The following is a 144,179-nucleotide window of genomic DNA, read 5'->3' as shown; positions in this document are numbered from 1 at the left end:
TAGTTCATAGGTCCCTCCCAACTGAAACAAATAAACACTGTACAACACATATAAAACAACAATTTTCAGACATTAGATCACAGCACAGAACAATAGTCCCTGTAAGAGAGAAAACAAATGAAGTGTCTATGATTGTCTCTGCTTACTACCTGGAGTCAAAACACAGGTAGAGTCTGACAGGATTACTGGAATTTAGCTGATTGAGCTGGGAGACCCAGGAGGCCAACATGGAGTTCACAGAGCACTGAATATAAAAAAGCCACACACACACACACACACACCTCCAGAGATGCAGGCGGTTCCCCTCAAATCTTTAGCTGAATACTGATCAGTACAAGTAAGTGAGAAAAATACCCAAGGCTGGGAAAAGAGCAACCAAAAAGGAGCAGATGGAATAATATTTAGAAATCACATCAAATTGAAATAGTCTGTTCTTACCAGCCACAGTGAAAACTTCATAATTTGAGGACAACGAGTAAAGAACTCAACAAGTGATTGACTCAGTAGTGGGGCAAAATCAGCATAGATTAAGACTGCTCTGGTCACACCTAACAAAGCTTAAAAGCAGATTGAAAAAGATTGAAGGTGACAGGGCAATTCAATGCTGAATAATCTTTTCAGCAAATGGTGGAGGGACATTAATTTTAAAAGAGTAATTCAATCCTTACCTCTCAACATGTAAAAAATAAAAAAGCTCAAAATGGGTCATACACCTAAACATAAAAGAAAATATTTTCAAAACATAGATTGACATATAACTTGTATGTTGAATATGTTCTAAAAATATGTAACTGAATAATAAGTAAACAAATAACCCAATTTAAATAAGGGAGTAAAAGATTTGAACAGACACTTTTCCAGAGAAGGTTTAAGGATGGCAAATCAGTACATGAACAGATTACAAATGTCATTAGTCATTACAAAAATGTCAATGAAAACCACAGTAAGTTACCCCTATAGTCCAACTAGAATGGCTAAAAATGAAGATTGGCACTGTCAATCCAGGAGTTTGAGCAGCTCAGCAAATCCCAAACTGAAGAGACATGAAGGAAACTACACCGAGGCAAATCATAATAAAATGGTTAAAAACAGTGATAAAGAGAAACCTTTTGCAGATGTTCAGAGGAAAAAGATAAATTATTTAAATAGAAACAAAAATAAGAATGGCAACATACTTCCGGCTGGAAGTACTGCATGCTGGAAAACAGTGGAGCAACACCTTTAGGATTAAATGCAGAAAAAAATATCAAACTAGAATTCTACACCTAGCAAAATATCTTCAAAAACAAGAGGAATAGCACTTATAAAAATGTGGATCTTCAGGAAGGAAAAAGAGTATCATAAATGGTAATTAAGTGGTTAATCAAACATTGTGTTTTTTTCCTTCTTGCAATTTCCTTAAATGACTATGTAGAGCAAAAATTATAACATCGAAAGATGCGGTTTATAACATAGGTAGAAGTACTAGATAATAGTGACAATAACACAAAGTATGTGGGGGTGGATTAATTCAAAGTGGGAAGGGGGAAATGTGAAGGGTTAAGTCTGAACGATAAAATGGTGATGGAGGAATAGATGAGAATACATTTTTTAAAATGAAATGGAATACAAACAAAACAGTAATTAGCCCCAGCAGAATGCAGGAAACATGCAATAGTAGAAAATAAACAAATAGAAAGGTGGGAGAATAAAGCCAAAGATACTAATAATTGCATAAAATGTAAAGAGCCTATTTTAAAATGTAATGTACATAAAGTGTAAAATAGAATATAGTGATATTATAGACTGGATAAAAATCCAAAAACCAACCACATGCTGTCTGCAGTAGATGCACTTTAAAAGAAACAACTACCAAAATATTTGCAGAATCTGTATCCTGAAAAGTCCAAAACATTGATGAAAAATCAAATAAAGGATTAGGAAAATAAATATACACACCATGTTCATGGATTGGAAAACTCAACATTGCTAAGATACGAATAATCCCCAATTTGATCTCTAGGTTCAATGCAATCCAAATCAAATTTTCACTAAGCATTTTCATAGATATTGACAAGCTGATTCTAAAATCTATATGGAATGCTAAGGAACAAGAACACCCAAAACAATAGATTAAAAAATAAAAACAAAAAAGAAACAAAAAAATTTTAAAATAGCATAAAAATTAAAATTAAAAAGAATAGCCAAAACAATTGCGATTCTGATTACCTTACTTCAAGACTTACTATCAAGCTACAATAATCTGGGCAGCATGATATTGCTGAAAGAAGAGATGAGTAGATTAATGGAACAGAATAAAGAGCTGAGAAATAGAACCATGCAAATATAGTCAACTGGTATTTGACAATGATGCAAAAGCAATTCAATGGAGAAGATAGTCTTCTCAACAAACGAAACTGGAACAAATGTCAAAAAAATGAAAGTCAACACATATGCAAAAGAAGTGATACTCAGCATACACTTCACATCTTATATGAAAATTAACACACAATGGATTACAGAACTCAGTGTATGACATAACACCATAAAATTTCTAAGATAAAATGTGGGAGAAAATCTGCATATCCTTGGGGTTGCCCATGAGTTTTAGATATGTGAGCAAAAGAGTAATCCATAAAAGAAAAAAATAAGTTAGATTGTATCAAAATTAGAAACTACATTTTTTAATAACATCCAATTCTTCTTTAATGGCTCTAAAAGTTTCTATTCCCATGCTGAGGATATCAATGTCGTTTTTTAAAAATAAACTTATTTCAGGATAGTTTTAGATTGAGAGAAAAGTTAAAAAAAAAAAATACTAGAGTTCCTATATACTCCATACCCAGTTTCCCCTACTATTTACATCTTATATCACGGTATATTTGTCATAATTAACAGCCGATATTGGTAAATCATTATTAACTGAAGTTCATGGTTTATTTAGATATCCTTAGTTTTACCTAATGTTCCCTTTCTGTTCTAGGATCCTATCCAGGATACCACATTACATTTAGTCATCATGTCTCCTTAGGCTCCTCTTGGCTGTGACAATTTTTCAGACTTTCCTTGTTTCTGATGACTTTGAGGATTTTGATTAATACTGGTCAGGAAGAACATCCCACCGCTGGCACTTGTCTTGCTTTTCTTACGATTAGGTGGGAGTAATAAGATTGGGGAGGAAGACAGCAGATACAATGCCTTTTTCATCACAGCACATCAAGAATGCTTGCTATCAACATGATTTATCACCATTGACATTAATCTTGATTTCCTGGCTGACATAAAACTTGTTAGGTTTCTCCACTGTAAAGTGACTCTTTTTCTCCGTCTCCCCATACTCTGCTCTGTAGAGGGCAGTCACCATGTGCAGCCCACACTTAGGGAGCCAGGGGTTATGCTCCACCTCCTCGAGGCAGGAGTATTTACATAAATTATTATTTACATAATTTATTACATAAAGTAAATTATTATTCTTCCACACAGGAGATTTGGCTCTTCTCCCCCATTTATCTACTTATTCAATCATTTATTTTTATTATTATGACTCATAGGTATTTATTTTATGCTTCAGGTTATAAATCTCAACTACTTTATTTTCTTGTTTAAATTGTTCTGGCTTTGGCCATTGGGAATGCTAGTTGTTGTTGTTGTTGACATTTTTTTCTTCCTACACAGCTCCTGTTTCCTCTAAGTTTTTTTATCTGACTGTGGGTTTGTTATATCTTTCATGTTAGAAGTTTTCTTTAAGTGTTTGATTGTCTTTGGTGGCCTGCTTACTTTAAGTGAGGATAGCAAATGACAGTGAGTTTATTTCTCAGCCCTCTTCCAAAACCTTGGTTTTGTTTTCTCCTCTGTTTGCCCCATCTTTGTGGGATTATGTTCCTGGTAGATTAAAGCTGGCTGCAAAGTTTTTGCTATTTCTCCAATTTCCAGGTGGAGTCTAATTCCATCCCCCTGAATCTGAACTGGCCTTAGTGGCTCGCTTGACCAATAAAATACACAGAAGTGACAAATTACAGCTTTCTCCAACTAGGCTTTAAAAGACTCACAGCTCACAGTTTTATTTCCTCTCTCTAGGAATCCAGCCACCATACTGTGAGGAAGCCCAAGCAGCCACGTGAGGAGGCCCATGTGGAGGCAAATCAAGGGCTGTTGCCTCCAGGCCAGGCTGAGCTCCCAAATGACATCCTGCAGCATTTTGGTAGCCATGGGAGGGTGCTATCTTGGGAAAAGGGTCTCCAGTTCCACTTAGGCAACTCCAGCTGATTCAATATGGAAAATATCAAACTGCTCATCTGAGTTCTTCCTGATTTCCTGACCACAAATAAAATTACTGTTTTATGACCCTAAGTTTTGGCATAGTTTGTTACACAGCAATAGATAACCAGAACAAGACCTTTAAAAAATTCCTTTTCTGTAGCGTATTAGTTTGCTATGGCTGCCACAACAAAATACCACAGACTGGGTGGCTTAAACAACAAAAATTAATCAACTCACAGTTCTGGAGGCTACAAGTCCAATATCAAGCCTTGGCAGGCTTGATTTGCTTCTGGGGCCTCTCTCCTTGGCTTGCAAATGGCCACTTTCTCTCTGTGTCCTCACATAGTCTTTTTTCTGCGTGCCTGCATCCCTGGTGTTCCTTTGTGTCCAGATTTCCTCTTCTTACAGTGACACCAGTCAGATTGGATTAGGTCCTATCCTAATGGCCTAATTTTCACTTAATCACCCCTTTAAAGATACCTCCAAACATTGTTACATGTTGAGGTACTGGGGGTTAGGATTTCCACATATGAATTTAGGGGGGACACAAATTTAGTCTATAAAATGTAGATTAAGTGGCATATCAAAAATAAAGCAAAATTACATGCATGTATTCAAAGTACCATTTTTTCCCCAGGAGTCCACTGGTTTGTTTTTCAGCATTACTCAATGCCCAAGTGTTCATGGTTTCAAAACAACAGATCAAAACATAATATGCCCCTGTAAATTGGCTTTTCAGCCTAGTTCATTTCGTTCTTTATATAGAACAGAGCATCTGTTTAATGAACACCAAGCATAAGGCAGGAAATATGCTATACGAGATGAAAAAGGAAGTTTGCCCATAAATCATGTTAGTAGAACCAGTTTTTTAAACAATGCATAAGGGGCAAATAATGTTTATAGTCATTCTAGAATCACAGATCTGGGAAAATTACCCAGTAAAAGCACTGCAAATGTCAGTTCCCTTTATCAGAAAATAAGGGGCTCTTTGGATAAGTGCATGTGATAGGCCAATTCATTAGTAATATTAATAAAGTCCATTATTTGATGTTAAGTGTTTACATTTCTGTTTCAATTGCCTATTGCTGCAAAAAAAAAAAAAAAATCCCCAAACTTAGAGGCTTCAAGCAACAAAAATCACTTACTGTCTTTTAATTATGCAGGGTATCCAGGCGGTTCTTTTTCTGGTCTGGCTTATAGTCTCTCACAGGATTGCAGTCAGATTGTAACTGGACTTGGAATCATCTGGGAGCTCAACTGGAATGCTCCTCCTCTCCCCCTCATGGTTCTTCTCACAGGGTAGCAGGACTTCAACACCGCAGTTCAGAGTTCCCCAAACTTGCAGACATGGGAGCCACCTGAACTCAGATGTCACAGTGCATCCTTCCACTGACTTCTGTGGGTTAAAACAGGTCACGGGCCAGCATCCACCCAATGTGGGAGAGGACCACACAGAGTGAGGACCAGGAGGTGTGGTTCCCTGGAGACTAGCTGCTGCAGGTTTCCTCTGGATATTCTAGGCACATCACATCACCTCTTTGAGCCCAGATGGTTGTAGTTGTCTCCTGTCTGGCCCCTGTGCTCCTGCCCCTCTTCAGTCTCTTCTCCTCTGTAGCAAGAAAGGTCCCATTAAAATTAAGTTAGATCAGGTTGGCTCCCAGGTCAAAACCCATCATTGGTTCTCACCGAGAATAAAGTTGCAGTGGTTAGTTCCTGCCATGTCCCGCGTGATCCTCCCTCTCCCCCAACATACCCCCTGCCCCACGTCATCCCTCCAACCTCACCTCCTCTTTTCTTCCACAGCAGCCGCACACACGGACCTCCCTGCTCCTGCTTAGATGCTCCGGGCTCCTTCCTCCCTCAGGGCCTTTCCAGGTGCTGCTCCCTCTGCTTGGAGCACTTTTCCCCACTTACTCTCCTGGCTCACCCCATCTTCACTCGAATATCACATCCTTCCCTGACCACCGACTTTTGAACGGATACCTGCTACCTAGTTGTCACACCATGTCCCCATTCCTTGCCAGATTTCTTTTTCCTCAAAGCACTTATCACCATCTAATATACTGTATAATTTGCTGACTTGTTCTGTAGATTTTCTTCCATACCCATATGAAAGTAAGCTCTTTGAGGTCAATAAATCTTTTATAACAACATTGTCGAGATCTCATTCACTTCCCATAGTATTCAACCTCTCACAATATACAGTTCAGTGGCTTTTAGTATAGTAACAGTTGTACAATCATCACCTATATAATTTTATTCATTTATATATTTATTCATTCATTTATTTATTTATTGCAATTTGGAGATTCCTCATTGTTACATACAGGGAAATAGAAACTCAGAGAAATTGAGGGCTTGCCCGAGGTCACCTGGCTGACTAAGGGCAAAAACGGGACTGGCCTCCAGAGCTCTGCCCACCACAGCAGCCTCATTTTCTTCTCTAATTGTCCCTGCTTTTATTTTTATTCATGTTTTCAGGGGTGTTTTTTTTAATAATTTTTTTATTGAAACATAGTTGATCATACATATCTATACGTATTGCACACAGGTATTGAATATCAATGTCTGTGTGCAATATGTGATGCTGAAAGCAGAATAATGAGTACATGCAACATTATGCGATGTAATCGTTTTTCATGGCCCTTTACCAATTTCTCCCTTACCCCCTTACCCTTCCCCCTTTCCTACCTCTGGTAACCCCAGTTTTGTTCTCTCCTTTTGGAAGTTCAACCTATTATTGTGATTGTTGTGTCTTCCGTTCTTTTTTTATTTATTTGTTTATCTTTTGAGTTCCCACTTATGAGTGAGGACATGTGGCATTTCTCTTTATGGGTCTGGCTTATTTCACTTAACATAGTTTTCTCTAAGCTCATCCATGTTGTTGTGAATGGCAGGATTTCATTCTTTTTTATGGCAGAGTAGTATCCCATTGTGTAAATATACTACATGTTCCCCCTCCAGTCATCTGAGGATGGATGTTTAGGTTGGTTCCATATCTCAGCTATTGTAAATAGAGCTGTGATAAACATGGGCATGCACATATCCCTTCTACATGACGATTTCCAATCTTTTGGGTACATGCCCAGTAGTGGAATTGCTGGATCGTATGGTAGTTCTATCTGTAATTGTTTGAGAAACCTCCATACTGTTTTCCATGACAGCTGCACCTACTTAACAGTCCCACAACTGTATAGGAAGGTACCTTGCTTTTAATTTCCAGTCCTTTAAGTTAAAGACATAGTTAGTTAGTCAGTGATTTTTCATAACTCCTGTAAAGCATTATTTTCCCTTTTCAAGGAAACTGCTTTTTTCCTCTGGATTAGAGTTTTGCAACCTAACTAAATTTTAGAGAGAAAGACAAAACAAAAACATGGTGTCATGCTACAGGAGCCTATAAAAAAAATGCCATTGCCTTGAAAACTGACAACCCTGAGAAGGAAGAAAAGCACAGAGAAGCTAAGGTCCCAAAATCACCCAGCTTTGTCACTTGTCCACTGATGTGGAAGATTCCAGCAGCTGCTTGTTCGCAGACTCAGAAACTTGTTTGAGCTGGAAAGAACTGTAACCGTTATCCATGAGGAAACAGAGCCCGGGTAAAAGTAAGTCTTGAGACCACGGTTACAGCACAGAGTTAGGACTGGAACCCACATGCTTTCCTACCCTTAGCCAGAAGATTGCTTAGACAGAATGCTTTGAAGAGTCCAAGGGCAAGACTTTTCATTTAGGACAAGCAAGTGCAAAATAGGACGCTGTGTCAGAACTCAGAGTGCATTTGTACTGACAATCACTGCTGAGCCCTCCTTGTGGTCCAGGAGCTGTCCTAAGTGCTTGAAATGGATTGAGTACTTCTTTGCCGGGAATGTTTGTCAGCTTTCACGATGTTATGTCACAGCACAACCCCCAAATCTCAGTGGCTTCGACAGAAGTTTGCTTCTTATGCTTTGCATGCTGGTTGTGATGGCTGGGGCTCTGCATGGCACGGTTTCTTCAATGCAGGATCCAGGGTGGTTGTGGCGGTCTGTCACATAGCATTTGAGAGGATGATGAGCTTTTAAATGAAAGGGCAGGCCCCACACAATCACCCTAGAAACATGAGACACCTTTGATGCTTATCCCTCAATCAAGTTTAACAATAATCATGGTCAAGGCTCTGGGTCTTTTGGAGTGTCCTCAAAACCTTTGAAGTGCTCTCTCCAAGGGGGCAAAAGCAAATTTCAGTTTATTATGAAGGATAAAATTCAGGAAGAGCCAAATAGAAGAAATGCATAGGGGAAGGTTTGGGGGAACGGACACGGAGCTTTTGTGCCTTCTCTGGGCACGCCACCTTCCCAGAGGCTCGATTTATTCACCCAGCTGGAGGTTCTCCACTGCCTGATTTTAGAGCGATTTTATCACTCATTAGCAGTCACTTCCCATTCCACCATTCCTCCAGCTCCTGGCAACCACTAATCTACTTTCTGTCTCTATGCATTTGCCTATTCTGAATATTTCATATAAATGGAATTATACAATAAGTGGTCTTTTGTGTCTGGCTCCCTTCACTTAGCATAATGTTTTCAAGGTATTATCCACGTTGTAGCCTGTATCAGCACTTCATTCTTTTTATGGCTGAAAAATATCCCACTGTATGGACAGAGCACATTTTGTTTATTAATTCACCAGTTAGGTTGTTTCCACTTTTGAACTATTTTGCAAGATGCTGCTATGAACATTCATGATCAAGTTTTTGTGTGGAAATGTGTTTTCATTTCTCTTGGGTATCTACCTAGGAGTGGAATTGCTGGGTCATATGGAAATTGTATATTTAGCTTTTTGAGGAACTGCCAAAACCTCTTTCTGCAATGGCTACACAATTTCACATTCCCACCAGCAGTATACAAGGGTTCCAATTTTTCCTCATCTTTGCCAACATTTATTTTCCTATTTTTATTTAATTATAGCCATCCTAATAGGTGTGAAGTAGTATCTCATTGTGGTTTTGATATGCATTTTCTTGATCACTACTGATGAGCATTTTCATGTGCTTATTACCTATATGTATATCTTTCTTTGGAGAAATATCTATTCAAGTCCTCTGCTCATGTTTTAATTGTGTTATTTGTCTTTTATTGTAAAGTCATAAGAATTCTTTATATGGTCTGGACATGTGTCTCTTATCAGAAATATTCGCGATTATTTTTACTTACTGTGTGGTTGTCTTTTCACTTTCTTGATGATGTTCTTTGAAACACAAATGTTTTGATTTTGATGAAGTCTAACTCTATTTTTTTTTCTTTTGTCTTGTGTTTTTGGTGTCAGACCTAAGAAACCATTGCCAAACTTAAGGTCCCAAAAATGTAGTTTTATGTTTTCTTTGAGCGTTTTATACTTTATTCCCTTCCGTTTAAGTCTGTGTTCCATTTTGACTTAATTTTTGTATATGGTGTGAACTTCATTCTTTTGCCAGTGGATATCCAGTTTCTCTAGTGTGATTTTTGAAAAGACTTTTTCTCCCATTTAATTGTCTTAGCACTCTCATCAAAAGTCAGTTGACCGTAGACATGTAGGTTTATTTTTGGACTCTCAATTTTGTTCCATTGATGTATATTTACATTCTTATACCAGTACTGCACTCTCATATTCCTATAACTTCATAGTGGTTTTGGAATCAGGAAGTGTGAGTCCTCTAACTTTTCATCTAGGTTATCTAATTTGTTAGCAGACAATGAAGTTTTGTAAGGTCATTAGTGATGCTTCTTCTCTCAATTCTGATTTTATTAGTTTGAGCTTTTTCTCTTTTCTTGGTCAGTCTAGCTAAATGTTTGTTGATTTTGTCGATTTTTTTCAAAGAACAAACTTTTGATTTTTTTCTGTTTTTCTATTCTCTGTTACATTTACTTCTGTCAAACTTTATTATTTCCTTCATTCTGCTCAATTTGAGTTTAGTTTGTTTTTCTCTTTCTAGTTTATTAAGGCTTAAGGTTAAATAATTGATTTGAGATCTTTCTTCTTCTTTGATATATGCATTTATCACTATAAATTTCTCTCTAGTCTCTTCTTTAGGTGTAAGCCATAAGTTGTGGCATGTTATGCTTTTATTTTCATCATCTCAAAGTATTTTCTAATTTTCCTTGTGATTTATTCTTTGACCCAGTGGTTATTTAGGTGTTATTTAACTTCCACATATTTGTAATTCCCTGAATTTTTTTTCTGTTATTAATTTGTAATTACATTCTGTGTGGTTGAAGAACATACTTTGCATGATTTTAATATTTTTTAAATTATCGAGTCTTGTTTTATATCCTATATATAGTTTATTCTGAAAATGTGTCACATGTATTTGAGAAGAATGTATATTCTGGTATGGCTGGGTAGAGAGTTCTAGTCGGTTTATAGTGTTATGCCAGTTTTCTATTTCTTTGTTGATCTTCCGCCTAGTTGTTCTATTTTTATTGAAAGTGGTTATTCTTACTGTTGAACTATGTATTTTTCCCTTAAATTCTCTGTTTTTGCTTCATTTATTTTGGAGCTCTGTCGTTAGGTGCATAAATGTTTATAATTGCCATATCTTCTTGATGGATTGATTCTTTTATCATTATAAAATATCCTTCTTTGCAGTTAGTAGCAATTTTTTGTCTTAAAGTCTATTTTGTCTGATATTAATATAGCTATTCCAGCTGTCTTTGGTTACTATTCACACGGTATATCTTTTCCAGCCTATAACTTTCGTCTATTTGTGTCTTTGAATCTAAAGTATGCTTCTTGTAAACATCATGCACTTGGATCATCTTTTTAATCCATTCAGGGAAGTGAGTTTTGTCTAGTCATTTCTTACTGCATCTACAGCCCCTAAAAGAGGGTTTGTCCCTGACTAGGGTCATCAATAGACATCCGTTGACTGAATGAATGAATGAACGAATATATGAGTATATGAAATGGGATGACAGGTTCCTCTCTGACTGCCGTACAAAGTTATGGGGGTCATCAAAACAACCACTGAAGTTAAATCTCTTTAAAATGCTACTGTGTTATATAAATTTGAATGACTAGTGAAATCCTATTTAACCCTTAGTACTAGGCAAAGTTCCAGACCCCTAGCTGGGTTATGATTACCAGGTGGAACTGCTATGTTTAAAGTATCACAGGCATAGAAGTTATTCCTGGGCTTGCCCCTCTTTCCCCAGCTTACCTCAGGTAAGCTCAGTCATCAACCTTTGTGGTCTCTTCTGCCTCAGATTTACTTTCTCTGGTCTCTCTTCTCCCCCATGCAGCCAGACTCAAAGTTACGGCAAGGGTATGGCCTTAACAAGCTCGAAGCCAGTCCCCAGTAGAGGTACCTCTGCTCACTTACTCTCACAACTGCTATGGTGCATGTCCACACCTGAAGGTTAGAATCAGGACAAAGGGGCCTGCTTGAACTTGAATCCAAAAATCACAGATTCCCCTTACTTTACTAGAAATTCTTTTAATGGGGTGTTGGGCACCAACCCAATGAAGAAGTTAGACATAGGATGTCTTTGCACCCCTTATTGGTTCTCCCACCCCTCCTCACAATTCTATAAATTAACACTTCACTTAATGCTCCTTAGAATATTTGTAGAGGGCGCTCTTGCCTGGGCCTTAGCCAAAGGAGCCCTGAGTCCAACTCTCACTGGACCTCGTCCCTTATCTCTCAGGCGTGAGGGTGCTGGTTCCCCACCACCATTACTACTTTCTGAGTGCCTCATTAGCCCTTGCTGTTCCCTTAATCCTGCTTATATTCCTCAGTTTACTATGGAACCTCATCTCCCCATGAATCCCTCAGAATACCAGTAAGTGCTGGCATAGAAGCAGACCACCCAGGGCTTTCTCTGTAACCTGAAATCTGGCTAAAAGATGACATCACCGCACATTCTCCACCCAAGAGTTATTGGAGGAACAAATGTGTCAGTGTTCCTCTTACAGCAAAACTCCTGGAAAGAGTGATTTCTACTCACAGTCTCTAATTCTTCTTATCTCAAACCCCAACTTCCCACTGTATATTCTTTCCCACTATTCCAGACACTTCAGACTCCATGTTGCTAAATGCATTGGCCAGTTCTCAGTCATTTTCTGACTTCACTATCAGCAGCTTGTGACACCCCTCCTCCTTGAAACACCTTTTCCATTGACAATGTTTTCCTCTAAACATTAGAGGGCCCCAGGGCTTAGTCCTTGGACCTCTTTTCTTCTCCAGTGTGTTCATTCCCTTGGTGGTCTCATCCAGCCTCTTGGCTTATTTAATATCTGCATGCTGGTGTATAATTTTCATCTGCATCCTGGACCTCTCCCTGGAATTCAAGTCACATCTATCTACTTTTCCCAGTATTCCCATTCAAGTCTCTAATTAACATCTCGAGCCAAACTCCTAATTTTCCATACTTCAGTAAGTGGCAATTCCATCTTCAGATGCTCAGGCTAGACACCTTGACATCCTTCTTGGCTCCTCTCTTTATCACACCCACATCAGTAAATCTTGTCACGTTTACCTTCAAAATGTGTTCAGAGTCCGGCCACTTCCCACCACCTCTACTGCTGCCACTGCGATGCAAATCAGCAGCTTCCAAACATGTTCATGTTTTAGAAAGATATTCCTTTACACAAGTCTCCCTCCAGGTACCACCCAATGCGTGGTTAGTTCAGTCTCATTATTTTGCTCTCAGCTCTCATTAAAGAGGTCCTCACTGACCCATTCATCTAAGGTTGCTCCCACCCTCCCCCATCTTTCTCCAGCCATTACATCATTTTATTGCCTCCATATTTATCACCATGTGAAAATTATGTTACGCGTTTATGTGTTTGTTTTCTGCTCACTCCTCCAAATGTGTGTGCACTTTCTAGGTTGTGAAGTACTAAGAGCCCGGTAAAGAACTCACCCATATTATAGCCATCCATGTATATTTGTCCAATGATCAAATGAATGATCTTGAAGGCCCTTCTGTTCCTAAGGATGCCATAATGAATCTAATAGTGTATACCTGGTGGTTTCCATAAACCTCATGGTATGGTGATCAAAAGGAAATGTGATAATGACTTGTTGAAAGCACTTTGCAAACTACAAAGCACTGTGGAAATATGAGGAAGTATTCTTATTAATAAACATTCAAGGTGTCGTGAAATGAACATCTTCCCTGAAGGAGTAGGGCCCTTGCTTATAGCATTTTCCCGGCAAACGCAGTCTCACAAACTGACAGGGGCACATGTGTGCACTAAAGATTAAGAGCGAAGCTTACAACATATGCTTATGTTATACTGTTCTGTAGTGGTTTCTTTGGCTTTATTGTGTGAGCTAAAAATGTCAAAGTATAAAAACTCTGTATGGAATGATCCCTACTTAATGGAATCGCCAGGTTCCTCCCCTTTGGCACTAGTCCCCATAGTGCACTGAGCCCTATAACTACATATTCCAAAGTCAAATGCGTGGGGAAATTGTCTTAACTCAAATCTTTTTACCTAGGCATCCTGTGCTATTTTGCATCTTGAGTAAAAGAGAACATGCATGCACATACTATATAATACGATTGTATATGTTTTTCCCCCCTCTTGTTTATAATTTTTAAAAATATCCCCCTTTACAAGCTAAGTCAAGGGTAGGATTAAAAACAGAAATTCCTCATTTCTTTTTAAAATTTTACTCCAAATGTTTGACTTTAGAATTCTTGTTTCCAGTCAGCCTGTGTATCTATGTCAGATATTGTGGATGTAGTTTCATCATACACCTTGGGCCCTGTCCAGCCATCCACCCACCCACATCTCCTCTCCTGCTCCACTGAATATGCTCACATCCACTTGTCAAGTAATGACACAGCATCCATCCTCTTTCTCTCTTCACCCCTCCAGCAAAACCAGCAAAGAGAATACAAGCACCTCCCACAAGATACATCCTTAGGGTAATGGATCTGGACTAGCACAGTGCGTGGTGAATTATGTCCAGCCGTCCAGTAGGATTTCAGCCACTGTAGCTCTCTGAGAAGACAGAACTTGTGGCAAAGGGTGAGGAATGGGGTGTGTGTTTCTTCTTCACTGTGGACGCTAAAGCTATTTTCCTTAAGGCTGAGCTTCTACCCACAGGTATCTGTAGAAATCTCCGCTGTCTCAGTAGATATTATGCTTTTCCCAAGACGTATTCCACACACCACCGGAGCAAGAGAGTCTTTAATGGAAGGGATTCATGGTCAAATAAGTCTAGATACTCTGCGTACCACAGGCCCCTGTAAGACATAGTCAATGCATACTAGTATAATAAAGCCTCTGTGATTTTCTGCAAAAAAAAATCATTTCATTTTGCTTAACTCTGTATTCCTCAATTTATATCACAAGGTCTTTTTTCACATGATATTTATTTCTCTTAGAACCACTGTTCCATAGAATATCCTTTGGGAAATGCTGTTATGAGCTGATTCTTAGATTTGTGAACAAATCCAATTAACTTTATTTCAGACCTCAAGAATCTGGGGAAGTGCTAATGAGTGCTACATTTTCTTACTAAGCTGTTTCTTTTATAGTGATTCTGTACCAAATCATGCCGGAAGTGAGAGTGCTTTTATAAACAGCAGAGCAGAAACCTTCACCAAAGCCTCGAGCTCATGGTGAAGAAATATGATATTCTTAACATTAGAATTGCAGATATTTTTTACTTAAGTGCATATAACTTTACATTTCGGGAAGCATCTTTCAGATGAACTGCATCATGTTTTTTCAATTCAGTTACAGATTGAATCCCTTTCTCTCCATGCTTTATTTTAAAGTGGGGAAAATGTCAGAAAGTAAAGAAAACAGATATAAAATCAAGTTTCTACAGGAAGAAAATGATTGAGAGGAGTTTGTAGGGATGATTAGAAGAAAGAGGGAAAGAGTGTTCTGGAAAGAGAAACGTGTATAGGGACAGGGTGGCCACTGTGGCTGGGGTGCGGAATGAGCCTGGAGAGGAGGCAGATGCCCCATCATGGGAGGCTCTTTGCCCTCAGTTAGGAGATTTGAACACTTTCCTATAAGGAGAGACTTTTACAAATATTATTAGCAGGGAGATGTGGCTTGAATTACATTTTAGAGCTATCACTCTGGCTGCCTGGTGAAGTGACAGTTGGGTTGGAAGAAATGCAGATTGGAACTGGGCAGACAGACAGAGAAGCTACTGCAGTAGCCCATGCAGAAATGACAAGGGGCTGAACTGAGACAGAGATAGACAAGAGCTGCAGAGGAAGGGACAGAGGTGAGGCTCGGTGAGAGGTACCTAGTTGGCAGAAGGGTTGCAGGAGATGTGGGCTAAGTTCAGTGGATGGATGGTCGCTGTTTGCTCATCTCCCTCTGTGTGGGTCAGTAGGAAGAGCTCTGCATGGTGGTCAGGAGGTGCAGAGCCTGCTCTGGTGCTGCCACTGTTTGCCTCTTTGAACTTGACTGCTCACCTCTCTGGGTCAGACTCTGCTCAGTAAAATAAGACAGGGAGGCTGAGTCCCAGCCCGGACGTCCTGGGGACTCATTCTGTGTTCTGAGGAAGGTCTCATAAGATTAAGAATCAGGCCTGCAATGACAACTTATTATTACCTCTCATGGTCCTGTGGGTTGACTGGGCTCAGCTGGGGATCCTCACCTAGTTTTCTCATGCTGGGGCTGTGGTCATCTGGAGGCTCAGCGGGGATGGACATCCACATTGGCAATCATATGGCTGGCAACTGATGGGCCATTGGCCGGGAATTCATCTGGGGCGTGGCCAGTGTGCCTACAGGGCCTCTCCGTGTGGCTTGGGCCTCTCATAGCATTGCAGCTGGATTCCCAAAGGGAGTATCCTAACAGCAAGCTTTCTCAGAGACCCAGGCAGAACCTCAAGGCTTCTTTTGATCTAGTCTGGAAAGTCCCAGAATGTCACATCAGTTGCATGTCATTGGTCAAGCAAGTAATTGAGGCCAGCACAGATTTAAAGGAAAGAGTATTAGACTCTGCTTCTTGTGGAGAAAATGGCAAAGTCACATTACAGAAGAACTTGTGGGAAAGGGAATATTGTTCCTGCTATTTTTGGAAAATACAATGTGCCATGTAGGTATTTGAAAATGTAACCTGTTTTTCCCACTAGCTCTTTGAGAATAGGGACTTTTGTTTATTTTATCTTCCCTTTCCTCTCCACCCCCAACCCCATGCCCACTCTGTGTCAAGACCAATGCCATACACATTCTAGGAAGTCCACAGATGTTGTTAAGTTAGAATTGAGAAGGTGGAAGGGTAACCTATACTTTCTCTTTTTTTGTTGTTTCTTTGTTTATTTGTTTGTTTGTTTATAGCTTGCTGGTACAACCTGTACTTAAGTGAGAAAAACACAGAGAAAATAAATCTTCACGAAATTATTTTTGGGGTGTGGACAAACCCTTTTTTGTCTCAATACATGGACACACTGTGTGTAGTAGGTTGAATTATGTTCCCCCAAAAACTCACTGAAGCTTGAGTTGTGTACACCAAGTTTTATGTATTAGAAACTTAGCCCCCACTGTGACTGTTGAGGGTGGGAAATCCTGTTATGGTAATTGAAAGGTGGGGCCTTGAAGAGGTGATTAGATTCTAACACCATGCCATAGTGAATGGATTAAAAATGGTGGTCAGGGGCATAGTTCTGGGGACTTTAAAAGGAGAGAAAATGAGGAGGTTGCTCTCTCTGCTCCACCATTTCCTCAATGTGATACTCCGCTGTCACTGTCACCATCACCAAGCCTCTCACCAGATGTGTTTCCTGGACTTTGGACTTCCCAGCCTCAGAAACCATAAGCAATAAATTTCATTTTTTTTATAAATCACCCAGTACCATGTATTTTGTTATAAGCAACAGAAACGGACTAATACACTGTGTATTAGGAATTAGGGTTCTCTAGAAAAACAGAACCAGTACAATGAGGGAAAGATAGATAGATGGATAGATAGATAGACAGACAGACAGACAGATAGATATCTCTACAGATAGCAAGTAACTAAAATAAAATAGAATGAAATAAATGAGTGTCAACATGTGGGAGCTCAGAGGAGGGACGATCAACTGCTTCGAGGGCTGACAGCACCTACAATGGGAGACGACACATGCACCTACCAACTCCTGACTAGACAGAGCCTTCTATGTGCCCCATCTCCATTTCAATCCCTCTGGACCATCCAAAATACCCCAGACTCAGAACATTTCTCCATTGCTCTCTGAAGACCTTTGTGCAAAATCATCACCTCTTAAATGTTGAAACCAGTATCTGTCAACCCTGGGAGCACATTAGAATCACCTAGGGGAGCCTTAAGATAGACCCATGCTAGGCCTCACCCTGGAGATTCTGTGTATCCCAGGACCTCTGCCTGGTGGACATAACGGGGTCACATCAGAGAGATGCTGCGTGAGTGCATCATAGGAGTAGGAGCCAGAGAGATGCACACGATGCCTCAGAAAGCACAGCCTGCATCAGATGAGGGTCCAATGCTAGAGGTCCTCCAATAAGTGCCCTCCCAACCCCAACCCCTCTGAGAAAGAGCCAGAGTTTGGCACCTGCTCTATGGAGAGTACCATAACAGAATCACCAGGACTATTCTTTCTCCTTCCTCACTGTGGTAGTCTGGAAAATGCCCCTCACCTCTTACAGATATCTGCATCCTAATCTCTGGAACCTTGAATGCTACTTTAACTGACAAAAGGGTCTGTTCAGATGTTATTAAGAATCCTAAGTTGAGATGGGCTCTAAATGCAATGTGTCCCTACAAGAAGGAAGCAGAGGGGCCATCACACACAGAAGAGGCAGTGAGACCGCAGAGGCTGAGATGGAGTGATGCAGCCACAAGACAAGGTAAAGCTGCAGCCACAGAAGCAGGAAGAAGCCAGGGACAGAGTCTTCTGAGAGCATCACAGGAGCCACCCCTGCGGACAACATGATTTCAGCCCCATGATACTGATTTCCAACTTCTTGCCTCTAGAGCTGTGAAAGGACACATTTCTGTTGTTTTAAGCATCTACATTTGTTGCAATTTGTTACCGAAGCCACAGGAAAGTAATACACCCCCTTCTCCCACCTTGGAGGAGCCATGCTTACTGGCAATGTAGAGATGAAAGTGTAGGGGTGCAGGGAAGATGCAGTGAAAATCTATGGGTTCATTGAGGTCCTCGTTCAAACACCTTCATTTATCATTTTTCTCCCTCATTCATCCTCTGCCACCTTGCAAGCCTGAATCAGTCCTGAGCTGGTGGAGAGGGAAGCAATTCGAATTACATTCAATTCATGAAGATTTGAAATAGAAAGTATTAAAGTATTTATTTAGAGCAGACTGGACTTTTTAGGTATTTAAAAGTAAGGCTGAAACACATAAAAGTGACTGGAAAATTTGCAACATTGGTCCACAATATTCTCCCTAGACAGGTAGAGGGAAGCAGGTATAAAGAGTGATGGTTTCAAAAATAAACAGATAAATCCCATGTTAGCACGACCTGCATCAGAAGAGTCCAGTGCTAGAGGTCCTCCAGTAAGGCGAGCACCTAACGGGAGGAAGGGCAGCAATATGGTGGGTTGGCAGGACAGAGTGGGGGGAGTGCCCATGCTGGACTCAGGGTGGCTGCATTGGTCAGACCCCCCACCCAGGGAAGGAAAGCCAACAGCTTCCACTGGAGCACTGAACCTCCACTATTATGCTCTGGAATCCTCACAACCACCATCCAAGGCGGATATTTTACTCCATTTTACAGATGAGAAAACAGGGAACCTAACGGTTAAAAATAACTTGCCCAGGGTTGCACCCCTGGTGAGGGGCAAAAGCTCCAACTCCAGCTCTCCTGCCCTTGACATTCAACACCCACATCTCTTGTGCATTCTCATGTCTACCCACTCCTGTCTAACACCAAGCCTCCCATCCAATTTAGCTCCTCTACAAAAACGTTTCAGTTACAAGGGCCAGCACTCAAGAATTAGAAACCTGCCCTGCAGAGTGTGTCCTTAATTAGGCCAGTACCTGTTATTTATTTTGGCTTTGTTTTTTGTTGTTGTTGATTTTTCTTTAGGGGGGTTTTTTTAAGTGCCATGCATGAGTTCTTTGCAAATATTCTGTGAAATAGACTGATTGCTGCTAATTAGTTTCTCTTAACATGAAAGAAGAAAATGACTGGCTTCTTTTGAGCTATGATAAGGGATGATGGAAAAATATTTTAACGTATTCAATTTACTTATTTTTTATCCTCAATTGGTTTATTGTTTACTGTCTCTGTCCTGATGCACCCCTGCTGTGATACACCCTGGGCTGTAAACTTTAGTAGGACAGAGTGCATTCGTGTGTTCACTGATGAATCCCAAATGGTGCATAGTATGTGCTTAATAAATGTGCTGAATAATTACATGAATTAGCAAATCTTAACCTAAGCCTGCTGTGATCTTGAGCAAGTTGTTAAATGTCTCTGAGTCTTATTTTCCTGAACTGTAAAAGGCTTTAATGTTTCTTATTGAGGGTCAAAGCAGAGAATGCATGTCAGTGCTTAGTAGCACAGGGAGAGTGATTATTTGCGTGGTTAAAGTTTCTGTCACTGTTGTCACGGTGCACAGCCCCAGGCACCACAACAGGTCCTGCTTTCTCGGTTCTCTCCCTTAGTCGGTTATCAAAAAGAAAAAGTCTTTAATGATATAATTCACCTAATAAATGTTTTATGTCCCCTGCACTATTTTATCTGAAAGCCTTATTTTCATCTGTAGACTCAATAAATGAATTTTGGGAAAATCACTGAAATGATACAAAGAGAACCTAAAAGCCTCTAGAGAGAAGAGAAATAGAAATTTAATAATGTAACATCTCATTATTACTAAATATTGGTTTAAAATGTTATTAATACTTATTATATTTACTCATCAATATTTATTCTTTTGTCTTAGTAAAGGAAAAAATTTATATTTCTTGAGGTCCTCTTTCAAACACCCTCATTTTGCTAAAAAGACACATATTTATTTGATCACAAGTTTTTCTTTTTTTTTTTTTTTTTTTTTTGTCGTTTTTTCGTGACCAGCACTCAGCCAGTGAGTGCACCGGTCAGTCCTATATAGGATCCGAACCCGCGGTGGGAGCGTCGCCGCGCTCCCAGCGCAGCACTCTACCAAGTGCGCCACGGGCTCGGCCCGATCACAAGTTTTTCTACTGATGATTTAGAGGACCCTAAGCTCTGCAGTTGAACAGAAATTATTACATTAAAATTTTGAAGAGGCTTTGTCAATGTGTGTAGAGCTAGGGCTAGGTCTCACAGACCTCTCGAGCCCGTTTACAAACCCTTCACACACAGGTCTACAAGCTTGGAGCTGTGGTTGAAGAAAGAATAGTCTTTATTTCTAGACAGGAGCTCTGCAGACCAGTGGTTCAGAGCCACTGGTTCACACACTCTGAAGAAGAACAAGAATAGCAACAAGCTAAAAGATACAGGGGCTGCATGCACACTAATTCCACCCCCACACAACTTATGTACAAAGAATGTGCTGCACCACCCCCAACCGGACCTGAGCCCAGGGGGCCTAACTAAACTACTCTCTTTCCTCACAATGCATAACCAAACTCAGAGGTTGAGGTATGAAACTGGAATGCCAATTTACTAATTCACAGAGAGGAAGAGAGGAAATAAAACAGTTAATCTCACATTGTCATCAGACTAACCAGCACATTCTGTCCTAGAGAAATGAGGGGGCAGGGAGGACGAATGGCTTTACAATTTTGGAGCCTTAACTTTGTTCTAATAATTATATCTAGGAACTAAACTCAGCAGCCCACTCCCCTCCGAGTGCACACATGCTCCTCTTTGCAGCTACCGCACCCCTCACATACACACATCCTGGGTATTAGAGACTTATCTTTCTAATGGTCAGTTGGTTTTACTTGCTGTCCTACGTGCTTTTCAAAAGTAATATTTCTTTTCAAGATTCTCACTCCTATCTAGCTGGTGCTGTTTTAAATTATACCCTGCAGGCCTTACAGCCAAAAGGGCTCTCTGTGAAAAAAAAAAAAAAAAAAAATGCCAGTTTGTAGATGTAAGAATGGCTTTGTGCAGCTTTCACATCGAATGACAGCTTGACTGCTACGGCAGCCTGGGTCACACCCCGATCCCTCAAGAGTACTGGGGATGTCAATCCCCTGACTTTTGAAATTGACTGTGCGTGGAATGGAAAACTTATCTCTTGCCCCTTCCTCTGCTTGGAAATTTGTTCCCTAAGAAGTTTCACAAGATGATAGGATATGTTTATTTAACTAGGAAAAAGCAAACTTTTTAAAATTTCCTGGCTTGTTTCTGTAAAGTCGCCGAGGAAGGAGACGCTAGCCAGGTAAAGAAAGGAAAGATTTTATCAGCAAGCGGCAAATGGACCTGCTGGGCTGAGCAGAAAAATTGCGTCTGCACCGAGAGGCAGTTGGGTGTCCTCTTTTTAGGGTTAAGACTGGCATCTGGCCTAGCCTAGGAAGATGGTCACAATGTTCCATTTCCAGTACAGCTTGCTCGTGGGAACAGAGACTTGGAGAGACAGAAACCTTGGGCTAAGTGAGGGAAGCAGTTACAGTGTTACAGTCTGGGTACAGCTTGCTCAGCCTGCTCCTGGGAGCAGAGACTTAGAGAGACAGAAACTTAGAGTAAGGAAACTTAGAGAAACAAAACCAGAGGGTGGGGGTTTTCTAAAAGTCAGGTACTCAGTTCTGGCTTGGTTTCGCCCGCACCGCGCTCAGCCAGTGAGCCCAGCGGCCATTCCTATATAGGATCCGAACCCGCGGCGGGAGCTCCGCTGCGCTCCCAAGCACTGCACTCTCCCGAGTGCGCCACGGGGCCGGCCCCAGTTTCTTTTTTTAATTCTGGAAAGCTTTCTTGGTGTATACCATTGATTATTATAAATTCGGTGCAATTTCAATTAACTCTCCAACAAGAGAAACTTAACCAGTTAATTATAAAAGTAATCTGGAAAAGTTAAAAAATGAAAAATAATCAAGAAAGGAATTCCCTTTTCAGTTATCAACGTATTCTAAAAGCTACAATCCTTAAGTTGAGGGTGTTGGCTCAAGAATAGACAAACAGATCAGTGAACTGTGCTACAGGGCTCAACAACAGACCCAGGCACATGCAGGGATGAAGTCAATGTTTAACAAAGTATTTAGCTCAATGGAGACAGAAAAAGTTATTCAACAAATTATTTGGTGGCATTGTGTGGGGAAAATAGGATAATTTAGTCAAGCTCCCTTGCACAGGTCTGGGTGGGGGTCGAGCAGCACATTTCTTGTAAACAAGTCGTGTGTGGCTGGAGTGAGTGCGCATGTGCACCCATGTATCTTTTTAGTTTTGTTGCCATTGTGTCTTCCTGACTTTGTGAAGCAGAAGCTGGCCAGGCAGAGCTCGCATCTAAAAATAGAGCGTGTTTACTCTGCGGGCAGCTGCTCAGTTTTTCTTTGGACTTTGCCAGTAGCAGTAGAGTTTCAGAGTTTCTCCTTTGGACTGTTTAACTCCTAGGCGTGTGTGTGCTGAATAAAGACTATTCTTTCTTCACCTATGGCTCCAAGGACCTTTTTGCCAGTTTTCTAGCTCATAGACCTGCATGTGAAGGGTTTGTGACCCAGTTTGGACAACAGGCTCCAGGGGTCTGTGAGCTCCAGACACAGCCCTAGCTCTGCACATTGAAAAAGTAACATTAAACCTCCCCCACATATCACACACATACACACACACACACACACATACACACACAAATATATTCTGGGTAGACTAGTGATCTAAATATTAAAAATAACCTTAAAGGGCAATACGTGTAATATCACTATATATTCTTGGTATAGGTAATATCTTCCCAATCCTGACACAAAAATCAAACATCACAAAGGCAAACACTGACACGTTTTCCTATTGAGAATTGAAAATTCTGTAAAAGACACCCCAAATAAAACTTAACAAACGGATTTGGAAAAAAAATATTACTGAGGCATATAACATACAAATGATTAACATTCATGATGTTGCACCTATTAATATAGTTTAAATAAATTTGGGGATGGGGAAAGAGGATAAACTCATGGGCTGAATCTCCATCTTGATATAAAAATCTGTTTGAAACTTTTTACAACTTCCTGGAATAAGGAGAGGGCTTGGCTTGGGAAAAGTGGTTCTACAATCATTGCTAAGCTTCGACGGACAGCTGTTGTCTTCTGCCTCCACCCACCAACTATCCTGACATACCAGAGAAGTCCAGAATTTGGAGAACTAAGCTCATTGGAATTTACCATGCTGGTTCCTGCATCAGTGTATCCACTGGTGTCAACAAAGCTGTGTTCACATACCTAGACTCGAGTTACAGAATATATTAAGTAGCAGTCCTACTTTCCCAACTCAGCCTCTGCAATCCACCTCATTAGCATACGGATATACCTCTGCAGTAGCCTGTTGTGCACAGCCAGGTCTACATTTCCTTGTGTTGTAGTCTCAAATTCAGTAGCAAAGTGTATATATTTGGTTCTCTTGCTAATCTTTCTTTCAGGGCTTTTGCACTTGATGTTACCTCTACCTGGAACCCTCTTCCCTTCTAACCTTCTCTGCTTAACTTTTATTCAACCGTCAGATCTCGGCTTCTTTCTCTTCTTCAGAAACCATATGTGTTTTCATTCATAATAATTTACCCAGTGTCTGGCACAGTGCTTAGCATGTACTAGGTGCTTCATAAATATTTTTTTGACAAACAAATCAATAATATGTAAAGATATAGAAATCTATTAAAAAAATTGCATAGAATCCAGTATAAAAATGGGCAGAGCAAATGAAGCAATTTCCAGGAAAAGAAATGTCAACCGGTGTGATGAATCAGATATTGCCACACCCTATAAAGAGAAGTTTATGTCAGGACTATTTTGGAGGCAGGAATTTGGGTACTATCAAAGTAAAAATTGTACCTACCCTTTGGTCCAGCAATTCCACTCTACACATATATATGCTCTCATACACACTAAGGTATTCATTGTATCATTGCATGAAATAGTCAAGAATTGGAAATGATTCCAGAGTCCTCTTGTAGAGGAATAGTCATCACGCCAAGTCTAATTTTCAGATTACAGCCCTGGTGACCGTCTTAAAGATGTGAATTCAGGGGCCCAGTCACTCTTCAAGCTATGACTACACCATCTTAGAGACTTTGCTTCCACTCTGGGGATGAGGGAGAGAGTGTGAAAGATAGCATGAGATATTTTGTGGCCAGCCTGGAGGTGACCTTCAAAACTTGTGCTCATATTCCAGCTGCATGAACTTAGTCACATGGTTCCACCTCAATGCAAGAGGGACTGGGGTTCTTCCTGTGTGCATAGGAGAAAAATGAAAAAGTTGCACTGGACATAGATTTAAGGTTATTTGTTAAAGTGCATAATGCAAGTCAGAAATGCATGTGGGGAATGATTTCATATTTTAAAAATTGCAATGGGTGTGTTCTTATGTTTTTGTAACATTTAACATTTGTATGACAGTATCTTGAGCTGGATTTTTTTCTGTTGCCCTGTAATTAATGACTAGGGCTCAAAGTTAAAGTCAAAATGGCTTACATGTTCCCATATTCTGAAGAGAATTGTAACCAAGTACCATGCCTGCCACCCCAATTATCTCAGAATCCATGTACATAGAAGTCTAAATCAGGAGGATATTGGGGGGAAGAGTGGGAGAGTTGTTGGAGCCTACAGGGGGGCAGTAGTTATGCCTAGAGACTTTTCTTCTCTCCCTGGGAGGACTCAAACAGGTAAACATGCTGAGATGCTAGGCACCAGCTAGAACTGGACATTGGCATCTCATGCTGTGGCCAGGTGTTCGTCAAGGTGAAGAATTCACATGGTCACCCAGGTGCTCTCCTCAGAACAAAGAGAAGTATGGTGAGGAGGCTTTGGAGAGTTTTCCTTGAGTCCCTAGAGTTTGGGAGCCTATGTGAACCACAGACACTCATCTTTCAGAGATTTCTCAAGGCAGGAGGCTCGCTGCATCAGAGGGCTAAAGAAAGCTGCCAAGTAGTGTGCCTGGAAGAACAGGATGGGGAGATGGAGCAAGTGGCCCACACTCCAGTTCTTCCATTTTTTACAGGATTCAGAAGACCTTCCTGGCTCTTGCAGCTCCTCACAAGGGAGCTCTGTGGTCAAGGATGGAACAGAAATGTCCAAGACAGCAAGGCAACATGTTACTTGTTACAGTGGTTGAATGCTCAGATGGTTGAAGGGCAAAGGAAGGTACCCATTTGGGAGTCCACAAGGGAGGATGGGGTGAGGTGAGGTTGAACTTGGCCTCAATAACATACTGTATCTATGAAGAGACCAATGGCTACATCAGCAGAGGCAACTAGCAGTTGAAACCAGAAAAGCCAGGAAAAGGCCTTGGAACCCAATGAAATATGGTAATTATTTCTCAGTCCTCATTTCCTTTCCCCAACCATCCAAACATCTGGATCTTAAAAGGAGAGAGGAGGGTAGCTTGTCTCTAGGCTAGAACATGTCCCCCAACCCTTCTCCACCATGAGCAAAAAAAGGCACAGAGAGGGGAGTTTAAAATTAAATATTAGAGGAAAAATAATTCTGAGATTGGAGTTTTAAAGCAGACTGTATCTTTAGTAATCAAAAGTGACTAAATAGTTATTGGATCTGCCTGAGACATCCTTAAAGGATGTGAACAGGTGATTTGATAGCTCATAGTTGATTAGAAACAGAGTAGAGAGCAGCAACTCCTTCTGCCTGAAAGCAGACAAGAAATAGAGCATGCCCAGGGTCCTAGGCAGGAGCCAAGGCAACATCCCCTACCTGGAAGCAGGCAAGGAGCACCCCAAAAACACCACTTCTCTGTGGGTGGCACAGCACAGCTGCCACAAAAGGAGCTCAACATCAGACACAGCTGCCACAAAAGGAGCTCAACATCACAGCAGCAGCCATAGTCACTGTACAGGTGGCCCAGCAGACACTCAACTGCATTGACATAAGGAGAGTCACCAGTGGAGACCAGAAAAAGAAGAGGACATCTCTCTCCTCAAAGTCCACTCCACAATAACAGAAGAAGCAACTACTCTACCAGATGACCACGAACATAGAGACATCAACATAGAGATACTAGAAATACAGAAATCCAAGAAAATATGACACCAAAAGAATACAGTAATTCTCAAATACCAGACCCTGTAGAGCAGGAAACCCTTGAAATGGCTGAAAAGGAATTCTGAACAACAATCTTAAGGAAACTCACTGTGATATGAGAAGACTTGGTTAGACAACATGATGAAACAAGAAAAAGAAACAGGATACAAAGGAGGAAATTTACAAAGAGATTAATGCCTTAAAAAAGAGTGAAGCAAAACTTATGGAACTGAAAGATTCATTCAATTAAATAAAAAACACAGCCAAGAGCTTAAGCAGCAGGCTAGAACAAGCAGAAGAAAGAATTTCTGATCTTGAAGATACAGTCTTTTAGAAATAACCTAAGAAGACAAAAAAAAATAATAAAAAGGAAAAAATAATTTTGAAAAATGAAGAAAATCTAAGAGAGTTAGCTGACAACCTTAAGCACACAAACAGTCAAATTATGGGTGTTCCAGAAGTGGGGGGAAAGGAAAAGGCATGGAAAACCTATTCAATGAAATAATAATGAAAACTTCCCAGGTATAGGGAGAGATCCAGGAGGCTCAAAGATCCCCATACAGATTCTACCCAAAAAGATCTCCAAGACACATTATAGTAAAACTGGCAAAGCTCAAAGACAAAGAAAATCTTAAAAGAATCAGGAGAAAAGCATCAAGTCACCTATAAGTGAGCCCCTATCAAACTAACTCAAGAGAAACTCTACAGGACAGAAGAAAATGGGATGATATATTCAAAATACTAAAAAAAGAAGAAAAAAAAAAAAAGAAAGAAAAGAAAAACTGCCAGCCATGAATACTATACCCAGCAAGACTGTCCTTCAGAAACAAGGGAAAAATAATGTATTGTGCAGACAAACAAAAACTGTTCACCATCACTTGACCAGCCTTACCAGAAATCCTCAAAAATGTCCTGCATCTGGAATCTGAAAAATGATAATCACTACCACAAATACACAAGAAAGAACAAAACCCAAAAATGCAAATGAGAAGGAGAAAGAAACTAAATCTTACCACCACAAAAAAACCACAATGACAATATAATAATGCCCTTGCTTTATTTCTGATTTTAGTAATTTCAGTTTTCTCTCTTTTTTTCTTGGTCTGTCTAGACAAAGGTTTGCAAATTTTGTTGATCTTTTTAAAGAACTAACTTTTGGTTTTGTTGATTTTCTCTATTGTTTTTTTAATTCCCTGTTTCATATACTTCTGTTGTAATCCTTGTTATTTCCTACTTATATTTGCCTTTGGTTTAGTTTGCTCTCCTTTTTCTATTTTCTTAAGGTAGAAGTTTACATTACTGATTTGAGATTTTTCTTATTTTTAGTATAGGTGTTTACCAGTATAAATTCTCCTCCAAGCATTGCATGAGCCCCTGCATACTAAAAATTTTGATACGTTGTGCTTTGATTTTTATCTCAAAGTACTCTCTAATTTCCCTGTGATATTTCTTTTTACCCATTGTTTATTTATGAGAATGCTGCTTACTTTCCACACATTTGTTAATTTTCTGTATTTCCTTCTGTTACTGTGGTCAGAGAACATATTTTCTACAATCTTAGTCTTCTTTAATGTATTAAGACTTATTTTATAGGCAAAAATTTTTTTAAATTTTGAATTTTTAAAATTAAAAATAAAATAAACAGAGTAAAATAGTTTCTTCTTTATACCCCACTGAAGTACACCCCCTCAACAGTTAAATAAACTTAAAATACTTTTTTAAATTAAAAGAAGAGAGTTAAAAAGCTGCATCTTGGTGACACTGTCTGTTTGTTAATTTTACCTGGAGTTGAATAGTCATTTTTAAATTTCCATTCTTTTTTAAATTTTGGTGCATTCTTTGCTTATAGTTTGATTATTAGCTCTGCACCATTTTCTTTGTCTTCTCTTTTTAGAATTTTTCCTATGGCAAGTTGGAGTTTCACACTCCATCTGTTACGCCCATCATTTTATATTCTTTTTCTTTTAATTTTTTTTATCCTGTGTCTTTTTATAATTCTGACTTTTATTTGGCTAATTTGAATTTTCTGCCACATCAGTTCAGCCTCTTATTTTCCAATGATGATCTGAATGTGATTATTGCATTTTCTATCATGGACTGATTCTGTGTATTAACTACAACTTCTCTGGCATCTTCCTGAACATTTAAAGCACCTCTTCAATTATAAGTGAGAGATCTAATACTATAAGTGAGAGGATTACTGAGTTTCTAATCCTGACCCTGCCACTTAAAAACTGGGTGACCTCATAATCATAGAAAAAGGGATAAGCCAATAATTGCAAATTCAGTGGGGCATATTCCGTAATAGCAGGGAGAAACTGGCTAGTTGCATTTAAAAGTCAAGAGAGATTAGGGTGGGGAGCAGGGAGACCCATCCAGAGATTCAGTGTGATGGAAGTAGGAACCATATGCTAAGACAGGAAGTCAAAAAGGGTTAGATCATATCATTGAATCAAGTATCAGGATTTAATCCTGTAGACATGTACTTCTTAAGTGCACTCCCGGAGTTGTTATACAGTGTGCCAAGGCACAAGAAGAGTCAAGATATTCTACCACACTTCCATGGATTGTTAATATTAATTGATGTAAGATCTTTTCAAAACACTATTTTAAAATGAAAACAAATAAATACACTAAGGCATAGAATGCAAAATCAAAATAAAACCCTAAGACAAGCCTAACGCCTATATAAGGACCTCCAATGACCCTCTCCAGGCCCACAGGAGCACCCATCCACTCCTACGTGCCATTTGGGATGTCCACTAGGAGACTCCATCAGCATTCCCCCAACCTCTCAGCACAGGCTCCACTCTCTGAAGAAAGGGCTTCTTTTTAATGCTTCCCATGGAAGCCACGAGGAAGGGGCCACACACCCTCTCCACACTGGTGACCATGCTCTAATTAGGTGGCTCAACTGTAATAACATCCCTGCCCTTAAGAAGCCACTGCCTCAAACAGAGATAAACTAAAGACAGTGTTCCCCACTAATACTGATGTATTTTCAATTTACGCAATCCAGAGTGCAGTGGTCCTCACCGTCCTCTGCCTCCTGTGATTAATGGCCTGGCCCCGGTGAGGGTCCAGGAGGAAAGAGGCAAGGGAGGCAGATGCAGTGGGTTTTATATTATCATGACTGCAACAAACTCATTCGGTGGTGTCAGCACTGACTGCGGGGCTCTGATTATGAAATATGATGCGTGTTGAATTTAATGACTTTCTCTGCCCTTCTGGTGAGTTCACTGCTTTCCAATGTCATTTTCTGTTCTCATCTGAGTGGTAATAAAAGGAATATCATTGACTGTGGTAGCTCTGTAACCACTGTGTGTTTTACAATAAATTGCATTTCAAGACCTTTCTCCCCAGGAGAAAAGTGCATGGTCAGAAGGATTATTCCAAGACAGGCTGTGAGACTCCAGTCTCCAAGACGATGGGGAATGATGTGGGGATGTCCTTTTTAGGGAATTATTCCCTAAGAACACTCATTTTTCAAGCAGTTACAGAACAAAGGTCAGTTTGAACTAGAGGGAAGATGATAAAAACACAGTCTGCAAAACCAAAATGACCGTGGCCAACCAAAATTCATGTAGAACGGACAAAGTCTAAGCTCTCAATAATTTCAGGAAGGGGAGACAGGGAATATGCAAATTCAAAACTGGAAAGGCAACCCCGAAAGTCCTGTTCTTCCTGTATATGTTCATACTAACCTTTTGTCATTATCCTGTGGGAAGATCATCTCCATTTGGGAATGGGAAGGAGAAGACGAGAAATACTTGGTGAATGACAACTGTGTACAAGACCTGTGCTAGGCGCTGCCTGACACAATGTCACCACTCTCATGGGATTCTTGTAAATCAGGCCTTCTTACTCCCAATTTGTAAAGGAGGAAGCTGGGGCTCAGCCAGATGGGGCAGCGTTCCCAGGGTCCTAGAGCCAGTGAAGGTCAAAGCCAGGGTTCCCATCTGATTCCCAGAAGTGTGTTCCACGAACCAGAAGCATCAGCCTCACCTAGGAGCTTGTCAGGGATGCAGAATCTCAGACCCCTTCTCAGCCATGCCCATGAAGGTGTGAGAAGCAAGCCAGAGACCCCAAGAGATGGAGCTGGCAGGGGATGGGAAGTTTCCTGATGCTTAGGACAACCAGGACAGACTTCTCTGCTCACTGCTCACTGTTCAGAGGCACTGCTGTGTCATGTGATACTGACCACCAGGACCTTAGTGGTTGTCCAGCTGGCAGTGCTGTTGGTGAGAACTGTGCTCCTCAAGCTCCACTGACAATCGCCTCCACCGCCGGTTATAGTACAGATTTCTTAGCTCTGTTCTGTATTAGTCAAGGTTCTGCAGACACAGCTAATAGGATATGTGTATGGCTATATAGAGAGAAATATTTATCTTGAATAGACTCACACCATCATGGAGGCTGACAAGTCCAAAATCTGCAGGGTGGGCTGTCAGGCAAGACCCAGGGAAGAGCTGACCTTGCAGTTCAAGTCCAAAGGCCGTCTGCTGGCAGAACTTGGTTGGGGGAGATCAGGAAGACCTTTTGTTCTATTCAGGTCTTCTACTGATTGAGTGAGGCCCACCCACATTAGGAAGGACGATCTACTTTACTCAAAGTCCACCAATTGATATGTTAATCTCATCCAAAAACACCATCACAGAAATATCCAGAATAATGTTTGACCAAATATCTGGGCATTATGGCCAGCCACATTGACACATAAAATTAACCATCCCATGTATCTTGACCGCAGTAGTGGTCACACAAATCTATACATGCTGAAAAAAAAATGACATAGAATAATACACATACAGTATACCACCATCAAAGTTTTGGTTTTGATATTGTACTATCATTATTTAATTTTTCAGTAATTATTTAAATTATTTAAAATTAAATAATTCCTTAATAATTATTGTAATTATTGAGACAGAACCATTGGGGGAGCCCAGAGAAGAGTATTTGAGACCTCTCTCTATCATTACAATTTCCCGTACGCCTGAAGTGATTTCCAGAAAAATGTTTGTTTTTATTTTTATTTTGAAATAGTGCAGATTCCTGCCCATTTGCAGCTGTTCCTCCCACTTCCCTGGTTCCAGAATTCCGATCCCCTCGGACTGTTGCTAATTCGTTTGCAAGGAGGCTGCTGTTGACTGCGGCATGAGAATCGTTTCTAAGGGAGATAGGATCCGACTGGAGCCGCAGTGTCATCTATGCAACAAAGAACTATGTTACAGCGCCTCTCTACCCTAGAAGAAAAAATGTTTAGAGCAGCAGATAGGAGAGAATTTGGTACTGAAAGTGAAACAGTAATCCCCAGTAACGTTTGGCTCATAGCATCATTCAGTGTTAGATAAAGAAGGGCCAGCAGAGGTGATCCTCAGCAGACAGGTGAGAAAGAGGCCCAGACACATAAGCAGTCTCCCAATTGAGTTACCTGCCCAGACATGCACCTCTTCGGTAGCAAAGTCTGGTCCAGAAGCAGAGATCTGGGACTCTCAACTACAATCTCACTTCAGGTTTCACGAGACTTCCCACATGTTGTCAAACTTTACGCTCCCAGAAGTCCTCTGTGGTAAGGAGGACTTCCCAAAGGCTTTCCCATGGGACTGTGGATTTGGTCGGGTAACTTAATAACCATAACACAGTCCCCAAACTGGAAGAGCAGCCAGCCCAGGGTCCAGCCCCAGGATGCTGTGCTGTGTCTGTTGAAATCCCACTCAAAACCCCCAGCCCGTCAGCATTCTCCCCTGCCCCCGCACCAGCATTAATTCTATTAACTGGTGGAAATCTTCTTGTGGTCCTAGTTTCCTAAGGTGTAATGTGACAGCATGGGACTCAAAAATTCATGGTTGCTTGTTTATTCCCTTAATTTTCTCTGTGATTTATCATCTAGCCTGTACTTCAGAGGAGCTCACGTATTGAGATAATTGTCAGTAATTTTCTGCTATTTGCCAAAGTACCTGTGCTTGTATAATGGAGATAGAAGGTATAGGTGACAGGTGGCAGAAACAAATGTCTGTACCAGCAACTTGGGGGCCACTTCACCTTAAGCCCTCTCCTGCCTTTCCCACATCTAAATCATTACAGATTACAGTTGATCCTACTTTTGAAGACTTCATTTGTTAGAACAGTTTTAGATGAACAGCAAAATTGAGCAAATTGAGTGGAATGTACAGAAACTTCCCACATACCTCCTGCCCCCACACATTCACAGCCTCCCCTACTGTAAACATCCCCCACCAGAGCGGTTCATTTGTTATAATCAATGAACCAACATTGACACATCATTATCAGCTAAAGCCCAAAGTTTACATTAGGGTTAACTCTTGGTGTTGTACATTCTCTGGGTTTTGACAAACACATAGTGACATATATCAACCATTATAGCGTTATGTGGAGTATTTTCATTGCCCTAAAAATCCCCTGTGCTCCTCCTGTTTATCTCCCCCAACCCCTCACAAACTCTGATCTTTTCACCATTCCCATAGTTTTGCCTTTTCCAGAACATCATATAGTTGGAATCATACAGTATGTAGCCTTTTCACATTGGCTTCTGTCACTTAGTAATACGCACTTAAGTTTCCTCTGTATCTCTTCATGACATGATAGCTTGTTTATTTTTAGAACTGAATAATATTCCACCGTCTGGACGTACCACAGTTTACTTATCCATTCCCCTACTGAAGGACATCTTAGTTGCTTCCAAGTTTTGGCAATTATGAATAAAGCTGCTGTAAGTTTTCAGCTCATTTGCATTTATATCAATGAACCCAACTGTGGGACTGTAAAGTAAAAGTATGTTTAGTTTTGTAGGAAACCACCAAACTGTCTTCCGATAGCCGCACCATTGTGCATTCCCACCAGCAATGGATGACAGCTCTGCTGCTTCTCATCCACCCCAGCGTGTGGTGGTGTCAGCAGTCTGGAATTTGGCTGTTTGGACAGGTGCGTGGTGGTGCACCTACTGTTTAAATGTGCTGGAGTGCACGTTCATTTGCATCCCTGCAGTCCCTGCAAAACCCAGCCCTCATTTCTCACCTTCTTACCAACGTACGAATTCTACCTCCAAAGCACTGCCAGAGCAATTTTGCTAAAATGTAAATCTGACCATATCCCTCCCCTACATAAACTCATTCTAAGGCTTTTCATCCCCTTAAAAATGAGACCAAGATTCTCCTGCTGAGATTCCAGGTCATCCTGGGCCTGCCTCTCCAGCCTTATCACTCTTCGTGTCCCTGCTCCAGGGACCACCTGCAGCTCCCTGTGTCCCATTCACCTTGTACCCGATGTAGCTGGCCTTAGCCACTCTCCCCTGCTCTCTGCCCTGAGGAACTCCTGGTTATCCTTCAAAATCAGGCATTCATTCCCCTGAGAAGACTTTGTATTCTCCCTGAGAATTATTCAATGACCTTGTTCTGTATTCCCAGGGCATCTTGTAGAGTCTGTTAAATAAAATCATTGGAAGCCATTGTTTTGGACTAAGTTCCTGCACTAGGTCCCAAGAGGCTAGACTAAAAGCCAAAATGGAGTTACCCCTGCTAAGTTCTATGTCACTTAGGTTGTGCAGGAAAGAGATAACAGCCAATTTCCCTAACAAACCAGTTTAAATCTTCAATAGGTATGTTACTGAAGTTTCCCCTGCTTTAATCCTTAAACAATAGAAATAGCCTGAAGTAACCTGATGTTAACTAGTTATTTTCCTATTGTTCTGCCTCCCTCTCCCCACCTTACAAGGAAAGTAACTTTGAATGACCAGTCTGCCTTCTGTTGTTCTTCGTTTCTGTTTCCTTTAGCCTTTTCTGTCTATAGAGGCTTCGTTACTTGTAATAAACTTCAGAACACTTCTATGACTCTGTGTCAGGTGGTGTTTTCTGGGTCAATCCTCACATTTGACTCCCAATAAACTTTACAAAATTATTTCTGCCTTGACAGCCTTAACTTCAGTCGACAATTCCATTGGCATCCATCCGTGCCTCCTCCCATCTCCCCTCAGGTGGAGAAAAGATGGAACAACATCCTGGCATAGAAGCTGCCAGAGGTTGCAAGTGGGAGCATAGTAGGGGTAATAGATCATGCACACATGCATTCATTCAGCAAATATTAGTGAACCATCCCCTCTAGCTCCAGCCCTGTCACAGGAGATGGAAACCTCTGACTTACTCTGGCCCCAAACTCCAGCTGAATCACATAGAGCCTCAGACAAAGCCACCAGTTTACAGGACATTCAGGATCCAGAGGAACATGCTTAACACCACCATGGGGATACAATCAGCAAAATCCAGAATGTAGGAAACTCTAGAAGACAAATGACTTGGTTTATTGAAAGAGTAAATTGCAAGGGAAAATTTTTTAAAAGAGAGGAAGGAGGAACCTACAGATTAAAAAACACCTAGGAGACATATCAATCAAATGTAATGTGTGGACCTTAAGTGAACCATATTATTTTAAAAGCCAACTTTTTGAAAAATATTTGAGACAATTGGGGAAATGTATTAACTGAATGGATATTTGATAATATTAAAGAACAATTGTTAACTTTAGAAGATGCAACCTTGGCACTATGATTATGTATTTTTTAAAATCCTTATATTTTAGACATACATCCTGAAAGATTTATAGGTATCTGGGATGGGGAAGTACAGACGAAAAAGACTGACAATAAATGAAGGACTGTGGAAGCTGATGATGGGTGCTTGGGGTTCATTGTTATTCTTTCTACTTCTGTGTATGTTTTACTTTTTGCAGAACAAGTTACGAATAGTGAGCATAACAGAAACCCCTGTTACTGTGTTATTTACAGTTACAATAATGGACACTAAGTAAATAATTACCAGTGAGTTATTCACAGTTGGGATAAAGCCAGACAGATACTTATGACCTCTGATGCATTAGTATTGAATTCCATTTAAGTGCTATAGGAAATGCTCTTTCAAGATTCTGTTTTGTGAAGATCAGCCATTTATAGAGGTCAGGGCTAGAGCTCTTCTCACTCATTGTCAAAACCCATGAGGATGTGTCCATGAAGATTTGGTTTCCTTTCTAAGGTATTGAGTAAAAGAGAGGATCAGCAAGTATCAGGAGCCCAGAAAGAACATAGACTCCTGCACCTGTGCCCTGGAAGGGGTTCAGCTGCTTGTAAAGATTGATTGCAGTGTGTTCAATTATTATTGCTTGTGTGGTTGTGATGATTAATTTTAGGTGTCAACTAGACTAGATTAAGAAATACTGAGGAACCTAGTAAAGCACTATTTTTAGGTGTGTCTGTGAGGGTATTTCCAAAAGAGGTTAGCTTATGGGCCTGATTGGAGTGGTTGGGAAAGATCCACCCTCATCCAATCCGCTGGAGGCTCAGAGAGAATTTTTTTTTAATCTCTTGCTCTTTTTCTGCTGGAGCTGGGATACGCTCTTCTCTCCTGTCCGTGTATGTCTGAACTCGAGACTCTTCATCCTTTGGGTTCCAGGACTTACACCAGTGGCACCCCAGTTTTCCAACCTTTGACCTCAAGCTGAGAGTCACGCCATTGGCTTCCCTGGTTCTGAGACGTCCGGACTTGGACTGAGCCACGCTACCATCATCCACTTGCACATGGTCTATCATGGGACTTTTCAGCCTTCACAGTTGTGTGAGCCAATTCCCCTAATAAATCCCCTCTCGTATATTTATATACATATCCTGTTGTTTCTGTCTCTCTGGAGAACCCTGACTAGTACAGTGCTATTTAACAATAAAATTCTTCTTAAATTTTACCTAACTGCTGGGGTTTAAGAATGGTTTAACGTTATATGTTAGACTGGATTCATAATAACAATATTCCCAGGCCTTTGAATTTCTTTTGATGACCCTAGTGGGCAATAAAGGGGCTTACAGCTGACGTGCTGGATTTGTTCAAGCCCTCCCCTCTCCCCAGGTGTCTCTGCCACCACCTCCTGTAAGGGCCACCCCTGTGCCCAGCTGGCTGATGTGGCCATCACAAATAATTGCCGGTGAGTTGTGATTTTTGTAGTGGGACGTTATGATATTCATATTTTGACGTTCATCCACGGTTCCTGGCTCATGCTACCCTCTGACCTTCTCCTTCTTTCCCTTCAGCTGCTCCTTTTTCTCCCCGAGGCAGGAAATTCTCTGATCTACCTTGTCTGATTGTGGGTCGTAAGACTCCATTTCAGGAGGGGACTTGCCCCATGCCTGGGAGGAAGGAATGCTGTACAGGAGGCCAAGAAGAACCTGAACAGACAGGCCTTGCTGGGTTTTCCCACCCAGTCTATTAGTATTAGATCACACCCTTTTTGTCCAATCACATTCCTACACGGTTGTCCATCATGCCTTCATAATGAAACTTCCATGAAAACCCAAGAGCACAGGATTCAGGGAGCCTCTGGATAGCTACACCCGCGGAGGTTCCTGGAGGGTGGTGTGCATGGTTCCTGGAGGGCATGGACACTCTGCACCCTTCCCCATACCTCACCCTATACGTCTCTTCATCTGTATCCTTTGCGATTTCCTTTATAATAAACCAGTAAGTGTAAGTGTGTGTCTCTGTGAGCCACTGAAGCAAACTAATCAAACACATGGTGCAGGTTGTGGGAATCCTGATTTATAGCTGCTTGGTCAGAAGTTCCAGAGGCCTGGGCTTGCAACTGGCATCTGAAGTGGGGGGCTGCCTTGTGGGACTGAGCCCCCATCCTGTGGGATCTGATGCTATCTCCAGGTAGACAGTGTTGGAATTGAATTGAAGTAGAGGACACCCAGCTGGTGTCCCCTACTGGAGAATTGCTTGTTTGCTGGTGGGGAGAAATCCCCACACATTTGGTCACAGAAGTTGGTCTGTTGTGATTGTGATTATCACTGAGTAAGTGTAGAGGGAAAACAAACAGTTGGTGTTTTCTTTTTTGGCTCACATAGGTATTTTCCTTTCTTGTTCACTCTACCTGGTGATAAATTTTAATAAGGACGAGGACAAGGATGGATGAAGCACCTCTGAGTGGAGCATCTACCTCTGTATGGCATGGAAGTGAGATTGATGTCCCAGACTCTTCCATTAAGAATGACAAGATTACCAGACCAAAGACTGCCATTTATAAAGCAAACACAATCAGCAATAATAAGTATGTATGAAGTAGATGCTAAAAGTCATTCAATTATATAATGTAGCAATAAAATATTTCTAAAATGTGGTCTGTTTTTGCTTCTTTCCAATACAATTTATCTTTATTTATTTATTTGTTTATTCATTTATTTATTTGGCTGGCCAGTACAGGGATTGAATCCCAGACCTTAGTGTCATCAGGACTATGCTCTAACCAACTGAGCTAGCTGGCCAAATTTATCACATCTTTAACAAAGAAATGTAAGTCTAGAAAAAGTACAACTCATTGTAAAAAACAAATTACAATATTTTAAAAATGAGATGAGCCATATGTATTTACTTTACCATTAAAATAGTTTTACATCTTTGACTGATTTCACTACTCACTGCTTAGACATGCACTTATGAATCTGAACATAAAGCAAAATCTGAGGTAATATTTTCATCATATTTCCACACATTTGAGGATATGTCATCAAATTCTGGGTGTGCATCAGCCCATAAACTTGCTCCATGGACCTGTATGCACACGCAGATGTAACTTTGAGAAGCATTGTTTCTCAGAAAACAACAGCTGCGAGATATTCCATAACAAAATGAGAACTTTCTAGAGTCATCACATTTGTTTAAACCAACATCTAGGGCATGACAATGAGCAAAGCGAATTTAAGATTGTCATGCTAAGTGATAATGCTATGTTCTGCATGCTTGTATTTCCCCAAAATACACAGGCTTAAGCTCGGTCCCCAGTGTGATAGTACTAAGAGGTGGAGCCTTTGGGAAGTGATTAGGTCATGAGGGTGGAACCCTAATAAGCAGGATTAATGCCCTTATAAAAGAAGACCCACAAAGCTGTTTTGTCCCTTCCACCATATGAGGACGCAGCTAAGAAGGCTTTGTCAACTGTGAGGAAGTGGGCCCTCACCGGACACCCAATCAGCTGGTACCTCGATCTTGGTCTTCCCAGGTGGTACAACTGTGAGATGTACATTGCTGTTGTTTTTGTTGTTGTCATATTGTTGTTGTTGTTGTTGTTTTTCTTTCTGGAGGCTGGCCAGTACAGGGATTGGAACCCTTGACTTTGGGGTTACAACATTGCACTCTGACTGAGCTAACCAGCCAGCCTCTATGGCTTTTAAGCTGTCCTGTTTACGGTATTTTTGTTATAGCAGCCTGAACAGACTAAGACAGGTAACTTTTACCTTACAGATATCATAGCCTTGTTAGGATAAAATTTTAGGTTGAAGGATGTCAGTGGAAAGGAGTGACTTGTTTAAATGCATGATCAAATCAGAAATACATACTAGACTGAAAATCCACAGAAGTGAGTGGGGAGGAACACTGAATTTAGGTGAGGTAAAAATGAAAAAGGAAACAAACACCAGCAGCCACCACTGATGTGCAGGCAGCCCACAGACCTCTCGACTGCATTGACAAAGGAGAGTCACCAGTGGATCCTGGGGAAAGAGGTGAGCAAGTTCAGACCTGCAACCCAGAGGCCCAACCTACAGGGAGAATTACGCTGCCACACCTGTAGCACACCTGGGGGTGGGAAGTACATCAACATCCCACATGACTGCCTTGTTCTGGGGAGAGACATAAGAAGAACCCCCTGAGAATGAGAAACAAGCATAACCAACTAGAATAAGGAAGGAAATTCCCAATCACTACCAATCCATCCCCCAGTTAGGGGTAGCAAGGACCCAGAAGGAGCCTCTGCCTGTAGGAAAAAGGAAAGAAAAACACCACCAAGGGTCACCATTCAAACTGAGGAGCTCCCATATACCCCAGTGCACCCATCAGGGTCACAGGGAACTAGCTGGGGTGCCAACAAGGCCACCCAGGTTCACCCACACCAGCCAGAGAGTGACAGGACACTCAGGCACTTTTCCTAAGAACTTGAGAGCTTGCCCATGTCCCTGACAAACAAACACAGTATCACTGACCTCAGCAAGGAATCACTGAGTGCCCCAGTGCCTAGGCCACGGAGGCACTCACATGCAACTTCAACACTGAATATGGCTGAGGTACCCACACAGAACTACATTACTGGCTCTACCTGGAATGAATACTAAAACACTCTGCTTAATGATTAATATAAAACATATCTGCAGGAGGGAGTCTCTCTCATCAAAGCCCACTCCAGTACTTTTAGTACTCCAGAGTACTAAAAGAAGCAACTGCTCTACCAGATGACCAGACATCAATGTAGAGATACTACAAATAGGAAAAAAGAAAGAAAATATGACACCATCAGAGGAATATAATAATTCTCAAGTACTAGACCCCATAGAGCAGAAAACCCTTGAAGTGACTGAAAAGGAATTCCAGGTAACAATCTTACGGAAACTCATTGAGAAGACTCAGTTAGACAACACAATGAAATGAGAAAACCAATCCAGGACATGAAGGAGGAAATTTACAAAGAGATTAACACTCTGAAAAAGAAGGTAGCGGAACTCCTAGAGCTGAAGAATTCATTCAATGAAATAAAAAACACAGCCAAGAGTTTAAGCAGCAGGTTAGATCAAGCAGAAGAAAGAATTTCTGTTCTTGAACACAGTCTTTTAGAAATTAACCAGATGGACAAAAAGAAAAAAGAATTTTTTTAAAATGAAGAAAATCTAGAAGAGCTAGCAGACAACCTTAAGTGTAAAAACATCTGAACCATGGGTATTCTGGAAAGGGAGGAAAAAGGAAAAGGTATTGAAAACCTATTCAATGAAGTAATACCAGAAAACTTCCCAGGTATCAGGAGAGACATGGACATTCAGATCCAGAAGGCTCAAGGATTCCCAAAAAGATCCAATTCAAAAAGGTCCTCTCTGAGACTTATAGTCAAACTGGCAAAACTCAAAGACAAAGAGAGAATCTTAAAAAGAACAAGAGAAAAACATCAAGTCACCTATAAGGAAGTCCCCATCAGACTGACAGCAGACCTCTCAACAGAAACTCTACAAGCCAGAAGAGAGTGGGATGATATACTCAAAATACTAAAACAAATGAAATGCCAGCCAAGAATACTTTACCTAACAATGCCATCCTTCAGATATGAGGAAAAATTAGGGTATTTCCCAGACAAACAAAAATTGTGGGAATTCACCACCATACGACCAACTCTAAAAGAAATCCTCAGGGGTATCCTGCACCTGGAATCTGAGAAACAAAAACCACTACCATAAATAAACAGGAAAGAACAAAACCCACTAGCAGAACAAAAATGCAAACAAGAAAGAGAAAGAAACTGTATCTTACCACCTCCAAAAACTAACAAACACTGAATACAAACAATAAAAGAGGAAGAAAGAAACAAAAGATATTTAAAACTCTCAGATGAAAATCAATAAAATGCCAGAAGTAAGACAATACCTTTCAATAGCAACCCTAAAGGTAAATGGATTGACTTCTCCAGTCAAAAGACACACACTGGCTGATTGGATTAAAAAGCTAGACCCAACTATATGCCATCTTCAGGAGACTCACCTCACCTATAAAGGCACACAGACTAATAGTGAATGGATGGAAAAAGATATACCACACAAATGGAAACCAAAAATGAACAGGAGTAGCTATTTTTATATCAGGTAAAATAGACTTTAAATGAAAAACCGTAAAAAAGACAAAGAAGACCATTATACAACGATAAAGGGATCCACCCATCAAGAAGACATAATAATCACAAATATATATGTACCCAACATTGGAGCACCTAGATATGTAAAGCAAATGCTGTCAGACCTAAAGAAAGAGATAAATCCTAGTACAATAATAGTTGGGGACCTGAACACCCTTCTCTCAGCATTGGACAGATCATCTAGTCAACAAATCAACAGAGAAACATAGGATTTAAACTACACATTAGACCAATTGGACCTGGAAGATATCCACAGAAAATTTCATCTAATAACTACAGAATATACATTCTTCTCATCAGAGCATGGAACATTCTCCAGGACAGACCACTTGTTAGGTCACAAATCAAGTCTCAACAAATTTTTTAAAACTGAAATAATTTCAAGTATCTTTTCAGACCACAGTGAATTTAAAATAAAAATCAATAACAAGTGAAACTCTGGAAACTATACAAATGCATGGAAATTAAACAACACGCTACTGAATGACCTATGGATCTAAGAAGAAATGAAACAGAAAATCAAAACATTTCTTGAAATTAACAAAAATAAAGACATGTCATACCAAAACCTGTGAGATACTACAAAAGCAGTACAAAGAGGGATTTTATTGCAATAAATGCTTACATCAAAAGAATAGGTAGATTTCAAATAAACAACCTAACATTACATGTCAAACAACTAGAAAAACAAGAATAACCCAATCCCAAAATTAGTAGACAGAAAGAAATAATTAAAATCAGAGCAGAACAAAATGAATCAGACACCCAAAAAATGATACAAGACTAATGACACGAAAAATTTTCTAAGAAGATAAACCAAATAGACAAACCATTAGCTAAGCTAACTAAAAAAAGAAGAGAAGCCCCAAATAAAAAAATCACAAATGAAAAAGGAGACATTACAACTGATACAACAAAAATGCAAAGAATCATTACATCCTATTATAAAAACCTATATGCCAACAAATTTGAAAACCTGGAGGACATGGACAAATTTCTGGACACATATAAACTATGAAGACTGAACCAAGATGAAATAGAAAATCCAAACAGTCTGATAACAAGCAACTAGATTGAAACAATAATCAGAAAAGAAAAATAAAATCCCAGGACTGGACGTATTTACTGTTGAAATCTACCAACCAATTCTCTTCGAACTATCCAAAATCTTGAAACAGAGTCCACTCTTCCAAACGTATTCCGTGAGGCCAACATCACCCTGATACCAAAACCAGACAAAGATACAACAAAAGAAAAAGAAAACTACAGGCCAATATCTCTGATGAACATAGACGCAAAAGTCCTCAACAAAATATTAGCAATCAGAATACAGCCACAAATCAAAAAAGTTATACACCGTGATCAAGTGGGATTCATCCCAGGAATGCAAAGATGTTTCAACATACACAAGTCAATAAGTGTGATACACCATATCAACAAAATCAAGAACAAAAACCATATAATTATCTCATTAGACATAGTAAAAGCATTTGATAAAATTCAACATCCCTTTGCGATAAAGACTCTCAGCAAATTAGGTATAGAAGGAAAGTATCTCAACACAATAAAAGCCATGTTTGACCAACCCACTGATAATATGTCCCAGCTGAAAGCTTTCCCCTTAAGGACAGGAACAAGACAAGGATGCCTGCTCTCACCACTCCTATTTAACATAGTATTGGAAATATGAGCCAGAGCAATCAGGCAAGATAAAGAAATGAAGGGAATCCAGATAGAAGAGATGAAGTCAAACTGTCCTTGTTTATAGATGACATGGTCCTATACAGAGAAAAATGGAAGACTCTACCAAAAAAACTCTTAGGGTTTATAAATCATTTCAGTAAAGTTGCAGGATATAAAATCAATATGAAAAAGTCAGTAGTTTTTTTATACTCCAACAATGGACTAGCAGAAAAAAGAAATGAAGAAAGCAAGCCCATTTAAAATAATCACCAAAAAAATGAAATACCTAGGAATCGATTTAACCAAGGAGATGGAAGATCTCTACAATGAGAACTACAAATCACTGCTGAAAGAAATTAAAGAGGACACAAAAAGATGGAAAGACACTCCATGGTCTTGGATAGGAAGAATCAACATCATGAAAATGTCCATTCTACCCAATGTGATCTACAGATTCTATGAAATCCCCATCAAAATACCAATGACATTCTTCACAGAAATAGAAGAAACAATCCTAACATTCATAAGGAACAATAAAAGATCCTGAATAGCCAAAGCAATCCTGAGCAAAAAAAAGTAAAGCCGGAAGCATAACACTCCCTGACTTCAAACTATACTACAAAGTTATAGTAACCAAAACAACATGGTACTGGCATAAAAACAGACACTCAGAACAAAGGAACAGAATAGAGAACCCAGAAATCAACCCACATCCTTACAGCCACCTGACCTCTTACAAAGGCACTAAGAACTTACATTGGGGGAAAGACAGCCTCTCCAATAAATGGTGCTGGGAAAACTGCAAATCCATATGTAGAAAAATGAAACTAGACTCATGCCTCTCACCATATACAGAGATCAACTCAAAATGGATTAAAGATTTAAATATAAGACCTGAAACCATAAAACTCCTGCAAAAAAGGAGGGGGGTGACACTTCAGGAAGTAGGGCTGGGCAAAGACCTTATGAATAAGACCCTGAAAAGCACAGGCAACAAAAGAAAAAATAAACAAATGGGATTATATCAAACTAAAAAGCTTCTGCACAGCAAAAGAAACAGTTAACAGAGTGAAAAGACAACCTACAGAATAGGAGAAAATATTTGCAAACTATGCATTTGACAAGGGATTAATATCCAGAATATACAAAGAACTTGAACAACTTAACAGTAAGAAACCAAGTAACCCAATTTAAAAATGGGCAAAGGAGCTGAATAGACATTTCTCACAGGAAGACATACAAATGGCCAACAGACACATGAAAAAATGCTCAGCTTCACTCAGCATCAGGGAAATGCAAATCAAAACCACACTGAGATATCATGTCACCCTGTTAGACTGGCTATTATCAAAAAGACAGAATAACAAATGCTGGTGAGGATGTGGAGAAAGGGGAACACTCCTACACTGTTGGTGGGACTGTAAATTTGCACAACCATTATGGAAAACGGTATGGAGGTCCCTCAAACAACTACAAATAGAACTCCCATATGACCCAGCAATTCCAGTAAAAAGATCTTTAATGCATCCAAGATGCTGATAACCTCAGAATAACAAATTACAAATTAAATTTAGGAATTACTCCCCCAACTCCTTAATTTTACAAGTAAACAAATTGGGTTCAGAGAAGTAGAAGGACTTCCAAAGGCCACATAGCTTGGCAGAGCCCACCCTTGACCCAGGTCTTAGAATATCTGGCCCAGATCTCTACTGTGACCAAGAAATTCCCTGGCTCTGTTTTGTAAGTAAGTACTCGATGATTTCTCTTACTATGCATGAAAAATGTTAATAGTGTTCTCTCTCCAAACATGCTTTCCCTAAGGAATAATAGATCATGGGAAGAGAGAGGTTTGCCATCATGAAGGGACATTATCATTTTTATACAAATGCTAAAACAATTCTGAGCTCTCAGCCTGAACTAAGCTACCTTAATCTTACCTGTGTCTCACACCTGGGGAAATTCAGTTTATAAAAACGAGTCAAATCCATTTCAAGTGCTCTATCTTAAGCCTCTCAGTTTGCACTCAATTTGTTTTATCACATAGTGATAGGAATTAAAGGCCTTCTCTGCAGTTTAGGCAGCTTGCCAATACCTATTTTATAGCAATAAAATATGTACAAATTAAGGAATCTCATGTGGAAAATTCATTCAACAGCCTCAAAAGCCAAATGAATGGTAATTACTTTGAACACAATGTGGCAGCAATCAAGCACGATTGGATCATGCTTTTAAATGTACGTCTACATTTTAAGAACTAAGATAATTATGAATTATGAAAATAACTAACAGAGACAATGGCACAGCAAAGCTGTTGTTTATGAAACATGAAAGGGACATTTTCAGAGGGGTAGGGGAATGAGTCATTCTCTGCACCTGCCAGGGAATATTGAATGTGAGACAGTTACAAGGTACGGGGCTCAGATCAGCTTTTTTCCCACTCATTTTGCATGGGGACTGCTGTTGTTGGGCTCCAGTGCTTGCAGAGGTTGACGGGGGAGATGCTGAGGTTTCTGGCTCTGTGTTCCACACAGTGTGGGATTAAATACACATCCATCATTCTATGCACAACAATTCTAATAGAACCACGTTACTCCTAGAAATGCGATGAAAATGTTCTCTGGATGATTAGTTGCCAAACATTTTCTACACAAAATTATTCTGAGAAACATCTCTTGGAATAGAGAGTCTGTGAAACAGGGTTTCTTTTACGAGCCCCCTATCAGATGTGAGACCCTGGGGAAGTTATTCAACCTCTCTGTTCCTCCATTTTTCCAACATGAAAGTTGTGGTGTTGGCGAACTGATCTCCTGCATGTCATGTGTCTACACTACAATGTAGATGGTGTCCCTTGGAGATGTGAATGTGGTGGCCATGTGGCATGAGCCTGGAATGTTCTTGTAGGGAAAGAGTGAATGTTCTTCAGGAGGACTGAACAGCAAGGTCTGAGACATGAGCATGGCCGGGGCACTTGGGGAATAGTGAAGAAGCCAGAGTGATTGGTGTGAGATCTGACTTGCTGTTCTACCATGATCCCTCTGACCTCTAGGGCAATAACCTACTGGAAGGGAGCAAAGGCAGAAACAGAGAGACAAGATAGGGGGTCGTGACAATCGAGGTAAGAAATGATGGTGGCTGGTACCATGGTAGAAGCTTTGGAGGTGGTGAGAAGTGGTCAGATTCTGGATTTGGGAGGGGGAAGTATGGGGGGCAATCAGCAGAATTTGCGGCTGTAAATCCTACCTGTCAGTCTTCCATGTAACTGAGAATCCAAAAAACCTCAAAGATTAATATAACCATCCATGGTTACAAATATTGATGACTCTGTCCCAACTCATGGCCCTGACAACTTTAATTTGCATTTCACATTTTCCAATAAAGCTTCAAGTACATCTCTTATATTTCATTTTCTCTACATTCAGTTCTTGCTCTTAAGTTCTTTCAACTGATTGGACGAGGATGACTCACCTTACCAAGGGCAACCTCCTTTGCTTAAAGTCAAGTGATTATACATGTTAACCACATCTACAAAATATTTTTACAGCAACACCTACGTTACTGTTTGATTAAATAAGGGGTACTATAGCCTAGCCAAGTTGGCACATAAAGCTATCACAGGAAGTGTACAGAATATTTGTGAAAATGGTCACCATTATCCCTTTCACTGTATCTATGCTCTTCGGCAATGTAGCTTTGTGGCTCTTCTCATCCAGAAATGCAGTGTATTTCCCCATCCTTTGAATCTCGTGATTTGCTTTGACCAATAGAATGTGTCAGAAGGGACATTGCACCTGTTCCAGCTTAGGTGTCAACAAGCTTTGACACTTCCTTTTGTTCTCTTGGAACTCTGTGACCTCCATGAGAAGAAGCCCAGGCTAGCCTGCTGGAGACAAGAGACCACAATGACATGACATCCCAGCAAAGGCCACCTGCTATGACCTGAATGTTTGTCCCCTCCAAAACTTGTGTTGAAATTTAATCCCCAATATGGCAGTATTGAGAGGTAGGGCTTTTAAGAGGTGATTGGGTCATGAAGGCAGAGTCCTCCCAGATTGATCCACTCATGAATTAACAGATTAGTATCATGGGAGTGGAACTTGTGGCTTTATAAGGAAAGGAAGAGAGACCTGAGCTAGCATGCTCAGCCCTATCGCCATGTGATATTCTATGCTATCTCAAGACTGCAGAGAATCTCCACCAGCAAGAAGGCTGAGAGAGTTTAGATGTGTTGTCTCCCCCAAAACTCATGTGAAAATCTGATCCCCAACTTGGCAATGTTGGGAGCGGTTTGGGTCAAGGTGGCAGATCCCTCATGAATGGATCAGTGCTCACCCTGAGGGGGGTCATGAGTGAGTTCTCACTTTATTAGTTCCCATGAGAGCTGGTTGTTTAAAGGCATCTGGCACCTCCTCCACCCTGCTCTCTCTCTCACTTCCTCTCACCATCTGCCTGTCACTTTCTGCCATGAGTAGAAGCAGCCTGAGGCCCACCCCAGATGCAGTGTCCAGTGGGCATTCCTTTATTGCATTAGAATTGTTGCTTCTGGGCAATGTGGTCTATGATTGGTCCAGTGGATCCTGTGATCATGTACTCTTAGTCTCATGTCCTTGGCCATAAAATAGGTCCCTTGGTTTGAAGTAATGTCATGTGTGGGTAATTCCATGTTAGTAAATCAGGCATTCCCTAGCCCTAGGATGGTGGTGCTGGCAGAGGCACCCAGGGCAGGGAAGATAGACTATGTGTGGAATAGGTAACAATGCAAATAAAGACAAAAAGCTATCCTCACTAGGGTGCAAGAAGATTAGTTTAATCAATGTGCCACCAAAAAGCTCCTGGATGGTGTTATAACAAATGCTCAGAGTCAATCTCTGCTGTTGGCAAGCTACGTGTTCAGCAACAGCAATAGCTGGATCAGTCTTGGGTCCATGCACAACTTGCCCCATGACCACCTTTATAGCCCATTGTACAGATATCAAAGTAATCTAGGAGAGAATGACTGACATCTATCATTAATGAGCCATCCTATCTTCTGGCCATTAAACGACTGCTGCGGGGAAGATGCTCTCAGGTAAGTATTAAAATGAGACACAAAAATTAGCACACTCTGTGTTTGTTTTGGCTGGTTTGCCCACCACTTCTGCCTTATACTTTCTTATTTTGATCTGTCAGTCTTGCCCTTCCATGCCTCTGACCAAGCACCTCTGCCTGGAGTACAAGTATAGTTACAAAGAGCACTATTCCCAGTTCTGCACCTTGAAGTAGCCTCTTTCCCTTTGTCCTGAGGGATAGGGAAAGTGTGGAATTGTAGCACAGCACCAGTCCAATTCCATGAGCAGAAAGATAACCAAATATTATAATTCCATTATCCATAGCAAGATATATTACATTTACATATGCATATGTTAATATATAGTAATGTACAATTATGTAAAATCATATATAATTATATACTATATATTAAATAATATTAAATACATTAGCCTATCTGTGAACAATGTCTGAGTTTCTCCTTCATCAGTTAATTGCATAGAACATCCATGAAGCCATAAGTTCAAGGACAGGTAGTTAATGTGGAAGTCTAGGCCATCAGTTCATGGTTCTTATTTATGCCCTATGGCCTTGTTCAGACCCAATTCTGAATGTACCATTTCTATTCTACAATAAATGATTTCTGTGCCTATCCAACCTGATGACTCACGTGTATTTCATAATACCTCGCTAACAAGGGCAACTTTGTTCTCATAGTTACTTACTCCATGTCCCATAGTTGTTCACACTCTACTAAGGCACAGCAACATGCCAGGAGGTGACTTTCAAACAGCAAGCAGATCTCTACCATGGAAGCTATGGCCTTGCCTCAGTTTGCTTCAGAATCCAAGGGGTCTGTACAGTGACTCTCCTGTCAGGATTTGTGGGTACCTCTAGCACAATATCTGAATCTGCTGGCACATATGGCCTTAGCAGCATATCTGTCACCACAGCTCCTGTCTGCTACGGAGCTCACCCTTCCTCTTGGCCCCACCCAAACTTTCAGACTTACAACTCTTCCTATAAATGGGTCAGAATAGGGTTTTCTTTTTCTTTTTTTTTCTTTTAATTTTATTTTGTCGATATACATTGTGGCTGATTATTGCTCCCCATCACCAAAACCTTCCTCCTCCTCCCTCCCCCCTCCCCCCAACAATGTCCTTTCTGTTTGCTTGTCGTATCAACTTCAAGTAATTGTGGTTGTTAGATCTTCTTCCCCCCCACCCCGGTTTTGTGTGTGTGTGTGTGTGTGTGAATTTCTATATTAATTTTTAGCTCCCACCAATAAGTGAGAACATGTGGTATTTCTCTTTCTGTGCCTGACTTCTTTCACTTAATATAATTCTCTCAAGGTCCATCCATGTTGTTGCAAATGGCAGTATTTCATTCGTTTTTATAGCTGAGTAGTATTCCATTGTGTAGATGTACCACATTTTCCGTATCCACTCATCTGATGATGGACATTTGGGCTGGTTCCAACTCTTGGCTATTGTAAAGAGTGCTGCGATGAACATTGGGGAACAGGTATACCTTCGACTTGATGATTTCCATTCCTCTGGGTATATTCCCAGCAGTGGGATGGCTGGGTCGTATGGTAGATCTATGTGCAATTGTTTAAGGAACCTCCATACCATTTTCCATAGAGGCTGCACCATTTTGCAGTCCCACCAACAATGTATGAGAGTTTCTTTTTCTCCGCAACCTCGCCAGCATTTATCGTTCAGAGTCTTTTGGATTTTAGCCATCCTAACTGGGGTTAGATGGTATCTCAGTGTGGTTTTGATTTGCATTTCCCGGATGCTGAGTGATATTGAGCATTTTTTCATATGTCTGTTGGCCATTTGTATATCTTCCTTAGAGAAATGCCTACTTAGCTCTTTTGCCCATTTTTTAATTGGGTTGCATGCTTTTTCTTGTAAAGTTGTTTGAGTTCCTTATATATTCTGGATATTAATCCTTTGTCAGATGTATATTTTGCAAATATTTTCTCCCACTCTGTTGGTTGTCTTTTAACTCTGTTAATTGTTTCTTTTGCTGTGCAGAAGCTTTTTAGTTTGATATAATCCCATTTCTTTATTTTTCCTTTGGTTGCCCGTGCTTTTGGGGTTGTATTCATGAAGTCTGTGTCCAGTCCTATTTCCTGAAGTGTTTCTCCTATGTTTTCTTTAAGAAGTTTTATTATTTCAGGGTGTATATTTAAATCCTTAATCCATTTTGAGTTGATTTTAGTATATGGTGAGAGGTATGGGTCTAGTTTCATTCTCCTGCATATGGATATCCAGTTATCCCAGCACCATTTGCTGAAGAGGCAGTCCCTTCCCCAGTGAATAGGCTTGGTGCCTTTGTCAAAGATCAGATGGCAGTAAGTGTGGGGGTTGATTTCTGGATTCTCTATTCTATTCCATTGATCAGTGTGTCTGTTTTTATGCCAGTACCATACTGTTTTGGTTATTATAGCTTTGTAGTATAGCTTAAAGTCAGGTAGTGTTATGCCTCCAGCTTTATTTTTTTTGCTCAGCATTGCTTTGGCTATGCGTGGTCTTTTATTGTTCCATATAAATATCTGGATAGTTCTTTCCATTTCTGAGAAAAATGTCTTTGGAATTTTGATGGGTATTGCATTGAATTTGTATATCACTTTGGGTAGTATGGACATTTTCACTATATTGATTCTTCCAATCCAAGAGCTTGGGATATCTTTCCATCTTCTTGTATCCTCTCTAATTTCTCTCAGCAGTGGTTTGTAGTTCTCATTATAGAGATTTTTCACCTCCTTGGTTAACTCAGTTCCTAAGTATTTTATTTTTTTGGTGGCTATTGTAAATGGGCAAGCTTTCTTGATTTCTCGTTCTGCATGTTCACTATCGGAGAAAAGAAATGCTACTGCTTTTTGTGTGTTGATTTTGTATCCTGCTACTGTGCTGAAATCATTTATCAATTCCAACAGTTTCTTTGTAGAGGTTTTAGGCTGTTTGATATATAGGATCATGTCATCTGCAAACAGGGATAGTTTGACTTCATCTTTTCCAATCTGGATGCCCTTTATTTCCTTCTCTGATTGCTCTGGCAAGTACTTCCAACACTATGTTGAATAGGAGTGGTGAGAGTGGGCATCCTTGTCTAGTTCCTGTTCTTAAAGGAAAAGCTTTCAGCTTTTGCCCATTCAGGATGATATTGGCAGTGGGTTTTTCATATATGGCTTTAATTACTTTCCCTCTATACCTAACTTATAGAGGGTCTTTGTCATGAATGAGTGCTGAACTTTATCAAATGCTTTTTCAGCATCTATAGAGATGATCATATGGTCCTTGTGTTTGAGTTTATTCATATGGTGTATCACATTTATTGATTTGCGCATGTTGAACCAACCTTGCATCCCTGGGATGAATCACACTTGATCGTGGTGAATAATTTTATGTATGTGTTGCTGTATTTTGTTTGCTAGTATTTTAGTGAGGATTTTTGCATCTATATTCATCAAGGATATCGGCCTGTAGTTTTCTTTTTGGGTTATATCTTTACCTGGTTTTGGTATCACGATGATGTTTGCTTCATAGAATGAGTTTGGGAGATTTGTGTCTGTTTCAATCTTTTGGAATAGTTTGTAAAGAATCGGTGTCAATTCCTCTTTGAATGTTTGGTAAAATTCTGCTGTGAATCCATCTGGTCCTGGGCTTTTCTTTGTTGGGAGCCTTCTGATAACAGCTTCAATCTCCTTTATTGTTATTGGTCTGTTCAAATTTTCTACGTCTTCATGGTTCAGTTTTGGGAGTTTGTGTGTATCCAGAAATTCATCCATTTCCTCCAGATTTTCAAATTTGTTGGCATATAGCTGTTTATAGTAGTCTTGAATGATTCCTTGTATTTCAGATGAATCAGTTGTAATATCACCTTTTTCATTTCTAATTTTTGTTATTTGAGTCTTCTCTCTTCTTTTTTTTGCTAGCCATGCTAATGGTTTGTCAATTTTAGTTATCTTTTCAAAAAACCAACTTTTTGATTCATTGATCTTTTGAATTGATTTTTGGTTTTCAATTTCATTCAGTTCTGCTCTGATCTTAATGATTTCTTTCCGTCTGCTAACTTTAGGTTTGGATTGTTCTTGTTTTTCTAGTTCTTTAAGGTGAAGTGTTAGGTTGTTCACTTGCCATCTTTCCATTCTTCTGAAGTGAGCGTTTAATGCAATAAATTTCCCCCTTAATACTGCTTTTGCAGTATCCCACAGGTTTTGGTATGATGTATCATTATTTTCATTAGTTTCAATAAATTTTTTGATTTCCTGCTTGATTTCTTCTTGGACCCATATGTCATTGAGTAGAATGCTGTTTAATTTCCATGTGTTTGTATAGTGTCCAGAGTTTCGTTTGTTATTAATTTCTAGTTTTAATCCATTGTGGTCTGAGAAAATACATGGGATAATTCCAATTTTTTTGAATTTATTGAGACTTGATTTGTGACCTAATATGTGATCTATCCTGGAGAATGATCCATGTGCTGATGAGAAGAATGAATATTCTGAGGTTGTTGGATGGAATGTTCTGTAGATATCTGCCAATTCCAATTGGTCTAGAGTCTTGTTTAGATCTTGTGTTTCTCTACTGATTCTTTGCCTAGACGATCTGTCTAATATTGACAGTGGGGTGTTCAGGTCCCCTGCTATTATGGTATTAGTGTCTATTTCCTTCTTTCGGTCTAATAGAGTTTGTTTTATAAATCTGGCTGCTCCAACATTGGGTGCGTACATATTTATGATTGTTATGTCTTCTTGATGGATCAGTCCTTTTATCATTAAGTAGTGTCCCTCATTGTTTCTTTTTATGGTTTTTAGTTTAAAGTCTATTTTGTCAGATATAAGAAAAGCTACTCCAGCTCGTTTTTCTTTTCTGTTTGCATGGTAAATCTTTTTCCATCCTTTCACTCTTAGTCTGTGTGAATCTTTATGGGTGAGGTGGGTCTCTTGTAGGCAGCATATAGTTGGGTCCTCCTTTTTGATCCAGTCAGCCGGTCTGTGTCTTTTGATTGGGGAATTTCAGCCTTTTACATTAAGAGTTGTTATTGAAAGGTGTTGATTTATTCCTAGCATTTTATTGGTTGTTTGGTTGTCTTAGGTGTCTTTTGTTCCTTGCTTTCTGATTTACTGTTTGTTTTCTGTGTTTGTTGGTTCCTTAGGTTGTAGATAGCATTTTTGTTTGCTTGTTTTCTCTTCATGAATGCCATTTTTATTATACTACTGGGTTTTAATTTTTCTTGGGTTTTTATGGCAGTGGTAGTTATTTTTCAGGAACCAAACCCAGTACTCCCTTGAGGATTTCTTGTAAGGGTGGTCGTGTGGTAGTGAACTCCCGCAGTTTTTGTTTGTCTGAGAAATATACTATTTGCCCTTCATTTCAGAAGGATAGCCTTGCAGGGTAGAGTATTCTTGGCTGGCAATCTTTGTCTTTTAGTATTTTGAATATATCATCCCATTCCTTTCTAGCTTTTAGGGTTTGTGATGAAAAGTCTGATGTTAGCCTGATTGGGGCTCGCTTATAGGTGATTTGACGCTTCTCTCTTGCAGCTTTTAAGATTCTCTCTTTATCTCTGAGTTTTGCCAATTTGACTATAACATGTCTTGGAGAAGGCCTTTTTGGGTTGAATACGTTTGGAGATCGTTGAGCTTCTTGGATCTGAAGACCTGTGATTTTTCCTATACCTGGGAAGTTTTCTGCCACTATTTTGTTGAATATGTTTTCAATGGAATCTCCATTTTCCTCCCCTTCTGGAATACCCATGACTCGGATATTTGAGCGCTTAAGGTTGTCTGATATCTCTCTCAGATTTTCTTCAATGTCTTTGATTCTTTTTTCTTTCTTTTTGTCTGCTTGTGTTATTTCAAACAGCCCATCTTCAAGTTCAGATGTTCTCTCTTCAACTTCGACAAGCCTGCTGGTTAAACTCTCCGTTGTGTTTTTTATTTCGCTGAATAACTTCTTCAGTTCAGCAAGTTCTGCTACATTTTTTTTCAGGACATTGATTTCCTTGTACATTTCCTCTTATACTTTTCCTCTGTATACTTTTCCTCATTTCATCATGATGTCTAGCTGAGTTTTCTTGTATCTCATTCAGTTTCCTTAGAATTATCACTCGAAATTCCTTGTCAGTCATTTCAAGGGCTTCTTGTTCTATAGGATCTAGAGTTTGAGGTTTATTAACTTTTGGTGGTGTACTTTCTTCATTTTTTGTATTTCTGGTATCTTTTTTTTGATGTTTATTCATTGTGGCAGGGGGTTTCACAGTCCACCGGTTTGAGACTATTGACTAACTACGATGTTGCTGTGGTTGCCAATTTGGTATGGCTACCTCCGTGACTGCTCAGTTGGCCTCTAGTGCCTTGTGTGTGTGGTTGCCTTGGGTCTTGGGCCTCTCTGGGGAGCCACCTTTCCGGTCAGCTTGGACTCTGCTGGGCTGGTGGATCACGTACCACAGGGTGTGTGATCTCTGCTGAGCTTTCACTTCCCATGCAGGACTTCTCCCTGTTCCGTGTGCTCTGGCCTAGGCTGTTGGATCATGCAGTGGCGACCCCACATGGTGTGTGGTTTCTGTCAAGTCTCCGCCTCCCTGGCCACACATCTCCCCACTCTCTGCGCACTGTGCTGGGCTGGGACGTGTCTTCTGCAACCCTCGTCTATCAGCTGGGCCTTCAAGACCCTGCTTGGCACTGCCTCGCCCAGGAAGTCTACCAGGTTTCTGGTAGGCACAGACGACCGGTCGCTCTGGGTGCCTTTGTAGCACTGTGTAGATCTTTCTCGGGACTTGTTCACCTTTGTATCCCCCCGGCATGGACCGAGTCCAGCGCCCGCCTGCAGACAGCTCTCCGGCGGGTTCAAGCGGACTGGGACCTCTCCTACCACACTATTCCCAACCAGGAATTGGTTAGGCGTTTATCCAAACTGGTGGCCGCAGAGATGGTATCTGCCTCCCAGTAACAGGAAGTTTACTGGGGGCCAGAGTCCAGGGTTTGGTGGAGTGACAGTCGGCCCCACCCATACTTCCTTGCCCTCCCAACACTGGCCAGGGGTGCCCCACGCCACCAGCCCCGCCAGAGAACTGCGGAGGGAGTAGGAGGTGAGCCCGGCCCGCAGGCCCTGGGAAGCCCCGCGCTGGGACAAGCAAGTGGGAAGGCTCAGTGAGGAGGCAAGCTGGGCGAGGAAGACAGGCTTGGCCGAGCTGGGCCAGAGCTGCCAGCACCTGGGAAAATGGAGACAGCCCTGGGGCAGTGAGTGACCCGGTGATGCAGGCGGAAGCCAGGTGGGCGTCAGCCCCCTGAGCAGGGCTGGGCCAGGGGTCACTCACAGGGCTCTGCCAGGTCGGGCGCTCACTCTCTGCCTCTGGTTTGTCGCCTTCCCCGTTCTCGGCCGCTGCCGCCTTGGGCTGTTCAGTCGGTCCCGAGGCGTGGCTCGGGCGCTCCCAGGAATCTTCTCTTATGCCGGCCTGAAACCTCGAATCCTGAATAGGGCAGCTGGCTGCCTTCAGCTCATCCCAGGCCTCCGGGATCCTATCTGCATCCACAGCAGCCCTGGCGCCGTGTTCCCTGTTTAGAGACTCGCTTTTGCAGCTAAGAAACAGTTCTTTTCCTGCTCCATACTTCAAAGCTATTGCCTGTAAATGAGGCAGCCTCTCCTGCCGAGGGCAAAGTGGTGGTCAGCCCCCATGACCGGCCAGCAGCAGCGGTCCTCCCTTAAGAGATGGCAAGAGGAAGGTCCACAAGTTTCTCGGCTGCCTGAGGCCCAGTGGCCGCCTTTTCCACCTCAGCTACTCCGCGCCAACCGCCGCAGCAGCCGCCATCTTGAAAAACCTAGACTATAGGGTTTTCAAATGCAGTATATGCTGCCTCCAAAATCCACAGAGGCACAAACCACAGCACCTCTTTCTTAATAGTAGGGGTCACATGGTTCACCAACTGAGACCATTATGCTCCAGACCACCAAAACCATAAATATTTTACTCATATGGCAGAACCCTGGATTTTCGTAGGATTATAATCTCTTTTGGGAACACGTATTATACTAGTGCATCCAGAGTACTTGACACTTCTAGCACAGCAGATCCACTTAGCACAATGTCATCGATACCGTGGACATCTGTGATGTTCTGTGGAACGTCAAGATGACCAAGGTCCTGAGAACTTGCTATCACGGAGAGCAGGTAAGCTAACATAGGGCAAGCAGTGTGTGTATCACCGTCCTTGCTATGAAAAAGTTTGCTTTTAGTCTTCCTTAAAGATAGGGATTGAAAAGAACTCACTTGCCAGATCAAGTGCCAGATGCTTTGTTGGTCTGTTCCCGAAAACATACCACATCTAGCATAGCAATTGCAATCGGGACTACTACTTGGTTAAGGTTATAACAGCTCCTGTCGCCTGTCATAATGCAGACAATTTTTGTTGCTGAGCTGATGGAAAACGATGGAGATCACCGCACTTATATCATTTAGCTCCTTGACAGTGCCACTTCTCACTTCAATTTCTCTTGGGATACAGTCTTTCTCCAGGCTTTTATTTGATTCTTCCTTTTGCAAAGGCTCTTACTACATAGGTCAGAGAACCGATGTGAATATTCTGTGTATCCATCCAAACTTTACATTGGAGACCAGGAAAATACCCCTGGGGTAGGTCTGTACACCCACCGAGCCCTCTGTGAAACAGACGTGGGCCAGGACTCCATTTGTCACCTGGTTTCCATAAGCCACCATACTGCACAAGGGATCATATTAATGTTTCAGGTCTCCGATTACCAGTGTCAATTCAGACTACCTCTCACAGCCCTTGAGAAATCTGTCTACTTCCCCATTTCCAGGGCACACTTATGCTGACTGCAGTTCCCTTTGGGAGCGCATAACACTCCACATCCGATGGTGTGGCAGGGTACACCTCAAGGGGACCCGTCCTCCTCTTCAATCAGTGGAGCATCCGGCTTTGTTCTGAAAACTGAGCTAGGCATCATCATTTTCAAGGAGCTGCTGGCATCAGCTTCCTGATGACCGGCTATCAATTTATTTTCTTGTTCAATTTTTTTCTGGTCATGCAATTCAAGTAACACCCTAAACAACTTTCCCTCTGTCTTGTCTCTAGGAATGTCATAGGGCCCTATAAGTCAGGGTACATTGGTTGCTTTCCCAGCTTTACTGCCCATGATATTAATTATCTCTGCCTTGCCCTGCCAGTTAAACACCACCACTTGGCCTTTGAAGTTCTGAGATCTTATTTACCCTCGTTAATACGAGGGAGCTCAGCTCCATGGTAGCATCTCCTACCGCCAACCCAGCCTATGGAAGACAGCTCCCTCTAAACTTCCCAAAGAACTTGGTGCTCCCTTCATCAACACATTTCTTACTGAATTAGTGATGGGAGTGATGTGGGAGAGAGTGTTTTGCAAGAGGCTGGATTTTCTGGTTTCACATAATAAATCTTACTAGTACTCATACCCCCCTCAGCCTTTTGACTGCTGACTCAATACTCTGCCAAAGCAGTGTGGACAGCTCCACCTTGTTCACTATGAACCATCATCATGTGCAAGCTTCAAGGGACCCTCCAAGCAGTGTATTCAGGCTGCCTCCAAGGACATTAACCCCAGTTGTGGGAAAGTGTTCTCTTATTAGCCAAGTCCCCGCTATTCAGCTGTGTACTCTGCCCCCACTACTGCCACCTCCACAAGTGGGTTAACACTGCAAGTTTTTCTCCTTTGAATCCTCTCAATACATATTTGCCAAGTCTTGCCATTCTTTGGGTGAGTTTGCTATTTCCTTCGAAGGCAGGGAGTTGCCAGGCTGGGCAGTAGCCTGACCCAAGGTATTGGTCTGTAGGCAAGGCAGGGATAGGGGATGGGTCGCCAGGTGAGCAGCATCATCTCGCAAGGTGACTTCGTGTGAGCTTTTTGCAGACCTCCAGCCAAGGGCAGGTTGCTCTTCTCTACCATGGGAGAAAGCTACTTCTGCTGACCTCACAGATGCAGGGGATTTGGGTTTCAAGATTCTCAGGCTATCCAACCAATATCCCCATCCCTGGTATCAGGATCCCAATCTTTTCCTATCAAGACCCTTATTTTGGCAAAAGATACTCACCAAGCCTACACATTCAGCCTTTGTTCTCTGTTCTCCTTAAAGTTAACCCTTGGGGTTCATTTTCAGCCCAGTTTGTCCTGCAGCTAGGTGCGATGGAGAGCTCCATAAGTGCATCCGTTGAGGCTTTCTGATTTCCCGACATGCCCTGAGTTGATAGCTGACTGACCTGAGTCTTTCATCTTGTTTCTTCCGGCCTTTTAAAGCCATTGGCAGAAGCTTGCCAGCTCCAGAAGCTTTATGATGACCACTGACCCCATACCCAACACGTGCCCCTGCATGAAGCCAACCAGGTGTCTCCTTCTGCTCGAACCTCACACCATCCACCTTCAAGGACAGTCCCTTTGAGGCTTCTGCAGGCTGGGGGGTGTCACTACCCCCTCTACCCAGCAAAGGATTCGTGTTGCATCTGATTGATGAGTGAGCAATCAGGTTTCCAAATTACATCCTGAGGAGCTGCTTTCTAGAGACCCTTCTGGTACCCACTGTCAAAGCCTGCATTACTCCAGAGAGCAAAACCCAAGACAAAGACTGTGTCTGGGGGATTGAGTTGGACTCTTCAGAGGGCACCTGGGTCTCAGGCCCTTGAGACCCTCCCAGGTTGTCCATCAATGGGGCAAAAGTGAGGAGCATTTACCCACCAATGGGTTTCCTTCTCCAGCAACAAGGGTTGGCCCGTGGGGTGATAACTCCCTCACATTTGGAGTCTGGGCATGGTAGAGGCTCGGGGTCCCCCCTCCACAGCTGCTGAGAGACTGTGACAGAACAAGAGTGGTGGATGGCGCAGATGAGGCCCATGTACAGCCAGCTGTTGGCAGCAGTGCAGGGATGCAGGCAGCCAAGGGGGTGAGGCGAGCTGCAGCACCTCTGTGCAAGTGGAGCGTGGAAGAAAGACGGTCTCCTCTTGGAGCCTGTGCTTTGACATGGACACATTGGGCTGTAAATCATGGTCTTACTGCTGTGGGCTACAGGGGCTTAAACCCACCAGGGCCTTTTGGAAAACCATGCAGACTCACCCCCTGACCTTCCCACTGGGGGGTGAGGAAGCTGGAGTGTTTGCTCACACCTTAAGTCATCAGAGGTTGAGGGTCGCTCCTGGGGAGCTAACCCCTGGCACTTCCAGCCTGTCCGCAAGCTAGAGCTGAGCACAGTCTTGTGACTACAGAACTCCCTCAGGGATGGGGAAGGACAGGAGACAAAGACTGGCGCCACCAATGTTTCTACTATTATCTCTGCCTCTTCAGCCAGAATCAGGTGAGCAGAAGGCCAGGTCAACTGGAGTAGTTGGTTCACTTCTTTTTTTTTTTTTTTTTTGGCCACTTTTTTACATTTACTATGTCTTCCAAATCCTTTTGTAATCCCCCACATCAGTAAGCTCCTGGTAAAACTCTCCATGAACGGCTCCTCTGAAGCACGCCTCTGATGTACCAACGTGCCAGAGTTTCATTTTTGAATAAATGCGTACCTTCTTCGTTCTCACCTTCTCAGGGCTGTCAGCAGTTTTGAAATCCTTTTGTAAAACTACCGCTTTGAGCCTTTGTGCAAGGAGCAGCAAAATAAATGCTCTGATTGCTGAGAAAGAACAGACACGCCTGCCATGCAAGACATGATCTTCAAGCCACCACAAAAGACCTCTTCCCGCTTTATTAAAAGTGGCAGGTGACGCTGGCACGCTGAGCAGGGCCAAGGAGCCTGCAAGGGCACCCGCACACGTTCAGCACTAACAGGCGACGCGTTCTGATATTCGGAGAATTTCTAATTCGTGGCTGCTTTCACTTTCCCAGAGCAGATATCCAAATTGATTCTGCCTCCTTCAGGCTCCACGTGTGAAAACGCTGAGTGACAGAAACACCTAAGGGTAAGACGGCTGCCAAGTGATTGGTTAACCAGCTATTCATTTTGAAATATATCTTCGAGAAGCAGAATAACAGAGGGCCACTGCAGTGTGCGGCCCATTAATTACATAGTTGACAAGAAAATTACCCTTCAGATCAACATTAGTGGAGACGTGGCTGGGAGGAGGGGGCTGGGGGACAACATTCAATAGTGTTATCCGCACAGCCCAACATGAGTGAGGCCCTCTGAGCTCGGGAAGGAGTGAGTTGGAACCTATGTCATGCCTAATGTGCTGCCAAACTGGAAGACCAGCTAGGAGCTGCCTAACAGATGTCCTACACCCTAGAACTCTACCAGAGAACCCCCTGCAGTACTTATTCAAGGACTAGCTTAGTCCACTGGAAAGGGCATGAGTAGAATACTTCTGCACAAGTTCCTGTCTCTGTGATCTGGGGGGGTTTAGTAAACCATCTTAAGCCTCATGTCCTTTATCCATAAAATGGGGATGACAAAAGCAGCCTCAAGGGTCATGAGGAAGAGTAAATGAGGACACAGGGAAAGCTCCCCACACCTACGGTGCTCGCCCAATGCACACCTGTTTCCTCCCACTCTCTGGTTTCCCTGTGCTCTATGACAGCTTCCTGGGCACTTGGTAGAAAGGAAAACCATGAGACCACCTGGCTGTGCACCTGTTCCTCCAGCCCTATCCAGCAGGTTGCCCAGAGCTATGGGGCCCAGCCTGACGTGTGTTAGGAGTGCCTGCTTCTCTAGAAAGGAGGTCTGGATATGGTCTGCTTCTCCCCAGCCCAGGTCTGAATTTCTCTTGGGAACTGAGCTTCCAGTGCCCAGGTGACAACCGGTTGCAACTTCTCCCGCCGAGGACGGCCCATCAGGCTGGCTGGCTCCCCTCTGAGTCTATTTCTATCTCTTGGATTCCACTTCCCTTCTGGGACTGATCCCGATTTTGAAATGCAGTCCATCCCACAGAAGTCTTGGATCGAGATGATGCATTCAAACTGGGTCATTGAAGGAAAGTTGAAGAAAAGGAGCTATTGACAAAACTATCAGCTGTTACGAGCCCTGGACCTGCAGGGACAAGAGGAATGAGTGCTCACCAGAGCCCAGAGAGAGGGCTGACTGCTGAGACTATGGCATTTCGTGGACGGATGCAGCCAGGCCACAGAAACCTTGCAGAAAGGGAGTGGGGAGAATAAACCCCCTGACCCCACTCTGCCTCCTTCCAGGGGCTGGGTCCCCCCCAGGAGCCAGAGGGTGAGGGAGCCTGTTGCTACAGAGCAAACAGGGCAGCCTCCCAGGGCACAGGCAGAGCAGGGAGGAGCCCATGGAAGGCAGCCAGCACTTGGTCCCCCACCACCCCCAGCTGTGACACTAGGCTGGGACTGACTGTCCGCATCAGACCTGCAGCTACCAGGACTCCTAGAAAACACTGAACCTCTCTGAGGTGCAAGTTCTCTCAGCCCCACCTCCATCTTCAGCAGCCCCCTGGTGAGCCGCTTTGAGCAGGCTTTCTCCAGTTTCCAGCAGGTGCAATGGTGAATCTTGGCCCTCCATAGCCATGTGTACTCCCAGCTTCCTGACTGAGACTCATCTAAGGACCCAGCATGGGCCTCCTGCTGAAATCCCCTCACCCTTTACCCACACACAACCTGAAGTGTGGGGAGTTAACAGTGTGCGCTCCGCTTGACCATAGGAGCCAGGAGTCAGATATAAATGCTTTTCTTCCTTGTCAACAGTTCAGAAAATATTTCATAAGCTATCTTGAAAGATCTGAATTCTGATTCTAAACTCCAACCCTCTGGGGCCTGCAATTTTCATCTACTTCCTGCAGCCCCTTCACCCTGGTCAGTGATATTTCTTCCAGAATCTCTCTCATCCACCAGGACTTGACCCCTGCTCTGATAACAGGCACAGGTCCTGCCAGCCCTCTTTTAAAAATAAACCACTAAAATTTCAAGTGTCGGTGAAACTGGAAGTCAGCTTTAATTCAGGAATACCAGTGACCTGAGGAGAAATGTTGGGCTCACCCATCTCTCCGGTAAACCTGAAGGGGAATGGCCAGCTTAAAGCCATCTTAAAGACTCAGATTTACTGAAGGGTTTTTAAAGAGGGGGGTGGAAGAATGAAACACAGAAATGAAAAGCAGGAAGAAGGGGGATGTGGGCTGTGGGGGTTCCATGCAAGGAGCCAGGCGCAAGGCCTCGCCAGGGCTCCAGCTGGTTTTTGTTTTATCCTTGCTGTTATCTCGGGGTCCTGCTATGGGGGTTGGGATCCACAGAGCTTTACTGATGTCTTCCTTGGTTTCTCAGCTGCAAGTCTGCAACTTCAGGCTGTCTGGAAAACAATTTTACATTTATGTAAATAATGTCATCTTGCTGCATAATCAAGTTTCAAATATCAAATAACCATAGAAAAGGAGGGAACTCAGAGAAATGCATGCCAAGAAAAAAAAAAAAAACTGTGTCCTTTTAAAATCTTTTAGAGCCCATATGATTTTAGGTCCCAACGTGGCTTCAGTCCTGTTCACTCCAAGAGCTCTAGATTTTAGACTCCCTGGAGTCTAATGAAAGGCACTTCTTAAGTGCTCTGCCCAATACAGTTGTTCATGGCCAGGATCCAGGCAGGAAAGAGATGGCAAACTCAAATTGGGAAATTCAAGAATTGTCTGTAGGATTTATTTACACAGGGACAATTGTTACTGTCCTTAGGCCCGGGGACAGCACCAGTCTTCCGTAGTGGCAGTCGGCTCTGTAACTAATCTTCGAGTTGGTTTCCCGTTCTTCTCTTCTAGTCCCGCTCTCCCGTTCCCCACCATTACTTCCCGCTCTAGTCCATTTCTCAATATCTGCTTCACTAGCTACCTGAACTAAAAGGCATTATTTTTCAAGTGTGATTCTAGGATTTCCAGAAGGTCCAAGCATTTCAGGGCCAATTAGTCCCTTCTAATCCACACTCAAAGCCCATCTCACCCTCTCCCCACACCATTGGGAGCACCTAGGATGCCCGGCCATTCTCTGACCACTGTGCTCTGGCCAGTCCCTGAAAGCAGCCTTTCTGTCTTCCCTCTGGCCTGCAGATCTGTCCTTCTGAACAAGCCCCTGGAGACCACATGCACATGACCTCCATGTACCTCGGAACCAGAGGCTCTCTGAATTGGAGGCACCGGGAGCAGCTAGGAGGCTGTGGGCCTGACAAACGATCATGGCAGTGGAGATGAAGAGAGAGGGTGGAGCTGAAAAATATCAAGAAGGGGAAGCATAGGATTTAATGATGGGAAAGACATGAGGAAGACAGAGGCAAGGTTCTCCCTTGGGTCTCTGGGTCAATGGGGTGCCATTCGTTAGACCACCATCTGGGAGAGAATTTCCTACTGGGAAGGTCATACTAATCCCAGTCATTCTAGGTTATCTCCCTGCCAGATTTTCACCTCTTCTTTATATATCCTCTACACATGCTCAGCCAGTTTCCATCTGAGAGTTTGGTTGTATAACTCTACTTACATGCTAAAATGCATTCTCTTTTAGTTGAACTAGCACAAGGTAGAATTTTAAAAATTCAACATTGCCAAGAACTCTATAAAAAAAATTATAATAAAGATGTGAGGAGTTTTATACCAGTCTGCCTGGCAGTTTGTTAGGCGTGGAGCTCCCTACTTCCTGGTCTCAGCACTACAGAGGACTTTATCCCTCCCTCCCAGTTTTCTGACCGTAGGCGATTACCCCACCATCTGCCTTCTGTTTCCTAAGGAAAGGAGGCACTTCAGCCTCACTCGGAGCCCTAACTGAACCACGGATAGTGCACACACCTACACCTGCTGTGAGAGCCGGAGTCTGGGAGGAAGCAAGGTCAGTCTGGATACTTTGGAATATACATTCCATGGGGAATGCTCACGGCAAAGGTGACAGGACCAAACCACAAAGACAACATCCTGGATAGTCCTTCTAAGCAATGGTAACACGAGATGGAAGAAAGCCCCAAGGCTGGAAAAGCTAGATCCCAACACTACGTAGAAGACTGAGCCTTGGACATGGGAGTGAGGGCGGATGTCAGAGAGCAGATGGTATGGTCTGGGGAAGGATCATTCTTGGAACGGATGTCAGGTTCCAGTGGCAAATGTCTTTTCCACGCAATGTGCTAGAAAAGGCTACGAGTTAGAGGTGGTGGATCCTGCTCTAGGAGGATGAACCCTTCCAAAATTAGCAGGAGAGTATCTTGCTTACCGAGTGTGAGCCAGGCACTGTGCAAGGCACTTGACATTTTGTTTAATGCTTCCTGCTGTGTGAATGTGTCCCCTAAAAGTTCATGTATTGGAAATATGATCTCCATTGTAACAGTTCTAAGAGGTGGGAAATTCAATTATGGTATTTGAAAGGTGGGGCCTTTGAAATGTGATTAGATTGTGAGAACTGTGCCCTCATGAATGGATTGATTCATTCACGGAGTAAGGGGCATGATTCTGATGGCTTTATAAAGAGAGCAACTGAAAAGATGAACTCTCTCTCCTGCTAGCCCATTCTTACCATGTGGTACCATGCATTGCTATAGAGAGTCACCCCACCAAGAAGGCCCTCACCAGATGTTTTCTCAGGACCTTGGATTTCCCAGCCTCCAAAACTGTGAGAAATAAATTTCAGTTCTTTATAAATTACCCAGTTCCGGGTATTCTGTGATAAGCAACAAAAAACTGACTAATACTTCCAATCCTTAAAGCAGAGAATATGTCTCGCATGTTATCAAAGCAGGAAATTAGAGCTTGGAGAAGTCAAATTACTTGCTAACTGAGCTGAGATTTGAATATAGGTTGTCTGGTTTCTAAAAGCCCCTGTTATTTTTATTAGAACATTCTAACTTCTCTAAACATACTTGGCTTCTCTCTACCTCTTGAAGAGCTATTTATGTCCCACTTTGGCTCAACCTAGGTATGAGGCATATGGCATCTTAAGAACACGAGTGAGTGATAATGAGGAAGTTGGGACCGGATGAGTCGAGGGCTGAGCCCAGGCCCAGCTCTAACTTGTGTGGGGTCTGGGGAAAGAGCACAAGTGAGGCCTGTATGCCACACACCAACATATTAACAAGTGTAAGTCAAGTTCACAGACTGCTAAATAAAATATGATCTATCCGTGTTCCTGACCTAATAACCTGAAAAGCCAAGTGTGAATCGAGAATTCTTGGGTTTCTCTAGGTTCCGTGCTGAATGTGGCATTGCGAGCCCTCTCCCCACTGCCCCGCCTGGCTGTTTTCTCCCCCTTCTAGGCTATATCCTGCTTCACTAAGGGCCTTGCACATTTGCACCTGCCCAAACTCTTTCCATACCCTATTCAAACAGCTACCTGGTGGCCGAGCATCAAGCCTAGAGCTGTGTGTGCTATGGCAGCAGCCAAGCAAAAGCCCTGCATGACTGTTGGGGCAAAGAATTCCTGCTTCTCGGGTATCTGAAGTATGGCATACAAGGTTCCAGGTGAGCCCATCCCTTTGACCTGGTGGTCTTCTTGCCCCAAAGGGAGGGCGTGGCTGGAGGGTGGTCCAAAAGTTTGGGAGCCAAGACAGAAGCCCTCTTGCCTGGGCGTAAGGCTAATACTGGCTGGACCATCTAATATACACAGCATAAAGGGATCAGTGAGCTCCAGGATGGCTCGGGCAGGGGCTACACAAAGGAGTTCAAACCAGCAGGTCGGTCAGCTTGTCATAAAGTACAAAAGTCGTTCTCCCTTTCCCCCATCATAGTGGGACTCAGCAGGAATTTGGAAACAAGGGGGAGGAGGCTTCAGCCCTCTAGGGCAGGAGGCTGCCTAAGGCCAGGCAGGATATAGGTGAGAGCACTAGTCCCCATAGTGGACTGAAGGTTAAATGCAGAAATGATGAACCCTCGCTTGTTTCTGAATAAGCCAACAGAGCCAGGCTAACATTAGGTGGAACAGAAGGACAGGTACAATAGGTGAGAATAAGCAGGAAAAATAATTCCAGTCTTCTCTCCTCCTGGCAGAGCTGAGGCTGCTGATCAACTTCTGCCCAGACCAGGTCTGGCTCAGGAACACATTGAGTCTGATCCCCAATGTGAAGGGCACCAGTGATTCTGATCAGAAGAGATAAAGGAAGGCAGGAGCTGTTCATGTCCCCATTAGGAGTGACAATATAAGCTAGGAGAAGAACAGGGATGGGCTTCCCTGCTTGCTGAGCACACTCCACCCAAAGTCAGTATAAACTCAGGGAGAAAGAGTGTGCTACCTACAGCTAGTGGAGAGATCTACCAGGGAAACGTCAGGATGCTCTGTTGGGTCTGAAATCACTGACTACAGAGGGGGCAGGGTAAGGACTTGTTTAATGGATGATCTCTGTGGTCAATGTGTTAGAGCTCCACAGGTCTCTGGTGCTCCTGCTACATAAATCCTCTTCCTAAATAAATATTCATTTTTTAAAAGAGAATGTAACTTGTATGACCATTCAATTCCATATTCATTTACATTTAGCTGTATATTTGGGATAAGCCTGTCTTTGAATTTTTATGCACATTTTTAAACATTAGGTGGCATCTCTACTTCAGTTGCCCTCAAACCTGGGATTAATGTATTGTCAGAAAGAAACCATGGGGGCCGGCCCCGTGGCGCACTCGGGAGAGTGCACCACTTAGGAGTGCAGCGGCGCTCCCACCACGGGTTCGGATCCTATATAGGAATGGCCAGTGTGCTCACTGGCTGAGCGCAGTGCGGATGACACCACGCCAAGGGTTGTGATCCCCTTGCCAGTCACAAAAAGACAAAAAAAAAAAAAAAAAAAAGAAAGAAAGAAACCATGGGATTCAGACTTAAGAAGTTTAGTTGTAGCTCTGGTGTTACCAATTAACTACTTTATGTGGTTGAGGATGTTATTTCACTTCTTTGACCTCATTTTCCTCATTGTCAAGAAGTAAGAGTAAAAACAACAGACTTATCCAACTCAAAGGATATCTGAGGCTCCCATGAGTTAAGAAGAAGCCAAAGCACTTCCATGTTGCTGCAATATTGGGCAAAAGGCATTGCTCTAGGATGAGACAGATCCAGGCTTGGATTGTGGCTCTGTCATCTTCTGTGTAATCTCAGGCATGTTTCCTAAGAAACAGGACTTCTAGTCCCATCTAAAAAATGGTGGACATACATTTATTTCTAATGTTCTTATGAAGATTTAGTTGAGATAACTTTGAAAGAATCTAATGCAGTTTTTGTCATATAGTTGGAACTTAAAAATATTAATTCCCTTCATTTTTCTAGAATAAATCACTGCAGGGATTCTGATTAAACCTAATTTATTGACATGGAATATTTTTCTTTTCAATCTCTCTGAAATAAAAATAAACAAAATCAAAGTTATGAAATCCTAGGATACCTTAATAATACTAGGGGACTTTCCTACTCTACTTTCAATAATAGATAGAACACATAGACAAAAAAAGAAAAAAAAAAAGATTTGAACAACACCCTGAAGCAACTAGACCTAACAGACATCTACAGAGCATTCCACCCACCAACAACAAGATACACATTCTGCTCAACCACACGTGGGACATTCTCCAGGATAAACCATGTGTTAAGCCACAAAACAAGTCTCAATAAACTTAAAAAGATTAAAATCATATGAAGTATCTTCTATGATTGCAATGGAATTAAGCTAGAAATCAATAACAGAAAAAAATGAAAATTCACAAGCACGTGAAAATTAAACAACACAGTCAATGGGTCAAAGAAGAAATCACAAGGAAAATTTTAAAATAATTAAAGATTAAAGAAAAAAAAAAGGCAATATACCAAAACTTATGGGGTGCAACCAAGGCAGTGTCCAGAAAGAAATGTACAATTGTAAATGCTACATTAAAAAAGAAAAAAAATCAATAAGCAAACTTTCCAGCCTAAGAATCTAGAAAAATAAAAGCAACATAAACTCAAAGCTAGCAGAAGGAAAGAAATAATAAATACTAGAGCAGAAATAAATAAAATAGAGAATGGAAAAACAGTAGAGAAAATTAATGAACCAAAAGTTGGTTCTTTCCCAAGATTAATAAAATTGACAAACTTTTAGCTAGACTGACCAAAAAAAAAAAAAAAAGAAGAAGAAAACACAATAACTACAGGTGGAAAGGCAAGATGGCTGACAAGAGGTGCCTGGTGCACAGCCCTCCCACAGAAAAGGGCCAGAACTAGTAACAGACAGTTAATGTTGACAGGAGCATCTGTGGGAGAGTGCAGGAATGCAGCTATGGCTAGAAGACTTCTATGGAACATGAAATTACAGGATGGCAGCATAGAGAGAGGAGAGAGACACATGGCCTCAGCTGCCATGTCTCTGACACTGGGATCAATGCAGAAGGGACTTTCCCTTGTGAGGAAAAGGTAGGCAGAGGCCCCAAACTAATCTCCATCCTCACCACAGAGGCCTGAAGCTCCTATTGCAGGAAGAATCCCACAGTCCTTGCAAGCCCAGAGCCAAGTGTGGGGAGCTGCCTAGAACATACACACTACATGGCTCCAGACCAGGAGCACATGCTGTGCACTCCCCATGCCCACCCTCATGAACCAAGTTGATGCAGTATGAGGCCACCTTGAAACCAGAACCGCCACAGGAGCATGCCCTGCCTTGAGGCCAGTAGCCACTGCACTTCCCCAGACTTAAGTTCAGCCATCATTCCAAAACACTCACAGGAGAGGCTACAACTCCCTGATCCCAGAGGCTTGAATCCTGGGCCCAGAAGTGTCTATAAATTCAGTCCTACACATCTGGGCCAACCCCAGGCCAGCTGAACTGCAGTACCCCTACACCCCTGGCCAAAGATCAGGCAGGCAGTCCTGCCTCTGGTGAACTGCTCCCACCCCCACCAGCCAACTGAGTTCTGTTTGCCTGCACCCACAACCCAGAAAAACACTCAGTGTTTCCTAACCTAATGAACACATTGCCGAGCCAGCGAAGCCAAAGCACATCCACACCTCCCAGAAAAGTGGCTGGGCAGTTTTGCCCTTGATGATTTCACCTCGCAACCTCACCCATCACCCAAGAGGTGGCTGACAGACTCCCCCACCCCTTGGCAGGACTGCCCCATGACCTCACCCATCACCCTAGAAGTGGCTGGGCCCTTGGCAGACTGACCTTGGCAAACCCACTCCCAGGTGTGAATGACCTTGCACCTGGCCCAGAGAATTGGCTCAGAAAACTGGCCCCTGGCAGACCCACACCCAGCTAGCCAAGCCAAAGCATGCCCATGCTCCCCCATGTTCAGAGAAACAGCCCAACTGTCACACCCCTAATGAACCTGCCCCTAAGTTTTTGATTCACTGCATGCCCATGCATCTGAGTGAGAAGCAGCTTTGCTGACTTGCCTCTCATGAGCTGCCCCAGTCATAGAATTACCATGGTGACCCTGCCACTGGCATACCAGTCCCAGAGACCCTGACATACAACACATCTACACCTCCAGCCTAAGAATCAGATAAGCAACCCCATCCCTAGTGAGCTAGCTCCTGAGATGACTGATCCTTGGTGTGCATGTTTGTACCCTGGTCTGAGAACCAACCCAGCAAATCCATCCCCAGCAAAGCTGTACCACTGCTGCCACAAACCTCCCAAACTTAGACTACTGAAGTACTCATAGACATAGCAAACTTGGATTATAGCTGAAGAAACTATGCAGAGTCGACACTACTGCATCCATCCAGAACAAAGCCAATGCACCCTACCCAATGAACAAACTAGGATGCATTTACCAGTGAAAGGCTTTCCCCATGCAAGCCACTCTACCAAACTCGAAGAGGTGATTGTTCTGCCAGAGGCACAGATATCAATGCATGGAAACAAGAAATATGAAAAAAAAAATGATACTACCAAAGAAACTCAATAATGCTCCAGCACCTGATTCCAAAGAATCAGAAATTGCTGACTTGTCAGAAAAAAATAATTCAAATTACTCATCTTAAGAAAATTCACTGAAATACAAGAGAATACGACAAATAATACAACAAAATCAGAAAAACAATTCATGATCTGAACAAAAAAATTAGCAAAGATATAGACATCATTTATTAAAAATCAAAGAGAAATCTTAGAACTGAAGAGTCCATTAAATAAAATAAAAAACACATCTGAGAGGCTCAACAAAAGACTAGATCAAGCAGAAGAAAGAATTTCTTATCTTGAAAATGGCTGTTTTGAAATAACCCAGGGTGAAAAAGAATAAAGAATAAAACAGAATGAACAAAGCCTACAAGATTTATTGGATACAATTAAGCAAACAAATACTCAAATTGTGCACATTCCAGAAAAAGAAGAAAACAAAGAAGTTATCTAAAACCTATTTAATCAAATAATAGCTGAAAACTTCACTAGTCTTCACTAGATATGACTATCCAAATCCAAGAAGCTCAAAAGTCCCCAAACAGATTCATTTTTAAAAGGTTCTCTCCAAGGCACACTGTAGTCAAACTATCAAAAGTTAAAGACAAAGAGAGAATTTTAAAACAGTAGGAGAAAACAGTCAAGTCACATATAAGGGAATCCCCATTAAACTGACAGCAGACTTCTTAGCAGAAACCCTACAAGCCAAGAAAGAATGAGATGATATAGTCAAAGTACTGCAAGAAAAAATCTGCCAACTAAGAATATTACACCCAGCAAAGCTATCTTCCAGAAATGAAGGAGAAACGAAGTCTTTCTCAGATAAGCAAAAGTTAAGGGAATTCATCGCCACCAGACCAGACTTACAAGAAATGCTTAGGGGAGCCGTACATATACAAAAGGAATAATGGTGATAACAATCCTGAAATTATAAAACTTAGTGGTAGAGTAGATATACAAATTAGAGAGAGAAAATAATCAATCTTATCAAAACCCAAATCCATCAAACCATAAGGATATATGATAACAGAGGAAGAAAGAAATGAAAGATATACAAAGCAATCAGAAAACAACCAACAAAGTGACAGGAGTAAAACCTCACATATTAATAATAACCTTGAATGTAAATGAATTAAATGTCCCAATTAAAAGACAGAGTGGCTCAATGTATTTTTTTAAATGTCCTATATCCATATGCTGCTTACAAGAAACACACCTTACCTATAAAGAGACACATAGACTGGAATAGAAAAAGATATTTCACACAAATTAAAAACAAAAGCAAGCAGGAGTAGCTATACTTAGATAAAACAGACTTTAAATCAAAACCTATGTAAAGACACAAAAAAGGGCACTATATAATGATAAACAGATCAATATAGCAAGAGGATAAAACAATTACAAATATATATACACCCAATACTGGACCACGCAGATATATAAAGCAAATATTATCAGATCTAAAGGGAGAGATAGACACCAACACAATAATAGTTATGGACTTTTACACCCTACTCTCAGCATTGGACAGATCATTCAGACAGAAAACTTCATCCAACAGCTGCACAATACACATTCTTTTCTTCAGCACATGGAACATCTCCAGGATTGACCATATGTTACACGACAAAACAAGTCTCAACAAGTTCGACGAAATCAAAATCACATCAAATATTTTTTTCTGACCACAAGGGAATAAAACTACAAATCAATAACAAGAGGAACTTTTTTAAAACAACCCAAGTACATGGAAATTAAACAACATTCTCCTGAATGACCAATGGGTCAAAGAAGAGATTAAGAAGGAATCAAAAATTTCTTGAAAGAAATCAAGAGAGAAACACAACATATCAAAACCTGTGGGATACAGCCAAGGTAGGATTAAGAAGAAATTTTATAGCAATACATCAAAAAAAAAAAAAACCTAACAATGCACATCAAGGAACTAGAACAGCAAAAATAAACAAAACTCAAAATAAGAAGAAAAGCAACAATAAAAGCCAGAGCAGAAAAAAATGAAATTGAGACAAAACGCAAAATAAAAGATCAATCAAACAAAAGTTAATTTTTTGAGGATAAATAAAATCTACAATTAGCTAGCCTAACAAAGAAAAAAAGAGAAAAGACCCAAATAAATAAAATCAGAAATGTGAAAGGAGACACTAAAATAGATACTACAGAAATATAAAGGATAATTAGAGACTATTATGACCAATGCTACACCTATAAATTTGAAAACCTAGAGGTAATGGATAAATTTCTGGACACACATGACCTATGAAGATTAAACCAAGAAGAAATAGAAAACCTGAACAGATCAATAGCAAGTAACAAGATTGAATCAGTAACAAAAGGTCTCCCAACAAATAAAAGCCAAGGAACAGATGTCTTTACTGATGAATTCTACCAAACATTTAAAGAAGAACTGATACCAATACTTCTCAAACTGTTTCAAAACATTGAAGTAGACAGAATTCTTCCAGACTAACTCTACAAGACTAGCATTATAACAAACAGGTAAAGACATAACAACAGAGAAAACTACAGGCCCATATTCCTGATGAATATAGATGCAAAAATCCCCAATAAAATACTAACAAATCAATTCCAACAGCACATCAAAAAGATTTTTCCCCTTAATCAAGTGAGATTTACCCCAGGGATGCAAGGATGATTCAACATATGCAAATCAATAAATGTGATACATCACATCAACAGAATGAGAGAAAAAAAATGTATCTCAATAGAGGCATAAAAGCATTTGATAAAATTCAAAATCCTTCATGATACAAACTCTCAACAAATTAGGTATAAAAGGAAAGTATCTTTTTAAAAGGCTATATATGACAAACCCACAGCTAATATCAAACTGAACAGGAGCAAAACAAGATGGCCAGTCTCACCACTTTTATTCAACATAATACTGGAAGTTCTATCTAGAGTAAATAGGCAAGGGAAAGAAATAAAGGGCATCCAAATTGGAAAAGAGAAAGTCACATTCTCCCTGTTTGCAGATGACATGATTTTATACAGAAAGAAACCTAAAGACTCTACCAAAAAGCTCCTAGACCTGACAAGCAAATTCGGTAAAGTTGAAGAATACAATATCAACACACAAGATTCAGTAGCATTTCAATATACAAACAACAAACTAGTGGGAAAAAATGTCAAGAAAGCAATCTCATTTACAACAACAAAAATAAAATAAAATAAAATACCTATGAATAAATTTAACCAAGGAGATGAGATTTCTACAAGAAAAACTATAAAACAGTGATTAAAGAAATTAGAGAAGGCACAGAAAAATGGAAATCCCATGTTTATGGACTGAAGCAATCAATATTGTCAAAATGACAATACTACCCAAAGTGATCTACAGATTCAATAAAATCCCCATCAAACTAACAATGACATACTTCACAGAAGTAGAAAAGACAATCCTAAAATTTATATGGGACAACAAAAGACCCAAAATAGCCAAAGAAATACTGAGTAAAAAAAAAAACAAGCAGAACACATCACACTACCTGACTTAAAATACACTACAAAGCTACAGTAATCAAAACAGCATTGGTACTGGCAGAAAAACAGACATATAGACTAAAAGAACAGAGTAGAGAATCCAGAAACAAGTCCGCATACCTACAGCCAACTGGTTTTCAACAAAGGAGCCAAGAACAAACATGGCAGAAAGAAGAGTCTCCTGGTGCTAGGAAAATTGGAGATCCATAAGCAGAAGAATAAAACTAGACCCCTATCTCTCACCATATACAAAAAAATCAACTCAAAAATGGAGTAAAGACTAAATGTAGACCCAAACCTATAAAGCTACTAGAAGAAAACACAGGGAAAACTCTTCAAGACACAGGACTGAGTTAAGATTTTATGAATAAGATCTCAAGTGAGCTTCTGGTCAAGATGGTGAAATAGACGGTTCCCAACATCACTCTATCTCACAGATCAACCAATTTACAACAATTAGAAAGCAAAGACAGCCAAACTGGGACTGTTAGAGCTCAGGGGAAGAGAAGGAGAGACCAATGGAGTTCATGAAGGCAGGAGAAATCATGATAAGAGAAACAAAGGATCACTTCCACCATTTCAATCCCCAGCCACTTCCAGGCTGGAGTTGGTGAGTGCACTCAGCAAGAGTTAGCAAAAGCCACAGCTGTGGCCTCTGGATGAAGTTGCTTGGAGGAGGCAGGGGAGAAAAGGGCATTGGTGGCCCTCAGGCCAGCAAGACCACTAACAGGGTTCCCATGGACCCACACAGGAGTGGGGAGCCACAGACAACTTGAAAAAGGAGACACTCAGAGGCTAGTGAGTCATTGCAAAGGACCAGCACATGGCCCATCCCATGGGAAGTGTTTGGAGTACAGGCAGTGGGGGAGACGGGCCCACTGGGGGAACATTGGGGCATAGCATGGGCAGCTGATCTGCCCCCAATTAGTGCAACGCCACTCAGTAGAGACTGGTCAGGAGTATAGAACTGCAGAGGGTGCAGTTTGCTGAAAAGTCTCAGGCCCAGACCAGAGTTTCCACACAACCCAGATGTACTGGAATTCATAAAACCCAGAAGTCAACAATTAAAACCTGACCTGCACAAAAAGCCTTCCCCAGGGGATCAGCAGCAAAGCAGCAATTTAGCTCAACAACAGGGCTCAAGTGCTGGTCCCCACAGGAAGTTCTTCCATTTCAGAAGTAAGCAAAGGACAACAAATTAGTTCCAGTGCAGAGTTTAAGTGGTGGGAACAGCAAATAATCCAACACAGAACTGAAAGAAAAAACAAAATACCCACAGAGACAAAGTCTGATATTAATTAGTAAAGGTCTAACACCACCAAAGAACACCTATAAAATCTAGAAGGACCAGAAGTCCCCTGGGCTCCCAAGCCAGGGATCAGGGAGGGCTGGGAGTTTCAGCCATGCCTCTCCAACATCCACAACCAGCACAACAGTGACCATCAGGCTGCTGCAGGAAGTGCCCCAGGCTCCCAAGCCATGGCAGTAGGGCGCTGAGGGCTTTAACAACACCCCTGACACCCACAACCAGCCCAGCAATGAACACTGAGCCACTTCAGGAAGCACCCTGGGCTCCCCAGCAGGGTGGTCATGGTCTGAAGGCTTCAGCCACACATCCCTGACATCTGCATCCAGCCCAGCAACAACCAAGCCACCACTGGAAGTCCCTTTGTCTCCCCTACGGGAATGAGGGGGGTGCCACAGGCCTCAACCATGCCCCTCTCTTTCCACCTTCTCTTACCCTATTTCCTTTCCCCTTCTCCTCTCCCTCTCCCCACACAACTGCTCTGCAACAACATCTTAGAGTGTAAAAAAATAATAATGTTAATAAATAAACTTAAAAAATTAAAAGACCTCAAAAGCACAGGAAACAAAAGCAAAAGTAAACAAGTGGGACTATATCAAACTAGAAAGTTTCTGTACAGCAAAGGAAACAATCAGTAGGGCAAAGACACACAACCTGCAGAATGGGAGAAAATATTTGCAAACTATCATTTGACAAGGGATTAATATTCAAAATATACAAGGAACACAAACAACTCAATAGCAAAGTAATAACAGTAATAATAATAATCCAATTTTTTTTAATGGGCAAATAAGCTGAATAGACACTTCTCAAAAGAAGACATACAAATGGCCAATAGGCATTCAAACGCATGCTCAACATCACTAATTCTAAGAGAAGTGCAAATCAAAACCACAATGAGATATTACCTCACCCCAGTTAGAATGGCTATTATCAAAAAGACAAAAAGTAAGAAATGCTGGCAAGGATGCAGAGAAGGGGGAACTCTTATCCATTGTCAGTGGGAAAGTAAATTAGTATAGCCAATATGGAAGACAGTATGGAGGTTTCTCAAAAAACTGCAAAAAGAACTACCATATGATCCAGCAATCCCATTACTGGGTATATATCCAAAGGAAAGAAAATCAACATGTCAGAATGACACCTGCACATCCATATTTATTTACAATAGCCAAGGCATGGAATCAACTTAACTGTTCATTGACAGATGACCAGATAAGGAAGATGTGGTATATATACACAACGGAATACTACTCAGCCATAAAAAAGAATGAAATTCTGCCATTCGCAGCAACATAGATGCATTTAGAGAAAATTATATTAAGTGAAATAAGCCAGGCACAGAAAGAGAAATATCACATGTTCTCTGTCATATGTGAAAGCTAAAAAAGTTGATCTCATAGAAGTAGAGAGTGAATAGTGGTTAATAGAGACCAGTAAGAGGAGGGCAAGGGAGGTCAGGGGAGAGTGGTCAATAGATACAAAACTGCAATTAGTTAGGAAGAATAAGATCTAGTGTTCTATAGCACTGTAGGGAGACGACAGTCAACAACAAATTATTGTATAATTTCAAGTAGCTAGTAGTGAGGATTTTGAATATTTCCAACACAAATATGTGACAAATGTTTGAGGTGATGCACATGCTAATTAATTTGATATAAGTATTGCACACTATAAAAATGTACCCAAATACCACTTTGTGCTCCATAAATATATACAATTATCATTTGTCAATTAAGAAAAAATATATTTAAAAAAATTTAGAGACAGAAGTAGATTAGAGGTTACCAAAAACAACTTGGTATCCACATGCAGAAGAATAAAGTTGGATCCCTACCTCACTTCATATTCAAAACTTAACTCAAAATGGATCAAAACTAAATGCATCTGCTAAAACTATAAAATTCTAACAAGAAAACACAAGGTTTCACCTTCATGACCTTGACACCAAAAGAACAAGTAACAAATGAAAAAAATAGATAAATTAGACTTTATCAGATTTTTAAAAACTTGTGTTTCAAAATACACTATCAAGAAAATAAGATAAATAAAATAAACAAACTACAAAATAGGAAAAATATTTGCAAATCATATATCTGATAAAGGTTTAATATCCAGAATATATAAATAACTCCATTATCTCAATAACAAAAGTGAAAAGTAAAAACCCAACTTTATAAATGGGCAAAACACTTGAATAGACATTTCTCCAAGGGATATGGATAAATGGCCAATAAGCACATGAAAAGATGCTCAACATCATTAGTCAACAGGAAAATTCAAATCAACCTCACAATGAGATTTCACTTAATAAGATGGCTGTAATTAAATATATACATGTATATATGAAAAATAATAAGTGTCGAATGAGGACCAGAGTGCAGCAGCAGCAGTGGACGGAGGAGGCCTGTGAGGGGAGTGGCATGGTGGAGCAGCTAGCAACTGTACATGTTTATGGGGAACAGCGTGATGATTCCATACATGTATCCATGGTGCAATGAGCAAATCAGGTGAATTAATGTAGTCACGCCACCTCCTGCTTACTTCTTTGTGGGCTGAATAGGATTGTGTACGTGTACCACATTTTTGAAAACCACTCATTGGTTGGGCATATGTGAGAAATGCCCTCATGTGTCCAATGGCAAAGGATGGACACACAGAGACACAAGTTCGAAATTGTTGGAGGCAGTTCTATGAGTTCTGGTCAAGATGGTGGAGTAGTTGGTTCCTGGTGTCACTCTCTCCCACAGAGTGAACAAATTGCAGCTATTGAGGAGCAGCGATGGGGGACCCAAGATCTGCACTGGAGTGGACAAGAGCCATGTGCCACAGGACCCCAGTTCAGGTTGCTCCTCATTGCATAGAGAGATTTTAGAGCTTCTGGGCCCACACTCCCTGAGCCTGCCAGGCAGGAGAAGGCAGGCAGGGTGGGCCTTCTGGTCCAGGCTGATCCCCACGTCCAGGAGTAACTTAAGAGGCTCAGAGCCACCACACACTGAGCCAGCTGTGCCAGAGAAGACAGGCAGGGCAGGACTTCCAGCCCAGGCTAGTTCCTGCTGCCCAGAAGTGGCACTCCCTTCAAGATCCAAGCCAGACCTGAGGGTGAAACAAGTGGACTGAGATATCCCAGCTACAATGACAAAACACCAAAAGAAAGATACCAGAAATATGAAAAATGAAGAAAGTACATTGCCACCAAAGGAAAATAATAACTCTCAAACACTAGATCCCATACAACAGGAAGTCTTTGAAATGACAGACAAGGAATTTAGAGTAACTATTCTAAGGAAACTAAATGAGATACAAGAAAACTCAGTTAGACAGCACAGTGAAATGAGAAAAAATATACAGGATCTGAAAGAAGAAATGTACAAAGAAATCAATGCCTTGAAAAAGAGTGTAGCTGATCTTGTGGAGCTGAAGGATTCATTCAATGAAATAAAAACACAACAGAGAGTTTAACCAGCAGACTTGAACAAGCAGAAGAGAAAATTTCTGACCTTGAGACAGGCTGTTTGAATTATCACAAGCAGAAGAGAAAAAAGAATCAAAAATATTGAAGAAAATCTAAGAGAGACAACTGACAACCTTAAGCACTCAAATATCCAAATCATAGTTATTCCAGAAGGGGAGGAAAAACGAAGTGACATTGAAGACATATTCAATGAAATAATAGCGGAAAACTTCCCAGGTATAGGGAAAGTCACAGATCCCCAGATTCAGGAAGCCCAAAGATCACCAAACACATTCAACCCAAAAAGGTCGTCTCCAAGACATGCAATAATCAAACTGATAAAAATCAAAGACAAAGAGAGAATCTTAAAAGCTGCAAGAGAAAACCAGCAAATCACTTATAAGTGAGCCGCAATCAGAATAAAATCAGACTTTTCATCAGAAACCCTAAAAGCCAGAAAAGAATGGGATGATATATTCAAAACACTAAAGGACAAAAATTGCCAGCCAAAAACACTTAATCCAGCAAGGCTATCCTTCCAAAATGAAGGACAAATAGTATATTTCTCAGACAAACAAAAACTGTGGGAGTTCACTACCACATGACCAGCCCTACAAGAAATTCTTAAGGAAGTACTGGGTTTGATACCACAGAAACAACCATCACTGCCATGAATACACAAGAAAGAACAATACCTATCAGCAAAACAAAAATGCTAACAAAAGAGAAAAAAAATAGTTTATCTATCACCCCAAGAAACCAACAAATACAAAGGACAAACAAAATTAGAAAGAAAGGAACAAAAGGTACTTAAGACATCTAAACAAAAATCAGTGAAATCTTAGGAGTAAATCAACACCTTTCAATAATAACTCTAAGTGTAAAGGGATTAAATTCCCCATTCAAAAGACACAGACTAATTGACTGGGTTAAAAAGATGGACCCAACAATATGCTGTCTTCAAAAGACTCACTTGATCTGTAAAGACACATATAGATTAAGAGTGAAAGGATGGGAAAAGATATATCATGCAAATAGAAATGAAAAACAAGCTGGAGGAGCTATTCTTAAATCAGATAAAATAGACTTTAAAGCTAAAACCATAAAAAGAGATAAAGAAGGTCACTATATAATGATAAAAAGATCCATTCATCAAGAAGACATAAGAATCATAAATATATATGCACCCAATGTTGGAGCAGCCAGATTTACAAAGAAAACACTATTCGATCTAAAGAAAGAGATAGACACTAGCATCATAATAGTGGGGGACCTGAACACCCCACTCTCATCATTGGACAGGTCATCTAGGCAAAAAATCAATAGAGAAACACAAGATCTAAACAATACTTTAGACCAATTGGACTTGGCAGATAGCTACAGAACATTTTATCCAACCTCCTCAGAATATTCATTCTTCTCATCAGCACATGGAACATTCTTCAGGATAGACCACACGTTAGGATACAGAGCAAGTCTCACAAATTCAAAAAAACTGGAATTATTCCCTGTATTTTTTCTGATCACAATGGATTAAAATTAGAAATCAATAATAAACAAAACTCTGAAAACTATACAAACACATGGAAATTAAACAACATTCTAGTTAATGACATGTGGGTCCTAGAAGAAATTAAACAGGAAATCAAAACATTTTTTGAAACTAATGAAAAATAATGATACATCATACAAAAGCTGTGGGATATTGCAAAAGCAGTATTAGGGGGGAAATTTATTGCATTAAATGCTTACTCCAGAAGAATGGAAAGACAGCAAATAAATAACCTAACACTTCACCTTAAAGATCTGGAGAAACAAGAACAATCCAAACCTAAAGTTAGTAGATGGAAAGAAATAAGATCAGAGCAGAACTAAATCAAGTAGAAACACAAAAAAAATACAAAACATCAATGAAACAAAAATTTGGTTCTTTGAAAAGACTAATAAAATCAACAAACCTTTAGCAAGACTAAGAAGAGAGAAGACCCAAATAACAAAAATTAGAAATGAAAAAGGTGATATTACAACTGACTCTTCAGAAATACAAGGAATCATTAGAGACTACTATAAACAACAATATTCCAACAAATTTGAAAATCTGAAGGAAATGGATACATTTCTGGATGCATACAAACTACCAAAACTGAGCCAAGAAGATATAGAATATCTGAACAGATCAATAACAATCAAAGAGATTGAGGATGTTATCAGAAGGCTCCCAACAAATAAAAGCCCAGGAACAGACAGGTTCACTGCAGAGTTCTACCAAACCTTCAAAGAAAAACCGATACAACTTCTCTACAAACTGTTCCAAAAGATTGAAACAGAGGCCATTCTCCCAAACTCATTCTATGAGGCAAACATCACCCTGATACCAAAACCAGACAAAGATGCATCAAAAATAGAAAACTACAGGCCAATATCCTTGATGCATATAGATGCAAAAAAATCCTCAATAAAATACTCGCTAACAGAATACAGCAACACATACAGAAAATTATACACCGTGATCAAGTGGGATTCATCCCAGAGATGCAAGGTGCTTCAACATACACAAATCAATAAATGTGATGCACCACATGAATAAAAGCAAAGACAAAAATCATATGATCATCTCTATTGATATTGAAAAAGCATTGGGCAAAATTCAACATCGTTTCATGATAAAGACTCTCTACAAATTAGGCATAGACGGAAAGTATATCAACATAATTAAAGCCATACATCATAAGCCTACGGCCAATATCATCCTTAATGGGGAAAAGCTGAAAGTTTTTCCCTTAAAAATAGGAACTAGACTAGGATGCCCACTCTTACCACTCTTATTCAATATAGTGTTGGAAGTACTAGCCAGAGCAATCAGAGAAGAGAAGGAAAGAAAGGGCATCCAGATTGGAAAGGATGAAGTCAAACTGTCTCTTTTTGTAAATGATATGATCCTATATATTGAACAGTCTAAAGCCTGTATAAAATTTTTTTTAAAAAAAACTCCTAGAGTTAATAACTGATATCAGCAAAGTTGCAGGATACAAAATCAACACACAAAAAACAACAGCATTTCTATACTCCAACAGTGAACATGCAGAAAAAGAAATCAAGAAAGCTAGCCCATTTACAATAGCCACCAAAAAAATAAAATACTTAGGAATGAAGTTGACCAAGGATATTAAAAATCTCTACAAAGAGAACTACAATCCACTGTTGACAGAAATTAAAGAGGACACAAGAAAATGGAAAGATATCCCTTGCTCTTGGATTGGAAGAATTAACATTGTGAAAATGTCCATATTACTCAAAGTGATATACAGATTCAATGCAATCCCCATCAAAATTCCAATAACATTTTTCTCTGAGATGGAAAAAGCTACCCAGACATTTATATGGAACAACAAAAGACCACACATAGCCAAAGCAATCCTGAATAAAAAAAGTAAAGCTGGAGGCATAACACTACCTGGATTTGAACTATATTACAAAGCTATAATAACCAAAACAACATGCTACTGGCATAAAAATAGACACAAGGATCAATGGAATAGAATAGAGAATCCAGAAATCAATCCATATGCCTACAGCCATCTGATCTTTGACAATGGCAGCAAATCTACATACTGAGGAAGAGATTGCTTTTTCTACAAGTGGTGCTCAGAGAACTGGATACTCATATGTAGAAGAATAAAACTAGACCTGTACCTTTCACCATATAGCAAAATCAACTCAAAATGGTTTAAAGAATTAAATATACACCCCAAAACAATAAAACTCCTTTAAGAAAACATAGGGGAAACACTCCAGGAAGTAGGAGTGGGTACAGACTTCATGAATAGGACCCAAAAAGCACAGATACCTATAGGAAAAATAAACAAATGGGATTATATCAAACCAAAAATCATCTGCACAGCCAATGAAACAATCAACACAGTAAAAAGACAACCAACAGAGTGGGAGAAAATATTCACAAAATATACATCTAACAAAGGATTAATATCCAGAATTTATAAGGAACTCAAACAGCCTTACAGCAAAAAAACAAATAACCTAATTAAAAAATGGGCAAAGGAGCTGAATAGTCATTTCTCAAAGGAAGATATACGAATAACCAACAGACACATGAAAAAATGCTTAACATCACTCAGCATCTGGGAAACGCAGATCAAGACCACTGTTAGATACCATCTCACTCCAGTTAAGATGGCTAACATCCAAAAGACTGAGAATGATAAGTGCTGGAGAGTTTGCAGAGAAAAACGAACTCTCATACACTGTTGGTGGGGCTGAAAATTGGTGCAGCCTTTATGGAAAATTGTATGGAGGTTCAGCACACAATTACAGATAGATCTATCATACAACCCAGCCATTCCACTGTTGGGATTATACCCAGAGGAATGGAAATCATCATGCCAAAGGGATACCTGTACTCCAATTTTTATTACAGCTCTATTTACAATAGCCAAGAGCTGGAACTAGCCCAGATGTCCATCATCTTATGACTGGATAAGGAAACTGTGGTATATCTGCACAATGGAATACTACTCTGCTATAAAAAAGAACAAAATACTACCATTCACAACAACATGGATAGGCTTAGAGAAAATTATATTAAGTGAAACAAGTCTGGTACAGAAAGAGAAATACCACATGGTCTCACTTATTTGTGGGAGCTAAAAATAAATAAATAAATAAACACACATACAATTCAAGGGGGGAAGAAGATAGAATAATCACAAAAATTCCTTGAACTATTTAAGTCAAGTGAACAGATATGATGGTGGGGGGAACAGGTAAAGGGGCATGAAAATCAACTACAATTTATTTTGAGAAGTAAAATAAAATAATTTTAAAAAAAGAAAAATAACAAGTGTTAGTGTGGATGGAAAGAAATTGGAACCCTTGTATATTATTGGTAGGAATGTAAAATTGTGCAACCATTGTGGAAAACAGTTTGGCAGTTCCTCAAAAGCTAGACATAGAATTACCAAAAGACCCAGCAATTCCACTCCTAGATATATACCTAAAAGAATGGAAAACAGAAACTCAAATGGATACCTGTACACCAATGTTCATTGCAAGATTACCCACAATAGCCAAAAAATGAAAACAAGATGCATGAATGGATAAACAAATTGTGGTATATCCATATAATGGACTATTATTCAGCCATGAAAAGGAACAAACTTCAGATACATGTACAATATGGATGAACCTTGAAAACATGCTAAATGAAATAAAACAGACACAAAATAATAAATATTTTATGATTCTACTTATATGAAATATCCAGAATTGGTAAGTTTATATAGACAAATTCATGGGGGTGAGGAAATTCATGGGGAGTTATTGCTTAATGGTGCAGAGTTTCTGTTTGGGGTGATGAAAATTTCTGAAAATAGGTGACGGTTGTACAATATTGTGAATGTAATTAATAATGATGAATGTACCCTTAAAAGTTGTTAAAAGGACAAATTTTGGTGTTTTGTATATGTGTATTTCATACAAAAAATGAAAAATAAAGACAAAGAATTACGAGGAAACATGGGATTATAGGAGAGTATAACAGGTTTCTGGATGACTGGAAGTACATGGAAGTGTAATAACCAAATTAAAATGGAATAAACTACAAATCAGAAGCCTGTACAGGAGAATACAAAGGAAAAGTGAGCTGATTCATCATCCTTTGGAATCCTGGGTGGGCTCAGCACCAGGTGCAAGAAAAGGCACCTACCAGATGTGTGGCTGACAATATGTGGGTTGGTTAAAAGCCAGAGCACAGAGAAGGTGCCTTCCCAAACTTAGTGCAGACAAGTAACTATGTCTCCCAACAGAAAACATAATGTTTATTTCCTGGGGGAACCAAACTAGAGCAACTCCAAATTCAGGGACACAAGACAGGGTGGATGGCATGGGTGAAGTTCTAGACTAAAGCAGGAAATTAAGTGAAGGTCTGCAAAATAAATATTGTTCATCTAAGCACAGCACTTCTACAACTAGTTAAACGTACTCAAGACAAAAGATTGGAAGATTTTTCTCTTGAGAAACAGAATAGCCACCAAGAAAAGAAGTCAAGATGTTTACATTTGGGGAGGGGTCTTTATTGCCTGATCACCCAATTCGCAGTCTCCTAACCACAAAATTTCATTCAGCTTTTTATATTTATTCCTTTTAAATATGAATGGGAATTTAAGGATCACCAGACTATTGGGGGAAACTTCCAACATGAAAGGAGACCGAAACACACAAACAGATTAAAAAGGAACCTGAAGGAAATGAGAATCATGCAGAAAAACAAACAAAAAAATACCAAAAATAAAAAACATTTACTATACTCAGAGGGTAGGAGAGGATACTGAAATGATGAAACAAGTACAGGAAGCTATGAAAACGGAACAATTGGAAAGCAAGAACAATCTTTCAGAAAGTATATCAAAACAAGACGTAAGTAGAATAAATCTACTTGAAGAAGTAGTTGACCCTAATTATCAAGAGGGTCTAGGGTTATAAGGAAGAAGGGAGAAGTATATCTAGAACTGCAGGGATTCACTGGGGCATTCCTTACTGATGTCATGCCCAGTGAATATGGTGAATTGGTAAGGGCATGTCCAGTAATAAATAGCAAAACTAAGACAGGCAAGCCAACCAAAGAGTCAGACCCCTTGAGAATAATGATCTAGGTCATCCCACTAATAATCAACCAAGACTACCTGAAATTTGGGGTAATGGTGAGAGAAATCTAGAATAGACAGAGTAGATGGGAGATAATAAATATTGATTATGATCTTTGGATCATATATGGCAATGGAGTCTACAGGTTGTTCCAGTAACATACTTGTAGTAAGTCTTTGTAAAACTTATGGCTGGCTGCCACCTTGAAGAGGACTGTGCGATGAACTGGACTTAATGAGGGGCTTGAATGGATCTGAATGTTGTAAGGGGTAGACCGTATCAGACACCTCTTGTACACCACTGCCAAACCTCTCAGTCCTACCTCTGTCTCCAGCTGCCACTGTGGCAGACAGTTTTAAGCAGTGGACTTCCTTCTGCACAGTGTACCTGCACAGCACCTCACCCAGGTTTATACCACACACCTCTTGCTTCCTGCCTTGGAGCTGGTCTGATGCATGGCATGGGATGCCTGTGAGAAATGTGGCACTCACATAGGCACAGCCAGCAAATAATGAGGAATAAAATCTATGAGGTCACCCTTGACCAGGAGCTGATGGATAAATGCTTCTTTTTGCTCTCCACATGAACTCCACAGCACGTGCTGGTGAGGTGAAGCGCCAGTCACTTGTAGCACATCTTTGTACTGTTTGTCCTCTGTCCTCACTCCGCTCTCCCAGTCCCTCACTCCTGTTCCCTGGAACATCACCAATAGCCACCTAAATTTGTGGTCTTGTCTCATTCTCTGCTTTTGGGGAAATTCAAACTAAGACAAAGCTAGAATATTTTACCCAGCTATATAAGAGGAAAAAAAGAAACTATAATGAAGACATTTTCAGACATGCAATGACAAAAGAGGAAGAAAAAAAAGAAAGGAGGAAAGGGAGGAGAAAGAAAAGAAAGAAAGAAAAAGAAAGGAAGGAAGGGAGGGAGGGAGGGAGGGAGGGAGGGAGGGAGGAAGGAAGGAAGGAAGGAAGGAAGGAAGGAAGGAAGGAAGGAAGGAAGGAAGGAAGGAAGGAAGGAAGGAAGGAAGGAAGGAAGGAAGGAAGGAAGGAAGGGAAGGAAAGGAAATGAAAAAAAAAGAAGAGCTGGGATCAAGGAATACCAAAGCTAAATCCAATTCAGTAAATTGACCAAAGGAAGTTTCAAGATAATAGCTGTGCAGCACATTCAAAGAACAAGCACTCTAGGTGAAATGTTCAGAAGGGATAACTTTAGGGGGGAAGAATCATTTATTTATTTATTTGAACACTGGAAAACGTTTATAGTGGTCACATATGCAAGAGAAACAGAGGTTTTTAGGGATTATTAGTGGACAAATTTTATTGCTAGTTTTACCAGTCCAGGAAAAAAAAATGAAGTATATAATATTAACTTACAGAAGACACTGATCTAACACACAGATTTTCAGTAAAATGTAGGAAAATGGTGTCCTCAAGGTAAGAATACGCTTTCTGAGATAAACCCAGAGGAACAATCTAGCACAGATATTTTCAGCAGCAGCACTCTCCCTAGTTGGAGGGACTTTTAGAGTACTCTTGTCCTGTTAGGGGGAAGAATAGTTAAGAGAGCCTCGCATGTGTGAGCATTCGGGGAGAGAATAACCACATGTGCGTATAGGAAACTGACAGAGATGGTGGAAAAGTTCAAACGTGTGCATAGAGACAATGCAAGTGAGAAATACTGAGTCCCCCACATTTCCAAGAGAGGAAATTTAATCGTAGTTAAAGTATGGCCTACCAGGGTACAATATTTAGCCATAAAAATATAAGTTTTTAGATTGATTTTTCTAAACACATAGCTGTGTTGGTAGGACAAGGGAGGAAAGGTTTGTGCATAGAGAGGAAGCATGAAAAAGAGCTAATCCATCATTCACCACACAAAAAAAAAAGACAAGAGAAAATATTTAAACCAATAAGTCAGCAGAAGCAGTAAAAACCATAGATATTCAGAGAAGTGCATATTCTCAGTCCAGAAATATGAACTCTTTTAATTTTTCCTCTGATCTCTACCTTCAACTGTACCATATTGGATTTTGTTTTCTCCTCACTTCATAACCCCTTGGCCAATGCCATAGTTTTCTGGTCATTTTAAGAAAGGTGTGAAATGTCCTGCCCACCTTCTGTCACTTTGAAACTTCAATCTTAGAGTCCAGGGGACGCTGTCCTCCTCTCCATCCAGCTGTTCCTCAGCCCAGGCTCTCGGATCAGGGAAGAGACATGTGGGCAATTTCACCTCCCTTCATTCTGGTCAGGGAGTGGGGACTGGAGGGAAGGGGCAAACATCTTCATGTCCTCCTGATTCTGCTGTCTCAAATCCTGGCTAGCAGTGGCTGGCCTCAGATGTCGACCATGTGGGTAGAATCTCCAAAGCTTATTTGCTCATAGAGCACTTGTGTGAGTGTTTTGAAGGGCCCTTGGGACCCTTTCTACTACCAGGTTGACCTTTCCTGACCCCGGGCGACCTGGCACCCTGGCCTCTAGCTGCCACTGTTCCTTCAAGCAGAGTGCCACCAGGATGCCTCTTTGGTCTGCAGGCAATCCCACATCCATGGCCTACCTGGCTCTCTTTCCTCTCTTTCTGCTGAAACAGGCGTTGAGGGCAACCAGCCAGTGTGCTGCAAAGCAGACACCCCCCAGAGGAAGGAGATGCCAGTCTCTCCTTCTTGTGGATACCCCCAGCCTCTACACTGAAAGCCCATTTTTTTGGTTTGGAGCTGCAATGGGGAGGGTGCAAGGAAAAGCAAAGGAGAAAGACACCAATTTCTCCCCCTACCCTTCTGATTCTGTAGATCCTTCCAGAGCTTTTGGTGTTCTGCCTACATAGGCTCGAGTGGAAAGGATGGGTTGATGGTGCAAAGCCATTGAGAGGCAGCATCATTTAACAGTCCACAGCCAGACTACCTGAAAGAGAAACCTGCCTCTGCCCCTGGGCAGAGTTCCTCGACCTCTCTAATCCTTAGTCACCTCTCTGTACAATAGACATACAATTGTCTCCCCTTTTTCACAGTTTCGCTTTCCACGGTTTCAGTTTCCCGAGGTCAACCACAGTCCAAGGTCAACCACAGTACAATAACATACCGTTTTATTTTATTATTAGTTATTGTTAATCTCTTACTGTGCCTAATTTACAAATTAAACTTCATCATATGCGCAAATGTATAGGGAAAACATAGTATATAGAGAGTTCGGTGCTATCTGCGGTTTGAGGCATACACTGGGGTCTTGGAACGTAGTCCCCGTGGACATGGGGACTACTGTACTTCGCAGGTCACTGCAATAGTTAAATGAATAAATACATCTAAGGAGTTTAGAATAGGACCTGAGACTTGGTAAACATGACATAAGTCGTATCGATTCTTATTGTTTCTACCACATGTTAGAAAGATCGTGGGAGAGGAGTCCTGTTATCTTGTCCATTCTCTTCAGATTGTGGGAGTTCCTAGCACCTATTATTTTCAGCTTTGGGGCTACAACTACAATTCTGAGATCAAAGCAAAAATCTATTCAATGTCTTATTACACATATTATTAAGAAATATGGAGATGAATACTGGAAGAAACAGCTGAAAGAGTAGACAGTGACTGCCTGCAGCGAGTAAGACTTGGGATCAGCCCCGGGGCAGACTGCTGCTTCTCATTATGAGCCCTTTAGTCCTATTTCATTTTTTAAAACTAGACACATGCATTACTTTGATAAAATTAATTCTTCGTTTTGAAAGAAGAAAACACTGTGAGAATATAAAACAGAATGTTATATTTTAATTAAAATATAATCAAAACAAAATAGATGTTCAAGATGTCAGGATGAGGCTGGAAAAATAACAAAACACCTGAGGATATCACCAAATTGGGGGTGGAACACTTGTATGTAGACAGTGCAAAAACCCTTAAGTAATTCTTTGATTATCCTTTTTTCTTTCCTTTTTTTTTTTTTCTTTCCTTTTTCTTTCATAACCAAAAGGAAAACATGACCTATTTCTTATTAAACCAAGCTCTCTAGGACTAAATTTGCAATAGATTAGTTGTCAGGCTAGGGCTCACAGACCCTTCAAAGCTGTTGTACAGACTGGGTCACAGTCCCCTCACATGACAGACTGGGTCACAGACCCCTCACATGCCAGACTGGGTCACAGATCCCTCACGTGCTAGCTGGATCACCAGACCCCTCAGCCAGCTGGGTCACAGACCCTTCACATACAGATTGCAAGTTAGGTAATTGGGAAAGGATCCTGGGAGCCGTTGGCAGAGTTGACTTGCTTCATTCCGATGCGAGCTCAGTCCTCAGCTTCCTCTGCAGCAGCAGCAACAGCCCGGTGGCCCCCGGGGACATCCCAGGGGTCCTGGCAGCAACAGCTTCCAGCAGCAGTAGCAGTCCCCTCATGGCTCCCCACCCCCGGGGTATCCCGGGGGCACAGGGCACTGTGGATCAGAGCCATTCGTCCCTTATACTCAAGTCTGATAACCCAGGGCACCTGGGTGCGAGCCGGACAACCAAAGAACACCCGGGTGCACATGCGCAATTACATCAGACAATAACCAAGGAACACCTGGGCACGCGTGCACAGTTAACTTTTACATCAAACAGGCTAGGTCATGCTCGGCAAGATTCCAAACAGCTGAGGAATCCTGACCATTTATCCATTTGATTTTTCCTACATCAGTATAATGTGTTGGTGGACTCTAAAATTTAATCAAATTTGGAACTCTTTTACAGCAATATTGGGTTTTTTCAGGACGTTCACTGCTTCATGAGTTACCTACCACCTTCCTGGTGGCAGTTTTCCTGCATAACAGTGTATTCTGCACATTTGATCACACAGATTTGGGAGACCGTGTGAACTTATCCTATGCCGGGAGGCCTCAGTTCCTGTCTTCCAGCTACACAGTGCCAAGCTGTAGGTCTCCTAGCCAAGGTGAGCATCGGTGACTTGGTCAGGACAGATAGTTCAAGAAATCAGCTAATCTTTGCATCCACATGCAGTGCCTTCTCTCCAAAAGACGAGGGGCAACAAGAAAAAAAAAACATCAGGGTTGCAGCTCTTAAAGCAAAAAGACACCAGCAGGCTTCTAAGGCAGCAAGCTAAGCACACCTGATACAAACACTCCCAAATGCGTGTTAAACAACTCTGGTAGGACAAGATTCTTTTGCCCCTTTGGCTTTTTCTGCACTTAATCTCTTCACCCTTGTCTAAAAGAGGTCATTAGTAAAAAGAAAATAAAAGAAGCACTTTGTGAGCACAATAACGTCTACAAGTTATGCTATAAGAGTGGGGCAGTATTAGCATGAAATAGGTTTGTGGATCTCGTAAAGACTTCTGAAAGTCTCAGGCCTTCTCCTGGGAAAGCCAGAGGATGAACCTTGCCCCTCCAGGGTGACAGAATCATAGTCATCATCTGGAACTTTGCATAATGTGCTGATCCAGAACATGGGAGGAAGGGCAATGAGTAGGAACACAGGAGATTGGGGGGAGAAGAGAAAATGGAGGGAGAAAAGAGATGTAAGAGATCCTGAGATAGCCAATTATTCAATCCAACCATTTGTTAAGTATTTGGTGCTAGGCGATGTCCTCCAAGACTCAGGGTTCATCAGGAAACAAAACAGACAAAATCGCTGCTCATGTGGAGTTTGCAGTCTGCCCATCCAAGCTGAAAGAGAAAATAAATAAATGTATGTCATCATAATCTGGACTCTATGTTGTCATCACTGTGTGATAGTAAGATTATTTTATTTCTGACAAGGAGCTGTACCGATGTGCCCTTCCAGACACATGTGGGGTGTATTGAGCTGGTTCAAACCTATGAAGATATTTGACCAAGACCAAGACATTTGATTAAGACCAACACCAGTGATCACACACCATAAACAAACAATCAAAGAAGACCATATGCCATGGCCAAGGAGTTCCCATTGCAACAGCTGTTGAACGTGTTTAATTTGGTAGAGAGCTGTTAGTAAGGGCTTTGCTTTTTCTCAACCCTGTCTCAAACACACCTGTTTGGCTCTCTCTTTCTCTCTGGAGACAACTGTATTAGTCAGGGTTTTCCAAAGAAACAGAGAAAACACTCTGCATAGCAATATATAAAAGGGAATATTATTGTGGGAATTGGCTCATGCAATTACGGAAGGTGAGAGGACCCACTATCTTCTGTTGGCAAGCTGGAGAACCAGGAAAGCCAGTGATGTAATTCAGTCTGAGTCCACAAACCTGAGGGCAGGAGAAGGTGACATCCCAGCTCAAGGAAAAAGAGTGTGAATTAACCCTTCCTTCACCTCATTGCTCTATCCACACCCTCTGTGGATGGGACAATGCCACACTAGTGAAGGCAGATCTCTACTGTCTACTGATTCAAATGCTAATCTCTTCCTGAAACACCCACAGAGACACACCCAGAAATAGTGTTTTACCGGTTATCTGGGTGTCCTTTAACCCAGTCAAGTCGGCACATAAAATGAACCATCACAACAGTCCAATACAGCTACTTTCAGAGGCTTGGGCCACAAGAAAACCCACACATCCTGCCCTGCCCAAATCTGGAAGTCCAGACATTCCCACTGCTACCATTTTCCCTTATCCAAACAACACAAGCAAATCAAGGCAGCCTCTGGCCTTCAGAATTCTCCAGGGCCATTCACCATCCAGTTCCTCACCACTGAAAAACCAATTCTGGACATCCATTATCGGCTGCTTTTGTGAATCAGAATCAAAGGACATCAAAAAGTCAGGAAAGCTATGCAGCCATCAAAAGTAACCTGCTTCCCTTAATTGAAGAAGCCCCTTATGTTGGGGGAAAAAAAAAAAAAAAAGCAACTCTGCTCAACAATTCTGGGCTGATAACATATGTTAGCATGCTCTATAAAATAGAAAGTGTTAAAGAAACATGAGGAGTTGAAGGGTTGTTCTGAAGACCTCTGCTTTATCCTCATTCTTGACAAATCTTTTAGGCTGTAGTTTGTGCCATTAGAATCAAACTTTGTGAAAGGAATTAAGTCTAGAGATCTTCCAGGAACTAAATAGCCACAGCCAGGTGGCCATGGACTGATTTCACAAGAAATATAACCCCTGGCATTTTCTCAGTACTATGCTGCTTCCAAGTCACTTTCCAAAACGTGCCTCACAATTTTCACAAGCCTGTAGGGTAGGTATCATGACTTTCATGCAGACGGGAGTTCAAATCCTGGTGCTGGAGAATCAGCCACAGCAATGCACCCAAGTTAGAGTCAGGGGCATGAAGTCACAGCTCCAGTGGCTCAGGCAAAGTGGGGCCAGAATTCCTGACTCGTTTCCCAATGCTCTTCCCAATACCTTAGCCCTCCAGGTGCAGGTAAAAAATCGTGCTTAGCCCTCCCCGACTCCCAACTTCAGAGGGGACATCATGGTGTCACTTCAGGACATCTATAGTGGTGGCCAGAATACTTAGCCCCACATCTCACATTAACTGGTGTTTGACCTTGAGCAGGTCACTTCACCTTCTCTAGGTCTCACCTCTAAAATGAGGGCTTGAGCCCACATTGTCAGAGAGGTGACTTTCAGCTAATGGGATTGGAATCCCATAGGATTCTATAACTGGGAGGCCGTGTGGTTTGGGGATTTCAGCAGCTGACAGACCTGGCTTTGATTTCTGGCCCTACCGCTTTCCATATGGATGGCTGTGAGTAACTGCAAAATATAGAACATATCTGGAAAGCTACAAGCACAGTGCCTGGCTCATAGGAAGTGGTAAACAGTGACCATCCCTTCCCCACCCCCAACTGTTTTAGAGCTGGTTTTCAGGTCGGGACTGTCAGGGCTTAACTCAAAGGAACAGCTCTCTGATTGTGGAATGTGAGGCATGGTCACGGGCTGAGGGGGAATATTGCAGGACAGATTCTGTCTAACCTCTTTCTAACCATGTTCCAACCAGGCTTAAGGAAGAGCCTGAATAAATAAAGATAAGTGCATCTACTGCCCCCTCATGTGCTGAAGTCAGTTAGCCTGTCCTCCTTTCCTCTCCAGGTGCCCCAGACACCACCCTCGCTGGCAATCCAGAGAGAACTGGCCAAGCCACAACCCCCGTCTGTCCCCATGGGCAGCTCCTTGTGCTCAGGTTTTGTATAACCTGGGGCATGACACATCCTCTCCTCGCAGCTAAAGAGAGAATCTCTGTGTGGAATGATCATGCAACCAGAAATGTCACAGGACAGCTGGGAGCCAGCCCATGCTATGTAGGGCCTATTTGTGCAACTTGATAGAATTAAAACAGAAGAGAGGGAAGCCAGGCTTTTGGGTACAATGCTAATCCCTGCCTGCTCCACCTCATAGCTACTTATCCCAATGTCTGGGATCAGAGATGGAATTTTGCAATCTGCTCCAGGAGCTAGGAAGGTGGCAGAGAATGCCTTCATGTTTCAAGCACTTTACAGTTTCTTTTTATTTTAAAAATTATAAGCAATTTCAACATGCAGAAAAGTACAGAAAGTGATATAACTGCACCTCTATGTCCATCACAGAATTTAAACAGGTGTTAACATTTTGTCATGTTTGATTCAATTCTTTTTTTTCTTTATTGGAACATAGTTGATTGTACATATCCGTGGGTACAACATCGAATGTCAGTACTCGTGTGCAATATGTGATATTCAAGTCAGGATAATTAGTATATTCAACATTATCCAATGTAATTGATTTTCATGGCCCTTTACCAATTCCTCCCTTACCCCCTGCCCGTTCCCTTTTCCCACCTCTAGTAACCTCGGTTCTGTTCTCTTCTTTTGAAAGTTCAGCATGCTATTGTGATTGTTATATCTTTCTTTCTTTTTAAATTTTTTTGGGTTTTTTTGTTTTGTTTTGTTTTTGGTTCCCATTTATAAGTGAGGACATGCAATATTTCTCTTTCTGTGTCTGGCTTATTTCACTTAACATAATTTTCTCATAATGTTGCTATGAACGGCAGTATTTCATTCTTTTTTATGGCAGAGTAGTATTCCATTGTTTATATATACCACATTTTCCTTATCCAGTCATCTGACAATTGACATTCAGGTTGGTTCCATCTCTTGGGTATTGTAAATAGAGTGGCAATGAACATGAGAGTGCAGGTGTCCTTTTGACTGATGATGATTTTCATTCCTTTACATATACCCAGCGGTGGAATTGCAGGATCATATGGCAGTTGTATCTGTGGTTGTCTGAGGAACCTCCATACCATTTTCTATAATGACTACACCAATTTACAGTCCCACCAACAGGAGGGTTCCTCTTTCTCCACATCCTCATCAGCATTTGTTATTCTCTTTTAGATAATAGCATAAATGGGGTGAAATGATATCTCAATGTGGTTTTGATTTGCATTTCCCCATGCTGTTTTTTTCTAAAGTAAGCCATGTCATTAACACCTGAAGCTCCTAAGTCCCCCTCCCCACCTCAAAAGTAGCCAACACCTTAGCTTCCACATGAAGTATAATTTCTACTCATGTACTTTTACTACATTATCTAAACAACCTTGATACCCATCTCAACAGAAAGGATAGATTGCGTTGAGTATATTTGTGCAAGAGAATATTATAAAGCAATGAAAATGAGCAAGCTACAGCTATACACGTGATCATGAGAGAGTATTCCTGACACAATGTTGAGTAAGAAAAACAAGGCTAAAAAGAAAACATGTCATTGACTTTTATTTAAGTAAACTTCAGAAACAAGCAAAACCAATTTGTTTAGAGTCATACAAACAGAAAGGCTAATGGGGGTAGGAGGGACTGGGTTGAAATTAGAAAAGGATACACAGGGGTTTCTGGGGGCTGGCTGTTTGGTTACATAGGGGTTCACTTTGGAACAATTGCACTATCTATAAATATTCATTTTATGCACTCTTCTCAAGGTGTGTATTTTAGACTCTTATTATGATTTCCTCTATGAGTTTTAAAATTGAATAATGGTGATACTAAATTATACATATACTTTTTCAGACTGATTTTTTGCTTCAGATTTATGATTTTATGCTTTCGCTGTCTAGTACCTGACAACCCAGTTCATTCATCTTAATTGCTACCGGTATTGTACGCTTAAACCACACTTTGCTCTCCCCTCCCTTTCCGTTACTGAGCAAGAGTTGTTTCATATCCATGTTTTGTAGTTAAAACAGTATGCTAGAGAAAACTTTGCACTTGCCTCCTTTTGCACAGGCGTGAGAGTTTCTCTTAGAGTCGAATGGACTTGAAAATGCTGAGTCACGAGATGTGCCTCTCCAGCTCTACTAGATCCTGGCAAATTGCTCTTGGAAGTAATTGTACCATTTTACACTCTCATAGGAATTCCTGGTTCCTACATCCTCCCCAGTACTAGGTGTTACCAGACTTTTGCACATGTGCTGGGTGTGAGACTTGTTTTAACTTGCATTTCCCTGAGTATTAGTGACATTGAGCATCTTTTCATGTATGTCTTAGCATGTCTGTTGCTATCTTTTATGAATAATCTGTTCTTATTCCTTGCCCATTTTCATTCTTTTTTAAAAAATTTATTTAATTATTATTATTATTGTTTTACATTCTAAGATGTTGTCATGGAGCAGTTGTGGGGGAGAGAAAAGGAAGGGGGGTAGGGTGGGAAAAAGAGGAAGAAGGAAGGCGGGACATGGTCGAGGCCTGTGGCACCCCCTCATTCCAGCAGGGGAGCCCAGGGGACTTCCAGTGTTAGCTCAGTTGTGGCTGGGCTGGATGCAGACTTCACGTGGATGTAGCTGAGGCCCTCAGTCCCCCACCACCCCAGCTTGGGAGCCCAAGATGCTTCCAGCTGTAGCTCAGTGGTTGTCACTGGGCTGAGTGCAGACGTCGGGGGCCATGGCTGAGGCCCTCGGTCCCCCACCACCTTGGCTCAGGAGCCAGGGGCACTTCCGGCAGCAGCTCAGTGGTTGTGGGTGCCCTGCCCATTTTCTATTGAGCTGTTTGTCCTTTTCTAGCTGACATGCAGCAGTTCTTTATACATTCTGACTACTAATTCCTTGACAGTTATATGGGTTATATGCATTGCTAAGATCTTCTTAGTCTGTGGCATGTCTTGTCACTTTATTACAAACAACATGATGAGAAGATGAGAGGGGATAAGATGTTTGGTTGAGAGAACAGGTTTGAGGGACAAAATACCTGGGTTCCTAACTTGGCTCAGGCACTTTTAATCATGTGGCTTTTGGCAAATTATTTGATTTCTCTATGCCTCAGTTTCCTCATCTTTAAAATGGGGATAAGAATACTCTTTATTTTATTGTTATTAGGATTAAATGAGATATTATGAATAAAACCCATGGAACACTGTTAAGAGACGATTCAAAAATAGAAGGCTTTCTTTGGTGTCTGTTGTGGTCACACAGACATTTAAAATTTTAATGAAGCTGAATGTACAAGGGTACTTCAAAAAGTTCATGGAAAGATTCATATTATCTTTTAACTCTATTTTTCCACAAACCAAATCTGAAGTACCTATTATTGTCTCCTTTTATGATGTGTTTCCTTTCCATCTGATTTAAGATATCCTTCTTTGCCCCCAATGATATAAACGGATTCTCCTAGGTGCTCTACTAAGGTTTATGGTTTTGCTTTTTACGTGTAGGTCTTTAATCCAGGTGGACTTTATTTGCGGTATTTATGTGTGGTAGAGAAAAAATATGGTCTTTCCTTTAAGGATGGTCATTTGTCCCAATGCAATTTATTGAATAGCTGAGTCCAGCCAAGGGACAGAGGAGACACATTTGGCTTAGGTTTCGTGGGATACATATACATGGTTTACAGTTACTTGTTTTAACCATCCTGGCTTTCAGGAATATCCCCACTGCACACAGCCAGCTCACCTGGAGGCTGACACAGCATCATAAATAGGCAGGCAACGGAGCAGAAACCAGGTATGAAATACATAGGTGCAGGGTATGTCTGACATCACACAGGTAACAGTACAAAGAGAGAGTTCAGTTCTCAGGGACGCAGAGTCAAAAATGTACATCCTCTTGTTTTAAGGATTCATTCAATGATACAGTGCACATGCAATTAATTCCAAACACACCCCATGCTTAAATTTCTTTTCTGATGGGAGTCATGCCAAATACGGTATATCAGAATCCCTGCGTTTATACAGTCACGGACTGATAGCGAGACAACAAACAAGTACTGATGCGGAGGGAGTCATGTGATACTTGCAGGCCAGTTATCAATCATTAGAAACAAGTTTCAATCTGAAAGACTGAATTGTCTTTCTACTCTCTCTTCAGAAAATGTAATAAAAGCATTCTTATATGAAGAAGTGATCCAAAACTATGCAATCAAAAAATGTACAAAAATTAAAAGGATTTGTCCAGTGGTTCATTAATAATCACATTTTGATATTTTCCTGGATTTTGTGATGTTTATAGTATTTGCTGGCTTTTTAACAATGCATAATTTGTTTGACTTTCTTGTCTCCTTCTAAATAAATTTTTACTTTCTCATCCAATTTTGTATTCTTTTCATTAAAGAAGGATCCCCAACTGCTTCAACTTCAGGTCCCCCAAAACCTGAAATTGTCCCTCCTAATAAATTAGTGTTTTCAGGGAAATTATTTCAATGGAAAGAGTTCTCTTTCTTGGCAGTCTTACAGATGGTAAGACAGGAAGGTAGGTCTGTTTTATATGTATTTATGGTTAAACAGAGAGGTGCTCCAGGTCACACAGCACATTAGTGGTAGGGTCAGCACTGGAACCCGTGGCCTCTGAGGTGGAGTTCTCTATGCTCCTGAGGTCTCCTGAGTACCGAATTTTCTCCCATCACCTCCTTGGCCCAAGGACCACTGCATGGCGCACAGCCTTCTGACCAGCGCCTATCTTAATAGGGTCATTCTGAGTGTGTTTCAGTGATACCATCCCATAGCTCATCCCTAGGGCTGCATCTTCCTGGTCTCTTCCCTCTCAGGGAGAAAAGGTTAAGGAGAGAGTAGCTTGATGCTTTTCCCAGTCTCTTTCTCTGCCCACTTTCAGGAGGCATTTCATTCCTTTTGCTCTCCAACCAAATGACCTTTCTGCTCTATCCAGCCACAAAATGCCATGTGATCTCTCTCAAATGCAAATGTCATCTTGTCATTTCCTGCTTAAAGCATTCCAAAGGCTCCCAATTGGCTGCAAAATAAAGCCAGAACTCTTTGGCGTGATATGGGCGAGCTTGCCTCTCCAGCCTCACCTTCGACCACTCCCTCTCCATCCATCGGTCCATCTACCCACCCATCCATCCATTCATCCGCCCATCCATCCATTGTCAATCAGTCATATCTATATGCTTCCTCCTGGATTCTCAACAATTCTCCACAAATATATTCTGCTGTACCCCACACCTGTAGATGGGGAAACTGAGTCTCAGAAATCTGGTGGCTTGGTCAAGTGTAGCAAAAACCATTGACTTCTGACACTGCATCAACTCCCTCTTTCTCCCTTCCTAATAAAATCCTGATCTTGTTAAAATATCTACCCATCACCCACTAAGCTCCTTTTTCTCGGCTCTTGGCATACATGGATGGTGACAAGTCTAAGCCAAGTGTAGACGGACTTTTCTTGTAAAGGACTGGATAGTAAAACTTTCAGGTTTGTGGCCCTCTGGTCTCTGTTGCAACTATGCAACTTGGTCGTTCTATCAAGACAGCAGCCACAGGCAATGCGTAAACCAATGGGTGTGGGTGTGCTCCAATAAAACTTTAGTTATGGACACTGACATGTGAATTTCACATCATTTCGTGTGTCAAGAAATATTCTTCTTCTTTTGAATTTTTTACAGATATTTAAAATGTAAGAATCATTCTTTGCCCATCATCCATACAAAAACAGATGGTGAGCCGGATTTGGTCCCACAGGCTGTGGTTTGCCAAGCCCTGTCTAAGATGTTTGGTGACTGGAAATATCCCCTGGCAATACCAAGGGAGATATATGATTCAAGGGGCTTTCTATAGTGTCTGTTACAGGTTTGAGAGCAACCCCTTCTCTTCCCATTCAGGATGACTAAGGAAGCCATTGATTCAGGTGCTGCTGGCATCTCTCTTGTGATCGAAAGTGGTAGATAAGTCTCCTGGTTTGTGGCTTCAGGAGGTGGAACCTCACAGGCCTCCCCTGAGACAGTCAGCTGGGACAAGCAAAACCCAAAAATCTTAAGTAGTATATTAGTCAGGGTATCCAGAGAAACAGAACAAAAAGGGTATTCTATTACATAAGTACATGCATATGTATACACAGAGAGGGAGAGAGAGATTTTTAAGGAATTAGCTCAAGCAATTGCAGAGATTGGCAAGTTCAAAATCTGCAGGGTAGGCTGGCAGGCTGGGGGTCCAGAGAAGGACTGATGTTGAATTTCAACTCCAAAATCAGTCTGCTGGCAGAATCCCCTCTTTCTAAAAGGAGGTCCTTCTTTATCCAAAGGCCTTCGCCTGATTGGATGAGGCCCACCACATTATGGATGTTAATCTGCTTTATTCAAAGTCTACTGATTTAAATGCCAATTTCATTTTAAAAATTCCTCACAGCAATATTCAGACATGTTTGGCTAAATCTCTGTGTACTGTGGCCTAGTCAAGTTGACATATAAAACTAACCATGGCAGGTGGTATATAATCCACTAGAATTAAGCTCCACAGCATTTCAGAGATCAAGATTGGTGGGAGAACAGAAGACGGTGCTCCTAATATCACAAACCTGTGGCCCTCTCATGGACAGTCCTGCCCAACTTCTGTCCCCAGCTGGGGTTCTTAACCTCCCTCTCCAGGATGAAGGTGGCATGGAATAAGTTAGCACTTAGATCTTGCAATACATCTCTGCAGAGTTCATTTTCAGGAAATCAAGTGAGGCCCTCCTGGATTTTAGGACTGATTAGCTGCCCTCTATGAGAACAAAGTCATCTGACCCATACCCTCCCTCCTGGTCCAGTAGGACTGACCCCCGCGAGAGAGGGCTTCAGATTCATGCCGGAAATGATCCAAACATTAAGAGAAGGAGGAGATGGATTTGCCTCTACTGTGCCGTAAAATGTTCAATATCAATTTTCATTTAACGAGACCAATTAAAATGATCTATTCCAATCAGTTGCCAAACTTTACCTACTCAGTAATGTGTCTAAATTCATTAACCATTTTGTTTTAACAATATTTCATTTTAAAGTTTTATTTTATCTACATATTAGCTTCATTTTACTAAGGGAAATAACAGCTTTATGGCTATATTAGCAATAACTCATTATCATCTTTTGCTAAGCCAAAAGGGAATTTGCCACATTGGAGAATATCCAGTACTTTTAATTGGAGAATTTCTGTAAAAGTTATGTTGTCTCAGGACAACATAAAAAAATCATTTGCACTCACAAGTCAATTGACAAGCATTACTTTAACACATTGGCCATGACCAGTGAAAAGCTCACCTTTGGAAGAGATACCTCTGCCCTCTTCCCTTTTCCTAAGGCTGAGCAGGGCTTAGCAAACCCTGGAGGCAAAAGAAAATATTTGGGGGGATGTTTTCTTCAGTCCATCTCTGACATTTCCTGTTCATCTGGTGATAAAGTTAAAATATTTAATGGCACTGGAAGTGCGTTCAGGATACATTAAATATTGAACGTCTTCAAGGGAGGCCCCACTTCATTTAACATGGCAGGTTCTGGTCCAAGATCAGTCCTTAAATCAGTCTGAGCACCTCTGCCAAGAATAGTTTTCTGGTGCTTTTCTAAAGAGGACATTTAGTGAAAAGCTGCTCTGTCTTTGCCTACATGCAATGGAATTATCAAGAATGTTCACAGGAAGAGAGGGAGCTGTTGAGGGGAGACATCACTTGGGTCAGGCACCCTGTATGGTCAAAGGGACCAACCAAAATACCACGACTGAGGAAGCAGAAGAACTATAGGGTCTCAGCCTTATGGACAGAAGGAGGGAGCTCCCATTTGAGCACCTGCAATTGTGCCCAGTGCTGTTTGAGTGCTTTGTCTGTCATGTCTCATGGAAGTCACATCTCCAAGCCAGGAGTCCTGAGACTCCAAGCTAGGTAATGTCACCCTTGGCCTATAAATGAGAAAGTTAAGACTCAAGGAAGTAATAAACATGATGGATGGTGTCGTGAGTGTCAGTAAGTAGGTGACATGCTGGCACACGGGCTTAATGTAATCCTGGCAGTGTAACTACAACCTTCTAGTTGTACAAGGTTGTACAACCTTGAATATTCTTTTCTTCATTTCACAGATAAGAAAACTGAGGCTCAAAGATGGTAAGAGCTCTCAGAATTAGTAAGAGGCAGAGTCAGAGAGCCTACCTCATATGTGCCTGACTTCCCAAGCCCTCGTGCTTTGAAGTGGGCCATGCTGCCCTCAGCAGGGAACCCTTCAGCAGTTGCCGCATCCACCCAGGGCCAAGCCCAGCATTCAGCACCATTTAGTGAATAAATGAAGGACTGCAGGAATGATGGGACAAACACTCAGGAGTGGGGGGGGCTGTAAGGTGCAGTCCATGAAAAGAGCTGTCAGTGTACCTTCGCAAACTGAAATCATGTGGCTTGTCACATTTTCAAATGGTCACAGGGAGATGAAGTTGGCTCCTTTGAAAAGATTGTGTCTGCCACACTGGTCAGTCTGTGAGTACAGATGGGGCAAAGATGAGGGTACAGGATCCCTCAAAGCTTGGCCTGAGGGGCCCTTGTGGCTCACATGCTGTCACTGCCAGCTCCCTCTCAGTGGAACCCCAGGAGATGGAGATGCTCACCCTGCAGACTCAGGACTGTCCAGGGGAACTTGACTGCAGGGGAGGGAAACCCAGTGTGAGCAGGCTCAGGCAAAGGAGGGAATTTATCGGCCTATGTGATCCAAGGAGTGGTTGGACTTGGGATAGGCAGGATGGAAATGAGCCTGAGAATTCTCCAGAACCAGAGATTTCCCCTCCTCCTGTCCCTGCTTTCTCTGCATTTTGATTTCACCATCAGCTCTCTACTGGCTGGATTTCTACAGAGGGTTGGAACATAGATGCCAACAGTTCCTCCAGTGTTAAAACTTTTGTTACTATTGAGATACTATATTAGTCCATTTCTGTTGCTTATAACAGAATACTTGGAACTGGTTACTTTGTAAGAAAATGAAATTTATTGCTTATAGTTGCAGAGGCTGGGAAGTCCAAAGTCCAGGGAACACATCTGGTGAGGGTTTTGTCCTGGTGGTGACTGCAGCAATTCAGGGTATCACATGGTGAATATGGTGGAGCAGAGAGAGAAAGATTCTCATGTGCTCTCCTGTTAAAGCCCTCAGAACCATGTCCATGACCACCATTATTAATCCATTCATTAGGGCATGTCCCTCAGAATCTAATCACCTCTTCAAGGCTCCACCTTTCAATTACCATAATAGGATTCCCCACCCTCTTAATAGTCACAGTGGGGATCAAGCTTCTAATATATAAATCTTGGGGGACACAATTCAATCCATATCAAGTCCTATTGTGGTAAAGGCATCCATACATTCAAGTATTTCAGGGAGGGAGATAATAACTTTGTTTGGGTGAGGTGCTTTTATCCAAGAGGAATAAACCATCATGTGGGAGATGGGGAGGAGATGACCAAAGTGACGAAAGAACATGGCTCTATTAGAGATGGGAGAGACTGGTTACTTCCCAAGAGGAAATTCTGAACACGCAATCCTATTGAGCTCCATCCAGGGCCCAGCCTCTGCTTTCTGTGTACTGTGGTCACCCTCGAAAGCTCAGATGGGGGCCCAGCATCTGCTACCTCAATGTCCCTTACTTGCCTGAGAGACACCATCTTGAGTGTATGTGTGCCTGAGTATAAACAGCGGTCACTGTCGTGAAGACAGAGATGAGTACAAACCCCATTCTACAGCAAAGATATGTTTGCAATAAAAATGTCCCTAGCTGCAATTTAAACTAATTTTACACAAAGAAGAGAAAAGTACCTTAGGGACAGGTGAGCTTAGGTGTCTGTGAGATGCTAGTCTTACGTTGCAGAGCATGACTTTCCTCCTCCAGTCAATTTTTTCACCAGGCTTTAACCTCAAACAGGGACATTTGTAAATGTGTAAAGAGGCTTTGAGTTGCTCCTATAACCCTGGGGAAGGGAAAAGGAGCCCTAAGGACATTTAATGGGCCAAGGATCTTTATTGTCTACTACAGGTAATGGAAGATTGTCCTGCCCCAAGGCTAATAGCACCCAGATTGAAAAACAGTGGCTAGTGGTCCCTAAAGTCTCCCTACCCAAGAAAAAAAAGTCCAATGCTTTTATGTCTCTGACAAAGGCTGGAGCAGAGGAGCCTTCACCAGGAGAGAGCAGGGTGTCCAGCTGGGCCATGGCGTCTCAAAAGCACCAGTCCCTTGTGCTGTCTGCTAGGCTCTTCTCAGCTGTGCCTCTCAGCACTGGCCTATCAGACCTTTGCAGGTCTGGCCTCCACTGAGAGCTCCCAGTGCCAGGCAAACCCCCACCCCCACCCTTGACTGGCCTCCTTCTCTCCCGTGATGAGGACTGCAGATTCTATGGAACACATGCCTTCTTTGGAATCCCCTAAATATGTGAATTTTACAAATTTAGTTGACATAAAAATCTGTGTTGTTCATGCTAAAATGAGAATGGCAAGAAATTCTGAAATAGAGCTCCAAGGGGTAAATGGAGGTTCTACTTCATTAGACTTTTCTCTGCAGTACCATGAAGGCCTTTTTGCCTCCCTGTCATAATCTGTCAGGTGTTTAAGGTCAGGCTGTAGGCAGAGATGGCAAGGAAATCTGATGGTGTTGACCCCAAACTATTAAGGGTTGATACTAGGAGCATAGTGGTGAACAAGACCCTGAGACCATACCAAGCTTGCAGGATGACATTCTCCACTCAATTAAGGTGACATTTCATGGAACAAATGGAATGTGATAATCATTACTGCTCTAGGGGTAAATCCTTTCCACCCTTGAAAGCAGTATCCAGGTTGTGTTAAAGCAGAGAAAAGTCGGGAAAAGGGTATTCAAAAGACATCAAGGCAGCCCAGGACATACATCTGCTGCAGAGATTCACCTAGATGGGGTGAAGGGGCTGAGCAGACCGTTCCTTACACAAAGCTCAGCACAATTACAACATAGGAAGCCACCAGGTAGATTCCTGTTACCTTAATTCAGCAATGCCTGTTCTAACAACCACAGCCACTCTAAACAGATTAGTCTCTGGTGCGTCTTCTCCCTTCCCTCCATCCCTAGGGATTTTACAGGCTTCCACTTCCTTCCATAGGCTGCATCTACCTACTCCCATCAGGCAAGCTGCAGAATGGGACACAGTGTCTGTGGGTCTCCCCTTTCTCAATAGTGTGTCTTATCTACCAAGTGATTCATGTAGACCATCTTCTTTTTTTGGTTTAATTAAGTTTAAATTCACCGCAATGAATTGAATGTCCCCCCCAAACTCATTGAAGTTTGTTCCCCGTTGTAGCAGTGTTAAGAGGATGGAAAATCCAATCTTGGTATTTGGAAGGTGGGTCCTTTAAGAGGTGATTAGACTGTGAGGACTATGCCCTCCTGAAAGGATTGATCCATTCACGGAGTAATGGCTTTATATGGGGGCAAGTGAGAAAGTCAGCTCTCTCTTGCTCAGGCCATTCTCTCACCATGTGATACCCTGAGTTGCTTAGAGTCACCACCCAGAAGAAGGCCCTCACTAGATGTGTTCCCTGGTCTTTGGACTTCCCAGCCTCCAAAACTGTAAGAAATAAATTTCATTCCTTCGTAAATTACCCAGTTTCAGGTATTCTGTTATAAGCAACAGAAGTGGGCTGACACATTCATATAATATAAAATTAGCCACTTTGACACATACAATGAGGGGCATTTAGTACACTCACAGTGTAGCACAGTGATCCCCCCTGGCTACTTCCAGACATTTTCAACCCTCCCAAAGGAGACCCCATACCCATTAAGCAGTCCCACCCTCTCTCCTCCTTCTTCCATCCCCTGGCAAACCACTAATCTGTTTCTGTCTATGGATTTACAGATTCTGGCTTCTTCATGTAAGTAGAATCATACAGTATGTGACCTTTGGTGCCTGGCTCCTTTCACATACCATAATGGGTTTCAGATTCATCTTATGTTGCAGCAGGGATTTTTATTTTACTATATTATATGAGGTTACTAAGGCTGCCATAACGAAGTACGGTACTACAGATTAAGTGGCTAGAAGAACAGAAATTTGTCATCTCACAGTCCTGGAGGCCAGAAGTCTGAGATCAAGGTGTCAGCAGGGTTGGCTGTTTCCGCAGCCTTTCTCCTCAGCTTGTAGAGGGCCGCGTTCTCCCTGTGTCTCTTAACATTGTCTTTGCTCTATGTGTGTCTGTGTCTAAATTTGCCCTTTGTAAAAGCCTTTGGATTAGGGCTCACCCTAATGATCTCATCTTAATTTGATAGCCTCTATAAAGACCCTATTTCCAAATAAGTTCACACTCTGAGATACTGAGTGTTAGGACTTCAACATCTGAGTTTGAGGGGACACAATTCAACTCATAGCACATATTTTTTTCTCTAAAGATTGGAAACAAGCAAGGGATCTCAAAATATTGCTGGCACAGAGAAGTTTGATAGACTTTCATCTTCTAATTGCCTGAACTTGCATTTGGTGATTATCAGAAGCCCGAAGGCTTCTCTGTTCTTCTTTGTTCTTGAGGTCAGTCACCTGTCCCCTTTTTATTGTCTCTGTTCAGATCACACAGGCTTCCTTCTCCAGGAAGGCCTCATTCCTAGGAATTTCCTGATAAGACTCTTCTCACTCTCATGCACCACTCCCTTGCACACAAATGAAACACTTCTGTACGCCAAGGGCCTCAGACCTCCAATAGGTCAGGAGCCCACAGCAGCCCTCTCGGCCCTGGGACCCCAATATATGCCCCAATGCTTGACCTTCTCTCCCTCTCAGCTGCTCTCTCTCCCAGTCCTTAGGGACCTGATCTCCAACCCGGTCATAATGTGGAATAACCTATTCGATCAATTCAGTTAGTCCTCGCTTCTGGGTAGGCCTTCCAAGAGAACTTGAGGTCTTCCCCTAGGTAAAATGTTGCTAGGGAACATAACAACTACAGGGATCTTGAGGCCTATGGGTAGATGAAACACCTAGTCTCAGCACCTGAGATCCCTACGAGCAGAGATATTGCAATCTATCTCATTGCAAATCTCTTTCTTTCCCCTTTCCCTTCTGCAGCACTTGGATTCAGACCCACTGATGAGAAGGAAGCATAGCATGGGGAAAGAGACCACAGCCCCTCTGTGTAAGGCATTACTTGATGTGTGATGAGTGATAAGCCATGATCAGCTATTTGCACCTCAGTCTACCCATTTGCCAAATGGGGCTCATTCCACCCCTTCTACATCTCACAATCACTCAAAATGCAAAAGGCAATGAAGAACTGGAGGGAGTTTTTTTCTATTTTTTATTCATTTAGCCTTGCAATAAATGTCCAATAGAGGTCCATGCTGGGGTGGAGCCCCAGGGAATGTTCTTTGAGCTCACCTTGCCTTTCTGACCTCATCCAAACAATTTTTCTTGCTTCCATGAAAGAAAATCCAATGCTTCATTTAGCAAATTAACCTTGGATGTTAGAAATGATTTCTTCATAGCTACAGGGAGGCTATCCAGGTTATGTCACGGTAGTGTTCAGCAGGAGAGGCCAAAACCCAACCTATTAGAAAAGCAATCTGGATTTATCTGAACAAGAGATTAGTCCTTCAGGGAGCAAGGAGCAGACCAAGGCATTGGCGGGAGCTCACAGATCAATTTTCTTTTAACCTTCGAACTGTGAGTCTGTGTTACGTCGTTCCGAGTTCAGAGGGGCCAAAGCCTCTTCTAGGCAAAACAATAATCGTCTCCTCTCCAGTAAGACACATGAACAGGAAGGAATATGTTAACCAGCGCTGTAATGGGCAATGGCCTGTGTTCACAAAATGTCCAAGCTCTGTTTCCACACTGCTCCATATGCTACATTAACTTTAGCCTGTGAGTAAGATTTCTACTCAGACCTGAAATAATTGTTCCTCTAACAACATGTGACAACAGGGAAATGCCCAGTATTAATACTGACACATTCGAATCCGTCCTAATGTGCATAGTGAGTGATTTCCCTAAATGATGTGGCAAATCTTAAAGGTGCAATCCCTCCCCGGTCTGAAGCCAAATTTAATCTATGTTACAAATTAGTGCTCCAGCACTAGAGAAATAATTTATGCCTCCCTGCATGCAGGAGCTCTGTGCGCTTCCAATTATATTTATTACACTGACTAAATGAAAGGAGGAAGGTGCTTAAGGGAAGACTATTGGAGAGGAAGAGAACTATTCTGGCTACTCCAACTGCTCCTGGGAGCCTCCTCCTATAGCCTTGCCATCTGGTTAGACTAGAAAATATCCATCTTTCTCTTTTCTGAAAGTGCTTTGCCAGCTGCATGACTTTGGTGATCTTATTTGCAGCCTCATCCAGATTCGGGGATGCAATTTGTCTAGGCCAGAACATTTAAACTCATGGACTAAAAACAAAGTTTTCAAGATGGCTTACAGTTTACAAGGGTGTTCGCCATACTGTCCCTTTTTTGCGTCCTGACAACCATGTGATACAGACCAGGGTTCTCAAACTGGAGTGGGCATCAGAATCTCTGAAGGGCCTGTGAACTCAGCTTCCCAGGCCTCACCATCAGATTTCCTCATTTAGTAGATCTGGGCTGGGATGTGAGAATGTGCATTTGTGACAAGTTCCCAGGTGATTCTGATGCTGCTGTCTGGGGACCAAACTGTGAGAACCTCTGATGTAGATCATTATCTCCATTTTATATAGGACAAGATCAAGGCACAGAGAGGGTAAGAGACTCTTCCAGGGTCACACAGAATGTGAGCCTCGTTCCTGAGCCTCTGAATTTGGCACCCTGCTCTCTACCTGTCCTGTTGCTTCTCACTCAGGGAATCTAGCCTCTCCTCTGCTGGGGGCCTGCATTATTCCTTGGCAATGCCCCAGTTCCCATTTTCAGTGCAAAATCCATTCTTCCAGAAGGAAGGGACAGAAACCACATGGGGGCCACAGCACCTGCACCCCTGTGCATCCAGCTTCACCACCCCATCAGGGCAGGCAGGGGCCCTGCACAGAGCTGACCCTTCATCCGCTCTAATTATAATCCGAAAACCCTGGTTTTCCTATTTTGCTCAGCCTTTTCGGCAGCTCCCTCTGTTCATGATGCTCCCCCTGCAGACGTCCTCGTTCCCCTCCTTCAGTGTGCTGTCTTCCCCTGGGCTCAGCAGACGTTTTCTCACGAGCTCTCCCCTCCTTCTTCTTCGGGGCCGCATGAAATGGTGTGTTCGGTGCTGGGAGCCCTGTTAGGTTGTGCAGCCTCCTGGAGCAGCGCCAACTGCTTTTTCCGAGCCTTTTGATACCCAGGAGGGCCCACACAGCATCTCTCATGTTAGGGACCCCAGCCCACCCTGGTCACCTCAAACTCCATGCTCAGTATTCCCAGGACTGCAGCCACTTCCACTCACCAACCAAGTTTACTCTGCTGGTTGGAGTTAAGCCCCGAGTAGCAGTTTCCCCTTATTAGCTTTTCCACCCTCTGGGAAATGATACCGGCAGACCAGTCACAAATATGTCAGATACTTTGATTTCACCTGACGTCGGTGTGAGGTCTGGACATTGTCTCTGTCACTCCCGCATTTTCACTCTGGGCCAGCTGGGTGACTCCTGACCCCCACACAGCTCCCCTGCCCTTCAGCCAGGAATCAGCAGCAACTTCTTCTCTCTCCTCTCCCACATGCCTTCTGGACAGCATCCACGCACTGACGAAGAGAGACTCCCTGGACACACAGAGCTGCTCCGACGTGCCCCAAAACAGAATTAACGTCTTTGCGTTCACACACACGCACACACACACATGCACACAAGCATGCACCACAGACCTCTTCCATCTAAGCAGCCCCACTGCTGTCTGTTGCATATAGTGGGTTTTTACATAAGATTGTGTTGGAAGTAAAGATTTAGTACAGTCCCATTATTTTATATCATAGATATAGAAAGTGGAGGACTCAGAAATGTTTTGTTTATGCAAAACTACAGTGCTCACCAGTGACCCAGCCAGGTATATTTTGCTGCTTTCTGTCTCTCTCCTCTTTTTTCTTCCTCTCTCCTCCTCCTCCCTCTCTCCTCCTCCTCATTCTTATTCTTATTCTCTTTTTTGGCACCCTTTTAATATATCCCACTGCTTAACGAATTGCTTTTTTATAAAACAGTTCTTATTAATTAGAAGTAAGGCAGCTACAAAAAAAATCACTTGGTGAAAGTCGAAATGTTTTAATTCTGTGAAATTCAATATCGTAGGTATCCCCCTACAGTGTCCGGGGCTGTAGAGGTTCTCCCCGGTGAGTCCTGTAAAATCGCACTACCCACTAGAGTCCCATGAGCCAGTTTTCCTTCCAAGGCTTTGTCTACATCACAGAATCGACTCCACAATGCTCAGGAGCAAAAGCTATTATGCTATTTTCTTTTCCTAGTGAAATTAATTTAGGCTTTAAGAACCCTTGGCTAGATTGCTTAGATACAGGTATCAGCTCTCAACAGGCCCTTCCTCTTCCATAGGGTGAAGCAAGACTTATGGGGCAGGGGAGGTGCAAGCCACCCACGCATTCTGGGAAGGGCCCTGGTCTGAGATGCTCATGATCCAAGTCCACATGGTATTGCCAAGGCCAAAGGACTTCATAACTGATAATGCACACCCCCCAGATCAGCCTTCATAAGTCCTTTTTGGGAGCTGCCACGACCATGATGATTAGGATTCCAACCTTAAACATCTCTCTCAAGGGTCCTGCCCATCTGAGGATGTCACATAAGAGCAGACAATAGAGTTACTCAAAGTGTGAAACTGAGATAGGAGATTTTCAGTTCCCCAGAGTCTGGCACTCAGGCACTCCTCTGAGCCTCAAAGCACTCCCCCTGGAGCTCAGACCCCTCTCCTGGGCCCTGAGCCAGAAGAGAGTCACTGTTGCATGTTGGTTTCAGAGCACAACCTAGGAAGATTGAGACCACAGAAGGCAAGTTGGATCAATTTCAGTGGTTGAGCATGCTCAGTAGAAAGGAGTTTGTCCTTGAATGACTTTCCACTGGAGGCCTAGAGAGCACTGAGCATATTTCAAGTATACTCAGTGTATGTGCTGGAATTTGACCACCGTGCATGATCCAAAAGAAACAAACAGAGCATGGACAAGGCTAGAGTTACGTAACTGGGAACCACCCCCCATTAGTTGAATATTCATGGTAGCATGAATATGTATAGATAGCTAACTGTAAAAGATGGAAGCCAGGACAAAAGAGGCTGCTACTCACTCTAGAGCCAGCTTGCACCTTGCCTGTGACGTGTGTATTTCTTATTCTTTACATTAAACCTGTTTTCTCTTTCTACTCTGATTCTGCCCTTGAATTCTTTCCTATAGCAGTGTCAAGAACCTGACAGAGGACAGGGTTGAGGTCAGGTATCCGACCTTCCCAGACCCTCTTCTCTGGTAACAAAACCATCACATCTACATCCTCTCCTGGTCTCAGAAATCACCCTGCCCCAAAGTCCAGGCCCCACTGTTTACACCTCTTCTTTGTGACAGTGCAGCTGTTTGTTTCTATGAGCCTTGCTTCTCAAAAAAAATGGAAGTCTCTTATCTCTGGAGTAAGCCCAGACCAACAAATGAAAATGCCCAACTTGCCCTCTTAAGAGGAGAAAGGAGGCAAAATTTCTCATTCTTCAGTAACAAGCCTATAAGGAAAGAAGGCAGAGTTATCTTCTCATACTGTATGCTAGGCTCTGGGGCTTTTGCCTGAAGACGCCCTGCTACCTTCGTGCCATCCTCTGGATGACATTTCCACAAGGAGAAAGGGACATCATTTCCTGCTGAAGCTGAGTGTCCCTGGAGCTGCAGTTGGGGACAGGCAGATCACATGCTGGGCTCAGGCACACAGAGCCTGCTGTGGCCCCCTTCCCCTTCCAGCACCCACCTGGGGCAGGCTTTCCTTCTTATCCCCAACCCAGGGCGTGGGGCTAAGGGAGTGCTGAAGAGCTGTTGTTATCTGCTCCGACCTGCCCCTCTCCTGCATTTTTGCCCTCTCCAGAGCAGAGCCCTCCAGCATGCCAGGACTGCAGAAGATTCCAATTTCCTTCTTAGGCTTTTGCTATGGAGTTATTATGACAGTAGTCCCCTCTCCCAGACCCTAGTGGATGCCTGAAATCATGGATAGTACCAAACCCTACATATACTATATTTTTTCCTATACATACATACCTATGGTAAAATTTAATTTATAAATTAGGCGTGGTAACAGATGAACAACAGTAAGTAATAATAAAATAGAACAATTTTAATATAGTATAATAAAAGTTATGTGAATGCCCTCTGTCTTTTTCTCTCTTCCAAAATACTGTATCTTACTGTACTATACTCACCTATTTGGGGACAGTGGTTGACCGAGGGTAACTGAAATCTCAGAAAGTGAAACCACTGATAAAGGCAGACTCCTGTAACCTCTTGTACAAATTTGTCAAATCTTATCCTTGTTTCCTACCAGACCATCAGCAACTCAAGTAAGGGAATGTGCCCCCTCTACATCCAAGATAAGCAATAAATATTTTTGACAAATATTTTTGATTTTTATTATATTACCTGAAAAAGTCCACATTTGTGCCTGTGAAGGTGTTAATTGTTCTTACTCCCCGGAACAATGATCCTGCACCCAGGGGCCATGCCACCCCTCTTGTGTTCGGGATTTTTTTCTCTTCTTCCTTCCTCCTCCTATCGATGCTTTAGTTCTTTCTTTTGCTGAACTGTTCCTGAAAGAAATGGAATAAATGTCAAATGGTATCATGGAAGGAGGCCTCACAATGTGACTCAAGAAGGGTGTGGGGTGGGGAGGGGACAAATGTAGCAAAAGCTGGAGGCCTATTTGTAGGAAGAATTCTCAGCTCCACAACGCAGCCCAGCCCCAGACGTGGGGGCTGGGAGCAAGAGATGCTCGACTGTGACATATTTTAATAAAGTATGCTAAATTATATGCTAGTGGCATTAATAGCAATCAGCCCCATAGAACATGGGATCTAATGGCTCATAAATGAGATGCAAGTTCATTTTTACAGACCCACTATAATAAACTAATTATTTTGGAACTCTCCAATTATGCATTTTTCAAAAAGCTGAATTGCATTAAAAACATGTTATGGCTTTATAGATCTTGTCTGTAGGGAGAGGAGGAGATACATCTGCTCCACAAGTGCCCAGGGAAAGCAAGAGAGAGAGAGAGAGTGAGAGTCACAGGCAATAGATAAAGAATAAGCCAGCTGCCAAACCACAAGTGTAGTGAAAGAAGACAAAGAGCTGTCAGTTTCCTCATCAATTATAGCTGGTCACTAACCCACAAGAGAGCAAATTGCCACAGCCATCAGAGATGGCTCTGTTAGAATTATGGAGTTTGAGATCTCCACTGATTTATTCAGTGCCTGGGGTACAGAAAGATGTCCTTTGCTTTGGGATTAAGAATTCTCTGCTCAAAGCTGTCCAGAAGCTCAGGGGTATCCCGTCCACGTCAAAAACACTCTGGTTCAGTGTCTCCGGGTGGGTGCAGGCATGTGACAGGCCTGCCAAACATGCAAGAGGCCACAGATGCGCCCACCAAGGCTGCAGAGAGTGTGCAGGAAGTGCTCCCGGGCCATACTCACTCTCGGGTGATTAGAGCGCGGGCACGCAGAAAGAAAGGACATTTGCATGTGTTTCTGAAGGACTCACACACCCTCCCAACATTACCTGTGTGACCAGTGGGGTTTAAATTCCAGCTTCTCATATTCAAAGCCTCTCTGGTGACATACCCTCTCTCTAAAGGTGGGGACATGGGCAAGCCCCTTGGTACTGGCAGGCTCAAGTTTTGCTGGGACCTCTCGCTCCTCCTCCTCCTACTGTAGCCATCTGTAGTGGTGTCTGCTGCTGCAGCTGGCAGGTGCACTTGGTGAGGCCACGACCCCCATATTCTGGCACATGGCCCTACACCGCCACACGGCAAATGCCCTACTAACATTTGTTGATGAGTGTGTTGACTTGGCACCCAGGAGGCTGCTGCCTCACCTGTCTTCATAGAATACGGGCATGTGATAGCAGTGACATGAGAGCAGCCAATGTCACCGTGTGCCAGGAGCTGTGCTACCTGTTTGACATGCTTTCGCCCATTCAGTCCTCACAATAGCCCATGAGGGAGGGTTTTTACCAGCCTCATTATCTGGGTGAGAAAATTGAGCTGCTGGGCAGGTAAATGATCACAGTGGCGCCCTCATAGCCAAGTCAGACAGAGGTTCCTCCAGTTACTCCACTTCCAGCTGCTGCCTCTGCCACCAGGAAAGGCCTCAAATTCCTTCCATCCATCCATTTGTGCAGACCTCCTTTACTGATCACCCACTGGTGCTGGCCCTCTGCTGGGGTGTGCAGCGAGGTGGCTGGCCTAGGCACACAGAACGCTGGGCTGTGTGGGCACCAGGTTCTCTGGAGCCTGTCCTGACCAGACATCTGCTAGACAGCATGTGTGATTTCACATCCAGCCTCAAGTTCAGACCTGCTGTCTCTTGTGCTCAACCTCGCCTGCTCATCTCTGAGGCCTGTCACACCTGTTTCTGCGCCAACGCTGCTGATGGCACCCCTGCCCCGGAGCTTCCTGCTTGGACGGGGAAAGCCTGCCCTGCTCTGCGTCGCTTCCATGGCTCCCAGTCGCTAGTGAAGCCGGCCATCTAAACTCTCACCGATTCCAAATCTGGCTGAACATCTGGCTGCCCCTGAGGAATTTTAATGTTTTTCACTTTTTATTAGGAAAAATTTCAAACATATAGAAAAGAAGGGAGAGAAGAGTATATTTAATTCCCATATAGCCATCACTGAGCTTCAGCAACTATCAATTGATGTCTCATCTTGTTTCATTTATGCCCTCACCTACCTCTGTCTACAGTTTGTTTCATTTTGTTTTGTTTTGTTTGTTTTAAAACTACAGCCCTCGGTATTCCTAGTTGGTGTCCCGTCTAAGTACTAAGCAGGCCTGGCCCTGCTTAGCTTCCCAGATCAGACGAGATGGGTGCATTCAGCTGGTATGACTGTAGACTACGGATGACTTTAAAGCAAATCACAGACTTTTACTTCATCCATATTTAAGCATGCATCCTTAAAAGGTAAGAGCTCTTTTGAAAAGACAACTACCATACCATTATGGCACCTAAAAAAGTTAGCAACACTTCTTTAATATCATAGATTATCTATCATGATTGCCCAACTTAGAAATAATTGATTTGTTTGATTTACAATGTAGATAAGACACCAACCCCCTCCCCTTGCATGTGGTTGTTATGGCTCAGTCTGTAGGTTCCTCTTCCCTCTTTTTTCTTCCTAGCAATTTACTTGTTGAAAAAAAACATGTCCTTGCCCTTTAGAGTTTCCTATGTTTTGGAGTGTGTTGATTGCATCCCATGGTGTCATTTAACATTTTCCTCTGTCTCCTGTAGTTCCTACAACCGGGTAGTTATGTTATGCTTTCCGAACAGTGGATTTCCAGGCCCCACTCCAAAACCTTACTTGGACTGATGTGGGTGCTGGGATGTCTCTTTCCTAGGAACCCCAGGTGAGTCTGTCTTCATCTTGGAAAACACCAACCTATCTGGCCCCTTTAAGAGCCACAAATCTGCCTCAGTCACACCAAGTATCGAGAGAGGTTGTGGTGGGTTAACTGAGACTCTCAGTTGGGACCGTACCTCTTTCCTCTAAGCCAGGTTAGGAGAACATCTTAAGTTTTCAGGACCCTTCCTGGCCTTGAAGGTATGTGTGTCAGGGGGAGGAGCAGCAGATGGGCGGCCATAGTCCCTAAGGACGTGTGTGCTGTCCACGGGGTGGTGGCTTTGCCTGGGCTGAGGGCTATGAGTGGCTGAGAGTGTCACCTCCTGTTCTGGGCTGCTGAGGCAGGTGTGCTGTTTCTTCTCTGCTGAATGCTCGCCCACCCCCACTCCGCAGGACCAACTGTCCCCTCAACTGCTGAGACATTCCACAGGTAACAGCCAGCACCATGGCACACGGCAGTCATCAGAGTGATCTTTTTAGCATCTACGTCAGATCTCTTCCCTACCCTGTTCAAGTTCTTCTCATGACTTTCCATCACACTTAAAGTGAGATCCACTCTGCTCACTACAGCAGACAAGGCCTGCTGTGGTCTGGCCCCAGCTTACTTCTCCAGCCACACCTTTCAGCCCTCTCTGTCCTTCCTGCCTGGCCAATCTAGCCTTTTGCTGGTCCTAGGATAGGTCAGCCTCATTCGTAGCTCAGGTCTTTGCACTTGGTGTTTCCTCTAGGAAGGCTCTCCTCCCAGCTCCTCGTGGCACTCCCTCACTCCCATCTCTGCTGAGATATCACCTTCTCAAAGAAGCCTTCCCTGATGGCCTTGTGTCACACAGCACCCCTCATCACTCTGTCCTCGTGTCCTGTTTGATTTTTCCTTATAGCAATTTTAACTACCTGCAATTATGTTTTTCCTATTTGTCTATTCCTCTAGCTTGTGGGAGCCTTGAGGAGAGGGGCTTCTATCATCTCATTAACCAACATATCCCAAGCAACGACCACAGTTCTTGGTATATAACAGGTGCTCAATAAATGTGTTGAATAAATGGGTCGACGGATGGGTGGGTAGGTAGATGAGACAGCGTCTTCCCAGTCCGGCCCTCCTCTCCTAACACACGCGCACACTCTCATCGGGCTCTCCCGTTTCTTAAAGAACCGTCTGTCTGTGTCCTGCCCCTGCTCAGAGGCATCCTGTCAGGAGTCACACGGTTAGAAGCTACGTCCCAGTATCCTTTCTGAAGGCAAAACATCTTACAGGACCGGGTCCTTCATGTGGGAATGTACTTCAAGGGAACAGGGAGGTTTGGGGCTTGGCTGTGTGGAAAAACTGGATGTCAAGTCACACACTATTACAGAAAATAATTTTATTGAGCAATAGGAACCCCACTGGGTCATGAACGGCTGGTAATAAGGCAGCGTGTGAGCCTCAGAGGGACGTTGGTCAGCTTTCTCCACACTATTCCTGCTCCAGGTAGCAGTTCTCCCTGGTGTCTTTATTTTGCCTCCTGAGACCCCAGGTTGGAGGCTCCCTGGGAAGCTGCAGATTGCTGCTTTCAGTCGCAGGAAGCCCAGCCCCTCCTGGTGTGTGCTGGTGATTGGTGCCAATGACTTAGCACAGGAGACCGTGTGGTAGAGGTGGCCCTGCTAGGCCACTCTGAACCTTCTCTCTGCAGTGCAGACTTTCTTGTGCTCAAGAAAGGAGGACTCTAGAGGATTGAGCAGAGGAACGTCAGTCAGGGTTTTCTTTCAGGCCAGCTTCCGCCCTGGGATCTTCAAAGCAGCCTCTTCAGACCTCGTTTCTGAGGCTCCTTGCCCATGGTCAGTTAGGATGGAAGGGGCTCCAGGCTGAGGACGGCTCAGGCAGATTGGATTTCCAGTGGTTGGTAGTGGAGGTCATGGCAGAAGAGGCATTAGCTGTCTGAGGCTGTTAAACTACACAGAGGCTCAGCCAGCAAGCTTCTGCGGGGCCAGCCTCTTGCCACCATGCCACAAGCGCCCAATTTTTGGGCTAGGACAACCTAGGTCCATGTCTGGCTTAGCTGGAGCTCGAGGTCTCTTGGGAGCCCATCTGGGGGCTGGCTTCTCCGCTTCGGCCTTTGCTGGGGTGGCCAAAGGAGCATCCCCATAGAGCCGGTAGCCGCCAACCAGGCAGTACGTCTCCCCATGCCAGCCCACCTGGGCTTCTCCACAGCCTCGGTAAAGGACGTGGTAGTGGGCACGGTAAGTGGACATGGTAGTGGACATGGTAGAGGACGTGGTACAGGACGTGGTAGAGGACATGGTAGAGGACACGGTAGAGGACACGGTAGGTGGAGGAGGAGGAGTGGGAGGCACAGCTGTGGAAAGAGAAACAAAACTGGTCAGTCGTTTGTGCTTTCTACATTGTGCTGTCAAGCCCTCCCCTCTCACACATCTTCCTGTTTCTGCCTGAAGCCCTCTTATCTGCTTGGCGCCCCAAGCACAGCCTCGGCCCATCCCCTCCGTGGGTCCCCTAGAGAAGGAGCACTGGCTGCACAGGCAATTCTGGGGAGCCGATGGCAGCAGCGGGAGACCAGAATATCTGTTTCCCGTTCCCGGAGACAACAGTAGAACCTCAAAACAATTGCAGTCAGGACCCCCTCAGTCTGTCCCTTTCACAACTGAGAAAACATTTCTTATGGTCTGTCACTTCAGAGGCTTTAATGGAAATGGTTTTCAAGTTTCAGAAACGATCTAATATAAATCAGTTAGTCTCAAGTCAATATTCTGGGGCAAAAGAAAAAAGGATTAAGAACCCCTCTGACCTTGGCAGCTCTTCTTAGGCCCGTTCATGCTGCCTGCTTTAACCACACTGAACTCCAGTCCTCTGATACCTGTTTTGTTTTGGGGGGCAACTGGGTGGTGAAAGGATCTGAACCCTTGACTTTGGTGCCATTACACCATGTCTAACCAACGTAGGTTACAGGCCAGCCCTCTGATAATTTTATCTAGATTTCCTAATACTTTCTAAAGGTCAAATACTGAGGCAGAGTGACCAGGAGGTTCAGAGCCAGGTTCTGGGTACCAAGTCTAGGCTCAAGGAGCTTTCTCCCAGCAACCCAAGCCCCCGAGATGCCACGTCCTTAGGCCTCCGGTCTCAGCAGCACTTCGTCACTCCCTCTGGCTCTTCTGCTCTTCCTGGCTGTGACGCCACCCTTTCCCCCAGACTCAGCAGCTCAGACTGGTCTGAATTGTCTGAGGGGCCCATGCACGTGTCTACATGACAGCCTGGTGAAGGCGCCTGGATCTGAAGGTGAGGTTCATGAGCGACCTGTACCAGCTCTTCCTCAAATGCTCACTTGCCCACGAAAGCACACTTGGCTTTTGCTAAGAGGCCAATCAAGAAAGAGTCAATGGAAGCCTCTGTAGCCCAAAGGGGAAAGCTAGATTTATAGATTAGAACCTCTCTGAACACTTGCCCTTAGCGGTGAGCAGGAGCACTGTGGGTCCCCGAGGGGCCCAGGCCATTGGTCCTAGTGATGGCAGGGGAAGTTCTGGGTATGGAGGGGAAGCTCAAAAGGACCGTGTGGCAGCCAGGTGAGCTTGTGTATACACCGGTGCCTCTTGTACAGATGCCTGACCCAGGCCTACCTGCTGCGCTGCCCTTCCAAGGGACAGAGGACAAGTTACACTGGATATACAGGATGCGGTCACACATTCTCTGGCAAGCAACCACACCGACGTGTGTCTTGTAGAGAACAGGGCACCACGTTTGTGTCGTTACCCTGCCATGGAAACTGAGGAGGACTGTGAGGTCATCACTGCCCCGTGAGGTCACAAGAGTCATCGACAACTTGAGGGGTGGGTTTCAGGCCCTTGGGCTTTTGTGGCGAGCAGGGCAGAGGTAGAGAGAAACCCTGCCCGGGACCTCACACTGGGCTCCCCCTCATGCCCTGATCAAGTAGCCACTCCCTGCTGAGCACAGCTGTGGGCCGGCACAGCCCCAGTGACCAGAGGAAGGCAAAAGAAACCCTTTCTTCCTCAAAAGGCAGCCAGTGCTTATTCTGCCTGGAGACGTACAATAACCACAAATTCGTCTTCCTCTCCTCCTTCTACCCAACCATCTTCCCAGCCCCCATCTTTCTTCTCTGCACCCTCGACAACCAACATTTCTGGGCTGCTTTTTGATGGAGATGACTGATGACTCAGGTCCCATGTGCACTGTTGAGCTCCTCTTGTAGCCGTGCTCTGCCTGATTTTAGGCAGCAAGGAGGTTCCCGAACACAAGGTCCCTAGAGCAAGGTCACAGGCTCCAAGCCTGTGGTGTCTGAGAGGCTCAAAGTGTCTGATTGTGCTGCTTCTTGGGACCAGATGTTCTGGTAACTTGAGTGTGAAACCTACAGGTTTGGAGCCTGTCCTGAGTTTGGGGTGCATGCTGTCCTATGCCCCTGAGGTAGTGCCACCAGCTGGGGGCGGCAGGGTGGAGGGAGGCTAGAGAGACCCGGGGTGCAGGAAGTGGTCCCAGTGAGACCCTCGCTGGTGTCCCTGGGGTTCAGATGGCACCCCCTGATCTGTGATAATCAGCTGCATGGAGAGGGGCCATAGCATGGAGAACTCTGCCAATCCCAAAGCCTTTCTGGTGACATACCCTCTCTCTAAAGGTGGGGACATGGGCAAGCCTCTTGGTACTGGCAGGCTCAAGTTTTGCTGGGACCTCTCGCTCCTCCTCCTCCTCCTGTAGCCATCTGTAGTGGTGTCTGCTGCTGCAGCTGGCAGGTGCACTTGGTGAGGCCATGACCTCCATATTCTGGCACTTCGCCCTACACCGGCACACGGCAAATGCCCTATTAACGTTTGTTGAGTGAGTTGACTTGGCACCCAGGAGGCTGCTGCCTCACCTGTCTTCATGGAGTACGGGCATGTGATAACAGTGATATGAGAGTAGCCAATGTCACTGTGTGCCAGGAGCTGCGCTACCTGTTTGACATGCTTTAGCCCATTCAGTCCTCACAGTAGCCCATGAGGGAGGGTTTTTACCAGCCTCATTATCTGGGTGAGAAAATTGAGCTGCTGGGCAGGCAAATGATCACAGTGGCGCCCTCATGGCCAGGTACACAGAGGACTGGCATGCACATTGCTTAAACTGCGGTTGGGAGAGACGTTGTTTAAAGTTCATTCTTTTTCCCTTTATAACACATGATATGCTCATTATAGTTCCACAGGATTGGTCTCATTGCTTTTATTTTTCTCATGCCATTCTCTTGAGGTTTCTCATCTCTCTGAATTGTCCAAAGATGCTGGGGGCTTACAGGGCCCAAAATGGGGCCATTTGACTTCTGTGTCCCAGAGGAATTCATATGGGATTCTCTGCCTCAGCTACCGCTATCCTTGAATGCACATGTTGGAGCTGGTGGCACCTTGCACAGGGCTGAGGAAAAATTGGTTGGAAGAGTCTCATGCCCACGACCTGCTGTGCCATCATGGCTTCACCAGGAAAAATGACTTTGTCCTCTCAGGGCAGATCTCAGTCCAGGACCCTGGAGCCCACAGTCACAGGCTTGCTCCTCTCTTCTACGGCCCCACACCCATCACTCTCAGGGTGCCTAAGACCCAAAGGCCTGGTGTGGCTGGGACCTACTGACCCAGAATCAGTGTCTGTCTTTTACCCCCAGGGACTCAGCACTGGTGGCTCCAAAGCTCTGCCTTCTCAACCCTCAAAACCTATGTCCTGTATTAAACTCTTTCCCCAGTGGCTTTTCCCTCTGGTCCTCAAGAGGAAGCTCCCTTCAGGGAGTCAAAAGGAATCTCTCTAAAGGAGAACTCTAAAGCAGAGCCAAGTTGCCCACAGTATCCTTTCCAACAACAGGAGGTGCGGGGGATTTGCTGACATCTCACTCTAGAAGAAAGGCGAAAACCCACAGATTCCATCTCCGTTGGGCAGAGTACACCTGCCCCACCCACAAATAACCAACATTCTACTTAAATGTCCTCCTTTTCCTCTCCTGAGCCTCATAGGTACAGATGTGTGCCCATACCCGATTCTTCTATTTTTAGAGCATGTGAATATTTCTAAATTTCAGATGCGTGTGTTTAATTGATCCATGCATTCTTTAAAATTATTATGTCGTTTTAAATAATTATACTTGTATATCATATATATTACAACATTTAAAATCAATATATTGTTACAGTTAGAGAAATCTGTAGAATAAATCCAAGAAATACTTCTGAATAAAAAACTAAAATATTTATTTTTAGTCACCAAATCGGGATCATACCCTCTCATATATTTTGTATCTCACTTTTTTTTACTTACTATTATATCATGAGCATATCTATTATCATTAAGTATTCTTCAAAGTCTTGATATCATGAATATTGGTCAAAATAAACTATTATACAATATGTCTTAATTTAATTTCTCACTTCTCTATTGTTGGACATGAAAGTTGCTTTTTTCCCCAGGAGAATATATATGCTATGAATATTCTTAAAGATAAATCTCTGCCTGCATCTTTGGTTACCTCTTTTGCATAAGTTCCTGGAAGTGCAATTACTGTTGAATTATACGGACATTTTAGACTTGCAGCAAATATTGCCAAAATAGTGTTTAAAGAAAGACCTTTTGCTTATGTGTAAGAGCATGACGTTACTTACTTTCTCTACAACTGTGCTAGCTTTGGGTATCATCATTTAAAAAAGTAAGTTTACTAACTTCATAGTATAAAAGTACCTCATTTCAGTCTCTGCTTCAATCGTTATTAACAAGATTGAGGATTTTTACGGATTATTTTCTAGCCTACCTTGTTTCCCCTTTTGTGTATTGCCAGCTCCTGCACTTTGTCCACTTACTCAGTGATGTGCTCTTGCTTTTCTTATCGGTATGTACAAATACGGATACAGAAGCCCCTCAGCCTCCCTCATCACAGATAAATAAACAGGCAGTTAGGAACGAGGGTGGTGAAATTTATCCCCTGCTGCAGGGTGGCACCTAGGGTGCCGAGCCTCTGATCTCTGTGTCTCCAGCAGCCAGCCCAATAAATGTTAAATGAATGAATTAATTATGAGTAATAACAGCAGCCTTCTGAAGCCATATTGGTGGCAAGTATTTTTTTAGTTTATTTGCCTTTAAATATTTTTAGGTACATGTATATAGAATATACATATATAGAGAGAATCCTCTGTGGTTTCTTATACCGCTTCTACACCCGGGAGGTCGTCCCCACCCAACAACTTGTTAAATATTCAATCCTATTTTCTATTTTCTGCTCATTTTCCCACTGTTTGCTGTTCTACATTAGCTTTTGTTTCTCGTGTTCTTAAGGGAAACCACTAAGCAACTGGACCGGACCCACCGGTGGCCCTTGGAACCGAATGCTTAGGCAAACCGTCCCCTGCACCAGGGAGAGCACCTGAGGAGGTGGCTGCTTGTGCTGCATGTGCTGCTGCATCTGCTGCCAGCTGGCCTTCTAAAGAGAATCATTTTTAACAGCAGGCTGAGCTTCCTCTGCCAGGAAGGATGTTATAAACACCAGTCCTCTCCTCGCAGGATGGAGCCTCATACTAAAGCAGTTCATTTTCCTCCCCCTATCTGAGAAGCAGGCGAGCAGGGGCTTTATTTACAAAGGTTAAACATTCCTTTAATTGGATTGCTGGCATTTAAGCCCCGAACCCTCTCCCTTCTCTCTTTGTCCCTCTTATCCATACCTGGAGAAGTGCCTGAGAGAAATGCCAAGGGAAGATTTCATTTTAATAAAGCAGGGATGAGGCAGGTCCCCTTGGAGACTTGTGTTTCAGCTTTGAGCCACCACAAACTAATGAATTGCATCACAAAAGGTCCCCAGCCACTGGATCATTGTGCAGAGGAAATGTGAGAACTCTCTGGGCTGGGGAGAAGCAGGATTTGGAATGTGCATGGCCTGTTCCCCACGAAGCGCTGCTTCCCACACTCGGAACAAGGCCATTGTCAGGTGCACATTCGCAGTCTGAGTCTCTGAAAGCCCTCACCAGGCCATATGTTGACATCAAGTACACAGGCGAGAGACCACTTTTCATTCTAAGTCCGGCCACGGTCTAGCTTACAACAGTGGGCATGTCACTTCCTCCCCAGGCCTCAGGTTCCTCACATGTAAGTAATTCCTTGGTTTCCTCCCATCTCTGACACTGTGTCCTTTCTTTCCTGCTCAGTCATGCTGATAATGTTCACACACAGTCCACAATGATATGGGCAAAGGAAAGGCCCAGGATAAATGCAGAGACATGTACATTTCATACTTGCCTCGATGGGACTGCAACGTCAACTCAGAAGGTCAAAGGCCTGAATTCCATGTATATATGTTTAAACTAAGAAGTAAAACTTTTCCAAATTGCATTCAGCTGTTGATTCCCTAAGATGAAGGAAGAGGAACAGAGCATGAAGAAATCTTCAAAGGAAAATCAAGGAGGCTTCTGGTCAAGATGGTGGCATAGATGGTCCCCAACATCACTCTCTCCCACATATCAACCAATTTACAAGTATTAAAAAGCAACAACAGCCAAGCTGGAGCCACTATAGCTCAAGGGAAGAGGAGAGACATATGGAGTGCATGAAGGCAGGAGAAGCCACAATGAGAAAAAGAAAGGGTCACTCCCACCATTTCAAATCTGGGCCACTTCAAGGCTGGAGCTGTTGAGCACATGGAGCAGGAGCTGGCAAAAGCTGCTGCTGTGCCCTCTGGATGAAGTTGCTTGGAGGTGGCAGAGGAGAAAAGGGCCTTGGTGGCCTTCAGGCCAGCAAGACCACTAACAGGGTTCCCACAGACCCACATATGAGCAAGGAGCCACAGACAACTGAAAAAAGGAGACACTCAGAGGCTGGTGAGTCATTGCGAGAGACCATTACATAGCCCATCCCATGGGAAGTGTTTGGAGTATGGGGTGTGGGAGAGACGGGTCCACTGGGGGGACATTGGGGCACAGCATGGACAGCTGATCTGCCCTCCAATTAGTGCAGGACCACTCAGTGGAGACTGGTCAGGAATATAGAACTGCAGGGGGTGCAGTTTGCTGAAAAGACTCAGGCCCAGACCAGAGTTTCCACACAACCCAAATGTGCTGGAACTTACAACACCCAGAAGTACATACAAGGTCAGCAATTAAAACCTGAGCTGCACAAAAAGCCTTGCCCAGGGAATCAGCAGCAAAGCAGCAATTTAGCTCAACCACAGGGCTCAAGTGCTGGTCCACACAGGAAGTTCCCCCATTTTAGATGTAAGCAAAGGACAACAAATTAGCTCCAGTGCAGAGTTTAAGTGGTGGGAACAGCAAATAATCCAACATACAACTGAAAGAAAAAACAAAATACCCACAGGTCAGAATTGAAGTTTGATATCAACTAGTAAAGGTCTCACATCACCAAAGAACACCTATAAAACCTAGAAAGAACGGAAGCCCCCTGGGCACCCAAACCAGGGAATGGGGCAGGCCAAGGGCCTCAGCCATGCCTCCGGACACCCACAACCAGCTCAGCAATTACCACCGAGACACCACTGGTAGTCCCCTGGGCTCCTGAGCTGGGGCTTTGGGGAGCCAAGGGCCTCAACCATGCCCCCCCCAACATCTGCAACCAGCCCAACAATGACCACTAATCTGCCACCAGAAACACCATGGGCTCCTGAGCTGGAGCATTGAGGGACCAAGGGCTTCAGCCACACCCACCTGATATCTGCAATCATCCCAGTGACTACCACCGAACCATCACTGGAAGCCCACTGGTCTCCCAAGCTGGAGCAGTGGGGAATTGATGGCTTCAGCCATGCCCCCTGATATCTGCATCCAGCCCAGCAGTGACCAAGCCACCACTGGAAGCATACTGGTTTACCCTGAGCAAATGAGGGGGGTGCCATAGGCCTCAACCATACCCCCCTTCCTCCTTCTTCCACCCTATTTTCTTCCCCATTCCCATCTCCCCCTCCCCCACAACTGCTCCTCAACATCTTAGAATTAAAAAAATAATAATATTAATTAATAAATAAACTTTTTTAAAAAAGGAAAATCAAAACAAGGCAAACAAACAACCACAGAAAATGCACATGTTCATGAAGCATTAGTTTGTGTTAAGCATGTGCCTGGCACTTTCTGTGCATATGCACAATATTGTCCACATTCTACAAACCTAGGAACTAACATTAACAGTGACTGTGTTTTCCCACCCTTCCCAAAGGACCACATGAGGATTGGAACTCTCCTGTGTCGTTAATTGTGTGTGTATGTGTTTTCTCAATACTTCACATATTGTAGGCACTCAGTAAAGATTTGTACTATAAATTAACAAATTGAATTAAATTGCCACAAATCCAAAGTAACACTGGTAGAATTAAATCACAGTCTCTGCGTCCATCAGGATCCTGGCAGGAACAAGATGGAAAACTCAGCTGGGGTTTTGAAGAAAAATTGTACTGAACATCCTGATTGCAGAGGTGTGGGGCATGTTAAGGAACCAATGGCGGGTGTTGAGGCATCATTCGTGGGCCTGAAGAATCACAAGGAGGAAAGAGGATTATATGAGGCTGGCCGAGAGCTGAATTCAGTCACAGAAGAGAAGCCCGAGAGGAAAACGGAGCGGGGAAGAAACAGGATGAATAAACCACTGTCCACTCTCTCCTCCCACATGCCAGTCTCCTGCCAGTGCCTCTCATTTGCAGATTCTAACTGGCAGCCGCAAGACCCAGCGGACCAGGTGATGCCATCCAGAGGCATCAGCCTCCTGGGACACAGAGCTGGGCAGAGGCAGGCAGACAAAGAATCTGGGGACAAACAGGAAAAAAACAGCACAGTTCAATCTTTTTATTACAAAATTAGCTCCCTCCTGTGCTCCAGAGGACATTTTAAGAACTGTAATGTGGTTAAAAATGGTTATCAAACTTTAGCATGCATTAAAAATCACCAAGAGGGCTTATTAAAACCCGAATTTCTGCATCCACTCCCAGAGTTTGTGATGCAATAGGTCTGAGGTGGAGTCTGATCATTTATATTTCTAACAAGTTCCCAGGCAATGCCAATACCACTGGCCAGGAAACACTTTGGAAACAACTGCTCTAACTCCCCTAAGGTGACTGCTGGTTCTTCCTGTCTGGATCCAATCAGCACAGTCTTATCAATGTGAATGACTAATGTGATGTTCTGTGGTTCAATAGGACAAGCAGACTCTCTCTAGACGGTCATCGAACAGAAGAGCCAGCGTGGGTCTCTGGTGAGATGGTGAGGCCGTACTGCTTCCCCTGTCATGTAAAGGCAATCAGCTGCTGACACTTTTTACTGTTAAAAATTTTTCTGGGTAGAAAAAAAACGTTTGTAGGTCAACAACTATTTACCTGGTCCCAGGGGGATTTATTGATTTGCCCCAAAGTCACTATATCTGGAACAATAGTTTTAATCAGAGCTTTCACTTTATGTTTAGGATAAGCCACAGCCATTCTCCAAGATCTGTCCACCTTCTGCATGGGCCAAAGAGAAGAGTGCAAGGGGAATGTGTTAGGATCACCATCCTGCACCTTTCAAGTCTTGTACTAAAGACTTATTCCCCTACTATTCCCCCAGGGTTGGGATGTTGCTTTGTTTCCCTATCCTGGATGGAAGGGGAGTTCTGAAGACCCCTGTTTGTTTCTTTCTGTCATAGTAACCTTCACTTCATGGATCAGGAAACCAGCGTGGGAATTCTCCAGTTAGTAAGTGTAGCTTATATTAAAATAATTAATTAATTAATTTAATTATTGGTCCCAATTATCCACTCTCTTGGAATAGAACTTTGTAACCACTTCCTTGCAGTGGCCTAGCAGTGGACAGATTGTACTTTCCCACCTCATGATCTTGAACTAAATAATAAAAATGAAAACAACCAAGTATAAAATAGGCAAAACACTTGAACAGACATCTCACAAAAGAAGATAATATTCATGGCCAACAAGTTCATGGAAAAGCGTTCAACCTTTTTTAAAACCACAATAAGATACCATCCATCATACACCCATTAGAATGGCTAAGATAAACACGCAATGCTGGATATTGCTGAAAATGTGGAGCAAATAGATCTTGCTGGTGAGGGTGTGAAATGGTGTGATCAACTTGGAAAACTGGTAGTTTCTTATGAAGTTAAACATGCATATTCCCACAACCCAGCAATCCCACTCCTAGGTATTTACCCCAAAGAAATAAAATTATAAGACACTAAAATTCTATACAGAAATGCTTTTAGCAGATTTTTTCATAATAATCAAAAGTTAGAACAATACAAATGTAGGCTCTTGGAACTACCCTTCCTTCCAGGATTGTATCAGAAATGTTCATCAGTAGGAAAATTATGACAAGAATTGTGTTTATTCATACATTATTCAGCAATAAAAAAGAAGGAACTACTGATACATATAACTACATGGATGAATATTAACATTATGTTGAAACAATGAAGCTGGACACAGATGATATTTCTGTATAATACTACATACATGAAGTTCAAGAGTTGGTAAAACTAATCTATGGTGCTAAGAATCAGAGCAGGGGTTGACTCTGAGGACTGGAGATTGTACAGAGAACATAAAGAAATTTGCTGGGGTAATGGTACTGTTCTGTGTTTTTAGTATTGTTACGTCAGTGTACACAATGGCAAAACTCATTAAATTGTATTCTTAATATTTGTATATTTCACTGAATGTAAATTTTACCTGAATTTTTAAAAATATAAAAAGTAAAAGGATTCAAAATGGGATAAAGACAAGGCCACTACTATCCCATTGTTGCCTTTGCATAGCTTAAACAAAAGGAATCCCTCTAGGAATGTTCTACTCGGTGGGCACATGGCTTAGCTATCAGTGCCTTTGCCCAAATTAGCAAGAGGGATCTCTTCCTCCAGGTGATGGCTGAGCATGGCTTGGACTTCGGCTCCTACTCACCCCCTCAGCCAGGTGCGCTTATGAAGGGTACAATCTGCACACCTGCATATAGTAGCCCTGGGTAAGAGAGCTGTAAATGCATGTCACCATTAGCCCATGATTTCCGCCATGAGAGTATCAATAGCAGGGCTCAAGCACCTTGCCAGCTCTCAGTGGTCATCTGGCTGCACTGGCACAGGCCTGGCTACTAATGGTGGACACTCTCTCTGTTTTCCTCTGCTAAAGACCAATCTGGTGCCCTGGACCATTCGAATCATTGACAACTCTCATCTTTAGGCAGATAGAAACACTAACATTTAGCTAATATCTAGACATTACATGGAAGTGCAATTTATAGAAGATAAAGAGAGAATAAAAAATGTTTCAATCAATCTCTTATTAAACCTCTTATTCTCTTATCATCCTAGAACTTATCCTTTCCATGTTTTTTAAGAGTTTATCCCACAGTTCAGCTCAAAGAAGAGAGGCAATTCATCTTTCGGCAGATATTAATATTTACAACACATATTTCAACCCACAAAATATAAAGTGGTTTGTCCTATCTTTGGGGCAAAAAATCTCTCTTTAATAGGATCTAATGTATTTGTCTCTCAAACCACAGCAAAGCTTATGAAGTTTTACCCCTGGGCATGAAAGGAGGAGAGGAGAATTTTTTAAATAACCAGCTGAAAGAACAGCACATAATCCAAAGTTTCTCCTGTATTTGATTATAGTGATCTGAAAGGAAGATCATATTAGTAGAGTTATAATCAATCAATCATTCACAGATGATAAAGTGACCGATTGGAAATGAATCAAGCGCCTATATATTATGTGGAAAACCTAATTGCATATTAACCATCCCAAATATCTATGTAATTACTCTATCATTTGCTCCGCACTTTTGAGCTTTCCTTTTCTAAAAGAGTGTGAGGCAGGCTGGTTAAAAATCCATTCATGGTAATTTTTGTGTAGCCCACCCAGTGCTTTCAATGTTTGCTTCATCTTTGATATTTATATTAATTATTCTCCAGTTGTTTTTGATCTTATATTATCAGTAAAGTAATTAAGTGCCTTTGGCAAGGCACTTTTAAATTTTCTTCTTTGCCCAGTGTTTTATGGGCTCATCTGGTGACTCCATCGCTTTGGTCTGGGACATCTGGCTAAATTGAAGGGATTTGCGTCACTCACTATCCCTGAACGGTGCTGACAACTTTGATTACAGAAAGAAGCAAGTAGCATCTGTAGCCTATAACAGTGAATTTTTCCAGGAAGTAAAATTCTTCAAAAACTTTGAGGAATAAGTTTGAGCCAAAATGAAACCATGAGCTAAGAAATGGAGAAATGTCATTTCAAAATAGAAATTGTAAACATAAGACATAAATCAAGACAGAGGGAGGGATTGAGGATGTCACGGTGGGAAAAGTCATGAATCAGGGACTTGATTTTTCCTTTAGTCTCGCCACATCACGAAACCGTTTAAGTGGCCACCTTTAGATCTTCTCATATGAGCTGAAAAGGAAATAAAAAGAATCCACATGTTGGTAGTGTCTTCCTTTCATGGGCCTCCATTTTTTCACGTGGATGAATTTCGTCATCAGTAAAATGCGTGAGGAAAAGGACCCCTCCCTGCCCATGCTTTCTTCAAACCTCACTGAATCAAACATTTCTCTCTCAAACCCCATCTTGAATAGACTCAATTCTGAGATACAATATTTATTCATCTCAAATGTATAATCAAAGTATGCTCATTTTAGGAAAAGAAGAAAAATCAAAGAAGCAAAACAAACAAAATTTTAAATTCACCTTTTTCCCTGCTACACCAAATTAACCACCATTAATTACTTTCTCAGTGTCTTTTTGGCACTTAAAAAAATTTTATTGGTTCCTTCTATAAAAATTGTTTTGATCCCTTGTTATTTCTAATTAATATATCCTGAACATCTTCATTGTCTATAAATATTTCCTAAATCATTCTTTAATGACTTCATATTATCTAATCATATAAATATATCATAAATTATTTAATCTATTTTGTATTACTGAATATTCATTTGTTGTTATTTTTGGATAATGTAAATAATGCTGAAATGCATAGTCTTATAAGAAAAGCTTTGCCTATTGCTTAATTATTTCCTTAGAATAAAAATCTAAAAATCGAATTCTAGATCAACATTTATGCAAATTTTTAAGGCTTTTAAAATATACTAGTAAATTATCATCCAGAAAGGCTGGAACAATTTTTACTCCCAACATTGCATTGGACTGCTCAGTAAAATCAATCCATCACCATGCATATTTAATCATCTTTGCCAAATCCATAGAAAAAAAAGAATATAGCAATACTTCTTTACGTTCCTTTGATAGCAAGTAAGGTCAAACATTTTTTGTCATGTTTATTTTAGAGCTCTGTTCTCAGAGTAACCTCACTACGTTTATTCTCCATTTTCCATTTTCTTTTTTTAGTAAACTGCTCTAGTCAAGCTCCTATGAACCACCTTTTTTTTTCTTTGTAAGAAATGTTTTGTTTTCATATTTTTAATTCGAGAAGAGGGTTTAGAAGCAATACGTAAGTCAGTTTGGTCCTCACAGTCACACCACACCCACGATTTTAGGTCCATGGAAGTTAGCTGGGGAATGGTTTAGGTGGCCTATGGAAAGGAGGGCTGGCCCTAAATTCCTTCTCAGGCAATCCAGGCTTTCACACCTTCTCAGAATTGCTCTTCCACAAGTCCCCAGTGACCTCTTAATTGTCAAATTCCAAATCTCCACCCCTCGTCTCTTTCACCCTCCTGCAGAAATTTCTCCCCACTGTTTTGACCACACTTCCTTCCCTGGGCTTCTCTGAGATTGATCGCTCCTATTTTCATACCACGACCTCAACTGCTTCTCAGCCTGCTCCACCAGCTCCTTTGTTCATTCATGCCACACCTTCCTCCTTGGTTTGGCAGATACCTCGCTTCCTAGGGAAGCTGCAACAAAGTATCATGGACCAGGTGACCTAAAGCGACAAAAGTGTACTGTCTCACAGTTCTGGAGGCTGGAAGTCCAAAATCGAGGAGTCAGCTGGGAACACTCCCTCTGATGGTTCTAGGGAAGAATCCTTTCTTCCCTCTCCCAGCTTCTGGTGTTTGCCAGCAATCACTTACCTTCCTTGGCTTTTAGCTACCTCACTCCAGTCACATAGCCATCGTCACCCTGTGTTCACATACAAAAACTCTCAGATACATAGAAACTAACCCAAATTCCTTTCAAGTTCACATAATTTGTGTGAATCTTTGGTAAATAAGTTTACTCTAGTATTGTTGTCTTGTGAAACAGCTGTGGTTTCTGAGTTGCCATGTGTATTAAGTTGATGTAAGTAAAATAAATGCTTTATGAATGGACTTTTCAACAATAATTATGTTTTATAATATCTGTCTTAAAAGTATCCAAAGTCTTTTTGGTAACTTCCAATCCTGGAGAATATAGAAAGTTGTAGAAGGTTTGCAGAAAATCTTGAAAAGGGAATCTCTTCGAGTGTGGTTAAATTTGGCTAAAATTTGATGGATTTATTTTTTTTTTCTTTTTTTTTTCGTTTTTTCGTGACCGGCACTCAGCCAGTGAGTGCACTGGTCAGTCCTATATAGGATCCGAACCCGCGGTGGGAGCGTCGCCGCGCTGCCAGCACAGCACTCTACCAAGTGCGCCACGGGCTCGGCCCAGACGGATTCATTTTTATAGTTTTTAAAAGAAATGAGCTTTAGTATCAATACTGATACAAACCAGATTTTGATTTTCTTTCTGTTAAAACAACAAAGTTTTCTTGGACTAATGGACTGCTCTTAATGATAGATTGTAAGAAGTTTTTTTTTTAGCTTTTGATTAATCTACCTAGGAAACAAAGATTCTGTGCCTTATCAGAATAATTTCCTGTGTTTTATGTTGATTTTATCAAGTCCTTGATTATTTAAGAGAACTGAGTCTTCACAGTTTTTAAGGAACTAAGATTTTTCACAACCGTGTTGCCTCCTATAGTTATTTTTGAAATTGTTTATTGTTATTTTGGTTAAATGGGTAGCTAAGCATTGTTCAGTTCATTGACTGTCTCAGTTCATTTTCTGTTGCTTATGACAGATACCTGAACCTGGGTGATTTATAAAGAGACAAAATTTATTTCTTACAGTTCTCAAGGCTGGGGAATTTGAAGTTGAGGAGGCACATCTGGTGAGGGTTTTCTTGCTGGTGGGAAATCTGCAGAGTCCCAAGGCAGTGTAAGGTGTCACATGGAAAGAGGGTTGTGCCTGCTAGCTCAGGTCTCTCTTCCTCCTGTTATAAAGCCACCAGTCCACTCCCATGATAACCCACTGATCCAGGAAGAGATAAATCCATTCATGAGGGCAGAGCCGTCATGATCCAGTCACCTCCTAAAGGCCCCACCTCTTCATACTGTCACTTTGGGGATTAAGTTTCAACATGAGTTGCTCAGGGGACAAACATTCAAACAGTAGCGGTAACTTATAATCCTATTTAGTCAAGTGTTTCTTCCTCCTGAAGTTTTTGTCAGTTTTGCCTTCCCAAAATGAAATCCTAAACAAAATCTTCTCAATCTTGAACTGACTTTGACATTTCCCAGAGGGACCCTGGAGAATTTCAGAGGATTTGTTTTTTTCACCTTATAAAAAGACAAATGTTAAAAAATAATTAGGTTTATTTGATGTGTTCAGTTGCATAAAAAGTATCATCAAATAAGAGATGCTTAACCTTCCCTATGTTATATTAGTATGGGTAAATATTAATATAAGTATTTCAGAATTGTATAAAGTTCCTAGAAATTTGTCAGTGCCTTACTTCTCATGTCATGTCCTGGTGCTGCTTTGTCTGATATTAGACAACAAAGATACCATGTCATCAGTCACAAATCTAGTTATTATTTTAAAACATTGAGAGTCACAGAAAGCAACCAAATTTCCTTGTCATTTGTGTCATTTATTTAAGAATGAAATTTTATTTTTTTAATATAGAAAACTGATTTTTTATAAAGATGCAAAGGCAATCAGTTAAGAAAGGATAGTCTTTTCTATAAGTGACACTGGAATAACCACATATCTACATAAAAAAAAAAAACTTCAATCAGTATCTAGCAGCATATAAAAAATTAACTTAAAATGGATCATATACCTCAATATAAAACCAGAAACTATAAAACCTCTTTTTTTTTAAGTATATGAACATTTATTTTATTTTATTTTTATTTTTGGCCACATACCAAGTCATTTTTTTTAATACAACAAGGATATGCATGTTTATTTGTTCAAATAAATACATAAGCTGAATAACAGAGGAATAATAAAATACTCTTTAGAAAGTAGGGCTTCAAATTTTCACAAAAACTGGAGATGTAAAACTTATTAAAATTTACGTATTTCATTTTATAATTTCTACAATTATTTGAAATAGCTCTCTAAAGTCTTCCAAAAGCATGCAAATATTAAATTAATTTCAACAGAGGAAGATGAATAAACTTTTCAAAGACAAATTAATTTCTAAGCAAATTAACAAGTCCACTTAATAAAAAGAAATCAAGAACAGAAATTAAATATCAAAACTTAGTAACATAAATTTCATTAAAAAAATCAGTGAAACAGAATATAAACACAAGGGCACTTCAAGAAGTTTGTGTAAAAATAAAATTAAAAGATAATGGAAATCATCCCACATTTTTTTTTATTATTTTTCCGTTTTTAAAAAAAAACACTAAAGATCATAGGAAAGTATGGTCTCTGATCACAATAACAGAAGGAAATTGAGAAAACTCACAAATGTGTGGAAGTTAAACACTCTTCTAAATAAATAATGGGTAAAAAGAAAAATCACACAGAAGTTAAAAAGTACTTTGAGATAAAGATCAAAGCACAACATAGCAAAATTTATAGGATGCAGGGCTCACACAGTGCTTAGAGGAAAATAAATACTTTTAAACACCTATATTAGAAATAAGAAAAATCTCAAATCAGTAATGTAAACATCTACCTTAAGAAAATAGAAAAAGAAGAGCAAACTAAACCAAAAGCAAGTATAAGTAGTAAATAACAAAGATTATAACAGAAATATATGAAATAGGAAATTTAAAAACAATAAAGAAAATCAATAAAGCAAAAAGTTGATTCTTTAAAAAGATCAACAAAGTTTTCAAACCTTTATCTAAACTGACCAAGAAGAAAGAACACCAAAATTGTAGAAATCAGAAATGAAGCAGGGGCATTACTACCTATGGCTTTTTGCGTTGATAAGATTTAGTTTCTCTTTCTTGTTTGCATTTTGGGGTTTTGTTCTTTCTTATGCATTTGTGGTAGGGGTTATCATTTTTCATATTCCAGATGCAGGACTTCCTTGAAGATTTCTGGTAGGACTGGTCGTGTGGTAGTGAACTCTCAGTTTTTGTCTGGAAAATGCTCTATTTTTACCTTGTTTCTGAAGGATAGCCTTGCTGAGTATAATATTCTTGGCTGGCAGCTTTTTCTATCAGTATTTTGAATATATCATCCCATTTTCTCCTGGCCTCTAAAGTTTCTGTTGAGAAGTCTGCTGTTAGTCTGATAGGAGCTCCCTTATAGGTGACTTGTTGCTTTTCTCTTGCTTCTTTCAAGATTATCTCTGTGTCTTTGAGCTTTGCCAGTTTGACTATAATGTATTTTGGAGAGGATATTTTTGAGTTGAATTTGTTTGACGATATTTGAGCCTCCTGGATCTGAAGGTCCATGTCTCTCCTTGTACCTGGGAAGTTTTCTGATATTATTTTGTTGAATAGGTTTCTATGCCATTTCCTTTCTTATCCCCTTCTGGAAAACCCATGATTCAAATGCTTGTGTGCTTAAGATTGTCTGCTAGCTCTTTAGATTTTCTTCACTTTTTAAAATTCTTTTTCCTTATTTTTTTTTTTTTTTTTTGTATACCTGGGTTATTTCCAAAAGACTATCTTCAAAATCAGAAATTCATTCTTCTGCTTGTTCTAGTCTGCTGCTTAAGTTATCACTGGTGTTTTTTATTACATTGAGTGTATCTTTCATCTGCATGAGTTCTGCTACATTCGTTTTCAAGAGATTAATCTCTTTGTAAATTTCCTCCTCCATACCCTGGATTTTTTTTCTCATCTCATTATGTTGTTTGAGTCTTCTGGTATCTCCGTGAGTTTCCTTAAGATTGTTGCCCAGAATTCCTTTTCAGTCATTTCAAGGATTTCCTGCTCTATAGGGTCAGGTATTTGAGAATTACTGTATTCTTTTTGTGTGTCATATTGTCTTGGGTTTTTCTATTTCTAGTATCTCTATGTTGATATCCGGTAGAGCAGTTGTTTCTTCTATTACTCTGGGGTGAACTTTGAAGAAAGAGATGTCCTCTTCTTTTTCCAGTCTCTGCTAGTGACTCCCCTTGTATCAACACAGTTGAGTGTCTGGTGTGCCACCTGCAGTGGCTGTAGCTGCTGCTGTAGCATCAGGACACTTTTGCAGCAGCCATGGTTGTGGCAGTGGCTGTGCTGGGCCACTTACGTGGAAGTGATGTTTTCAGTGCGCTCCCTTGTCTTCTTCTGGAGAAGGTGGCTGCCCTTGGCTCCTGCCTAGGACCCTGGGCTTTGCTGACTTTTCTGTCATTTTTATAATGAACTCTCATCAGATATTTAACTATTGCCATTTTAGTCTTTTGTCATTTGGGGAGTTTCTGTTGTTATTTTTATTATTTTTATGGTTGTTGCTTTGCTCTGATTCATCTCCAAAAGCATTTTCAATCAGCTACAGGCCAGAATGCTTCACCTTCAACAAAAAGCTTCCGTCTCAGAGGCCCATGGAAAGGACTATGCCAGGTACCTGGGGTTCCAGGAGTTTGATGCATTGCTAGAACAACTGTGAGACAATGCCACTGGCTGAGTATGGACTCCCAGAACTCTAGCTGAGAAGCTGATGGGTTCATAGAACTGCTAACCCAAGATCAAGCAGAGTAAGAATTAATTACACAGGATTAAAGGACCTGATAGAGAATGATTATGATTTTGTTAATGGCTTTTGTTTGGAATATTGCTGGTTTCTTAAAGTTCTAATCTTTTATATCAAAAGAACCCCTTTCCCCTTTCTCTAATAGCCATCTAAAACTCACAATATACTAGATTATACTTTTGAAACAGAAATGAAACATTTGTCTTTTTATCTCTGCCAGATCCTTCCAAAATTTGGAAACTCTTATTGAGTATTCTTATTTTCATGGCAATATAATTACTTACTTGAGTTCAATAAGAATCTGTCCTCCTTGTAACAGGATGATTGGAAACATTACTTATATGACCAAGACTTCAACTGGACTATTGTACTTGTGAATGACATGCATAGACTCAGATATGACTGGGAAATTTTAAGAAATTAAGGTTGACTTTATGGAGTCAATGTTTACAAAGACCCTTTGAGAAAACAAGCCTGATACCTGGCTTACAGTTTTCCCAAACATAGAGGTGAGTAATGAAGGTCACTTCCTGGCAGACCCAGGACTCTTAGTATATTTGGGGGACCAAAAGAAGAGAAGAATTCTCCCAATATATAGGTATTTCAGGTGAAGTTTGGTGGTGAATTCTTGGCTTGGCTTCCTAGACTCAAGAGGCTTTTGAAAGTTTAATCTGAGTTCTTTATGAAAAGCTCCAGCAAAGCAAACTTTAAAAGGTCTACATGGTCAATTACCTTTCTTGCTACACTTATGTAAATAATCAGACCAAATCTAATGAGACCAGATTTATTTTGTGAGTGAGAATACCCTTACTTTGATTATCTTTAATAAAAAGTCGGTGAGGGTGACTGTAGAGAGAAATTTTATGTTTCAATGGAAAACTGTAGTGCACCTTCATGGGTTTCCAGATTCTGGTGCTTTTTACTGTATTTGAAGTATTCTCATTGACCTGTAAGTCAGACTGGATTCTGCTCTATTGCACTTTTCATCAGTCTGTACCAAATTCTTAATTCTCCTAGTTTCCTTGATACCTCTCCAGATCAATATTTTCAATTTTTTCCCACTCTCTTGACTTAGCATTGGTGATAACTAAAATCTGACTGCCCAGATCCTCACTGGGACTCTTGGTTATCTAATAGTTGACTTTTCCCCTAAGATCTAAAGAAGCTCTGTGAACTGAAGATGGACACCTTGATGTGAACTATGAAGTCCCCATCACCACGAGAGATCACAGACAGGCAACCGTAGTGCACGGAGCTACTGCTTTGTGGGCTGCTCAGGAAGTCCACTGAGCTCCTACATCTTCCATGCTCTGTCCAGGAAATAACGACAACTGTGGACATTAAATGCCTGATGGTTCACATTATCCAGCATATATCCTCTACTACCAAGTCCCAACTGATGTGTAGCTTGTCCTTAATGAACAAAAGAAGAACACATGGGAAATAAGTTTACATTCTTTAGAGGAAAGGAAAATGGTTCTCCTTTCCTCAAACACGAGGAGAGACTGACAAAGACTTTCTCTTTGACTATACTTTAGCTTGGCTCCTCTTAGCCTTCTTCTCCACTAGCCCTTGACCTTGGCCTTCCAATTCCATTTGGGGCCTGTGTTGCCCAGACTTAGCAAGAATCCTGCTAAGACAGATTAGCAAGAATCTCTCCACCCTCATGCTTTCTCTTAGTAATATTTCATCCACCAACTCTGTCATCCTTCTTGGCTATAAATCCCTGAAAGAAAGTGAGCGGAGATGCCAGGTACTGTTCAAGTTTTATTAAAGAAAGAAATCTGCCAGGTTGTACTCAAAATGGAGGACAGTTCAGGGCTGCCCTCAAAATGGAGGATAGCCCCAGGTGTGGGGGTGGTAGAGCTTATATAGTGCACCAAGGGCTGGCTGATACCATTAAGGAGGGTCATTATGCTAATGTGGATCAGGGTGGAGAACTGCATCCTTGTAGAAGCAAAAGGGGTTTCTGCTTAAGTCAGGAGGCTTCTTGTAAAGAGAAGCAGGGAGGTGCTTGGTGCTGGAGTGGAAGACGAGGCTGGTGGCCATTTTGTGCTCATTGTGTGCACAATGGCACAAGTCACATCCAAAGTCCATCATTCCTGCCTTTTAAGTATAAGAAAGGAGTCAGAGAGGCACAAGATCCCCAGAGACCATGCACCCTGCAGTGCCAGTGCACAACCCACTAGGTAGGCCTTGCCTCCACCATCTGACTCCATCTGCAGCCCGCCTAAGTGCATGCCAATCAGAGAGGCACCTGGTCAGAGAGGCCCAAGACCTGAGGTGACCACACACCTGAGGCACCAGTGGGCAACCAAAAGGACACTGAAGCAGCGATGCCAACTTGGCAGCCCCAGCAGCATCCGAGCCAGACAATACTGTCGAACCAGTGGACCATGAAATCCCTTGCCACAATGACTAAACATCAAAGGAAAGATACCAGAAATATGAAAAATCAAGAAAGTAAACAACCAAAGGGTTATAACACTCAAGCTCTAGATCCTATAGAACAAGAAGCCCTTGAAATGTCTGACAAGGAATTTCAAGTGATAATTCTAAGGAAACTAAATGAAATACAAGAAAATTCAATTAGACAACATGATGAAATGAGGAAAAGTATACAGGACCTGAAAGAAGAAATGTACAAGAAAATCAATGCCCTGAAAAAGCATGTAGTGGAGCTTGCCGAGCTGAAGAATTCATTCAACAAAATAAAAAACACAACAGAGAGTTTAACCAGCAGGCTAACAAAAGCAGAAGAGAGAAATTCTGACCTTGAAGATAGGCTGTGTGAATTAACACAGGCAGACAAAAAAGAAAAAAAGAAAAAAGAATTAAAAACATTAAAGAAAATCTAAGAGAGATATCAGACAACGTTAAAAAAGCACTCAAATATCCAAGTCATGGGTATTCCAGAAGGGAAGGAAAAAGGAGATTGCATTGAAAACATAGTCAACAAAGTAGTGGCAGAAAAGTTCCCAGGTATAGAAAAAGACACAGATCTTCAGATTCAGGAAGCTCAAAGATCCCCAGCTGTATTCAACCTGAAAAAGTCTTCTCCAAGACATGTTATAGTCAAATTGGAAAAACTCAAAGACAAAGAGAGCATCTTAAAAGCTGTAAGAGAGAAGCATCAAATCACCTATAAGGGAGCCCCAATCAGACTAACATCAGACTTTTCATCACGAACCCTAAAAGCGAGAAAGGAATGGGATGATATATTCAAAATACTAACAGACAGAGATTGCCAGCCAAGAATACTCTACCCTGCAAGGCTATCCTTCAGAAATGAAGGGCAAATAGTATATTTCTCAGACCAAAAAAAACTGTGGGAGTTCACTATCACATGACCACCCTTACAAGAAATTCTTAAGGGAGTACTGGGTTTGGTACCTGAAAGATAACTACCATTGCCATAAAAACTCAAGAAAAATCAAAACCCACTAGTAAAATAAAAATGCCAACAATGAAGAGAAAAATAAAAGTTTATCTACAACCCAAGGAACCAACAAATACAAAAGACAAACAGTAAATGAGAAAGAAAGGAACAAAAGACACTTAAGACATCCAAACAAAAATCAATAAAATGCTAGGAGTAAATCAACACTTTTCAATAACAACTCAATGTAAAAGGATTAAATTCCCCATCCAAAAGACACAGACTAGCTGACTGGATTAAAAAGGAGGACCCAACTATATGTTGCCTTCAAGAGACCCACCTCACCTCTTAAGACTCACATAGACTAAGAGTGAAAGGATGGAAAAAGATTTACCGTGCAAACAGAAATGAAAAATGAGCTGGAGTAACTATTCTTATATCAGATAAAATAGACTTTAAAGCAAAAACCATTAAAAGAGATAAAGATGGCCAAATTATAATGATAGAAGGATCTATCCAGCAAGAAGACATAACAATCATAAATATATATGCACCCAATGTTGGAGCAGCCAGATTTATAAAGCAAACTCTATTAGACCTAAAGAAGAAAATAGACACTAATACCATAATAGCAGGGGACATGGTCTGCTCTATTGGCCCATAACAGTTGCCACCCCTGCCCACCACTGGGGCTTCCTTTCCCTCCATGTCTGGTGGGAAGGAGGGTCTTCAGCACCTAACATGCTTGCTATTTCTGAAGACAAGCATCAAAGCCCTTCTATCAATGTTTTAAGACTGATCACTGAAAAATACACAAGGACTACAAAAATAACTCCACAAGGAGACTTTACAGTACTTACAAAATTCTTACAACAGGGTTCCTGGGTGTACAGTTCATGACTGCTGAGCTGAGCTCACAGGAGACTTTGCCTGGGAAGCTGTTGTGATCTACCATTATTTCTCTGGTGTTGGGGGTGAAGTGGACTCCCAAATAGGTGACTGAAGGAGAAGACATTTGGGCCTTGCTGGGGGACACTTGATATCCCCTGGAGGCCAGGAAATTAAGAGGAGCAACAGTGTGGGCCTGCGAATCCTCATAGGAGGGGCTACAAAGGATGAGGTTATCCACATATTGTATTAAAGTACTAGAGATTGGAGGAAGTTCAGATAAGTCTTGAGCTAAGGCCTGGCGGGAAAATGGGGGCTATCCCAAAACCCCTGAGGTAGTACTGTCCAAGTAAGTTGTTGGGAATGGCATGTATCAGGATTAGTCCTGTACTAAATGGTATGAGCCATTAGACTTTATAACCAGAAGGATGGGTGTATTAAAAGGTGAGTGGGTAAGCCATGAGAGATGAGAAGAAAGGAGTTTGTGTGCAATGGTTTTTAAGCGTATTAGGTGTTTGTTAGTGATGGGGTACGGTGGGACATCAGGGAACAAAGAGGGATTCCACAATTTAACAAGGATAAGGGAATGGTGCATAGCAATGGAGGGAGAAGTGTCTCCTACTACAGGATTAACCTTGTCTGAGGGGGAGGGGAAGGTGGAAGCCTCAGGGCTCAGGTCTGGGGCAGCCTGTAACATGAGTATGTAGCTGGAGTTCAAGTGTTTAGGGTAAGAGTAGCTTTGAATTTGAAAAGAATGTCCCATCCCAGTAAGGGGGCTGGGCATTGAGGCATTATTAAAATTTGTGTGTGAATTGGGTGTGATGTAGGGTGCAGAAAAGGGTTTGCTTGATCCGTGGATGGTATTCTGATCCTGTGACCCCTACATACTTAGGAAGGGTAAAGTAAATGGCTCCTGTATCGATGACAAAAGAGATCAGCTTACCTGCCTCGAGGCGAGTTACCGTGGGCTCATGCATGGTGATCTCCATGGGGGCCTCAGGCCCTGGGCATTGTCAGTCCTCCTCCTGGGCAAAGCCAAGAAGCTCCAGTAGGGATGGCTGTGAAGCCAAAGGCTGTAGGTTGGGGACTGGGCCACTCCCTCTCTGGCAAGTGCCACAGTCAATCCCCCAGTGATCTGGCTTTTTGTATTGAGGACAGGTTACAACAGGCCCATGCCAAGTAGCCCAGCTGACTGCATTTGAAGCAGTTCTCAGGTGGCTTTCCTCTTAAGGCAGCTGGCTTTGGAGTATGTGAGACACAGATGGCATTAGCCAGGAGCTGGTATTTGCCCTGATCTCTTTTATAGTTTTTGCGAACATCAGGGGCTGATTGGGTAATGAAATGAGAGTGTAAGAGGGCCATGCCTGCAGGGGAGCTTGGATCTATACATGTGTATTCATGTAAAGCCTCAGAGAGGCAGGTTAGGAACTCACTGGGATTCTCAGTGCATCTCTGTGATCTAAGCTTGTCATAATTGACTGACTTGTAAATAGCCTTTTGGAGGCCATAAATCAAGTGTGTGATCATTTTATCCCAGAGATCCCAATCCCCGTGGCCAGCCTGGTAGTTCCGATTTGGGTCCATGCAAGGAACAGCAATGGCTCCCACAGGCCACCTATTATTTTGAGAATGTACCTGAGCCACCATTCAGACCTGCTCCATGTACATGAACTTGGACAATTCCTTCCATCCCAGCCACTTCACAGAAGGGTTATAAAAAGCCAGAGCTGAGGTGGGGTTATTGCCTGACACAGGGGGAAAAGGGGAGGAGTTGGGCTGAGGACGAGTGTCTGGAGGCCAGGTGTGGGGAAGAGAGAGAAATGTGGAGGGCCGGCAGATCAGAAGATTGATCTGAGCCTGGAAGGAGAGGTCAAGCATGAGCTAGGAGAATTTGAGACATAGGACAGTTTTGACAGAGAGAAGAATGCATTCAGAGATAGGAGAAGGCCTGAACAAGGAATCATTTTGGTGAGTGTCTAAATCGAGTGCCATCTTGTGGCCACTGGGATCCATTGTAATGAGGCGTTTGAGTTTTAATATCTCCCTGGAGGCTGAGAAATTGGCCAGGAGATGGCCCAGAGGTGTAGAGTGTAGAGTACAATAGAAAACAAGACGTTTAGTTTTAATGTCTCCCTGGAGGCCAAGAAATTGGCCAGGAGACAGCCCAAGGGCATAGAGTGTGGAGGTTTGGATCATGAGGATCCCATGTAGAGTGTGAGAAAGGGCAGTCAGTCCTGGTAGAAGAAGTGTTCCAACAAAGAGTGTCCTCTCTGCTGTCCACCTTCTTTTTGAGAGAAAAGCCACAAACCAGCTAGAGGAGCATCCTCCAATAGCTGGGGGGCATTAGAAGAGTTCCCTTGGCCAGGCACCTGGGCTTCGTAGAAACCAGAGTCATAGAGAGTAATCAGGGGAACCCATAGAAGTAGGCAGGACAGATCCACCGACTCACCCTGAATTGAGGCCAGTGTTAGACGAATTGGTCTGAAACAGCAAAAGGAGAGAGTCCCGGAGGCATCCGGTTTCAGCAGGTCTGGAAAGGGGGTCCGGGAGTGAATCAACCCAAGAGAGCAGATCGTCCACAGTATCAGCCAAAACCCTTCCCAGGTTTCAGAACCGTAATGAAAGAAAATGAGCCAAGATGCCAGGTACTGTTCAAGCTTTATTAAAGAAAGAAATCTGCCGGGTTGTACTCAAAATGGAGGACAGCTCAGGGCTGCCCTCAAAATGGAAGATAGCCCCAGGTGTGGGGTGGTAGAGCTTATATAGTGCACCAAGGGCTGGCTGATACCATCAAGGAAGGTCATTATGCTAATGTGGATCGGGATGGAGAACTGCGTCCTTGCGGAAGCAAAAGGGGTTTCTGTTTAAGTCAGGAGGCTTCTCGTAAAGGGAAGCAGGGAGGTGCTTGGTGCTGGAGTGGAAGACGAGGCTGGTGGCCATTTTGTGCTCATTGTGCGCACAGTGGCACTGGTCACATCGAAAATCCATCAATCCCCACTTGTTTTTATTGTATTCAGAGTTAAACCTAATCCCTATTGCAATAGTCCTGAATAAAGTCTTCCTCACCATTTAAAAAAGTATCAAAATAAATTTTTCTTTAACAATAGCAGCCACAGGATGTTAATAAACTACATTTCCATACAGTCTTTTTAATTTATTTGTTTGTCTTGTGGGTGTGGCACCTACACACCCAAAATGAACATCCTGCCAAAAATAACAAACAATGCCATAGGCTGAAAAGTACTGCAAAGAGCAGGTCTAGTGAACTGTGGGCTATGCAACATGGCAGGTAATTGAGATGCAGATTGTATCCCCTTTAAAAAGCAACAAAGCCACTTTTGTTCAGCCTTGATTGCCTCTTTTAGTAAAGAAAAGTGACCCTGCTAGAGCACAGGTCTACCCAGAATTTCCCAGAAGGCAGAATTAAAAGCCCAACAGCTTCCCAGGCAAAGTCTCCTGTGAGCTCAGCTCAGCAGTCATGAACTGTACACCCAGGAACCCTGTTGTAAGAATTTTGTAAGCACTGTAAAGTCCCCTTGTGGAGTTATTTTTGTAGTCCTTGTGTATTTTTCAGTGATCAGTCTTAAAACATTGATAGAAGGGCTTTGATGCTTGTCTTCAGAAATAGCAAGCATGTTAGGTGCTGAAGACCCTCCTTCCCACCAGACATGGAGGGAAAGGAAGCCCCAGTGGTGGGCAGGGGTGGCAACTGCTATGGGCCAATAGAGCAGACCAGATCCCCAGGGGCTGTGCCCAAGGACAAAGAGGGGAGCACAAAGGACTAGTCTGGCTCCAAAGAAGACCTGTGAAAAACAGTCAAGAAGCCTTCTCTTCCACCTCAAACATCTGTAATGAGCATTTCCAAAATGGGTGAATGGACAGCCAAAGCCAAGGGGAAAATCACTGTCTCCTAGTTCTAAGGGAACAATTGCAAGGTGGTTTAAAAAGGACTACAGTTGAAGTACAGTCATGCATCACTTAACGATGGGGATATGTTCTGAGAAATGTGTTGTCAGGCAATTGTGCGGAAGTGTACAACGGAAGGGAATAGCAATGAATTTTCCTCCTATCTACACTGGCCACTAGTCACGTGAGCGTGGGACTCTATCTATATTACTAGGTCTCTCTGTGCCTCATTTTCCTCATCTGTTAAATGGGGATTAGAATACTACCACCCCCACAAACTTATGAATATTAAATTACAGGTAGGGATTGTGCCTGGCATTTAGCAAACATTCAGTGAGCGTTAGCTAGCTGTGAACTATTTTGTTAAGGGGATGGGTGGAAATCATTTAAAAATGCAAGAATTCACTTGGAGTCAGGCCTAACGTGTCACATGCTTGGCTTTCTATCTTAAAATTCTGAGCTGCCTTTGGGAGGGTCACCCTGTGGGTAATCCAGGCACTCCTCCTCAACATATTTTGCAGTAGGTTTGTTTATACCAGCATCATCACAAACATGTGAGTAATGAGTTGTTCTATGATGTTATGATGGCTAGGATGTCACTAGGTGATAGGAATTTTTCAGCTCCATTTTAATCTTACAGGACCACGGTCATATATGCTGTCCATTGTAGACTGAAAAGTCATCATGCAGCACGTGACTGTACGTGTGGTGGTTATGGAGGTACATAATTCCATGACAACACCTTTGATCTCATTTTGTAGTCCACAAGAATGCTGGACAGTTACTAAGTCAGAGAATAGGTTATATGGTGATAGAGTTTGAACGTGTTATCGCCCCAAAGCTCATGTGGAAATTTGATCTCCAATGTGGCAGTGTTGAGAGCTGGTTCGGTCACGGGGGCGATCCCTCATGAATGGATTAACACTCTCCCCAGAAGGTGGGTAGTGAGTGAGTTCTCACTCTATTAGTTCCAGTGAGAGCTGGCACCTCCCCCGCTCTCTCTCTCTTGCTTCCTTCGCCATGTGATCTGCTTTTACATGGGGCTGCCTGCTGCTTTCCACCATGAGC

At 42.1% G+C, this 144,179-nt stretch overlaps 1 protein-coding gene across 1 annotated transcript; it reads right to left on the bottom strand.

Annotated features, from left to right (window-relative positions):
• Nucleotides 1-116,049: 116,049 nt before the first annotated feature.
• On the bottom strand, nt 116,050-117,781 carry LOC134371944 (DPEP2 neighbor protein-like). Its single transcript, XM_063088880.1, has 4 exons — nt 117,715-117,781; nt 117,401-117,403; nt 116,414-116,441; nt 116,050-116,323 (listed from the first exon to the last, which is right to left on the bottom strand). Exons 1-4 carry the CDS (start codon nt 117,779-117,781, stop codon nt 116,050-116,052), a joined length of 372 nt encoding a protein of 123 aa, XP_062944950.1.
• Between the last annotated feature and the right edge of the window lie 26,398 nt (nt 117,782-144,179).

The sequence above is a fragment of the Cynocephalus volans genome, chromosome 3, assembly GCF_027409185.1.
Source record: "Cynocephalus volans isolate mCynVol1 chromosome 3, mCynVol1.pri, whole genome shotgun sequence".
NCBI classification, from domain to species: domain Eukaryota; kingdom Metazoa; phylum Chordata; class Mammalia; order Dermoptera; family Cynocephalidae; genus Cynocephalus; species Cynocephalus volans.
This window is presented reverse-complemented; position numbering and strand designations above follow the sequence as displayed.

Bases quoted from the DNA above. Each gene is read 5' to 3' on its own strand.
- LOC134371944 (XM_063088880.1), bottom strand. From the start codon at position 117,781: ATGTGTGACCGCATCCTGTATATCCAGTGTAACTTGTCCTCTGTCCCT. The intron at 116,324-116,413 runs TACCGTGTCCTC...GTCCACTTACCG, and splicing joins CCCACTCCTCCTCCTCCACC to TGCCCACTACCACGTCCTTT.